The sequence below is a fragment of the Rhipicephalus microplus genome, chromosome 3, assembly GCF_043290135.1.
Source record: "Rhipicephalus microplus isolate Deutch F79 chromosome 3, USDA_Rmic, whole genome shotgun sequence".
Lineage (NCBI taxonomy): Eukaryota > Metazoa > Arthropoda > Arachnida > Ixodida > Ixodidae > Rhipicephalus > Rhipicephalus microplus.
Window position 1 is genome coordinate 111,745,612 of NC_134702.1, and position 144,179 is coordinate 111,889,790.

At 46.1% G+C, this 144,179-nt stretch overlaps 1 protein-coding gene across 2 annotated transcripts; it reads left to right on the top strand.

The window, feature by feature from the left end:
• The first annotated feature begins 512 nt into the window (after positions 1-512).
• Positions 513-116,116, top strand: LOC142803292 (evasin P467-like). 2 transcript variants are annotated; one of them, XM_075888420.1, is made up of 6 exons: positions 513-606; positions 15,052-15,081; positions 34,761-34,796; positions 55,368-55,417; positions 92,991-93,053; positions 115,770-116,116. In XM_075888420.1, exons 1-6 carry the CDS (start codon positions 564-566, stop codon positions 115,938-115,940), a joined length of 393 nt encoding a protein of 130 aa, XP_075744535.1. In that variant the 5' UTR covers positions 513-563; the 3' UTR covers positions 115,941-116,116. The 2 variants fall into 2 exon arrangements, with proteins under 2 accessions (XP_075744535.1, XP_075744536.1); XM_075888421.1 differs by lacking the exon at positions 55,368-55,417.
• The last annotated feature ends 28,063 nt before the right edge of the window (positions 116,117-144,179 follow it).

Genomic DNA, 144,179 nt, shown 5'->3' on the forward strand with positions numbered 1-144,179 from the left:
ACAGATAGATATATAGATAGATAGATAGGTAGATAGATAGATAGATAGATAGATAGACGCTCAAAGAGCCTACAGCACACAATAAAATGCTGAGCATTTATTAAATTTTGCGTTTACGGCTCCCACCGACTGAAGCTCACCAAATATTGCTGAGCTGAACTCAGTGTGACAGACGCACAGGCCAATCACAGACTGATTAACTCATGAGTGAGTTAGTTAACCAATGATATGGTCAAATCTTCTTCATTCATAAGTATCAACCCTTAAATACCGTGCGTATAGAAAAACCAATTTAATTACCTACATTTAACCTTCGTAAGAATGTCAAGTGATTTATTGTCAATAAAATACGTCATATATAATTCCAAGGAATCGTGATAGAGTAAGCACACACATTTAAAGGACAAATGCGCTACTTGATCAGTATAGTTTTTTACCCCTTGGTGACCTTCTAATATCGAGTTTTTTAAATGAACCTAGTAGTAGGAAGGATATAAATACTGCATTTTCGTCTCAATCGGTACTATTAGTCGTAGGAAGTGAAATCTCACTTATTTAGCGCTATGGCATTCAAGGCTTGCATTACCGCAATAGCCGTGGCGTATGGTGAGTTCATTTTGTTATTATGATATATTCATACAAAGCCGTTAAACTACAGGGTTGCAGGCATGTTTACAAGAGAAGAACTTACAAGTTGAATTAGTCTACATGCCTTATTAGCTCAAAATAACTAATAATGTCTTACATAACTTATAATGACCGCACTGCAGCCGATTCACTATCAGTGGGGACCCACAGTGCTGCAAAGCACGCAGCCAAATGCCAAATAAAAGGCAGGATATTGAGGACGCTTCCAGGCTTCGAGTCCACCCGTATCATCAACAAATCTCTGTCCCCAAGGAAAGCCCATTCTCTGACTGTCTTTATTTTGGTCCTACTGTTTCCATGCTACGTTTCTACGACTAAACATAACATTTGTCAGGGTCGTGGAGGGTGACCAAGCAGTTTATAAGTCGCCGATTGCACTGCAAGTGTGTTCATTGATACACTGGCACAACACTGTATGTGTGTCAGCCTAATCGGCCTGCTAACCGGCCTAAGCAGGTGGGGGCATATCACATCATTCTTTGGGGTAAATATTTCTTATAACAGTGAGCGGTCAGCAAAAAATAATAAACAAAACAATGTTATGGAATTGAAGAAGCGCCTCATTTTCCGTCGTTTGTTTTCTGATTTTTTTTCCGTACGTGGCGCTGCCCCACACTTAGGGATTGTCCGAAATTTCGGTGCCATGAGCGTGAATAAAAATTAGGGAGCCTCAAGTTTATCTTTAGGATTTGGATGCGATAGCTGTAATCTGTCCTTTGAGCGTATTTGAAACACTTAGTGCGTCAAATCTCTTCGGACTTGGCACAAACCCACTACGTGGCTTTAAAGAAATACGTGCAGTAGTGGGTGTCTTCCTCTAGGAGGTTACCGGCTTAAAATCATAAAGTCATCTTGACAATCACATGTTATGACGTCCAAAGGTAGTGTAAGCTTGCACCACACCTTAATACTGCTGTATTTTGTGTTGTAACACGAAGCCTGTATACAGGATGCGTGTGTTTGTAAAGCATAACACTTACGCTCACTGCCTTTCGAAGCAGAGGAAGTTATTTTCACTGCATGCATATCTAAAGTTTACAGTTATTGCTTGAAACGATCAGGATATGTATTTATCAACAATACAGATGCCTTGTTTCTTTATCATTTGCTACGTTTTCGCACACCACAGATTACTAAATAGGATAAGCGTAAAAACTCGTGTGTGCCAGCAACAAATGTGTCAAATCCAAATCTCACCATGAAATATGACAAGATTGTTCCCTATAGGGCTAACTTCCAGTCATACACAGTCCTAAATATCTGGTTGCACACTTTTTTTTCGCACGTGGAAACAAATATGTAGTAGCCACCAATGCTCAAGTAATTTACAAAAAGACAGGATATAGATATTTACTCTCGTTCACTAAGCTGGTTGTTTTCACCAATACTACCAGACTTCACACCCGTTCTTGAAGTTGAACTATTCATAAATATTTTATCGCTACACAAATAAACTTCAACACCCATACTGTTTTAATCATTACTCTGTCTCAGTATGTACGTCACTTACAACTTCATCTGAATCAGATGCCTTGAAGACGTTCCTTACACTACTTCCTCCACAGCGGAAGCTCTTAAAATTAACATGGGCACGTTCCCATTGTGGGTTAGAGTTGAATAAAATGGTGGACTTATTATCTCGAGTGGAACTGCATGGACCAATATTTTTCCTCTTTCCAGTAGTGGCCAGTATTAGTGTCTTAAGAAGTAGAAAACTTTCATGCTGCACAGATGCCATATAATTAGCAACATCATGAACAGAAGTTAGGCAATTGATGTTTCAAGCAAAACCGAGTGGTATCATTCTAGGCAACTCGAAGTAACGCCAACTAGACTAAAATATAATGTTCCTTCATTGATTATATCTTCGCGCAGGGGCTCGTCTAGTGATATCGACCTTAAGTATCTGTTGTTCAGAAATGAATCGATAAAGCATTATTTTAACACAAAAGTGTTTTATGCTGGGGCCCACCACGATTCCTTAACGTATTTCAATCACGGATATGACGTTGTAAAATATTTACTGACACAATGCGAACAAAAAACGCCAAGGAAAAAATCTGTAGCGGAGCATCTAACGAGCGACCTCGCACTCCTCAGCAGGCGACGCTTACCACTAAGCCGCTGAGCGGCCCTTCAATTTGTTACTTGTGATTCGTTACTGCAGCATTCATTCCTTCGGCCTTATGGTGAAGCAATGCACAAGGAATGCTCAACTGCCTCTTCGAGAACAGGTCTCACTTTCATGTTACACCGATTCGTAAAAACGGCGATCAACCTCGTTTTTTTTTCATATCACCAGTACACATAGGAAACAAAACGACTCATTTTAATCCAATTCACTAACCTAGGGCCAACCTTCACCAATGAAAATGTGCTTCTGTTTAGTGCTTCAGCTCTGAGCTTCAGCCACAAGAATTTGTGCGGCGCCGCTTGCAATCACCTTTGCAAAACAAAATTATGCGCCTCAAAATTTATATCTGTATATGTATTATTATGACCTTTACAAGCAAATTGAAGACAAATTTTATACGTGGTCGATATTACATAATATAAATTCAAAATTCAGACTATACTGTCTGATTGAGATGACAAAAACAATTATTGTACTTTTTCTGTTTTTAAGTGCGTTCATTCCTTCATTTCTATAAATTATTTATTATTCAAAGGTCTAAAGCTTCTCATAACCAGTTGCTGGCCAATCTCTATAATTATGAGCCATAGATGAGGCATTATCATACTTGTGATCACAAGCAGACGCGTGGCTGTGTGGTAGAACACAAGCTTGCCGCGTACCTGACCCGGGTTTCATCTTCATTGAGACCGAGAGATTTTAGAGCGAGTCTCATTAAAGCGGCAACCGTTCGTTTTTTATTGTAATGCGTAACCTGTCTTACGTTTTGACCTGCAAGCTGGTGCCACTGGAAGGCTTTTCCTGTGTGTTCTTGAACAATAAAAAATTCTCAGTTTGCGCGTTAACTAAAAACTGAATTCTCCTGTCTCTCATTCGTCATTAGCAGCCACTGGCATGTACATTGAGCACTATCTGACAAGAAAGGGTGCTACGCTATACTCGCTGGGCGTAAACCTCCTTGGTTTTAGAAAGAGTTAGCGAGCGTTGGGCCGCAGTGCCATGAATACAGTCAACTAGTATACACCATGAACTCGACGTGGTTTAAGGTGGGAGGTAGACACGAAGCAAAAGCTCAGTTCTCCAGTATCGAATTGCCCATTAGCAGCCATGGGAATGCACATTGAACACTATCTGACAAAAAAGGGTTAATACGTTATGCTCGCTGGGCGTAACCCCCTTGGTTTTAGAAAGTTCTATCAATTCTAATCAAAGCTGATAAAGACTTTCCAATTGAATACACCAAAACCATTATGGGGGCACCAGGTCACGAGGGTGCCACCGGGAACCAGTTTGCGGATGAGGCGTCGCGAGGCTTCATAAATCACCGAGCTTCCTTGCACACTGCAATAGAGCATTCAACCCCCCTAGACCCTAACTTTGGTACAATTTTCAGTATTACAGGGACAATAGAAAACTGTAGCCAGCATCGCATAACAAACACACAGCAATGGAATCGGTGGCATCATGCAGAATCCAAACAAACACATACACGAACTTACACAGGCTGCATGTATTCTACCCCACAGCATACAGAGACATATGTCCATGGTGTGGGGCCACACCAACTCTGTTTCACATCACCTGGGAGTGTACGCATCGCAATGAAGAACACCACAAAATGAACAACACAGTGGAACAATGAGTGGAACAATGGTAGACACTGCTGTCCATCTTAGCCATTGTTGATCAACACTCACTGGTCCAACTAGTAGAGATGATGGCTAGGGCCAGCGCAGCCCTGGAATAGGGGCCCGACCATTGGGAATGCTCCGCGTTATGCGCAAATAAAGTTCTCTCTCTCTCTCTCTCTCTCTCTCTCTCTCTCTAGCAAGCGTTGAGCCGCAGTGCCATGAGAACAGTGAACTAGTATATACCATGAACTCTAGGTAGTTAAAGGTGGGAAGTAGACACGAAGCGCAAGCCGTTAGAAAGTGTCCGTGTGCCACCTCTCTTTTAGTCCTTTGAATGTCCGCTGTATGGCGGCGCTTCTATATGCGGAATAAATATGAAAAGATGCGAGATGGTGGTACTTGGAGTGTTGACTAGATGGACGAACGGACACGCCGACAGATGCATGGACGGACGCACGGATGGCTGCACGAACGGATGGATGCTTACACGGACGTAGAGGCGGATGCATAGACGAACGCATGGAAGGACACACGAATGCACGTGCAGACGCACGAAGAGATGCACGAACGGCTGGGCGGATGGACGCACGGACAGTCACACAGACGGACGCATAGACGGACGGAAGCAAGAACGAATGGAAGGACGGATGCTTCGCTCCACTCTTCATTCTTCACCCCGTGAATATGTGGCCACTTGCTATTATGTATTTCATTTGCACGTTTTTCTAAGTTTCGTTCATGCACAAGATGACTTATTGCTCACAACCAATGACGCTGATATCGATGCTAATGCCGGAATTCCTAGGAAACGCGCTCTTTCACGCTACTCCTTTAAATTTTTGCGGTGTTTGCAGACGTTTAGAAGCCATTATACTATGGAAGTTCTTTATGGCTGCGTCCACCAAGCCTTCGCTGTCATATTTCCACCACGTATCTTACATCGTTAAAACGTGCAAGAATGCAGTACATACAAAAAAACAAACAAAAAAGTAGCGGAATTTCGAAAACTGTAATCGAACCCATAATCTCGCTGTCCACGGCGGTTGGAAGCGGCTGTTTAACGGACTACGCCACCAGCGCATTTGTGAAACGCCCTTATGATGAGCCTTGTACATGTCACACTCCTTCGCTCTGCACCTGCGTTCTTTGTTTGTCGGGGTGGTGATACCGCCCAAGAGCGGATAAATTGTGACAATTACGCCGCCATCATTACAGCAGATCGGCAGTAGGTAGTATCGACCCTACTTAAAAAACAGCTTAGCCTGGCCTCTACAATAAGCTTTGAAATTGTTTCTTGAGATGATTTCAGAGGCCACAAACAGAGTTTGTAACCACGATGCTCTAGGGCTGATTTGACTGGCTAAAGATGCAGGTAAATCTTTTGTCTTTCGAGTTGTATCGATGCAAGTTACGTGCTTCGTCTTTTGCGCTGCATTAGCGTGTGCAGTGTTGTGCAGATTATATATGCACCAATGGTGTATCTCTGCCATCTCCTGATATCAGTGCGATGACACCAAATTCAATATGAATTAAAGAAGATAGGCTCAACAAAACAAGGTAGAAATAAAGAGATAGTACCATGCTACGAAACTCTATTGTCATTTGATGTGGGAGCATGAAGTAAAAGCGTTCGACTATAGGGCAGCGAGCTCTGCAGGAGCCAAAATGTAGAGAATTGCTCACATGTGCAGTTAAGACATCTTAGATAACGCAGGAGAAAGGAAGTCCTGCGTGCGTCTCACCGAAAGACAGAGTGGGCGACAGTGGCTCACCTTGACGCAACGTTCAGAAGCCAGAGGATGACAGCAGGAAAGAATATTTGCTCGCGTTTTTTTGTCACCGTATTTTGGGCCACCCTGACCCATTGAGCACAGTCGTGCTTCCTGCCAGGCACTGCCAGTCCGCAGCAACGCTGTAACCAACGTTCGCGTTTGTCTAGGCCGTTTTCCGGTTGGAGTCGTGGCGGTTTGCCTTTTGCCACCGGCATGTCAGGGTGGGCCATCGGTAGCAGCTGCCGCAAGGGCTCCCGAGAGTAGTTCAACCGAGTTATCACCTTGGTCACTAGGGTGTCGGGGAGTGCTGCCTTAGCGGTGACGTATTCAGGTGCTTCCTGCAGCACAATGTCAAGTAACGACAAGAAAAAATGAGAAAGCCTTCTGCGTATGTTCGGCGCGTTGCTAGTAGGCCAACATCTTAAGAACATCTCACCGATGTATAAGCTATAAGGGAGCGTTTGTTCGTCCACCACTTGAGTTGGCCGCGAGGCAGTGTTGAACACGTTCTCATATATAAGAAAGAAAGCTCGTTCCCTCTTCCTTCGTAATCTTGGGCACTGTTATAATTACACGTTACTGCAATGCGAAACGAAGTAATCTCAGTTACCTTTCGGAAATTAGAACTTGTCATGACATTAACGTTACCTTTGAATTTTCAATAAATACATATTGCCGGATAGTCCTGAAGCGTATATTCTGAGGTAAAGTACAAATATTCAGTTCCGCCTTCAAATGTTGGCGACTCTAACTGAAGAAACCGACGTTAGCACTGACGCAAAGAACAATAATGTGACTAGTAATATTAGGAGTGTGCAATGAAAGTCGGGGCTACAGTCAATAAAGAGAACATTGGCAAGCTATCGCAGACGACGAAAAACCTGATTACGAGACGTCAAACCATAGAAGTCTCCACTGCATTAGGAAAAAAAGAGCTGGCGGAGCTGTCAAAGTTAATCAATAGACGTAAGAGAGCCGGCATTAGAAGGTATAACACGGAAAGAATCAATCATGCTGCAAGGAGTGGAGAAGCCTAAAAACCGTGAAGACAAAGGTGCATGAGCGAAAATTAGATGTCTGCATTACGAGACAAAAATGAAAGACCACAAGCAAATTAGATAGGATAGTTGAGGCAGCAGAGGCGTTCTACACAGATCTGTACATTCCCCGAGTCACGCAGGCTGATATAAGAATTAGCGATAACACAGAGGAAATCGACATCTTACCAGTAACGATAGAGAAATAACCAAAATCGTAGAATGAATGCAAACAGGTGAAGCCGTTGGTAAGGATAAGGTTAACAATAAACCTATTGAGAGATGATGAAGAGGTTGTGTTATAAAGAATTGCCACTTTTTACACAAAGTGTCTCTTGACTGAGAGAGTACCTGAATTTTGGAAAAATGCCAACGTAATCTTATTAATATAGGAGCGCAGGTCAGCTATTTGAAAAGTTATAGGCAGATTAGCTTACTGTCCGTTGCCTACAAGCTATTTACGGAAATAGCAGCTAACAGTATGTAATTACAATAAAGTTCAGTGATCCAAAAGACAAAGTAGAACTTCATGGACGTTACTCAACAAAATACTTTTACCATAGTAATAATCAGGTTATACGTAACTGCGCAAAATGCAATCAAACCTTATTTATGGTCTTCATAGATTACGAGAAGACAATATGATTCAATTGACATATGAGCATCGTGCAGGCACGCAGGAAACAGTGCATCATCGAAGGCTGTATAATTATACTGCAAGAAATGTACTCTGAATCTGCAAGCACTATAGTCCTTCAGGAAAAAAGAGATAGAATAGTGACCCGAATCGCGCAAAGAGGGTAGACAGGATCTCTCCAATGCAAATGATAGCTTGTTTACAGCACATTTTCAGGGCCTTACAGTGGCAAGAGCTAGCGTTGAGAGTTAATGGATAGTAGACTAGTGACCTGCGATTCGCGGTTGACAGGGGATCGGTGAGTAACTAAGCGTAAAAATTACAACTCGCCGATATTGCATTGGACACGGAAAGCTGATGTGTTGGTCTGATGATTAACATGCATAAAAAAGTAATGCGTAACAGCCTCGGGAGAGAACAGTGCTTTGTGGTGCGGGGCGACAAAGTGATTGATTGATTTGTGGGGTTTAAGGTCCCAAAACCACCATTTGATTATGAGAGACGCCGTAGTAGAGGGCTCCGGAAATTTTGACCACCTGGGGTTCTTTAACGTGCACCCAAATCTGAGTATACGGGGGGCGACAAAGTGGAACGATTTTGATTGATATGTGGGGTTTAACAATCCAAAACCACTATATGATCATGAAAGACACAGTAGCGGAGGGCTGCGGAAATTTTTGACCACCTGAGGTTCTTCAACATCATCATCATCACCATCGACCTGACTACGTCCACTGCAGGACAAAGGCCTTTCCGATGTTCCGCCAGTTAACCCGGTCCTGTACTTGCTGTTGCCAATTTATACCCGCAACCTCTTAATCTCATCTGCCCACCTAACCTTCTGTCTCCCCCTAACCCGCTTGCCTTCTCTGTGAATCCACTCAGTTACCCTTAATGACCAGCGGTTATCCTGTCTACGCGCTACATGCTCGGCTCATGTCCATTTCCTCTTCTTGATTTCAGCTATGATATCCTTAACCCCCGTTTGTTGCCTAATCCACCCTGATCTCTTGTCTCTTAAGGTTACACTTACCATTTTTCTTTCCATTACTCGCTGCGTCGTCGTCAACTTAAGCTGAACCCTCTTTGTAAGTCTCCAGTTTTCTGCTCCGTAGCTAAGTACTGGCAAGATACAGCTGTTATATACCTTCCTTTTGAGGGATAGTGGGAAAATACCTGTCATTATTTGAGAGTGCTTGCCAAATGTGCTGCATCCCATTCTTATTCTTCTAGCTACTTCAATCTCGTGGTTTGGCTCTGAGGTTATTACCTGCCCTAAGTCGACGTAGTCTTCTACAACTTGAAGTGCACTGTGCACTATTACCTATCTCGAAGCGCTGCTGTTTTCCAAGATTGTTGTACATTATTTCGTTTTCTGCAGATTAATTTCAAGACCCACCTTTCTGCTCTCCTTGTATAACTCCGTAATCATGATTTGCGATTCGTCTCCTGAGTTACTCAGCAATTCAATGTCATCGGCGAAGCGGAGGTTACTAAGGTACTCTCTATTAACTCTTATCACTAACTGTTGCCATTCTAGGCTTCTGAAAACCCCCTGTAAGTGCGCGCTAAATAGCATTGGGGAGATTGTGTCCTCCATGCCTTACACCCTTCTTGGTTGGTATTCTGTTGCTTTCTTTATGAAACAGTATGGTAGCAGTTGATCCCCTGTAGATTACTTCCAGTATGTTTATATAGCGCTGAAGGAGTCCGGCCCGATCCAGACAAGCTTGCCGCTGTTGCCGAATTACCAGCTCCTGTCGATAAGAAAGCCGTCCAGCGCTTCCTTAGTTTGTGCGCCTACTATCACCGGTTCATTCATGGCTTTTCACAGATAGCAGAACCTCTGACTCGTCTCACAAGGGACGACACGCCGTTTGTCTGGGAAAACGAGCAACAAGCAGCTTTTGATGAACTGCGACAGCGCATGCAATCAGCACCCGTTCTCGCTCATTTCGACGATGATGCTGACACGGAGGTCCATACTGACGCTAGTAACGTTGGGCTTGGTGCAGTGCTCGTTCAGCGTCAAAACGACATCGAAAGGGTGATAGCCTACGCCAGCCGCTCTCTATCCCGTGCCGAGGCGAATTATTCTACTACGGAGAAAGAGTGCCTCGCAGTCGTGTGGGCAATCACCAAATTTCGCCCGTACCTTTATGGTCGTCCCTTCAAGGTAGTGACGGACCACCATGCCCTCTGCTAGTTGGCAAGCCTGCGCGACTCTTCAGGACGGCTAGCACGGTGGAGCTTGCGGCTGCAGGAATTTGACGTCACTATCGTCCATAAGTCCAGCCGTAAGCATGAAGACGCTGACACACTGTCACGCGCACCGCTTCATGTCGTCAGTCAGGAAGCAGAGGAAGACGAAGACTTCCTGGGCGCCATTAGCTCATCAGACTTGAGTAAACTGCAGCGGGATGACGCAGAGATTCGTCCGATCATCGATCATTTAGAGGGCCAGGGCACAATCATACCACGTCATTTATCCCGCTCGTTGCCGTCGTTCTGCCTTCGAGAGGGTGTGCTGTACAAGAAGAACGCTCGTTCGAACAACCGTACCTACCTCCTGGTGGTTCCTCGAGACATGCGAGACGACGTCCTCTTCGCTTGCCATGACGAACCCTCATCCGGTCATCTGGGCTACTCACGGACACCCGCCAGAGTGAGCGAGAGGTACTATTGGTCAGGACTTTCGGCAAGCGTCAAGAAGTACGTCAAGAGCTGTCGGGAATGTCAGCGCCGAAAGCAACCATCTGTTAAGCCAGCTGGTTTGCTTCAGCCCATTGAAGCACCCTGCACGCCGTTCGACCAAGTCGGCATGGACATTCTCGGGCCATTCCCCCTATCTGCGGACAGCAACAAATGGGTGATCGTCGCGACCGACTATTTGACACGCTACGCTGAGACGCAGGCGATCCCACGAGCCACGGCTTCTGAGGTAGCACAATTTTTCATGCGCCACATTGTGTTACGACACGGTGCTCCTTCCAGTATAATAACGAACAAAGGGACGGCATTCACGGCGCAGCTTATGGACGAGGTTTTCAAACTGAGCAACACCAGACACCGAAAGACAACTGCGTACCACCCGCAAACCAACGGACTTACCGAGCGACTGAATAAGAGCATCGTAGACATGATCTCAATGTACATGGACGTACAGAACAAAACATGGGACCGGATCTTACCTTACGTGACCTTCGCGTATAATACCGCCGTGCAAGAGACCACGCGATTCACGCCATTTCGGCTTCTCTACGGCCGCGAAGTGCAGATCATGCTGGACTCTATGCTACCGTGTCAAGACGAAGACGAGTTGGCAACTAACGCCGATGAATGCGCAGAGCGTGCTGAGGAAGCCCGGCAGCTCGCGCGACTACACATCGGCCAGCAACAGCAGGCAGACGCATGACGCTATAACATCCGCCACAGTGAAGTATTTTACAACCCCGGAAACCAAGTTTGGGTGTGGACGCCCGTCCGCCGCCGTGGCCTTAGTGTAAAGTTACTGAGCCGGTACTTTGGCCCTTATAAAGTGTTACGTCGCGTCAGTGACGTGACCTACGAAGTGGTTCCGGACTCAACATCGCAGGCACGGAGTAGGACACGACCGAGGTCGGATGTCGTTCATGTGTTGCGCATGAAACCATTTATTGCGCGTTGTTCATAACTTTTTTCTTGCCGTACAGCGTTCTTTGTGTTATTTATTTATTTTTATGAACTTGCTTCTTCGTCCACTGATTTTTTTTATATTGGCACGCTCGTTAATTTCTATTTCTACTTTATCCGAGTTTCCAATTTCTTTTTTTCCACGTGCCTATGTCGTAACATCGTAGTGGTTCTATGTACTTTTCTTTTCCCCTTTTAGGACTTTTTTTTCTTTTCGAAAGGGGGGATAATGCCACCCACACGTAATGGGTCGACTGCAAGAGCGGCTCTACCATCTGGAGGAAAGAAAGAAGATTTGCGTGTCTCTTCTCGGCTCGAGAACCAGCCACGACTGACGCATCGTCCTAGAGCTAGCTACCCGGTCGTTCAATATATCCCCCAGTACTTGTGACTCATCGTGACAATATACTTCATCGATGCCCTGATTCCGCAGTGTCTGCATGACGGCTGATATTTCTACTGAATAAAACGCCTTCTCGTAAGCTATGAAGGCTATATATAGTGGTTTGTTATATTCTGAGCATTTCTTTATTACCTGATTGATAGTATGAATGGAGTCGATTGTTGAGTAGCCTGTTCAAAATCCTGCTTGTTCTTTTGGCTGATTGAATTCTAATGTTTTCTTTACTCTGTTAGCAATTACATTTGTAAATAGCTTGTATATTACAGAGAGCAAGCTAATCAGCCTGTAATTCTTCAAGTCCTTGTCATCTCCTTTCCTATGTATTAAGATGATGTTAGCGTTCTTCCAAGACTCTGGTACTCTTCCCGTCAGTAGACACCTCGTAAACAGGGTGGCTAGTTTTTCTAACTCCAAAGCTCCAAAGCTTTTCAACGTGCACCCAAATTTGAGCACACGGGTGTACAGCACTTTCGCCTCCTTCGGAAATGCTGTCGCTGCAGCCGGGATTCAATACTGCGACCTGCGGGTCAGCAGCCGAGTACCTTAGCTACTAGACCACCACGGCGGAGCAAGTTGTAAAGGAATACGTCTACTTAGGACAGGTAATAATTGCGAAGTTGAACCATGAGAGCGAAATAACTAGATGGATACGCATGGAAAACAGCACATTCGGCAAGCATAATCAATTTTAAATTGTAGTGTACCACTCTACCTTAACAATAAGTTATAGAACAGCAGCATCTCACCGGTACTTACTTAGGGAGCGTATAAAGAGGGTTCCGCCTAAATTGAAGACGACGCAGTGAGCGATGTAAATTAAATGATAGGTGTAACAACGAGAGGCAGGAAGACAGCATAGTAGGTCATGGTACGCATGAATGTAAAAGATGTGATATAGTAGAAATTAGAAAAAAGTGGGCGTGGCTAGACCAAGTTGCGCGTAGGCAGGACAAGCGCTGGTATTAGGACAAGTGAGAAGACTCCAAGTGGAGGCAAACACGTGAGAAGTAGGCAAATTACTAGGCGGGAAGACGAAATCAGGACGTTTGCACGCATAGCTCGTCAGCTGAAAGCACAGGAGTGGGTTGATTGATAGAACATGGAAGAGGCATTTGTTCTGTAGTAGGCGTAGCTGGGCTGATGATGATGATGATGACAATCGAGATGATGACGATGATGAATATTGAAGTGATTCAGCATTATCAAGAAAACATCTTGAAAGCTCGCATCGAGCTACAAGTTTTGAAGAAATTTGAAAATACTGGCAGCAGGTTATATAAGGTAAGATGAATCGAATAAATGCTTTGGGACAATTTTTTGAGACCACCGGACAAGCATGTATACCTGAAAATTTTGTTCACGTTAATGTGAAGTGCCACACTTGTTGCACTTTTCTAGTCGCTCTTCAAAGGGGCTGTAAGGACACTACAGTTTATTAATCAAAAAAAAACTTTATCCTTGCACTAATCTAATAAAGCTTATTGCACGAGAAACCGAAAGAAAGACTGTGGCTAGGCTTAAAATGACTTCAGATTTGTATCTCAGTGAAGTCTTATGTTCGCAGCTGGCCAACATGTTGCTGCGTACTATTCTCACTGCTCTTCTCTTTTTTCTATTTCGATTTTTTATACGTTTACTATTACATCTGTGTCTCAGTTGAAGCTAATGCTCCCCTCCATATTTCTTTCCTACCCAGCCTCACTACCTTTTCCAATAAGTTTGTTTTATTACACTATACAAGCATAAACCATACTCTGCTGGAGTGTGGGCAGCTTACAAATGAACGCAAACCCAATGAATTCCACAGTATCCCACATTCTTTGGATGTTCACTAACCTAAGAGGTATCTACGAGCGAATAAAGTGTAGGCTAGAATATCTATATTGGTGAGGTGCTTATCCTCACCGCCACTGTAGTCTAACTTGAGAAAATTTTGTTACATTTATATATTTGCTCTAAAGAGGTGAATGTTTATTCGTTTTTGCTATGTGTTCGCTTTTGAGCCGTGTTACGAGCATTTGAACATAGTATTTCACTCTTCTCAGTGGATTCAAAGCGTCATGCCTCTGATTACCATGAAAGAAGAAAAACTAGATAGCTGAGTGGTTACGACGCTCGATTTAGAATTGTGCAAGGTGGTTTCAAATCTCACTTTACAGCGAAGTATTTTTGTAGAGAATTTTGTATTTGCTCTTTTTGTACTTCTCTCTCATTGTATAGCTGGAACAACGGGATTATGCAATAACTCCACTCTTGGAGGTAATGCAGTGCATACCACACAAATTGGCACACGTGTTTTCGGAAAGAAGCAGAAGAGGGTAAATAGAACATGTGTTGGTTCATGATGATGATAATTTTCTTTTTACGACCGATGGTGAGCATCTTGCGTAGCAACTTTACCATACACAGTTAACTTTCCTCTCCGCACGCGGCTATTCTCCGCAAGGCACGCTGCCCTGCGCCTCTTGTGGGTACCTGAAAATGAAAACCAAGGTGAAGCGTTGTCACGTGACACACAAGCGGTACATTCTTGTGGCGTGCTTGCGCACGACTTTTTAAAGCTGTGGAACATTTGCAGCAGGAAGACTGTTTCTTCAAGCCTACCTTCGTATACGTAACGAGTTAGCCCTACAGCTCTAGTGACCCTAAACGGAACGGTGGCGTTCCTACGTTCCTCCCAAAGGAGCTAATTCCTGGATTGTCGTATATTCAAAGAGCATTTTGTACAACATGACCACAAACGCAGCTTGAGAAGACTATCTGCAGCAATATTCCGTGATAACCTACCCACAAGAAGTTATTTCTTGTTTTTTTCATATAACAATTAAGCGTCTTGCGCAACATTTACCACACGAGCAATAATCACTAGGAATATTTTCACGATTTTTATGTCTACGGGTACAGCAGGCTGCGTCCTGCTATAAAAAAATACGAATCAAATATTTTGGAGACTCAATGTAACTCTAACATACGCTCCAAACATTTCACTTTCTGTCGCAAAGCACTCTAGCTCAGGAGAGTGATACACTATTTGAACAGCTATAGGAGACATTGGGCGTAACTATCAAGACGAATACGTATGCACAATTAAGCGCAAAACTTTTTTTTTCATTTCAGTGGTGCAAACTTTATGTGGTGCTGATTCGAGTAAGTACTCAATGAAGCCTCTTTCTTTAGTTCTCTTCTTAAGTAACCTAAGTATAGTTCTGGCAAGAAGAATGAAGTTTAAAGATGCGCCGTGTACCATAAATTTTATATTTGTCATACTTACCGATTCTCTCCCAGTATGCACCGCACTATCTACAGCAAAGAATTTGTCTTTATTGAGTATTATAAGCAGTTTATTACAAGCAAACCTGAAAAACATTCACTTGCTATGGATACCTGACCACTGTTTGATTTATCCAAACGAGATGGCAGACTCGTTAGCCAAAGCATCTTTAAGTGGACCACTCTTACCTATTTTACCTAATTTCGCCTATGTAACAGCACTCAGATATAGGAATGCTTGTTTGCACAAGGAAATAAAAAATATATCATTGGATAAAGTCAGAGACTTTGTACATTTAGATTTTGCTGGAACAAACAGTGGTGTATATCTCGGCAGTTAGTAATTACAATCATCAAATTACGATGCAGAATTCGGCACCTGAATCACTACCTACATAAAACTGGACTAACAGCATCTCCCCTGTGTCTCTTTTGCAAGGAGTCAGAATCAATCAATAGATAATTTCTTTTTATTTTGTCAACGATATTCTTATCAAAGGAAAAGATACCTGGTCGAACCATTTGAGAAGCTAGGTTTAAAAATAAACGTGGAAGTAATTTTATGCTTAGGAGGGATTACATTAGGTTATAGCCACAGGGAGGTTTACTCTGCCGTGTTTGCGTACTTAATACCAACAAAAAGATTACCTTGTTAGTCTATTGTTATAATTATTTACGGCTACAAGACTACCTGAATGCCTGACTTAGCACACATGATAATCCTGCCGCCTCTTGGGCGATCCCCCTTTGTGGGCGAGTGCCAGCAAAGCTGATAGCTCATCATCACCATTTGAAAACTGTTCATAGAAGTGGCAACTACAACAATGTTTTCAAGCACATGTAGAAAAAAAAATGAACATATTCATGGATGCTACAGAATTTGCCAGAGCGTGGTATTCTCTGTAGCTTGATTGAAAAGAGGTAAGGCACTATAGAGCTGATCGTCTTAGCCGCTATCTAATTGGTGAGGCTCTGATTCCTGATTCTCCGTTATGGTACAAACGTGAACCGTCAACAGTGAAATTTTGGAGGATAACTCAATTTCCTGCAGTAACACCTGGAATATTTAACAATATTAAACATTTATGCTGCTGTTTCGTTTACATGTAGGAGAGTAAGTTGAGGCACAATTTATCTCACCACAGCCACAATCGAGCGTAAGCTTTGAGTAGTATGCACAGTATGCCTAAGCACGTCCAAGTGGGCCAAAAATGCCAACATACTTGCACGCGTACGTCGGCAACTCAATTGGAGCTCACTAAGACTCACTAAAGGCATATATTTTGTACTATGGGCTCACTAGTACATAGACTCACCAAGAGTTTCCTCGACAGGGCTCACTCAAACTCAGACTCACCGAACTTATTCTCAATCAGACTTACTCATTCTAACAAGCATTATACTTTGTCAGGCTCTCTCAGACTCGGACTCACGGCCTTATCTGACTCTGAGTGAGCTTGAATGAGTCGACTCCTGAGTGGATTAGGTTAAAATTAGCTTTTTCTAAACGCTGGTGTCACTGCTGCTTATCAACAGTTTATCACGTAACAGGTGATCAACATTATGCCTTTTGGTCTGGTATATTCAAGTAGCAGTAATCTATAGTTTAAACCTAATAACAATCCTTCCATTGAATACGCATGATTCACAAAAAAATACTTTTAGCAAGAACACTCCGTGAAAAAGATCGTGGGGTGAGTTCATAGGCCCCCTCGCCTCCCCTCACCTCACGCTTCTGAATAATCAATATTTAAGTGCGCATCAACCGTAGTGCGTTGAGATAGGCCTTCAGTAAGGCGTATGGCGAGCAAACAGCGTCGATCGGCAATAAAGGTGGAGCTCACTCAGTCTCCCTTAATCCACGTATTTGCGCTTTCGGACCCACAATGCTTTATATTTCACTCAACTGAAACAACTTTGACTCAGACTCGCTAAACTTTTTCTAAGGCGGGTCACTCTTGCTCGGAATTACTAAAATATTACATATTGACTCGCTCGGACTCTCACTGATGTCCGGATGCAGGTCTGAGTGAACGCGAGTGAGTTGACCTTGCGAGAGTTTACCGACCTATGTTTGCATGAACTTATATGTGTAGCTGCCATCAGAAAACAATGGATGAAGTTCTCCTGACATCCAAAGCCTATTTTTTGCAAATATAATGTAACACTAATGCTTATTTCAATACATAATTATTCGGCTACTAACGCGCGACGTAGCGGCTTAGTACTGCTTTGTGGCTTGTGATACGACACAGTTTATTAAAGCGAACATATCAAACTACTCGTAAATATATGATAAACACACCTCCTCTGAGGTCTTCGGTGAATTCCACTGCATAAGTACTTTCATTTCTTCCCCACCTATATTGTCGGCAAGCAAACTTGCCCTGTTCAGGCAGACATAACAGATGCTATACTTGTATGCATATAACAGACTTACTTGAAAAACTAAATACCAAGTACAGCAATGGGTAAAAGGTTTTTACTTAAAACAGTTGACAGACCCCACGTTGAGTGGGAATTGATGATATCCGATGAACAAATGAGGAAGGTTGAATTGTCCCATTACAATCAGCACAGCGTTCTGAAGCGGACGCAAATTGTGCTGTGCGTGGCTTTCATGTCCTTATTTTTATGTTCGGACGTGTCGTCTATTCGTCGTTCGTCGTCTATTCACGTCAAGTAATACAAAATTGGTATATGTTGAGCTAGCAAAAGGGCCGTGAGTGCGCTATGAGTTTAGCATGTTGTCATGCTATAAATGCCACGCATATTTTGATAATTATGTTTGGATGTGTCATTTACCTTCTTTGTTCTATCACTAGATTAACAAATTTGGTATATGTTCAACTAGCGAAACGGCCGCGAGCACGCTAAAGGCGGAGTATGTAGTCATGTTTAACATGACACGTATGTCACAATTATCATGTTAAGACGTGTCATTCACTTTTGTCGTCAATTTGCGTCACGTAATACAAAATATAGTATATGTGAAGCTAGCGAAACGGCCTCGAACGCATAATGAGTGTGAGATGAAGTCATGCTGTGCAATGACACGCATGTCTTGATTATCATGTTTGAAAGTGTTATTTACCTTTGCCTACGATTCCCGTCCCATAATACCGAATTTGGTGTATGCGAAGCTCGCGAAACGGCCGCGAGCTCATCATAAACGTGTATATTGTATTTGCTTGCATGACACGGATGTCAAGATTATCGTGTTTACACCAGTCATGTATATTCGTCAACCATTCACGTCCCATAACACAAAATTAGGTATATGTGAAGCTAGCGAAACAACCGTGACTGCACAATGAGCATAGCTTGTAGTCATGTTAGTACATGACACGCATGTCATGATTATCATGTTTGGACGTGTCATTTACCTTCCTCGTCCGTTTTCGTCACGTAATACCAAACTTTTTTATGCGAAGCTAGCGAAATGGCCTTGAGCGCATCATAAAATTGGCATGTGGTCATGTTGTTACAAGACACGCATCTCATGATTATGGTGTTTGCATTAGCCAAGTACCATCGTCTTTCATTCATGTCACGCAATACCAAATTCGGTATAGTTGAAGCTAACGAAACGGCCGAGGGTGTCATGAGCGTATCGTGAGTCATGACTTACATGACATGCATGTCATGATTTCTATGTTAGAGTCTGTCACTTATGCACGCCATGCAGTCATGTCATACCATTCGAAATTTTCAATATATTATGCGAACTGAACCACCATAAGAGCAGCAAGACCATGAATTGTTTTTATGACTTAAATATCATGATTTTCTTTTTACGACTAGTCACCTATACTTGTCGTAAACTCATGCTGTATCATACCAATTTTGGTATCTATACCAAATCGAAACGGCCAGTAAAGCTATATGGCATAGGTGGCTACATAGATATATAGACAGACTCTCGAAGTCGCCGAAGTTCGCAAGAAATCTTCGCATTTAAAAGATTTTGGCTTTCTTACTTGAAACACGTTACCGATGCGCACACTTAAATTGGGACGCATTAAACTTAACGTTAATATTACTGCACAACTCAAGGGTGCACAATACTACTTTGTAATATATTCATGGAATGTTTCACTACATGAGCACTTGAAAGTTCCATTGATACTTTTAAACATATGTAACAGCGTTCTGCGAAAGAATTTTTCAATGGTTTGTAGGATTTACTGCAAAATGCTGTGGTGATAAGGAATGTATTCACTTATGCTTCGTGTTTTCCACATCACTGGACACCATTGCCGTCGCTATCATTTTTCGTATGAAATTAACGTATTGATAACAGCTCACCACGCATCGTGGGTACTACTCGCATGTAAATGCTGGCGAGAGCAGACTACGAACGCGGTTATAGTGGAAATGACACAGGTCTTTTATATCCGTTACACCGAGGGTGCTTTCAGCATCGGGTCGCGTCCTCGAGCAGTGAGGAGACACTTCATCCGTCTTTCGTAAGAGGCTTGAAGAGACTCCGAAAGACCCAGTGAGGGGGGGGGGGGTTATCACACAAAGAGTGTTTTCGCGGGCGCTATCTCAACAAACACCCGGAAACCTACGTAAACTTTCTGTGATCTCAACGCTTACTTCTCGTTTGAGGATCTCAGAGCACAAAAACTGATTCGGTATCTGTCATAAACTTCTGAACAGGCATTTTGTTGAGTCACGCGAGATCAGATTTAAAAGATCTAGGTGCATGTCTTACTATGCATCGAATTGCGTACAGTGCTGCATCCTTAAGCAAAAGCGCAATTTATATTGCCACCTTTTGCCAACGTTAACTGTTGCTTCGGCTGTGCATCGAATAGACTCAAATTAACGACATTATGAAGCTTTATACCTATTCATATTAAAACACAGGGTGGTGCCGGTGCGTTTTGAAATGCATACCACTGAATTTACCGATTGCCATAGAAGTGCAATATTTAAGATATCTTTCAGCTGTAGCTGCTTCTAAGATGATGATATCAGATGCACACAAACCAGCGTTTACTGGGCAGAGAAGTTAGAGAACTTAAGGCTTACAATCAAATCTTTTTTTTACATTTTGGAGTTTGTAACTGCTCGTCGATAGCAGATGAATGCGCATTCTGAACCGACATAAGAATGAAGAAATACGTCTGACAATGGAGACATGGCTTAATAATAGTGGTAGCTCATGCGTGCGCCAAATATAAATTAACTGGATGGGTGAATAAATCTATTGTCCTCTGTGGAAGAGTGGCTAGTGTGCTTGACTGCTTACTCGAAGGTCACAGGTGCGATGCCATTCGACACGGTCGCATTTTGATGGAGTTGATATTGAAGAAGCCCATGTACTGTGCAAAGTCAGTGCACATTAGGGAACATCAGATACTCAAAATTTCCGCAACCATACACTACGACGTCCATCATGATTATATCGTGGTTTTAGGACGTAAGATCCAGCATGTCTGTGAAGATGAAATCAAATGCCTTAAAAGTTTGTTTCATGCAGACCCCCACACTTGCCTGATTGATATATTCGCACATTGTGTGGTCATGCACAGACAAGACTTGGTGCCTTGCTTATTTTGCACGTTTGGTGATCATCAGTTCCTTGTATTAGTTTGTAGTATCATGACCTCACCTTCTTGTTGCCGTGTTTGCAGACATGTCTTTTTAGAGCAAGAAGGAGACTACTTATGACGGTATACCGACCATGGATCAACCAAACTTGTGGAGCTCACTTAGACTCACTAAACAAATACTTTTTGTGCTCAGGCTCACTGGAAATCCAACTCAACAAACTTTTGCCTGAGCTAGACGATTTGGACTCACATTCACAAGAACTTTCTTCAACCGAGCCGGCTAATAAAGATAGCTAGGCTTCGACGTTCCAAAACCAAGAAAAGATTATGAGACAAGCCGTAGGTGAGGGCTCCGAAAATTTTGACCACTTTACCACTCTCTGACCTGCACTGACATCACACAGCACATGAGCCTCTACAATTCGGCTCCATCGAAATGTGACCACCACTAGCGGAATCTAAACAGTGGTCATTGGGTGAAAAGCCGAGCACTGTAGCTACTGTTCTGCCAAGGCGGACATCTCACTCGAACACAAGCTCGCCAATACCTTAGTTTCCCAGACTCATTCAGACTTAAACTCACTGCTCGATCCGAGTCTGAGTGAGTCGACTCATAAGTCCGTTAGCCTAGAAAAAGGTTTTTGACCATGGTGTAGTTGCTAATAACACAAATATCTGGCATAATCAGTGCTCTTCTTTGTATTTTTTCACCTAGTATCATCGAATACAAGTAAGATGTGTTTGCTAAGCTAGTAAGGCCATTTTTTCTTGAAAGAGATGACAACATAACGTATAGTTATGAAGACATTCTCTGGGACATTTGGCGGAGGGGAAGTTAAGGCATCCTTCTATATCATTCGTGCCTTTGATTAATAAATATATAAAAGGCTTATGAACAACAAGGCCTTGGAATGTCTGCGAGCAGACGTGAGTATAGACTTAAAATCAGGTAATGCTGATATTGTGGGCATTTAGTATACCAATCCTCTTCATCTGTACATTATCATCATTATCATGTATTGCTTATGCGTCCTCATCGTTGTCACGTATCATCATCATCTTGGTTCGTGCATCTCCGCTGTCGGCTGCCGGTTCCTCGGGCCTAATAAAGGTCTTCCAAACCAAGACTTCATACGTGGTGGAGGTGCTGGGTATCGATCCCAGTACCTCTCGACCACTCTACCCCCTGGAGCTACGTTCAGGTCGCCGCTTGGTCCAGGTGTCCGGAAATATGTCGCACCAAGAAGAGGTCGGTGCTGCAGCCGTTCCTACTCCGCCACCGCGTGCCGCGCCTTTTCACGTCATTAACAGCCCCCAGCGTGAGCCCCATCCCTTCGCCGGTATGCGCGGGGAAGATGTGGAGGAATGGCTGGACGATTTCGAACGTGTCGGCGCTGCTAACCGGTGGGATAACACCTACAAACTCGCTTACGTGTCATTCTACCTCACGGGTGTCGCAAAGACGTGGTTCCTCAACCACTACATCGACATCCTCGACTGGTCCGCCTTCAAAGATCAGCTTCGGCATGTCTTTGGCACACCGACTGTTCGTTCGGCTCTCGCAAAGAAAGCTCTCGCGGCTCGGAAACAGCACATCGGCGAGTCGTATACATCCTACATCGAGGATGTCCTTTCACTTTGCCGCCGGGTTTAAACCTCAATGACAGAGTCAGACAAGGTACGCCAGCTTCTTAAGGGGATTGCACCCGTCGCATTCAATGCCCTTGCAATCCAGAATCCAGCTACTGTTGCTGACGTTGCGACAACCTGTCAGCGCCTCGAAGAACTCGAGTCTATGCGCCTACAACCGGACAGTGACGCGGCCCGTATTACGGCAGATCCAAACCTACGAGACACAATAAGGGTGATTATACGCGAAGAATTAGAATCAATGGGATTGACACTACCTTCAGTGTGTTCCATGCAGTCTTCTTCAACGTCATTGCGGGATGTCATCAGGGAGGAGCTCACGTCCATGACCCACATGGCCCACCTGCAGCCCACTGTCGCTCGTACTCTCCCATCATTCTCGCATGCCGTCGCCGCACCATCAGGCACCGTCAGCTCGACGCCGCCGCCACCAACGTATGCGTCGGTTGCTGCCGCACCTCCCAGAAGCTTTCCCACGAGCTTTCCATCACCACCGCCTGAGCCATCATCTGTCCCTCTCACTGCTCTCTCTCCCGGTGCATCTAACACAAGCTACTACCCTTCTTATCGATCGACTCGCCCTACGTGCTATTATTGTGGCTATCGTGGTCACATTTCACGCTTTCGCTGCAAGCGCCAGCAAGATGAGCGCCGAGGGTACGACATACGCGAACGAGACTATACCGCAGGAACCTTGTACCAGGGCCGTCGTTATTCGTCACCGCCGCGTCGGTCTCCATCTCCGCCAGCATCCGGTGAACTGCGCAGTAGTCATCGATCAACCAGACGCCGTTCACCATCGCCCTACCGTCGCTCTTCTTCTCCTCTTCAACCTGCTTCCCTCGCTTCTGATCGGCGTCCGGAAAACTAAGCGATGCAGTTTTTGGAGGACAAACTGCATTCCAACACAGTACTTCAATTCCTCCAGCGCGCCCTTACAATATGATTGCAGTCTCAGTTGAGGGAGTGGACGTTGATGCTTTGGTGGACACTGGGGCTGGGTTTTCTATTATTCGTGCTAATTTGTGTACCCGTCTTCGAAAAGTCACGACGCCTTATGATGGACCAACACTGGTTACAGCCCAGGGAACAATGATTCGCCCTTCCGCTCTCTGTACTGCCCGTGTGCTAATCGACAACATTCTTCATTATATACAATTCGCTGTGCTATCCCCGTGCTCCCACGAACTCATTTTAGGCTGGGACTTTCTTTCATCAGCTTCCGCGGCTATTTGTTGTGCACAACGTGTCGTCCATCTTACTGACACAGACCACTTGCTTAGTGACAAAACCTACAGGCCACTTCGACTCGTCGCTGCTGTAGACATCGAGTAACCCCCAAACGAACATCAATTAGTCACTGTTTTGTCTAACGACGTTGACTCTGGTGACATTTTGGTCACTCCATCGCCCCGTTGCCTCAATACAGGCATAGCTCTCGCATCAGGTGTGGCTCGCTTCAACAATGAATCAGCTGTCCTCGCTGCTACGAACACCACACCAGATAACATTTTACTGCCGCGGGGCACTACTGTCGCCTGCGTTGCCGATCTGGAGCCCGTGTGCGTCGTGCCTCTTATTCCTGCCTCCCCTAAAGGCCATCTTGGAGATCATACTGCTTCCTCGGCCTTTACAGCAACCATCAACAAGGACTTGACAGACTCACAGAAGCTGCAGCTGCTTGATTTGTTGCAAAAGCATGCAAACTCTTTTGACATTCATTCAGCCAGCCTGGGTCAGACAACTGCTACAGCACATCGTATTCAGACCGACGGAACATCCATTGTGCATCGTCGTCCTTACCGCGTCTCCCTAGCTGAGCGGAAAATAATTGAGGAAAACGTAGACGTTATGCTGCAACGGGAGATAATCCGACCCTCAACCAGTCCTTGGTCGTCTCCAGTGGTTCTGGTGCGTAAAAAAGACGGTTCCGTACGATTTTGCGTCGATTACCGAGCACTCAATAAGATCACTAGAAAGGACGTATACCCCATGCCACGTATCGACGACGCCCTCGATTCCTTACAAGGTGCTGAATTCTTTTCAAGCCTCGACTTGCGTTCCGGCTATTGGCAAATCCCCATGCATGAAGATGACAAAGAAAAAACGGCGTTTGCAACCCCGGACGGCCTATACGAATTCAATGTTATGCCGTTTGGTCTATGCAATGCGCCCGCAACTTTTGAGCGCTTGATTGACACCGTGCTGCGTGGCCTGAAATGGAAGACTTGCCTATGTTACCTCGATGACATTGCTGTCTTTTCGTCAACGTTTCCTCAACATCTGCAACGCTTGGACGAGATCCTGACTTGCCTTGCGGGCGCTGGTCTTCAAATTAACACCAAGAAGTGCCATTTCGCCAGCAGATCTATCAAGGTCCTTGGTCATGTTGTGAGCAAGGACGGAATTCGTCCAGACCCTGAGAAAACTGCTGCGGTGCTTCGCTTCCCTCGCCCTGAGAAGCCGAAAGATTTGCGAAGTTTCCTTGGTCTCGCCTCTTACTTTCGGTGAATCACACAAAACTTTGCCTCCATAGACGCACCACTCCACAAGCTACTTGCTTCTGGTACGCCCTTTCAGTGGTCTCAGGAATGTGAATCGGCTTTCGACAGGTTGAAGAGTGCCCTCACGACTGATCCTGTACTTTCTCATTTTCACGATGGTGCACTGACCTTCCTCCATACGGACGCTAGTGGCCACGGTTCAGGAGCCGTCCTCCTCCAGCGCGACAACTCTTCGCGAGAGCGAGGCGTTGCGTACGCCAGCCGCGTCCTCTCCACAGCCGAGAGGAACTACACGATAACCGAGAAGGAGTGCCTCGCCGTCGTTTGGTCAGTGCAGAAATTTCGTCCCTATCTTCACGGTCGCCTTTTCACAATTGTGACCGACCACCACGCTCTATGTTGGCTTTCGACACTCAAGAACTTGTCGGGACGCCTCGGCCGCTGGATTCTACGCCTACAAGAGTATGATTTCGCCATCGTATACAAGTGTGGCAGGAAACATAGTGACGCCGACGCTCTTTCTCGCTGCCCACTACCAGCGACTCCACTCGAGGTTTCCGCAATCAATTCGCACAACACGCCCTCGGAGTCCACGTCTACGGCGGTTTCCTCTCTCGCCTCTATGGACCAGCTGCCTTCGGACGACCCGCACGATTTTTCTTCTCGACAGCTGGCTGACCCATACTGTCGACGTATTATAGGCTACCTCACTGGCAGTTCCCGTCCACCTAATGCGAGGCTCCGTCGCCAACTCTCGCAGTTCAAGCTGGACAACTCGGTGCTGTACCGCAAAATTTACCATCCTGACGGTCAGCGCTGGGTTCCCGTTCTACCCCGATCGCTTCGGTCCGAAGTCCTCAGAGCACTTCATGACCATCCGACGGCTGGTCACCTTGGTTACCACAAAACCTATAATCGCCTTCGAAGTCGGTTTTATTGGCCAGGTATTACCACTAGTGTAGCTCGGTACGTTGGGTCTTGCACTACCTGCCAATGTAGAAAACTACCCACACCTGCTCCAGCCGGTACACTACAGCCTCTTCTATGCCCAGCCACACCATTTGAAGCTGTAGGCATCGATCTTTATGGCCCCCTTCCAGTCAGTGCTGCTGGAAACCGATGGATAGTAACAGCCGTTGACCATTTGATGCGCTACGCCGAGACGGCATCTGTCACTACCGGTTCAGCTTCAGAAATTGCTGACTTCATCGTCCGAGCCATTATACTGCGTCATGGTGCTCCGCGTGTATTGCTCAGCGACCGTGGAAGGGCCTTCCTTTCACAACTAGTGAACGAACTTCTTCGCGCCTCTGGCACAACTCACAAGACTGCCTCTAGTTATCATCCCCAAACTAACGGCCTCACTGAGCGATTCCACCGCACTCTTGCTGACATAATCGCCGCCTACATCGCAAAGGTCTTCCAAACCAAGACTTCATAATATTATTACTGAAGATGAGTAGATAAGACGATAGGCTGAAAAAGTGGAACTCACACTCACTTCAGAAGTAAATTTGGCGTTTTCGACTCACTATGGAACTCAGGCTCACCACTCTTTTCCTGAGTGGAACTAACTCGTATTCGCACAAACGAAAATTTTCTTCCACCAGACACACTCGAGCTCAAACTCGCCAGTAAAATACTCACCCGTAATCGCTCGGACTCAAGAATTTATCTAAGTCTGAGTGAGTCCAAGTGGGTCAACTCATGACTGAGTCCACCGATATATGATGCTGATGAGCCCCTGATGGGTAACCTATAGGTGCAATCGGATATCACCTTTAGGCTAAGCAACATGAGTTCTTCTGAAACTACGCTATTACAAAAACCAGCGCCACTGGGTACCAGCGTTCAGCGCCATGCCTGATTATGGACCCAGTATGGCGCTGGTACCTGTGCCTCCCAGCGCAGGTACTGGGACGCTGAAACGGCAGTGTCCTAGTACTCTATGCAAATTGGCTTCACAGGGTTAAAACGAGGACGCCCATTCGCCATAAATAAATTAGTATTGTGATATAACGGTGAAGGCAACCTTTATTAGGCTCAGAAGACACGATGAAGTGACCACGCTCAAGGCACAGAACTCAGACAAGCCAAGTCCCCACAGCAGGTGAAGATGACGACCACTCATGATGATGAATATGTGTAAAATTAGTAGATATGCCTAAAGAATGCCTACACTAGCTTCCCCCCCCCCCACTTGAAAGCCGTCATCCTGACCGCAGTTCTTGGCTGCAGTTAAAAGCGAAGAGGAACGCCGTATGAAAGGCTTCATGCGGGATACGTGGACTATTTCTGCTGCCCTGTAGCGGTGGTCCGTCGGAAGAAGAACGGGTGCCACGCGATAATTCACAGGAGACGTTTGCTCCAAGACAGTGTAGGAGCCAATAAAGCGTAATTGAAACTTCTCGCACAGTCCGGGAGTGCGAATAGGTGTAAGAAGGAGGACTTCGTCGCCAGGGCTGAAAGACACGGCATGATGAGAGGCATCATATTCAAGCTTGCGATCCTGTTGCTTGGCTTCAGTGTTGACGCGAGCCAGCTGACGGCAATGAAGTAGACGAGACACGTATTCTTCACTTGAAGATGAACATGGTTTGGCAGGCGAGTGACCGAAGAAGAGGGGCAGCAACAGTGGACGAGGTAGAACGGCGAGTAACCGGTTGTGCGCTGTAAAGAGGTATTATACGCAAAAGTGACAAATGGCAAATTGGTGTTCCAGTTTCTGTGGTCGGGTTTGATATACATCGCTATCTTATCTGACAGTGTACAATGAAAGCGCTCAGTCAGGCCGTTCGTCTGAAGATGGTAACTGGAGCTTGTTTTGCGTGTAGTGCCGGAAGCCTTGAGCGGCTCTTCGACGAGTTCTGAAAGAAATACTCTTCCACGGTCGCTCAGGATTACACGAAGAACTCCGTGTCGAAGGAGCATTGCTCGAAGAATGAAGTCGGCCACTTCCAAAGCTGATGCAGAAGGAACGGGAGCTGTTTCAGCGTAGCGGGTCAGGTGGTCGACAGCTGTAACTATTCATCGATTGCCCGTGACAGTCATAGGAAGCGGACCATACAGGTCAATACCAACTACCTCGAATGGTTGCAGGGGAGACGGGAGCGGTTGTAAATGTCCACTTCGAGTTGATGTAGGTAGCTCGCGGCGCTGACAAAGGGCGCATGAGGCAACGTACTTCGCAACACAGGTGGACAAGCGCGGCCAGTAGTAGTGAAAACTTATGTGGTCATACGTTTTCTGGAAGCCCATGTGTCCAGCAGACATGCCGTCGTGATATGTGTTGAGGACTTGAGCCCGAAGAGAGCGAGATAGAACGGGCACCCAGCGTTCACCATCAGCGTGGTAGATATGACGCTACAGGACGTGGTTGTTGAGCTTGAAATGCGTCAGCTATCAGTGAAGACGGGCGTTAAGGGGTCGGCAAGTCCCGTCATAACGGTTCATGATGCGGCGACAGTAAGGGTCAGCAGGTTGGTGCAATAAGAACAAACCACACTCGCTTGGAGAAGTTGGGTCCACAGTAGCTAATGACGAAACATGTAAGGAAGAGACGGCCGGAAGCTTCTCGAATGCGACAGTGGCGGTTGTGTTAAGTGGTTCCGAAGAGAGTGGGCAACGCGAAAGTGCGTCGACGTCTTGATGCTTGTTTCCCAACTTGTATGTGATCGTGAAGTTGTATTCTTGTAAGCGAAGAATCCAGTGACCAAGGCGGCCGGACAAGTTCACGATTGTGGAGAGCCAGCACAAGGCGTGATGGCTTGTAACCACAGTAAAGTGGCGGCCGTAGAGATAAGGTCGAAACTTTTGTATTGACCATACCACCGCTAGGCACTCCTGTTCGTTGATGGTATATTTCTTTTCGGCAGGGGTCAGTGCACGGCTCGCGTATGCGACGACTTTCTCACGTGAAGATTTGTTTCACTGTAGGAGAATTCCACCGATGCCTCGACCACTAGCGTCTGTATGCAGGAGCGTAGGCGCGGTTTCGTCGAAATGGCAGAGGACTGGTTCGGATGTGAGTTCACACTTCAGTTGGGCAAACGCCGCTTCACATTCAGGAGACCACACAAAGGCGACGCCTGATCCGAGCAACATGCTCAATGGTGAAGCTATTGAGGCGCAGTCTCGAATGAATCATCGAAAATAAGAAGCGAGGCCAAAGAAACTGTGCAAAACCTTGACTTTTCAGGACGCGGGAAGTGTTGGACAGCAGAAATATTGTCAGGATTGGGACGAATACCGTCCTTGCTTACCATGTGGCCTAACAATGTAATCGTCTTGCTCGCAAAACGGCACGTCATGGTGTTCAGCTGAAGGCCTGCGTTTGCAAGGCACGTAAGAACTTCGTCCAGTCGTTGCAAGTGCTGAGGGAAGGTTAACAAGAAAATAACGATATCGTCTAAATAGCACAAGCAAGTCTTCCACTTCAAGCCTCGTAAAACTGTGTCGATCATCCGCTCGAATGTTGCTGGAGCATCGCAAAGGCCGAATGGTATGACGTTGGATCCGTACAGCTCATCTGGTGTTGAAAACGCTGTCTTTTCTTTGTCATCCTCGTGCATGGGTATTTGCTAGTAACCTGAACGCAGGTATAGGCTTGAGAAGTACTCAGCACCTTGAGTGAATCCAAAGCATTGTCTATGCGTGGCATGGGGTAAACATCCTTGTGGGTAATCTTATTAGGTGCTCTGTCGTCCACACAAAATCACACGGAGCCATCTTTTTTCCTTACTAAAACACCAGGGGACGACCAAGGACTCGCGGAGGGACGTATAATGTTACGTTGAAGCATATCGGCTACATTTTGTTCAATGATCTCACGCTCGGATGAAGAGACGCGATACGGTCGACGGCGTACGATGGAAGTGCCATCGGTCTGGATACAATGCCTAATAATGGGCGTCTGTCCCAGAGATGAGGAATGGGCATCGAACAATCTCCTATGCTTTTGTAGCAAGGCAAGCAACTCATATGTCTGTTAAGAGGTCAGTTCTGGACTAATCGTCGCAGCAAGAACAGAAACGCTTGATGAACGTCCAATAGAAGGAAGGTAAGAACACGCTGGCATAAGCGGGACAACAGAGACAGGTTGTGATTCAGAAACGGAAGCCATTTTGGTGGCTTTAGGAATGAAAATTTTCTCAGAAGTCTGGTTTGTAGCGTAGAGAAGTACGGAGCCATTGTGGAATCGTGCTGGACCTGAAGCAAGGGCTATACCTCTTGCGAGACAGCGTGCAGACGGTTGGACAAACACGTCACCGGAGTCGATCACATTAGAAGTGATGGTAACTATCCGCTGATGACCAGGTGGTAGCTCGGTATCTTTAGCAGCGAGCAAGTGAACGGGCTTGTCATCCGCATACAGGTCATAGTCAGTTTCCATCATATGAACAACATTTTCTCGACGGCAGATGGAAGCGTTCGCCGTAGAGAGAAAATCCCAGCCTAAAATAAGCTGGTTGGCACACTACCTGAGCACAGCAAATCGCACAAAATGAAGAAGACCAGCTATGAAAACTCGAGCGGTGCACATAGCGGCAGGTCTAATGGCGTCCCCTTGAGCAGCTTGCAGTGTAGGTCCATCATAAGGGGTGGTGACTTCTCGCAGACGTGAGCACAAAGAATGATCAATCACAGACAAACAAGCACCAGTGTCTATAAAGCGTCCACACACACACCTTTCATTAAAAGAGATATCGTATTATATGGACGCACTGGAGGAATTTCTGTCTTTTAGTTCGATGCAGCTTTTCCTCCAAAAGCTGCAGAGGTTAGTTTTCCGGGCGTTGGTTGGTGAATTGCGAGACAGGTCGCAATGGAGACGTGGAGTGGCGGAGGGAGGAAGGTGAGTGGCGTCTAGTAGAGCGGCAAGAACTGGTTGGCTCAGATGTCGCAGTTGGAGACGGTGAGCGACGTAGCGGCGGATCATAAGGACGACGTTGGAAAGCGTACCAGCTTGTCCCATCATGCCGTTTGTAGTTGTCGAATCCACGACGCTCGCCCTGCTGACGATTCCGACAGACGCGTGCAATGTGGCCCCGATAGCCGCAGTAATAACAGATCGGACGAGGCGGCCGCCACGGTGAGTGAAAGGGCTGGCTAGGCGCACTCGGAGTCAACGAGGCCAGCGGGACAGGCGTCGAGTGTGAGGGCATCGGTTGTACGACGGGTGGTGAGCCAGCAAGGACTTGTGCGTGCGTCGGCTGGAGTCGAGGTACTGGAGAGTCTACATACGCCGGCCTGGTCATGGACGCCAACTTCTCTTTGATAACGTCGCGCAAAGCATTGTGGGAGGGGGGAGGTGGACTCGGTGTCATTGAGAGGCCGAAAGATTGCAGCTCTTCTCGTATAATCAGCCGGATCGTGGCACGCAATGAGGCATCAGTCGTGGTGGTGTTTTCAGCGCTGTCCTGCGGTAACCATTGGGATTCAAGTTCGTCTAGGCGTTGGCACGTGGCAACAACCTCAGCGACTGTAGTCGGATTTTGAATGACCAAGGCGTTGAACGCGACCGTGCCAATTCCTTGCAATAGATGACGAACTCTCTCTGTGATTCAGACCTGGACGTGTTGAAACGGTGACAGAGAGCAAGCGCATCCTCTATGTACGATGTGTAAGACTCACCGCATTGTTGTTTGCGAGCATCCAGTGTTTTCATCGCGAGAGCTGAACGAACCACCGGAGTGCCGAATATTCGGCTAACCTGTTGCTTGAAACGTGTCCAGTCCGTAATGTCCGTTTCATGATTGAAAAACCATGTTTTCGCTATGCCTGTCAGATAGAAGGAAATACGGCGAAGCTTGATAGGATCATCCCAGTTGTTAGTGAAACTCGCTTGATGGAACTGGTCCAACCAATCCTCCACATCTTCAACTCGAAGTCCGGCGAACGTGGGCGGCTCACGCTGGTGCGCCGTGATAATCTACGATGAATAGGCCGTGGTAGCCGTGGCCGTGGAGGTAGACGCAGAAGCGCTGATTGGCTCGTCCTGAGGCATGTTACCAGACACCTGGCACAAACGATGACCTGAGCGGAGCTCCAGGAGGCAGATCGGGAGGGAGAGGACGGAAGATCATAGAGCACACTTCATCACTTGTGATGTAATGGTGAAGGCAACATTTATTAGGCCCAGAAGACACGATGAAGTGACCACGCCGAAGGCACAGAATTCAGACAAGCCAAGTCCTCACAACAGATGAAGATGACGGCCATTTATGATGACGAATATGTGTAAAGATAGTAGATGTGCTTAATGAATGCCTACAGTATATAAATGACATGGCGCGCAATAAAAATGCAATAAATATTTTAAAAAATAAACAAGGCTTGACGGGATTTGAACTGGCTACCTGATGATTTTTAACCGCGTACGCTACTCGCTACACCACGCCTGAACGTGCATATATGGTCGTTAAACGACTATTCATCCGAAGAACGCGCCATTCAACTTCGTGTTTTCAAGTCGCATAGTCAAGACTGACACAATATTCCTCTCCAAATAACAATTGCTTCTTGATTCGACAATGACAAACAGCTTCCGGGCTCCTAATGACATGCATATATTAGCAAAAGCAAAGTTCTTTGAAGCATCTACATCTCAACTCTAAAAAGCCTCAAATTGACTGGAGGAGCGGCCACAAATTGTCAGCTGTTGCTGCCGAAAGTTTTTTTTTCCTTTGATAGTCGGTTCTAGAACTTGCTACTGGTCAACAAATACAGATGATTTCCATGTATTGTTTGGTAGATATCCACGCGCACAACTGAATATTGAGTTTTTTTTTCGCGCAAGCGATAATGCAGCAGTACACTACCGGCGTACACGAATACATATTTGCAGTTATATCGATACATGCAACTAAGATACCGCCGAAGAATGGACTGATGCGATCCGCTGAAAAAGTATGCCAGTATGTTAGTTCACTAACGCGTACCAAATTACCAACTAAAAATTGCCAGTTTTTACGTACGAGTCAGAGAAGTACCGGCTCCTGCGCTCACAAAGAAGCTTTCAGTGACAGCCTGTGTTGCTGAAAGCACGACACATCGATCGTCGCCGCTCCTTGTGTGGGCACCGCACACGCGAATAAATGATTGATTTAGGCTCAGAGATGTGTTAACTGTACTTTAATGTCATTCTTACACTTTAGAATTGTGCCTACTTAAAGTAAAATGCGCCGGCAGCAGGAACAACGACGCGGGCGGCACGGTATATGCCTCGCTGGGACGGCGCACTGGGTAAGGCCTCTCTCGAAGCAGCTGACTTGCGATGCTTGAAGTTTCTGCATTTGAGCTTCGCAATATTTCCAACTGTTACGTAAACTGTACCTGAAGTAAGTTGAAGGTCAATAAATGCCAGAAATGCATTTACGGAGTGGCGATGGCGAGCGACAGCCGTTTTTTCTGGCCTCCGCTGACAGTATACAATGGGCGTGCCAGTGTACAGATATATGCAATTATATCAGTACCAACAATTAAAACAAACACCCATAAAAATACCAACGCAATCCTCTGAAAAAGTATGATAGGGAGTCAGTTAACGAAGGCGTGCCAAATTACCAACTGAAAATTGTATGTTGTTACATATAAGTCACAGAAGTACCGGCTAAGTGCGGGCGGCATCTTTCGGTGACAGCCTGCGTAGCTGAAAGCGCGACTTTCGATCGTCAGCGCTCCTTGTGCGAACATCGACACAAGACAAATTAAATGATTCAGGTTCATGGATGTCTATACTATACTTGACAGCTATTCTCACGCTTTAAATTTGTGTGCACATGAAGCAAGAAGCGCCAGTAACGTATATACCAACGGGGCTGGCACGACAGGTATAATACTCGCTGGGCCGGGTACTGGGTCAGACCACTCTCGACGCGTTGAGTTGGTATGATTGAAGATTCTGCATTTGAGCTTCCGTAGATTTCTAACTCTTACCTGAAGTGAGTAGAAGGATAAGCATCGCCAGACATACATTTATGTGGTGTGGCGGAGTCGAACGACAGCTTTTTATCTCGCCTCCGCTGGATACCTTGCGAAGCGATCAAAACAGCTCATTTACGTTTCGTCAACTTTGCGTCAAAAACAATTTCCTGTTTTTGTTAGGAGTGGCACGCAGTTTCAGGCTTACAAACACTGCAATTTGGAATCGTTACAGCATTACACGGATGATGCGAATATGGCCGGTTTACGCGGGGACATATGCGAAAAAGGTGTAATATAGTTGTTGCGTACGTGTGCCGCAAAAATTACGTATGCTCGGTATCTGTTAGCGTAGCATCTCTCCCTGCAGTCGAATCAGGCGTTTTGTATTCAACGACACCGAAACACACCTCGGCACATGCTTAAATAACATGCACCTGCAGCCGCGTTGGTAAAAACAGTGCGCGTTCTACTTTTCACCAGCGCTTGCCAGAGAAAATACCAGGGCTTCTAGCGCTTCGCAGTGCGCACCAGCATCACAGTGGTTTAGCCAGCGCCCCCCACTAGTGCGACACAGCTTTTTCCTAGTGCGCCCAGCGAAGTGCCAGTCATTACAAGTGTGTACCAGTGTCTCCAGCGTGTACCAGTGCCAAAAAACGCACTAGCTTCACACCGTTTTTGCAATAGGGTAACTTTGAGTGATGAAACAAAAAATCGTATATCAGTATATACAAGAACAAAATGTCATTTACGGGTCGAAGAACACTTTCATATCGAGAACCATGCGCATCCCGCATATCTTGATGCATTTTACATTTTTCTACCTTGAGGAATGCGCGCAACAACCTGAACAAGTACGCGCTTTTGCATTAATAATTTATTGAAATGTACATTTGTCTTCTTGTAATGTTTTCAGGTTCTGAAAGCTCGGGTTCTGGCTCCTCAGACGAAGGTACGTTCGACTTCAAACAATTAAAACACATTTCACGACAAACTAAAACACATTTTATTTTTCATTAAAACACAGTTTGACTCGACGAAGTGAACACCCGCGAGCACGCGCACCGCGTCACGCCGAAATGTATTGGCGTCTTGACTGTGGGATGTAGTGTTCTCACATAACACGCATCTTATGATTAAGATGTTTGCACCAGTCACATAGCTTCGTCATCTATTGTCGTCACGTAATATTAAACTTGGCATATGTGAGCTAGCGAAAGGGCCACGAGCGCACCATCAGTGTGGCATGTGGGCATGTTTTTACTTAAAACGCATGTCGTCATTATCATGTTTGGATTTGTCATTTACCTATGTGATCAGTTCGCATCGCGTAATACCAAGTTTGGTATACGTGAAGCTAGCGTAACAGCCGTGAGCGCATCATGAGTAAAGCATAGTCATGTTGCTCATGACACGTCTATCATGCTTATCATGTTTTCACACGTATCATACCTTCGTCAACGATTCACATCCCGTAATACCAAATGGGTTATGATTGAAGCTAGAGAAACCGTTGCGAGCGCATCATGAGCACGGCATGTATTCATGTTATTTCATGACACGCATTTCATGATTATCATGTTTGCACCAGTCAAATGCCTTCATCATTCATTCACGTACAGTAATACCAAATTTGGTATATGTGACCCTATAAAAACGGCAGCGAGCGCATCATGAGCGTGTCACGCAGAAATGTTGTTACATAACCGCACAATTTTCATGTTAGGGTCTGTCACTTGTGTTCGCCATGCAATCATGCCGTTACATACCAGTTTCGCATAATGCCTTGTGAACGAAGCGACTGCAAGAGCTGCAGGACCCTGAAATGTAAATCTGGATCATTAATTTCATGTTATGACTAGTCATATATGTTCGTCATACAGTCACGTTCTGCCATACGAAGTTTGCTATTGATACCCTTATCGAAATGGCCAAGAGAGTGAAAAGTCGTAGGCGGCTAGAAAGAAAGATAGACAGATAGAAAGACAGACAGATAGATAGATAGATAGATAGATAGATAGATAGATAGATAGATAGATAGATAGATAGATAGATAGATAGATAGACACGCTTAAAGTCACATAAGTTCGCTAAAAAATGCTTAGCATTTCATAGAAAGAATAAGCTCGGAACAAAAAGTGGTAGTTTGTTTTGTAATACGATACCCAAGAGGGTTTCACTGATTTTCAGCTCTTATGTAAGTTGGTGGAATAAGGTCGCTAGGTTACAAAGTCGTATTGTAATACTCTGCATTTGTTGATGAGCAAAACTCCTTAACAGCCACGATATGTTCCCGGTTTACCGCAATTTACTACAGTGGAACACTACACTTTTCTATGCTAAAGAAAAAACAAGCTTGGGAGGCCATGCGCAACAGATTTGAGCAATGAACCAGTAGTTTAGGCAGTCACACACGTGATGATTATTCAGTCATAAATGCATAACTGCAACTGTGAGCATAAATTCAAGACAGCAAGAAATATTGACTTTTATTATGTACAGTGCTGTAGATGGCTATTTCTTGTGACACAGTCAGGGTATATGTGTCATCAATCACTTTGCTACAAGCCATTCAGCTTTACCAAGATTTAATACTGGTATATTACCACCTCCGCACTGACAAAACTATTTACATTATAACCTACATGTTAATTTTATAAAGTATCATATAAAAATTATTCTACGTTCCTTCTTGTAAGGAGCATAATCAAATCTAAAGGTATCTATTTTGGGAAATAACACTCGCATGCCAATTTTTGTTTTACCGCGTGAAGACATGCACATATTTCAAATACGCCCTGCTACAATAGAGTAGTACTGTACACGTATTAAATTTTCTAAATAAAATTTAATATCTATGCTTGAAATGGTTAACTTGCAGGTACTGGGAACTGGACCGATGTTGATATGCAAAACATTTTTTTTGGCTCTTTTATCATAGAGCCAAGAACAGAGATTTTTTATTAGGGGGTGGGACCTTTCAATTCATCTGAAATGTTTATTTACTTTGGCCCTGCTGACTGCACTTGTGTTTTGTTTATTGCGCCCGCCTTGTTCAGAAATGTATATGCATGTTTTTCATCAAAATTCTGCCAAAAAGTTTTTGAATGAATTGTTCATCAAATGTACTCAATTGAAGGGTTTGAAGTATGACGAAACGACATCAACCTAAGGCCGTTACAAATGATTCATCATAAAAGAAGGTAGCACATGCATAATTAGCGAGACGAGGCAAACGATGACAATGAAGAAAAAGGGCGCTCTGGCTTAAGAGAGAGCAGAACAAAGTTACACCAGCGATTGCTCTGGTGCTGTAGCGCTCCCTGCCAGTCGACCATATAGGTGTTTCGAAGTGGCTGACAACTGGTCAGGCGAGATATGCGCTGTCACGCAGACAAACACTGACCAAGTAGCTAAGAAAAGGCGGACTGACCTTAGTATCTTTTCACACTCGCAAAAATTTATAGACCGCCGTTTCATTGTGTTATAAGAGATTCCAGTTAGCTGTGTGAATTAGTAGTCACGTTGTTGTGTTATTTATAGAAAAATATAGCATATCAGGTGTTTATCAGAAACTCCACAGCGAAGCTTTGTGTATTCGAGAGCATAGGTGCTCAAGAAAGTGTGGTGAATGAGCAAAGGTATACTGATAAAGTAGTGAAGAAACAAGTGTTATGGCTTAGGCCAGGCATATCAATATATTGGATGTGCATGCACTATAAAAACTAGGAGAGTGCTGGGCAGTCTCTTTGGGAGAGTACTTTCTTGTCCCATACTTCACTCTCTTTTACAGAGTAAAACACCTCTTGTTGAGGCAGAAGACAGAGACACTGCCAGAACGTGTCCAACGACCCCCCCTAAACAGAATAACATAACGCTGCCCGAAGCAGAGTAGCATGAGCCTATCGAAAAGAGTAGTTGTACACCTCAAAAAAAAAAAAAAGAAGCAGAACGTGAGCCGAATTGGGGCTTCCACATGCGAAGCATTTTTTACCGTAGTTCCGCGATTTCGAGCGTATCTATCTATCTATCTATCTATCTATCTATCTATCTATCTATCTATCTATCTATCTATCTATCTATCTATCTATCTATCTATCTATCTATCTATCTATCTATCTATCTATCTATCTATCTATCTATCTAGCCGCCTACGAATTTTAGCTTTCGTGGTCGTTTCGATAATGGTATGGATACCAAACTTGGTAAGGCATATTAGGACTGTATGAAGAACATATTTAACTAGGAAAAACATGAAAATCATGATATGTATGTCATGAATGTCGAAATTGACAATTCATGGTCCTGCAACTCTTACGGTGGTTTCATTCACATGGCATGTTGCAAAACTGGTACGGTATGACATGATTGCCTGCCGCACATAAGCGGACAACCCTAACATGAAAATCATTGCATGCGTGACATGTAACAACATGACTAGTTTCCACGCCCATAATACGCTCGCGACCGTTTCGCTAGCGTCACATATACCAAATTTAGTATTATGGTTGGTGAATGAACGGGGAAGGTATGTGACTGATGCGAGCATGATAATCATTAGCTGCATGTCATATAAAAACATGACTACATGCCAGGCTTATGATGCCACGTTTGACTACATGCCAGGCTTGCAGCCGTTTCGCTAGCTTCACTTATACTAAATATAATATTACGGGACGTGTATGGATATTGAAGGTTCGATACTGACGCAAACATGAGAAAGCTGAGATTCGTGTCATGTAAAAACATGACTACATGCTCCGCTCATGGTGCGATGGCGGCCGTTTTGCGAACGTCATATTTACCAAATGTAGGATTACAGTACGTGAATAAACGATGAAGGTATGTGATTGGTTGAAACGTGATAATAATGAGATGCGTGTCATCGAACGACATGACTACATGCCACGCTCATGATGCGCTTGCGGCCATTTGGCTAGCTTCACACCTGCCAAGTTTTGTATTACGTGACATCATTGAATGACGAAGGTATGTGACTGGTGCAAACATGATAATCAAGAGATGTTTGTCATGTGAGAACATGAATATATACCACAGTCAAGACGCCAATACATTTGTACAGGATGTGGCGCGCGTGCTCGCCGGCATTTATTTCGTCGAGCAACGCCATATACTCGCAGGCGTGCGCCACGCTACATTGTTTTGATGCATGCGCATTTGAGCGCGTCCGGCATACCTCCGTCACGAAAAGAGGGAGACGCAGTGTTGTCTTGGTAACCCATCGGCGCGAAATGCAGCATGTCACATTTCGCGCCGGATGCCGTCGGGCCACGCCGACGGACGCTGGTCGCGCCTGGCGTCAGACTATAAAGTGGTTGTGTTTTGCCAACGCAGCGTCGCTGTGCCTAGCATGTGCGCGCGTCAATGCTACATTGGACTATATTGGGCCCTTCACGATGTGCTCGTGGCCGTTTTGCTAACTCCACATATACCAAGTTTGGTGTTACGCGACGTCAACGGATGACGAAAGTACATAACAGGTGCAAACATGATAATTCTGACACGCGTGTCATGTAGGAACATGACAACATTCCACGCTCATAGCGTGCTCACGGCCGTTTCGCCAGCTCCACATATACTTAATTTGGTATCATGTGACGGGAATATATGACGAAGGTAAACGACACATCTAAACATGATAATACTGATAGGGAAGTCTTGTACCGTATCATTTACCTCCGCTTCGTAACGTTGTGGTGATTTTAAAGTGGCATATCAACATTTCTTTCTCTTTTCGTGAAGGAAGGACACCGGTTGCGCTGAAACGCTCATGCGTCATAGCAACGCAGCGCGGCGTGCGCCTGCGAATATATGGCAGGACCGGCACCTGGCGTGGCAACGCCGGCACGACGCGACGAAACAGACACCGGCGAGGACGCTTACCGCGTCACGTCAAAATGTATTGACGCCTTGACCGAGGCATGTAGCCATGTTCTCACATAATACGCATCTCATGATTATCATAGTTGCACCAGCGACATACCTTCTTCATTCCTTGGCTTCACGGAATAACAATTTTGGCATATGTGAAGCTAGTGAAATGGCCGCGAGTTCATCATCAGGTTGGCGTGTAGTGATTTTGTGACGTGACACGCATGTCGCGGTTATCATGTTTGAATGTGTCACCTATGTGGTCCGTTGGCGTCGCGTAATACTGAGCTTGGTACATGTGAAGCTGGCGAAATGGCTGCCAGCGCATCATCAGTGTCACTTATAGTCATGTTGTCACATGACACGCATCTCAAGATTATGATGTTTGCACCAGTCACATACCGTCGTCATCCATTCACGTACTGTTATACCAAATTAGGTATATGTGACGCTAGAGAAACGGCCACGAGCGCATCATAAGCGTGGCATTTATTCATGTTGTTACATAACACACATGTCATGATTTTCATGTTACAGTCTGTGGCTTTAGTTCGCCATGCAATCATGCCATACCATACCAGTTTTGCAACATGTCATGTGAACTAAACTACCGTAAGAGCTGCAGGACCATGAAATGTAAATCATGACATTCGTGAAATACATATCACGATTTTTATGTTATGACTAGCCAAATATGTTCGTCATAGTGCCATGTTATGCCATACCAACTTTCGTATTGAAACTATTATCGAAACGGCCTGGAGAGCTAATTGTCGAAGGTGGCTAAATAGATAGATAGATCGATAGATAGATAGATAGATAGATAGATAGATAGATAGATAGATAGTTAAATAGATAGATAGATACGCTCAAAGTCACCGAAATTTGCTAAGAAATTGTCTAAGAGATTACATAAATGTTATATACAGAAAGGCGACTTGAAAGAAGCCCTGTAACGCTTTCTGAGCGCGTTCAGAAAACACATCCAATCGGTAGTCGAGGATCCCGAGAACACTGGAGCCATAATATAGCGCAGCATGTGGCCTGGATTCAAGCATATATTCTCAAAGTCAGTTTATATTTCCTGTCATTTCTCTCGAGAATAAAGAAACAAGCCTAACATCACTCGTCACAGCCATTAATGAGCCAGTGGCTGATTTGAGCGTGGCGCGCTTGGTTGTTACTGGACCCGCCGCGAAAGGCTGTGACTTGTCCACGCATTTGTGCGCAATCACACTGAAACGCCGCTTATTTGAAGATAAAAGAAAAAAAAAGTGCTCAAGGGACCAAAGCGTGCATGAAGTTTATGTTCCCTCGTGCCATCTCTCCCTGTTCAGCTTCAAGTTCTTTCCGCTGATCTTTCAATGCTTTCTTTACGAGAGAAGAAAGAAATCATTAGCAGCGTGCGACAAGTTTTTGTAGCTCCGCCGAGAATCGACGGATTCTTAAACTTATTCGGATGGTGAATGCATGAAGAAATAAGCTCCCTTACTGAATACTTCCCCTGGCTACTTGAAAAAGAGTTGCAGCGCCAATTTAAACTATTATATTGTTGAGCTGAAGCGTACAATCGTGCGCGGGTGGTATCGCCGAGCTGCGTGTCGACGTACACTGTAAAAAAAAAAAGAATACTCCGAGGGCAGAGTAAATCGCTTGTTGTCTAGCGTTCCCCCTTTCAGAGCCATTTTCGCTCTGGAAGTCCGCAGGAAAATTTTTGCTCCAGCTCACCGGAGGAATTGCATGGTGTACTCGGAGTAGTTTTAGACGATTTCACTCTGACTGACCGGAGCGATTGCGCGGTGCCGCCGGAGTACTTTCTTCTGGCATTTTCCTCCGGCCGGCCGGACTGATTACGTGGCATGTCCGGAGCATTTCTCGCGGGATTTTCACTCCGGCTATTCGGAGCTTGTTTGTGGTACCTCCAGAGTATTTGACGAATGTACTTGCTTCATCCGGACAGAAATTCAGTAAGGGGGACCAGTACATTTTAAAGTGTTCTTATTTTTTGTTTCTTTATCGTATGCTGGTCGTTTGATGCGGTGGTTAGATGAAGTCCCTATTCTCATGCAAACAATGCAGAGGTACCGTGTAATCTATTCCACAGAGCTTTAGCCGACAAAATTCAATAAACTTTTGAGTTCTTATTCTTTCATTTATTCTAAATAAGTTGCCAATTCTGGGCGATTACCGAGCATTAAAGAAAATGAGACAGGAATAAACAAACATGCGAAAACTCACCAAAAACAAAACACACTAAGGCAGATCAGATGAAATCAGCAGCACTCAAGTTTGAAGCGCAGTTCTTCAAAATGACCCCATTATGCTGCAAAACAATGCACGACAAACGAAGAAAGCGTGGTTGCCGAGAACAACTCTTCACCATCTCTGAAGGACCATCTGTTAGATTCATTGATTACGCACAGATTGAGCTGATTGCTTCCTGCATAATTTAGCAAAAATTATACATGAGAACTACAAATCACGGAAGAGGCACGGAAACTGGGAACAATCAAGCCACGGGCACTATACAGCTCATGAGCCTATGAGAAGAAGCAACTTATAAAACTGACCACACACACACGCACACACACACACACACACACACACACACACACACACACACACACACACACACACACACACACACACACACACACACACGAAGACAGGATAAGCGTTCAATATCAAGAAGCACATCCGATGCAATCTGGTGTGAGACTGCCACAACATAATAAAAACACACTTTCCTTACGTGAACAATGTTCAAAGCTGGCGAAACTGTTTTATATATTTCTAAATACATAGTTCAACCTGTTCTGAACTATTCTAGAGCAATTTCTGACTAAAAACATTTTATTTCGGTACTCTTGTAGACGGCATCAGGAATGCACGCCCTGATAGTTTTTTAAACTTATCAAATAACTATTCTGATTATTACAGTCGAATTTTGTGTGTGATCATAGTCATATTTTTAGCAAAGTGTGCCTCTACGGTTTGCATGGTTGTGGCCTGTCTTCAAGGAAAGTCTAGCTTCATCTCCTTTGTAAAATAATTGTCGAGGTAGGTAGGCATTGTTTTATTTTTAATTTGCACTGCTGCTCTGTTTTTATACTTGTCGTTGTGAACATTTTTCAAAGCAGTTATTGTATAAGCATGCATTTCTTCAGCCCGAGCAGCTTCAAGCACAAAGTAAGAAAAAAGTTCCGTACATCGTAAGACATAAATTAGAAATAGAAGGCACAAACACTACGCCACCTAAGCCAACTGCATTTTCACAGAGATAGGGGAAAGCCAACCGGTTTACTCAACTGAAAGATTCGTGCACACGATCGAAGGCCACAGAAGGTGATGCACGTGCAAGTGTCAAGACGAGCGTCCGAGGCTTGAAGAATTTTTTTTTCTTCTTCTGTTCACAAGCCAATGTCGTTGCATTTCCCAGGCCAAAACTACGTCTCAGCACTGTTGACACTCTCGTCTTCTGCCAAAAAACGGAAAACAGCAGCCACAGTCGTGGCAGCACGACTGAAAAAAAAACACGCAGCGTCAAAGACAGTAATCTCTCCAATCATCAACACACACACAGCGAGAAAGAAACAACTTAATTGACGGCACAGCAAGGTCGGTAAACTTAATTTGCCAGTGGTTCGAAAGGTGGTGGGAAAAAGCTTGCCACGACAGTTTCGGCCCAGTTAACCACTTCTGCCTGAAGGCGGTAGTCAGCTGACGACAGGAGCGACTCCCACATTTCGATGGGGGAAGCTGGCAGTATTGTTCTTCGTGGTGAGAGGGGTTGCCCTCGCTTTCCCAACGAATGTGATTCTGGGTCGCTTTCACATAGCCGCAATGTCGGCAGTTTGATGTATTCTCTTCTGGATAAACTTTACAGCCGATGGGGGCTGAGGAAAGAATCTGTTTGGATTTGCATCCAGGTCTTGGCCTGTTCCCTTGACATATCTGCATGCGGGTCTGCGTATGTCTTGCGGTTCTCTCGGTAATACTCTGTGATTTGGCTTTACGTGGTGATCCCTTCCTCCGGGAAGTCCAGGGTGGAGTGGTTCACATCCTGGTTGATTAAACTTCAAGCTACACGGTGGGCTGCCTCATTCCCTGGTTTTCCCACGTGAGCGCGCATCCATATAAGTTAAATTTATTGCCTCGCTTTCTACTTTTGATAAAGTTAGCCTTGATCGGCCCAACACAGCCCATTGTAAAATTTATGAGCGCTCTTTTTCGAATCACTCAGGATGAAATTGATGGCCAGAATTTAGGTGGCCATCACGATCGCGGCTTCTTCTGCCTCTAATGCTGAGACCGTTTTCACAGTGGCTGCAGAAATAAGTTCTCCGATGCCGGTCACCGCGCGTATGGTGTAACGGTCTCTCGCTTGTCGAGCAGCGTCAACATACACAACGTTTGGGCGATCCTGAATTTGTTTTGCAAGGTTAACGTTTGGGCGATCCTGAAATTGTTTTGCGAGGTTTTCTGCTCTTGCCTCTCGTCTGTAGTCATGTATTTCTGACAGCATAGTTTTGGACAGGAGTATAAGTACATCGTCTGCGCGAGTTCCCGGAGACAGGGAAACCTTCTTGAGCGTACAACCAGTGCGTCGTCCGAGATGGTTAAGTATGTGCAAGCATGCTTTGATTCGTGAGAGCCTTTCTTCTTGGGTCGTTAAATGCCCTTATATTTGTTCCTTCACTGTGTTGTGGATACCAAAGCGCAGTAGCTTTTCTGTGCTTGCGTATCTGGAAAGTACTAGGGCACGTTTATATTAATAAATAACAGCCGCTAAACGCGGCTGCATGAAAGAGGACAAAGTGAGTTTTCGTTTGATGCTCGATGCGCCATCTTGCTCGTCGATTTCTGTGCTTAGTAAATAGAATATTAAAGAAGTTATTCGTAAGATTATTGATGGAGGTGGACGACCCCCGTACCTTGACGGAGACGTGCAGTGGTCGCACCATCAGTGACGTTTCGAATGCTTCGACTGGTGGTAGTTCCTCTACGCTGCCCTTATCAGTCCAAGCACCACCTAGGTCATACTTCCGTGCCTCGAGGATCGAGGCACTTTTTTCGGTGATGGTACGATTGATCTTGACACTTGGCTGAACCAGTACGAGCGCGTCAGTGCTAGTCACCACTGGGATCCTGTGATCATGCTCGCCGACGTGCTTTTCTACCTGGACGTCACTCCCCGAACATGGTCTGAAAGCCAAGAAGCTGACATTACGAGCTGGGATATCTTCAAAGAAAAGACCCGCAACCTGTTTGGCAATTTATCTGGTCGTCAGCTCACTGCGAAGAAGACTGTTGCCACACGGACCCAGTCTTCTACCGAATCCTGCGTCTCCTACATTTTTCACGTCTTGGTCTTTTGTTTCAAGGCCGAGCAGTGCTTGTCGGAAGACCAAAAAACTAACCACGTCTTGAAAGGCATTGCCGACGATGCTTTCAACCTGCTGGTTTTAGAAAACGTCTCGAGCATTGACAAGAACCTTAAAAAAAGCTGACATCTCAAACAAGCTAAAGCCCGCCGCGTAGCCCAAAGCATCGTGCGCATCTGAACACAGCGGCTACTTCTTCGTTAGAAGACGCCTTCCACCAAGCCCCTCGATGCAACAACCTAACACGCATCATTTGTCGAGAGGTCGAGGCAGCGCAACAGGTAGCCATGCCATTACCGACGCCTGCGCCTTCCCCGACCACGATCTCTTTGATTCAAGCCGTCGTTCGACAAGAGCTATCGAATGTGGGCCTACTTCCTGTTCCTGCCATTTACTCTGCTGAGCCTTCTTACCATCCCCCTTCTGCTCCTCGCATACAACGCAATCCGTCCGAACGGCGTACCCTTGATAACAGGCCCATATGTTTTAACTGTCGAAGCATTGGTCATACCGCTCTTCACTGCCGGAGCCGCTTGGATCCACCGTCACATTATGCACCTCAGTCTCACGCCACTTGAGTCCACCAGTCGTCCCCATCACTTTCACCATCAACGCCGACCACATTGTCCTCTCCTGCAGCACCTCTGAGCAGACCTCGCTACGACCGGTCACCGTCCCCTGCTCGTCGTCAGTTGCGGTCGCCCCACAACGCTATGCTGCCTCCCCGACCTATTCGCAGCACCTCAGCCCGGAAAACTAGGCCGTGCAGTTTCTGGAGGTGGAGCTGCGTTCATGATCTTCATAAGAATTCCTCACTTAACGTTAATGACGAACCGGAATCTTTTGACGTTACTGTCGACAATGTTTGTGTCAGTGCATCGATAGCTACTGGCGCGCATGTGTCCATTATAAGCGCTAACCTGCACCGCCGACTTAAAAATGTTGTCACGCCCACCCTCAACCGAGTTTTACGAGTCACCGATGGAGGAACTGCCACAATTCTTTGGCATGTGCTCTGCGCGAGTTTCTCATGGGAAGAGAAGCACTGTCGTTCTTTTCACCGTTATCAAAGATTGCCCTCATGAACTCATTTTTGCTATGAATTTTCTAGCCCCGCACTCTGCCATGATAGACTCTTCAGCTGGCTCTCTCTATCTCGATTATTCTCTTTTTTTCCGACCCGACCAGCTCACCGCAAACTAGCCGCTGCTGCATTGATTTCAGGCGCCTCCCATCTAACTTTGTCACACTTGTTGACTTATACTCCACGCCGCCAGTATTTCATGGTGATTACATGGTGGCCCAATTCCTGCCGTGTGTAACGAGCTGTATAGAAAGACAAAGCTCTAGACGAGACGCTCGTGTTTCTGTACGGAAACCTGCGATGACTCAATCGGCATCGGGCAGTTACGAGGCCGTTTATGCAATCACACAAAAAATGTATTTACAAAAGACATGAAAGGTCTAATAATAAATGAAGTAAGGGAAAAAATATAACATACTTGCAATGCTGGTGTGAGAGTCACAAGGGCATATAAACGGAAAGAGTTCACTGGAGAGGAAGGCGGTGGTCAAGTACCGGCGGCAAACTCAACGCTGGGAAGGGGCGGCCGACGCTTGGGTAGCCTGGTAAGTCCAATGACAGCCGCGGCCAAGAACGCGGGTCACTGCGGAGGTCGTTGACCTGGAGCACGCATGGCGTTTGCCATGCCTATCTCGAACGCTGGCTGGCACTCACTGCCGTAGGTGCCAGACTCGCCTGGCGGAAACGTCCTGGCGACGTTTCGCCCACGCCAGGCCCGAACTGCAAGGACGGCTGGTATGGCCCCAGGTGGGAGCCTGCTGAGACCTCGAGTCCGCAACCCGACGGGTCACTGCTCCCATGCCCTGGCTCTTCAACCTTGCCTATTCCTTCCAGCCACGTCTGCCTCACTCCTTCTTCTTCGCCCCACCACCTACCCTGATTTTTCCTGCGTCGTCTTCTTCGACTGTCTCTGTGGCGCGCACTTCAAACACAATTATATCTTCACGATCACGCATGGCCACTTCACTCATCACACCGTGATGTTTACGCATGAGGTTGCTGTGCCACATATGATTCTGACGATTACGAGAAACCGCACCTTCATCCTACTGGTCAACTTCTCACTCACCACCCAAGTTCTACCACAGGGTATCTCCCTGGCCAAAATTACCACCCTCCCACATGACCATGTCGAGCCCCTCAGAGTTGACGATTGCTGCAGCTCAGTCGGGGGTTCCACTCCATCACGTTTTTGGGGCGCCGACATCGAGCGAGTGGTGTCATCGGAAGTCACGCCTGAGCAAGCTGCAGAACTTTTCCACGTTCTTGAGGTCTATTGTAGCATTTTGATATACACCATCACATCACATAAACACTGGCCATGCAACTCCCATTCACCGACGCCCCTACCATGTCTCTGTGTCGAAGTGTGCAATATTACAACATACAGTTGACAAAATGCTGGCGAAAAACATTATCGAGTCGTCATGCAGCCCCTGGATTTCTCCAGTCCTCCTTGTTAAAAAGGATGGAACATGGCACTTTTGTGTCGATTACTGTCACCGCAACAAAATTGCAAAAAAGACGTTTATCCTTTCCCTCGCATCGACGATGCCCGCGACTGCCTGTACGGTGCTACTTACTGTTTAACTATTGACTTTCGGTCAGGCTACTGGCAGACAGCCGTCGACGACATGGACCGCGAGAAGACCGCATTCATTACTCCTAATGGTCTTTACCAGTTTAAAGTGATTCCTTTGGTCTCTGCCTTGCCCCAGCCACGATATAAAGAATAATGGACTCATTGCTCCAAGGGTTGATATGGTCCACCTGCTTGTGTTACGTTGATAATGTTATTGTCTTTTCGCCCACATTCGACTCACATCTCGATCGTTTGTAGGCTATTCTAGACAATTTTCATCGAGCCAAACTCCAGTTTTACGCCTCCAAGTGCCACTTCGCTCGTCGTCAAATTTCCGTGCTCGGTCACCTTGTCGATGCCCAAGCCGTGCGTCCAGACCCAAAGAGAATTCGCGCAAGTCATGAACTTTCCCGTTCCGAGGACCACAAAGGATGTCCGCAGATTTGTGGGGTTGTGCTCATACTTCAGACGCGTAGCTAAGAACTTTGCTACCATTGCGCGCCCCCTCACAGACCTCTTGAAGAAAGACGCCACGTTTGGATGGGGCCATGACCAAGCGTCATCGTTTTCCCAATTCGCGACTCTGCTTATAACGCCACCAATCTTGGCTCACTTTGATCCATTAGCCCCTACCGAGGTTCACACGGACGCCAGTGGACACGGCATATGAGCTGTGTTATCGCAGCAACAGCGGGGACACGACCGTGTTATAGCCTACGCAAGTCGATTGCTATTCCAGCCAAGCGCAACTATTCCACCACGGAGCGCGAGTACCTCGCCCTGGTATGGGCAGTCACCAAGTTGCGTTCATACCTGTACGGGCGCTCATTCCACGTTTTCACGGTTCATCATGCGGTCTGCTGGCTAGCCTCCCTGAAAGACCCCGCGGGACGTCTCGTTCGTTGGCCTCTGGCCCTTCAAAAATACATGTTCTCTGTAATGTATCAAACATGGCGATTACATCAGGATGCAGATTGTTTATCCCGCTACCCTGTTGACGAAGCAACCGATACTGACGCAATCGCGGACACTTTTTCCGTGTCGCTGCTCCTGAACATTGGCAGAGCAATGTCGGGATGCTTCTTTACGAGCCATCATTGACAAAATGGAGTCAACGCGTCGCGACCCGTCCCTACGAATGTTTTTGGTGAAAGACGGGATTCTATATCGCCGTAACCTTCATTCTTTTGGAACAGACTTACTTTTAGTCATCCCAGTGCACCTGCGTTTCACTGTCCTGCATCAACTTCATGACAACCCCTGACGGGCCATTTGGGCGCTTCTCGCACACACGATCGGGTACGACGTCGGTTTTTTTTTTGACCTGGACCTGCCCGCTCTGTTCGACGCTATGTCGCTTGAAAAATTGAATTGCTGCACAAACGTGAAGAAAAAAACACAAGAGAGACAGGAAAGAGCGCAGTTTCCGCGCTCTTTTTCTGAGCTCTTTCCTGTCTCCCTTGTGTTTTTTTCTTCAAGTTTGTGCAGCAATTCAATTTTTCAAGTATGAACCAACTAGTCTGCAAAAAAGTATTTCTATGTCGCTGCTTGTGAGCTCTGTCAACGTCGCAAAACGCCGTCTGCCCTGCTGGCCGGCATCAGTATGACAGAAACCGGTTTCTTACCAGCAGTGGTAAATTCATTGAATGTGGCATATCCAGTCAGTTTCGCATGATAGCCAGTCTCCCGTAACAAAATTATATCAGGGGACTGCTCGGCGGACTGAAGGTAAAATTGCAAAGCTGCCGGTTTTTTCGCGGTAGCTCCTGCAATTCTACTGGCAGAAGAACGTGAAAGTCGCGAAACACAGAAAATATGGCTAGTTTTTCAAAAGAGTGCCTTCTCCTTTCTCTTTCTTTCACTACAATGTCCCTTTCATCTTAGAAGGTTGAGCCGAGCTGTAATATAGGTTAACTGTGCTGCGCCCCTCCCCTTCACAGAAACGTTCAGCGCTGCAGTACTCGTTTTACCAAGCAACTCCTCTTTTTTTTCTGCATTCCTCATTTCTAATATTTTCAATTTGTTTCACCCCTCTTTTTTTCTTTCTGAATGCACCACGTCCCGCCAAGAGTCCAGTATACTTCTAGATTAATATATTCGTTACCATTCATCTAACCAAAATAACTTTTTCAAAGATATGAGGGCTCGTGTGTGCAATAAACGTCTGTATTACTTACATTACCCTACCTCAATTCTCTACATATATAAATAATTAACACGGATTATAGTTATTCAAGTTTTATTAGTTCAGCTTACATATTATATAAAAATATTTTTTTCTTAGTGATAGACCTCGACCTGGCGTTCATTAATATAGGAAGCGGACAAATGTTACCGTTTTTGTGTACTGACAAGACTAAAATTGCCTTTTAGCCTGTTGGGTTTACGTATAACAATTATTATCGTTTGATAGCATCAACCTAAAACTATATTTCTATTGTTGCATATTTAATTAGTGCTCCGAACATACAGTGACTTGACTGAATTTACCGAAGCTTATGGCGTTAATGCTGCGCAGAAAAGGACGAGTAAAAGAAAGTGCACAACCACAAGCGCTTGTGATGTTTACGTTTTTGCGCTACATTTACCCATAATGAATCAGTGTCAACTCTTTCGCCCCACCGAGGTGGTCAAGTAGCTAAGGTAATTGGCTGACCCGCAGGTCACGGGATCAAATCCCGGCTGCGGCGGCTGCATTTCTGGTGGACGCGAAAATGTTGTAAGCCCGTGTGTTTGGAGTTGGGTGCACGTTGAAAAACCCCAAGTGGTTGAAATTTCCGGAGCCCTTCACTACGGCGTCTCCAAGGCATATGGTGTATTTCGTACGTTAAGCCCATCATATCAATTGATCAAACCAACTCGCTCACCTCTTCATTTTGCTTTAACGACGTTATGTTAAGGAAAAAAGAACTCGTTGTCCAAACAATGGATTATCGAAATTTTGTTGATTTTTCACTGACGCATTCTGAAATTAGCATGTTTGTGAAATCAACATGATTGGTTTATCAACCCCACATTATCAAATTTTAGCACTACTTGACAAGAATAACACAGGTTTTTAAGTAGAGCTCACTCACCATTTCTTCGCCGCACCAGCAACAACACTCGCCAGATCACAATGTGTCGTTCGCTGCCGGGAACCATCACCCGACTACCGTTCGCACAACTCCCTTCTGTCCTTGATCACTTTCGCTGCTGCTTGTCGCTCGTGATATCCAGAAGGTAATCAGAACAATTTCCTTTTCTTCAACGCGGCCGAACGCTTCACACAATCCTCACTGCACCAGTTTGGTCTGCGCCATGTTGGTTTCAGGGGAACGGCCTTCCGGCGGCGAGGCTGCATACGTCACCCCTCGAGCGGCCAATAAATGCCAGTGAGCACTGACCCGGAGCAACTAGAGAGTATCTACCGAGGCAAAAGCTATGCGTGGTTGTAGAGGCAAAAACGGGAGCATAATCAGGGGATTGGCCGCGTTTTCCTTAGGTCCCCCTTGTCCGGTGATCAGCGGAGGAAAACAAATGTGTTTGCTCCGGTACAATTCGTTTTAAGTTGACAACTGGAGCAGAGCGGAACATCATTCCCAGATTCCTCCTAGCTGGGTATAGGTTTGGTTACAGTGTAGTAACAGGCCGACATCAGATGGGCGAAAGAACGACAATGCATATTCAGGGCTCGATTACATAGGCAGGCCAACACGTGTGTCGTATACCTTCATCAATAATGTGTCGTTTACCTTCGTCATCTATTCACGTCATGTGATACCAAATTTAGTATATGTGGAGCTAGCAAAACGGCCGCCAGCGCACCATGAACGGCCCAGTTTACTCCAATGTAGCGTGGACGCGCGCGCACGCTGAGCACAGCGACTCTATGTTCGCAAAGCACGAGCACTTTATGGTCTGACGCCAGGCGTGACCAGCGTCCGTCGGCGCGGCCCGATGGCAATCTACGCGGAATGCGACATGCTGCATTTCACGCCAATGCAACACCCAGACAACACTGCGTCTCCCTCTTTCCGTAATGGAGGGACACCGAACACGCTGAAACGCGCATGCGTGAAATTAACGCAGCGTGACGTGTGCCTGCGAGTATATGGCAGGACCGGCGCCTGGCGTGGCGACGCCGGCGTGAAGCGACGAAATGAACGCCGGTGAGCACGCGCACTTCGTCACGTTGAAACGTATTGGTGCGATGACTGTGGCATGTAGTCATGTTCTCACACGACATGCATCTGATGTTAATCAAGTTTGCACCAGTATCATACCTTCGTCATCCATTCGCGTCCCGTAATACCAAATTTGGTGTCAGTGAAGCTATTGAAATGGCCGTTAGCGCATCATGAGCGTGGCATGTAATCATATTGTTACATGAAACGTATTTCGCAATCATCAAGTTTGCACCAGTCACATACATTCCTCATTGATTGATGTACCGTAATACCAAATTTGGCATATGGTACGCTAGCGAAATAGCTGCCAAGGGCATCATGAGCATGGCATGTAGTCATGTTGTTACATGACACGTATGTCATTTTTTTAATGTTAGGGTCTGTCGGTTGTGTTCGCCATGCAATTATGTCATACCATACCAGTTTTGCAACATGCCATGGGAACGTAACCACCGCAGAAGCTGCAGGACCTTGAAATGTATATCAAGACGTTCATGACATACATGTCAAAATTTTGATGTTATGACTAGTCAAAAATCTTTTAGGGGCGAAGCTCCTCAAAGCGGCACCAGTTTGTCCCTCGAAGTCGTAGTCGTAGTCGTAGTGTGTAACTAGTTTTACGTTTTGACCTGCAAGGTGGTGCTGGTGGGAGGTTTCTCCTCTGACAGGTTGAACAATAAAAAAAATGGCAACGCGCGCATTAACTAAAAGCCGAATTCTCCTATCTCTTATTTCCCATTAGCAGCCATTGACAATACAGTGAGCAATATCTGGCAAGAATGGATTGCTACGTTATACTTGCTGGGCGTAACCTCCTTGAATTTAGAATGTTTTAGCGAGTGCTGAGCTGCAGTGCCATGAGTACAGTGAATTAGTACATACCATGAACTCGAGATTGTTGAAGGTTCAAAGTAGATACGAAGTGTAAGCCGCAAGAAAGTAAAAACCGAATTCTCCTGTCTCTAATTCCCCATTAGCAGCCACTGGCATGTACATTGAGGACTACCTGACAACAAAGGGCTGCTACGTTATACTCGCTGGGCGTAGCGTCCTTGGTTTTAGAAAGGTTTAGCGAGCGTTGTGCCTCAGCGCCATGAATACAGTGAACTAGTATATACTAGGAACTCAAGGTGTTTAAGGCTGGAAAGTAGACAGGAATCGCCAGCCATAAGAAAGTGTGCATGCGCCACTTCTTGTTTAGTCCTTGGAATGTCAGCTGGATGGCGGTGCTTCTATATTGGGTATATATTGAAAAGATGCGAGATGGTGGTACTTACAGTGTTGAATAGATGAACGAATAGACACACAGACACATGCATGGATGGACTCACGGATGGCTGCACGGTCAGATGGAGACGCATGGGTGGACCTAGGGGCGGATGCAGAAACGAACGCAGGGACGGACGCACAGATTGACGTGAGGGCGCACGAAAAGACGCACGGACGAACGGGCGGATGAACGAACGGATGGTCACCCAAATGGACGCATGGATGGATGGAAGCTAGAATGAATTTACGGATGGATGCTTCGCCCCACTCTCCATCATTCACTCCGTGGATATGCTGCCATTTTTATTGCAGTCTTGTTCTGCCATATCAAGTTTGGTATTGATACTAATATCTAAACGGCCAAGAGAGCTAAAAGCTGTAGGTGGCTAGATAGATAGATAGATAGATAGATAGATAGATAGATAGATAGATAGATAGATAGATAGATAGATAGATAGATAGATAGATAGATAGATAGATAGATAGATAGATAGATAGATAGATAGATAGATACGCTCAATGTCGCCGAAGTTCACTAAGAAAGGCAGCGCATTTGAAAGAAAAACTGACTACTCACGCAGCACTATACCGTTCAGCTGGCGTTTTGTTTGCCTGATCTGAGACTTTCAAATATCAAGGCGCATGAATCATACTTTTTATAGGTTATATTTTCAGCGGTTCATTTCAGCTCCTAAATACCTCGCAATTTGTACATAGTAGAAATTTGCTTTTGATATTACCTTCATTTTTTCCCAAGTATATGCCCGTTTAATATGACACCTTGCAGGTAGGAAACGAGAACTCGGTTATCGTAGATCGTCAATATGTTTCCACACATTTAAATTGAAATATCATTCAATTTTCACCCAGTCCAGCGATTACCATTGAATAATTCTTCCTCTTAAAACAATGAGGAATTGCAATACTACCACACTGATCGAAGTTTCGAATAGAGATGGCCTAGAGAGAAGATCTGGTTTACCAAGACTTGATGGAATGTAGCTTCACAGAATGAATATGCTCGCCAAGGGGCCACAATAATGCCCAAACCCATGCCCGTGACTTTAGAGCGACAGGTTTTAATTTCGCGGAGGCCCATCCGTCACCGTCATTTGTCGTGTCCCATGCTTCTGGAAAAGTGGAAAAAATCACTTGTTGCCCGGATGCTATCGTGATGATTTTTGGCCGCATGGCTATACCCCTGATGTTTGCTTCGATTGCATTTGCTCTGAATGCTTGTTATCCGCGCGCACTTAAAAAGAATGCACGGTATCCGCCACTTTACATTTCTTTTTCACGCGGTGAGTGAGATAGCGGCCATATTTTGTCGTAAAGCTTATTGTTTATTCAGATGTTTCGGTTGTAATCTTTGACCGTTATGGTAGCTTGTTGCAATGTGAAATCATCAAGCGAAGTTGGTCATAGCCATCGTAACATGTGCTTCTGGTCGCCCTGCCGTGTCAAAAAAAAAAGAAGGTCACGAAAAGCTTTTGTGGCTTCGTTATGACACAAAAAAAAGTAATAAAGTTGGCATGTCCATGGCTTACTTTTAAAGTTCTCTTCAGAATTTATGAGCATGCATGCAATAGTTTCAAATTAAGCAACAATTACACTTTGCCGCCGACATGTGGTTGTAGCCTTTGGGAGGCGACGGCACGATGGAGTAAGTCATTCGCTGTCACTCGAAAAGCGCGCGTAGAGGTTAGGCTTTTATACACTGTAGTAAACTACTTGGCGAGCATCTAAACTCTAAATAGAAGGTATTCATAAGTGCAACAGTTTGCTTTGTGGTGAGTATTCTAGAACGTAGAACAGCTAGAGTGCCCCAGAATTTCTTGAGCGTCTGTTTAAACAGATATACATCCAGAACTTTAAAAATAACCATGTAGGCACACGTAAATTACGCTCAATAACACCTAACAATGTCATTCTCTACTAAATAAATATGTCACTGTTTGCTACATAGTACGATTGCGAAATCAGAAAGTTTGGGGCGAACGTAACGAATATTCTTTAACTTGAATGGGAAAAACGAGATAAAGTAAATGTCTTAGAGTAAATGAAACAATCATTCTCGCTAAATACACAGATGCTCTCAATGCTCAGAGCATAAAATTACCTGGATTTTTAATGTTTTTTTCAGATTATCAAAGTTCATGCTTATATCATATAATGAAAACAGCAGATAATAGGGTACGTATTTCAATGACTCGTATGCATATTAGGGTATTAGTTTAGTGCTGAGGACGCTTACACTGCCCGATATTGTAGCCAGGTGAATTCGTTTTATGAAGTCATCGATAATTTAAAACCGACAACACGTTCTCGCATAGTGTGCCTGTTCATCATGCCAATAAGAATAACGTAAATATCCTAAATAAAAATAAGAGTTTGTGGCAGGACTGTTTTGCATGCTACGTTTATTAGTGCACGTTGTAAAACGTCCAAAACTGTTCACGTTTCGCATTGCTTAAGTGATTAGGATAGTTAATGAAATATTATCCAATTTTACCAAAAGTCTACTATGACAAAGTCTGCTATAACAGAAAGGAGACTTATACCAGTGTCACAAGGGCACATTTCATTGCGATCAGGGTGATGTGCATCAGTTTTCTTGATCGCGATCAACTTTATGACCACTGTAAGCTAATCTGGTTTGAGCTTTGGTCAAATGAAATGCCCCAGGTAGAATTTTGTGCCGTTAAGCATATGCCACAGACAAAACTCAGCGTACGGTGTAATTATAGAGCCCTTTATCAGCAATGCATTTGTGCAAGAAACACTCAAACTTCAAAAACTTTGCACGCCACTACATTGGTTATTTCAGTAATTCATTACACGATAAATTTTTCCTAGCACTTATCTGCACTTCACTCGCTTGTATTGCTGTATGAGATTCTTAACCTTCACTTTTATTTCTAATGCCCCCGCTAGCAGCCTTGTAGTCGCAGCGAAGCGTCAATCTCGTTGTACGTGTCAGTGTTTCACTTCTGGTGCCTCAAGCCTGTTCCAGTCGCTACTGCCAGTGGTCAATTACTGTAAAGGTCTCTTCATTGGACCACAAAGTGCGCGTACATTGCTATGTAGTCGAAAGGCTTGCGACACTCATAATCAGTTAGGTATCAGGTGCTCCAACAGCTCCGAAGCGGCGAGAGTTGAACTAGGCGCTGAAGAAAACGGCCGACTGCTTGTCGTCTGCTTCTCCCGTGACTACATGCGCTCGATGCGAATCCTAAAATATGCCATACTTGAGATATTGTTCCAACCTGAGCAGTTTAGAATTTGCTTTTTTATAAACATCTAGCTGTTCTAAAGTGTTTTTATTGAACTACGCTCGATTTCCTTCATGATGGTGCGTTCAACAAGCTCGGCAAGAGGGTGCAGACGATAGCGAAACCGCGATCTCTCAAGTAGATCGCAATGTGCGTATCGCAATAGTCTTGATACCAATCACGCCTGATCGTGATTCAAAATGACCGTGTAGCAGCATTTTTAGCGGTAGGAGTAGTGCGCTCACGTACGATTGGCTTCTTCAACGTATATTGGTCGTGCTGCTGTAGCACAACGCACATGGCTGCGGACTACGAGAGATGATCAGGTTCGAAGACGTGGAACGCGTTTGTGCTAAAAAAATGAACGGGAAAATCTATGTGATTGAGAGCCATTCTTCTCTGTCGAGGTCTCCAAGAACTGAGGATGCTTGGCACATGACACAGACTTGACATGGCCTCGGGCGTAGACTCAATTTGCGTCAATTATCAGGTTTTAAATGTGCTAGTTAACTTTCTAACAACTTTGAAGGGTCTTATTTGGCACATCAGTGAAAACTACAAATTTTCGGTGCTTATCTACAAAACAGCATCTTCCACTTAGATTTATGAGGCGATTTCACTATAACACACATTACAGAAAAGTCGGCGTTAAAAAATTTACGCTGGCCTCCCGAATCTGTGTTAGCTTCACCTATTAAAAAATGTTTATGTGAAATTGTATTTTTTCAAGAGCCTTACAAACAGTGTTATATGAACATATGCAGGCGCTTGTATTTATACCAGCGGTGTTGTTTATGCTCATAGTGATTTTTCTGTCGGGAAAAGAGATCGTCATTACCAAGAGTCAACCCGCCCTCTTTGTTTTTTTATCGTCATTATCATGTTCTCCTTCAGTTTTGTTCCCAGAACATGAGCAGGAACTTTTCTGGCTTGGTGTGCAATAACCTGATGGTTGAGGGAACGACTACATAGAAATAAAAGCAGAGGTAGTCTTAAAACAACACACCATACTCCGTTGATACATTCCTTGGTGAAGTGGGATTCGAATTACCATTTGCTTCATGTGTAGGCGAGCATCCAAGCCACTCCGCTATCCAGACACCCTAAATAGACACGCTATAGAAGGCTATGCTATACAGCCTAGCATTGTGCAGCGCAGTATAGCAAACAGGCGCTAAAGAGAAGTGAGGCTAAGAAGAAGCAGTTCGAGGTTGAAGAGCAGAGCAAACGTGAATATAAAATAAATCGAAAATAAAGATAGACAGGTAAAAACCTTCAAAAAATAAAAAAATTGAAAAAAAACTGAGATAAAATTTGTAAATAATCAGGAAGCAATTGAGAAAATGAGAGAAAGGCAATGAATTGGGGTGAAGAAAACGACAACGGGCATCAAACATAGTTAAAGAAGGAGTAGGTGACAGAAAAAAACTCACAGCTTTGCCGCAAAGGCGAAGTTAAAAACGCGATGGCAACAAATTGGAAAGTCACCCGCAGAATGGCAAGCAGATCAAAACGTGCCGCGTTCTTCTCACGCACAAATGACGCAAGAAAGGTATTCACAGATACAGATGAACGCGAGTAGGCATCTCAGTTGTTACTTAACTGTGTCTGAAAAGCACGCTCTGTTTGCAAACGTAGACTGTGCAACAATTGCAGTGACCATTGTGTGCTTGGTAAATAAACCATAATCGTTCCGGTGAAGGTTAAGACCAGCCAACACGTACGGCCTTCCCCACCTGAAGATAAGGGCAGACAAGTGAGCGCGCAGAGGCTTTACGAACAACCGCTTTTCTCCGTGAGGCAAAGTACGTGCGGGAGATCAGAGCGTGCACCACCGCGCTTTTCTTCGCCATCTTGCTGGTGATGCTGAAAGCACGATAGTTCCCCCATTCCCCCCAGATGCCCGTCACCAGCGGTAAGTGGTAGATATAAATAGCTTGCCGTTCAAGCTTGAAGGATGAGCTCTTCCGTGGCTGAGTGGTTAACGCCTCCCAGTCACGTGGCAGAGGTTCAAAGTGCGGTTCCGCGCGTCGGAGCCTTTTCTTCATAGAATTCTTTTTTTCTTTATTGCGTTTTCATATATATATATATATATATATATATATATATATATATATAAGTGTGTGTGTGCGCGCGTGTGGTGTGTGTGTGTTCTACCAGAATATAATGCCAAGGATAGTACAGGAAAGTTGTTAGGCCAAATTGTAATGTAAATTTGGAGAAAGAAAAGGCGAAGTCATACTTCTTTCTCTGTATTTTTTAAAATCTCTTTGTTTTGTTTTTCGGGATTTTCCTGCTTTTCTATTTTTCTCTTTTTTATTATTTTATGCTCACGTTTGCTCTGCTCTTCACCCTCACACCACTTCTCCTTAGCCTCACTTATATTTAGCACCTCTTTGCTATAATATGCTGTACAAAGCTAAGTTGTATAGCATAGCCTTCCATAGCGTGTCTAGTTGGTGTGTCGAGATAGCCGAGTAGTTTTATTGCTCGCATACGCATATATATATAAATATAGATATATATAAATATATATATATATATATATATATATATATATACATATATATACATATATATATATATATATATATATATATATATATATATATATATATATATATATATATATATATATATATATGGGCAAGAAAGAGACGACGAAACTTTCGTGTAAGCGTCTTTACTGAACGTTTTCAGCTGGTGGACCAGCCTTCGTCAGAGTAATGTGTCGAAGGCTGGTCCACCAGCTGAAAACGTTTAGTAAAGACGCTCCCACGAAAGTTTCGTCGTCTCTTTCTTGCCTACAATACGTCGGGTCCAGCGTGAATGACGTTCAAAAAGTCTGGAATATATATATTTATATACCAGAATTTTTTAACGTCATATATATATATATATATAGAGCATCGAACGCGTAATTCGAAGGTCGTAGGTTCGATTCCTGCTTACAGTTGGTAATTTTTTCATCCACTTTTCTTTCTTCTTATTTACATTCCATTAATGTTAATAACTTCCCCTGTACATTCCTTGGCATTACTGTCTGTTATATCTCATTATTATTGTGTTAAAAACACGGAAAAACGAGCCCTTAGGTATACACTTCTTTCCCTTATATATATATATATATATATATATATATATATATATATATATATATATACAGAAGAATAACTTCGGTTGCCGCAAGGTTATAAATATGAAAGTAGATGCGCTTTCACATAACAAGTGTTTATTGTGCGGACGTTTTGACGGGAACCCTGTCTTTTTCAAGGCATAATACTATTTACACATATTAATATTTACACTTACATAATACCATTTACACATTACATAATACTATTTACATAATACTATTTACATTTACACAAGAAGACATGGAACATGTGTAAATAGTATTATGCCTTCAAAAAGACGGGTTACCCGTCGAAACGTCGGCACAATAAACAGTTGTTATGTGAAAGCGCATCTACTTTCATATTTATATATATAGTGTTCTGGGGAATAACGTATACACGATGATTATACTGGCGAGCAAATGCCTACAACGCTGCTGCAGTCCGAGCACGTTCCCCTCAGCAATTCGTCGTCTTTATCCTCAGGCATCTACTTAGCCCGTGCTTCTGCCGGCGGCAGAAGCATAATCCTGGTGCGGTCAATTCTCGGGGCGTGAATAGTATGGTTTAAGCCGTGAGAAGTGCACAATATTGTTCGGGATTGAAGCTGGTACTGACGTCGTATGGAGTGGAGCTATCTCATAGGTCACATTGGTGACCTTGCGTATGACGCGGTAGGGGCCAACGCAACGGGACATCAGTTCTTCGCAGAGACCAACACGACGTGATAGTAATCACAGCAAGACGAGCGACCCCGGGGAGTACTGTACGTCGCTGTGCCGGCAATCGCAAGAACTCTTTTGGTTAAGCTGCGAGTCACATAAACGATCCCGGGCGACTTGGCAGGCGATGTCAGCTCGGGCCAGGGAATCACGAGCATATGCAGTCGATGAGAGGCGTCAAATTGGAGCATGGTGTCCATGGGCAAAGGCAGGTCATAACCAAACAGTAGGTAAAAAGATTAAAATCCAGCTGTATCATGACGTGAACTGTTGTATGCGAAAGTAACGAAAGGTAAGTGGATGTCCCAAGCTTTGTGATGCTTGGATACGTACATTGCTAACATATTCTTCAGGGTACGGTTGAGGCGTTCCGTGAGGCCGTTGGTTTGTGCGTGGTACGCTGTAGTGAACTTGTAGTGGGTAGAGCAGGATCGCATGAGCTCGTCGACTACTTTAGATAGAAAACAGTGGCCGTGATCAGTGATCAACTGACGAGGAGCACGATGACACAGAATGATGTCATGAAGAAAACATAGAATACATCAGTAGCGCAGCTGGTGGGGAGGGCGCGTGTAACGCCATACCGCGTTTTGTAGTCGGTAGCAATAGCAACCCACTTATTACCGGTGGCCGACACAGGAAAAGGTCCTGGAAGATTGAGGACGACTCGGAAAAATGGCTCATCTGGTACTTCAATGGGCTGGAGGGTACCAGCAGGTTCCAGAGCCGGTGTCTTGCGGCGCTGGCAGAGGTCGCATGCCGCAACGTACTGTCGCACAGAATGGTAGAGGCCAGACCAAAAACAATCGGTGGCGAACGCGGTCATACGTACGTGACACCCCTAGGTGTCCAGCGGTGGGGGCATCATGGAGCTGGGCCAAATTTTCTGAGCGAAGATGCGCAGGAACAACGAGTAAAAGCTCAGCACCATCTGGGTGGGCGTTGTAGCGGTGCACGATGACATTGTGGAGAACGAACAGTTGTAAGGAGTGGTCAGGGTGGGGAGAGTGCAGACCATTGATAATAGCACGCAAAGAGGGGTCGCGGTGTTGTTCAGCAGCTATGTCGGTGAAGTCTGTAATAGAAAGAACGAGGGCCTCTTGTCCATCTTCCATCATGCCAGGGGGATCGACTGGGTAACGGGACAAGCAGTCGGCATCCTTGTGAAGTTGTCCGGATTCATAGGATACAGAAAAAGTGTACTCTTGTAAGCGCAGCGCCCAGCGACCAAGGCGTCCCATAGGATCATTGAGTGAGGAGACCCAGCAAAGAGCATGGTGTACCGTAATAAATGAGAAAGGTCGGCCATACAGATACGGTCAGAATTTCGCATTGGCTCAGACGAGAGCTAAGCACTCGCGTTCTGTGATCGAATAATTTTGTTCCGAGCGACAACAGTCAGCTTGCGTACGCGACGACGTGGTGCATTCCTTGTTGTTGCTGCGCCAGCACTGCGCCTATGCCGTGGCCACTGACGTCAGTGCGAAGCTTCGTGGCGGCAGATGGGTCGAAGTGTGCGTGTGCTAGGACTGGTGGATTGATGAAAATGTCAACGAGCGACGAGAAGGCGTTTGCTTGCTGTTGGCCCCAGGTGAATGCGACATTAGTTTTGAGGAGGCAGGTTAGAGGACGGTCTACTTCTCAACAAAACGACGGAAATGGGAGCCCAGTCCCAGAAAACTTCGGACGTCCTTGGCTGAGCGGGGTGTGGAAGAGTGGCGAACTTTTCGGACTTTCGCAGGGTTTGGTTGAACGCCCGAAGTGTCAACAATACGGCCGAGTACGCAGATTTTGTGTTGTCTAAAGCGACATTTAGACGAGTCAAGTTTCAAGTTGGCACGTCGGAAAACATCAAGCACTGTCGACAGACGGGTGAGATGGTCGTCGAAAGTAGTCGAAAAAACAATAACGTCGTCAAGATAGCAGCGGCAGATGGTCCACTTCATGCTTTGAAGTAGAGAGTCCATCATGTGCTCAAACGTCGCGGGGGCATTGCATAATCCAAAAGGCATCATCTTGAACTGATAAAGTCCACCAGGAGTAATGAAGGCCATCTTCCTCTGTCTTTGTCGTCCACAGCAATCTGCCAGCAGTCTGAGCGTAGGTCTATTGAAGATAACTATTTGGCACCGTGTAAGCAATCGAGTGCATCATCTATACGCAGTAGGGGAGAGACATCTTTCTTGGTAATATGATTGAGAAAGCGGTAATCAAAACAGAATCCACAGCCATTGTCCTTCTTTTTAACAAGTACAAAGGGTGAGGACCAGGGACTAGATGATGGTTTGATTATGCCCTTATGAAGCATTTTATTGACTTCTCGCTGTATGATAGCCCGCTCAGGGGCTGACACACAGTAGGGCCGTCAGCGAATGGGTCGAGCGTCACTGGTGTCGATGCATTGGGTTACCATGGATGTCTGGCCCAAATTACGGTCGCCGAAGTCAAAGATGTCCTACTAAGAAGCAAGCACAAGGCAGAGAGCAGAGACTTGTTCAGAGGTGAGCTTGTCAGATAGCATTGGCTTAAAAATATTGGAACAGGAACGTGACGAGAGCGACGTTGATGAAAAATCAGGTGGCGAATCGGTGGTTATGGCGGAAACTGTGTGGTTTATCATTGGTGTCAGATGCGCAAGTGACATGCCGCGAGGAATACCATGCGCTGAGAAGCCCAAATTGAGGGCGGAAATGAAGTTCGGTTGTCCTTAACGGTAACCACCATGTTGGGGAGTGCAACTATACGTGTCATGCCACGTCAGAAATTGGGGCAGCAACATAATCACCATCGGTTACTGGAGGATATGGCGAGAATTGGACTTGAACTGCGGCTTGCGGCGGAAGTCTGAGGGAATCGACAGAGCGTAGACGAGGTGGGCTTGTAAAAACGGTCTCTGAGAAGGATGATGGTTCGAGCCGAAGAAGACCTTTGGAACACTCAATGAGCGCAGTGTGTAAAGTCAGAAAGTCAAGTTCAAGGATGAGGTCATGAGGGCAATTTTCCAGTGCAGCAAACAGAACTGAAATTTGATTCTCAGATATCGTTGATCGCGCAGTGCACAGTACAAGCACAGCAGGAGTACTCCCACCAGCTGTGCGAACGGTAGGTGCAATCGCAGGCGTCAGAACGTTTTGGAGGCGGAAGCGGAGGCCTGAGCTCATCACAGATATTTGTGCACCGGTATCAATAAGAGCAGTTACAGGTAAATCATCAACGAGAGTTATAAGAAGGTTGCACCGCTGGGCGGGAGTAATCAGAGGATTTGCAGTCCGAGTCGTGTATGCAGCGTCACCTCTGGGGGCTGCACCGGCTAGTTTTCCGAGCGACGGTCGTAGGGAGACCGAGAAGGGCGGGTTTGGGTCGAGCGGGACTGCCGACGCACCAGCGATGGCGAGCGGCTGGTCCGGCGTTCTGGATTATGCTCTGCATCCGTCTCAGCACGGTAGGACGGGGCATAAGGTGCACGTTACGAGCGAGGTCCCCAATCATAGAAGCTTGGTCGAGGTGATGAGGTCCAACGGCCGTGGCAATGGCGAGCGATGTGTCCTATACAATGGCGCGTGAAACATATGAGCCTATCATCATGATTGCGCCATTCAGCTGGGTTTCGTCGTGGCACGAACGTGCAGTTGGGTGTGGCGGCCGCAACGACTGGAGCTGAGATGGAAGTATTAGGGGCATTTTGATGTGGTGGCGAAATGCCCATATTCGCGATCTCTTGGCGAACCACGGTCTGTATCATTGAAACAGCATCGAGGTTGTGTCCTGGCGCGCTGACGCTACACATAGCGGGTGCCATAGCCTCAAGTTCCCGACTGACTATTCTTGTCACGTTTTCCGGCGCTGGTGGTATGTGGTGTGGGCAAATCTTCGCAAGAGGACGTAGCCGCCGTGTCAAGAAGGCGGTCAAATCGGTGAACTATGCGCCTACTTTTCGCCTGTTCGAAGCGACGACATTATTTGATGACCGACTCCACCGTAGAGCAGTCCTTGCACAGCAGAAAATTGAAGGCGTCCTCGGCAATTCCTTTCAGAATGTGTCCGACTTTGTCCTCATCGAGCATGTCCTTGTCGACCTTGCGGCACAAAGCCAACACGTCCTGGATGTACGCGATGTACGGCTCTGTGGATGTCTGGGCACGAGTCGCAGGCTCTTTCTTTGCGACCACTTGACGTCCAAAAGGTTTCCCAAATAGATAGCGTGATTTCTGCTTACAGACGTCCCAGCTGGTCAACTCTTCTTGATGTGTCTCGTACCAAAGTTTTGCCGTGCCATGCAAGTAAAAGATGATGTTCGCCAACATAAGCGTTGGATCCCAATTGTTGCTGCTGCTGACGCGCTCATATAGAACCAGCCAGTCATCGACGTCTTTGCCGCTTGTGCCGTTGAATGGGCCTGCGTCACGAGGTTGCACCTCAACGATCGGTTGCGGGGCAGACGGATCTTGTTGACATTTAGCAGCCTTGTCAGTCATCATGGTAGCTACAAAGCGCCGTCCTTTGCGAAGATCTAGCTCCTGGGGCTGTATAGCGAGTTGTACCCCGCACCTTCCGCCAGTGATGTTACAGGGAATAAAGTATACACGATCAATATACTGGTCAGCAAATGCGTACAACGCTGCGGCAGTCCAAGCACGTTCCCCTCAGCACTTCATCGTCGTCATCCTCAGGTATATACTTAGCCCGTGACATTTATATATATATATATATATATATATATATGAAGTTATGATGGAAACGTGCTTAGCCCTTGACAATATATACATATAAATATATATATATATATATATATATATATATATATATATATATATATATATATACATATATATATATATATATATATATATATATGTATATATATATATATATATATATATATTTAGATATATATTCATATATATATTATAAATATTGTAATGAATCTGAATAACGGACGCTCTGCTGTTAATGAAGAAGACGTTGATGATTGGTGGCTGTAGTAGTAGCTCGTGCACACCGCTCGCCATTAGCCAGACCTACCTGATAAAGCACATTTTGCCAAGCTGCGTCTGAACCTTTCTCGACGTACAACACCTCTATTTTAAGTGGTGGAGGAGCCGGGGCTCCCATCAACCTAGAACTTCGCAATCGGATGCTACCCTAATTGTTCACCATGACTGCTCCTGGCCCTTCTTAAGCTGCCTTACAAACGACAGTCTACTGAACTGGCCTGCCTCGGCAACGCGACCCACCAATTTTTTGCGGCAACAACGAACGACGAACAGGACGTCGAGGACTGGCTCGTCGAGTACGAAATCGTAAGCGCTTCCAACAAGTGGAACGCCTGTGACCAGCTCACAAACGTGCGCTTTTACCTCGCTGATGTGGCCAGTCTCTGGTTCAAGAACCACGAAGGCGAAATCACCAACTGGTCCCTCTTCAAAACCACCATCGCCACGGTCTTTGGTCGTCCCCCCCATGCGCTGGGTTTGCGCGGAACAGCGTCTCCGTAGCCGAGTCCAGCGCAGGGACGAGACCTTCACGAGTTACATTGAAGATGTCTTGTCTCTTTGCAAGTGCGTCGAGGAATCTCTAACCGAACGCGACAAAGTCAAGCACATCATCAAAGAAGTTGGCGACGATACCTTCCAGATGCTAGTCGCTAGGATTCAACAGACCATCACTGATGTTGTCCAGCTCTGTCAGGAGTACGACGAGTTGCGTAAGCAGCGTTTCTCGACGTGCAGGGCCGCTGAAGATACGGTTGAAGTTTCCACCCTCGTGCACGACGTCGCTGCTGATCACACCGTCTTACTGCCCCACATCAAGCAATTCATTCGTGAAGAAGTTGCGCGTCAGCTTTCTCTTGTGGCCGAAGCATCCGCGCCAGTGACCTCGTTAGAGCCACGTCTACGCCAGGTCATTGAGACACAGGTCACGCAGGCACTGCATTCATCGCCATCTGTCCATACGCCGCTGACCTACGCTGCCGTCGATGCTAGACCCCCAGCCCCACCAGTCTCTGGCACATACCGGGGCACCGGGTCCTCCTACGCTACGACGCTGCCTACATACACGGCACCCCATCCCGTTTCGCCCCCTGCCCCTTCTGTTGTTAACCCATGGCGCACCATTGATAATCGAGCCATCTGTTTCGCATGTGCTTTCGTGGGACATATAGCACGGTACTGTTGCCGTAGCAACTTCCAGCCTCGAGCCCACGGGAATTCTGCAAATTACCAGGCTGCCCAGAATCCCCAGCGACCATCTTCTCCTATCACTGACTCATTGTCCCCATGACGCCCTCTCAATTTTCGCCGGTCATTACCACCCCGTCACCGATCTGTCTCCCCGATGCTTCGGCGCGCGAGCCCCGCTCGAGAGGGAAACTGACAGCCACAGTTCCGGAGGCAATAACTGCGTCGTCGTCGAACTTTTTAAGACCTCCTCTGTGTCCGACCAACGAAATTGATGTGCTAGTAGAAGGTGTTGCTGTACGTGCACTTGTCGACACGGGTGCCGTCGTTTCTGTAATCAGTGAAAAACTGTGTCGCGATTTGAGAAAAGTTACAACGCCGCTTACGAATCTTGCTCTGCGTACAGCCACCTCTCATTTCACTGCAACGACAGCTCAGTGCACAGCACGCGTTCTTATTCAAGATGTTTGGTACGCCGTCAACTTTGTTGTTCTCCCACGTTCATCTTACTACGTCATACTAGGATGGGATTTCTTTTCTACCCATCAGGCCCTCGTCGACTGCGCTCGTGCTGAACTTACGTTGATGAATCCGTGCCTTGATATCGGCCACCACAGTCCCTCGAAAGCGTTTGCCGCAGCTGACGTCCGCATCACGCCGTTGTCTGCCGTCCTAGTGGCTGTGTTTTCCCCTGCTGCCACTAACTCGACGCTCCTGTTCCCACCAACTATAGCTAGTGTGCAACACCGAACCATTGTCCTCCCGTTTGCCCTCATCAACTTTTCCAATGGTTCGGCGGTACTTTATGCGTGCAACGTTTCTGTTTGTCCGTACATCCGGCTACGTGGCGAATGTCTTGGAAGCCTCGAGAACGTAAATTGTATTTTCGAAGACCCGATCTATCCAGACAAGCCATTTTTACCGTCTTGTGCCATTACACCCGCAACTGACGCTAATGAACCTATGGATGTATTCCGCAAGTCCATTGATTGCAACTTCACGCCTAGGCAGCAGGAACAGCTTATGAAGCTCCTACAGTGTTTTCGACGCTCATTTGACCACAATCAGCCTTCCTTAGGTCGAGCGTCATCTGTTGTTCACCGTATAGATACCGGTCAAGAGATGCCATTACGGCAGCGTCCATATCGTGTGTCAACTACCGAACGCCGTGCCATCAATGAACAGGTTGACGACATGCTGACACGTGGCATAATCAAACCGTCAAGCAGTCCCTGGGCCTCTCCAGCTGTGTTGGGGAAGAAGAAGAACGGATCCATCAGGTTTTCGTGGACTACCGACGTCTCAACTGAATCACGCGCAAGGATGTCTATCCGCTGCCACGCATTGACGATGCCTTGGACTGCCTACAGGGAGCCGAATTTTTCTCTTCTTTAGATCGGCGCTCTGGATACTGGCAGGTACCCATGGCAGAGGCCGATGGCGAAAAAACAGCTTTCATCACGCCAGACGGGCTTTACGAATTCACAGTCATGCCCTGCGGCCTCTGCAACGTGCCAGCTACTTTCGAGCGAATGATGGACTCTATTCTTCGAGGCCTCAAATGGAACGTTTGCCTTTGTTATTTAGATGACATTGTCGTCTTTTCAACTGATTTCGCCACCCATTTAACCCACCTCGAGAAAGTCCTCGCGTGTATTTCTGCAGCGGGGCTGGAACTGCATCTGAAGAAATGCTATTTCGCCGCTCGAACGCTTACGATCCTTGGCCACGTGGTTTCAAAAGACGGCATTCTTCCTGACCCTGCCAAACTTACAGCTGTTTCAGCCTTTCCCAAACCGACCAGCATGAAAGAGCTCCGAAGCTTCATAGGCCTTTGCTCTTACTTCCTCTTACTTCCGGCGCTTCGTCCGCGATTTCGCGACGATCATCGCTCCTTTGACCAAGCTCCTCGCCGGCTCTAGAGACCTTTCAGCCTGGTCTGCCACCTGTGACGATTCTTTCAATGAACTGCGCCGCCTCTTCACGTCGCCGCCTAATCTGTGACACTACGACCCTTGAGCACCCACAGAGATCCACACCAACGCTTGTGGTGTCGGGCTAGGCGCTATTTTTGCACAGCAGAAACACGGTTTCAAGAGTACGTGGTTGCCTACGCAAGCCAAACTCTTAGATAAGCCAAAATCAACTATTCCGTCACTGAAAAGGAATGCCTCGCCAACATTTGGGCGATAGAAAAATTTCGACCTTACGTGTGCGGGCGCCCTTTTGACGTCGTGACTGACCACCACGCCCTCTGCTGGTTGTCGTCACTGAAGGATCTAAGCGGTCGCCTCGCCCGATGGGCATGTCCAAGAATATAATATTCGCGCGGTCTATCGCTCCGGCCAGAAACATTCCGACGCAGATGCCCTATCCCGTTCACCCCTAATTCCTGACCCGAACTGCTGCAAAAGTCTAACCTGTGATGCCACTGCCATCTGAGCAACGCAAGGACGCTTGGGTTGCTTCGATTCTAGACATCCTCGCTGGGCGGACGGCTTCCCCCCCTTCTCGTACGTTGCGTCGGCAAGTCGAGCACTTAGCCACACGCGACGACGTGCTGTACCGACGCAACTACGCACCCGGTGGACGTCAGTGGCTACTCGTGATTCCACGTCATCTGCGATCCGAAATTCATTCCACGTTTCATGACGACCCCCAATGTGGCCACGCAGGTTTCCTGAAGACTTATTCTCGCATACGTCTTCGATATTACTGTTGTGGCATGTACCGTTTTATACGACAATGCGTTCGGGCCTGCTCGAAGTGCCAGAGAGGAAAAACTCCCCCTTATCATGCCAGTGGTACCTTGTTACCCGTACCATGCCCATCCCGACCATTCGACCGCTTCGGCATAGATATCTATGGTCCCCTTCACAACACTGCTGACGGTAACCGCTGGATCATAGTTGCCGTCGACCATCTCACGCGGTATGCCGAAACTTCTTCCCTTCCCTCGTCTACAGAAAGACGTTGCAACATTCGTTCTTCACAACATCGTAATACGTCATGGAGCACCTCGGGAGTTACTGAGCAATCGTGGTCACGTATTCTTGTCAGACGTCATCAGAGCATTGCTGCGTGAGTGCCACGTCATTCACCGCACTACAAGCGCCTACCATCCCCAGACCAATGGAATGACAGAGCGCTTCAACCGCACCCTTGGTGACATGCTGTCTATGTATATCTCGTCAGACCACTCCAATTGGGACCGAGTGCTCCCGTTTACCACGTTCGCCTATAATACCGCCATTCAAAAACCACTGGGTTCTCTTCTTTTTTCCTTCTTTACGGACGCGAACCTTCTTGCACTATGGACACCATTCTTTTGTACAAACATGACTCCTCAGAGTCCACTACTTTGTCTCAAGCCGCTACATACGCTGAAGAATGCCGCCAACTGGCAAGATTATTCACAACCCAAGACCATGGACGCCAAAAGCACCACCATGACGCATCAAATAACACTACTTCCTACAATCCAGGTTCACTCGTCTGGCTGCATGTCCCTTCTGCCACACCTGGGCTTTCTACCAAGTTGGACCCCAAGTATCACGGCCCATATCGTGTGCTACAAAAAACGTCACTACTGAATTACCTCATTGAGCCACTGGAACCATCTTTTGACCAACGTCATCGTGGCCAGGAAATTTTCCACGTCTCGATACTTAAGCCCTGCTACGACCCTCCCGTGTTTACTTGTCCATAGGTCGCCAGGATGGCTCCTTATTTCGCGGGGGAGTAATTGTAATGAATCTGAATAACGGATGCTCTGATGGTAATGAAGAAGACAATGATGATCGGGGGCTGTAGTAGTAGCTCGTGCACGCCGCTCGCCATTAGCCAGACCTACCTGATAAAGCACATTTCGCCAAGCTGCCTCTGAAACTTTCGCGAATTAAAACACCTCAATTTAAAGATATATATATATATATATATATATATATATATATATATATATATATATATATATATATATATATATACAGGGAGCGACGTCGACGCTGGTGGCAGAATCCAGCCGCGATTGTCCATCAAATTGTAATTGCAAGAAAAAGAAATAATGAAGTGATGTTGAAGAGAAATATGAGACTCAGGAGAATGTATGGAAAAACTGGAGAGTGTCAATCATAGCACAAACAGGAAAAGCAAGAGACATGTAGACAAAAGCAATCGTAGATATGAAAAACAGTAGGGAAGGGGAAATGATCAAAGAAAGCAAAAAGATAGGTAGAAAAAAAGTATAAAGACGATGCAAGCCCTAAAGAGAGTAACAAAGAGAAAACAGCAGAAAAAACAGAAAGATCATGAACTAGTAAAGACAGATGGGTAAATGGATAGATCAAAGAACTTTATTAAGGTCCAATAGGTCGTGCTAGTTTCTTAGCCCGAAGCGGGCCGTTCCCACCTTGGGAACGAAAGACCTTGTCTTTTAGCCGCTTCGCGGGCCCATGATTGGGCCCACGGTTGGGCTTACAATTCTTCCTATAGTTGTCTCTCTAATGAAGAACTGCACAAGGCAGCGTCCCAGCGTTCTTCAGTATTTTACTTGCCGCTTCGCAACACGAGCAATGTTAGGGAATAAGAGCAGTATCGACCATGTCGTCGCATATATCGCAGAATTGAAAAATGAGCAGGAATAAGTAAAAAAAACGACAACACAATTACGGGGTCTTTGATGGAGAGTGGAGTGAAGCAGGGCCCACACGCCGCTACCTCACCGCTTTGGTCTCCTGTTCTTGAACGCCAGGATCTTGTTAGCACAGCCGCGCAGCTTCAGGGCACGCATCTGACTTGCGCGCTCGCACATCGAAGTTCCACCTTCGAGCGTGAGCCGCCGCCCCCTTGCGCGCACGCTGCTGTGCAGCTTTGTCCATTTGCTGACCTCCTGAAGGTGCGCGCGCCCCAGAATGGCTTTTACTTTATTTCACAACGCCCCCTCGCGTATGGCGCCGCCGATGAATACGCGTTGGCCAGCGCCTTCTTGTGAAGTCTATTCTATTTTATCGCACGCTCGTAAATCAGGGTTCCATCTTTGAGCGTGAGCCATCGCCACCTCGCGCGTACGATACTTTTTATTGGCAAACCGTGATTCATCCTCTGGTCACGTCCATCTGTCGTCTGTTCGTCTGTCGGTTTGTCTGTTTGACCAGCGTACGGACGGATTGACATATGGACGAATGCAGGCATGGACCAAAGGACGAACGCTTAGATGAACGCAGGGACGGACGCACGGAAGGATGGGCTGATGGACCTACGGACGCATGAACAGATGCATGAATGGACGAAGGGACGGATGTACAGATGGGTGCATGGACGAATGCAGGGATGAATCGTCGGACGGACAGACGAACGCACAGATGGACTCACGGGAAGATTGACAGAGGAATGGACTGACGGACGCACGGTTGAATGCACGAATGGACGGGTGAATAATTGGACGCAAGAATGAATGAATGGAGGCACGGGTGGACGAACGGACACACGGGCGGACACATGGACGTACGCAGTGAGGAACGCATGGACGAAAGGAAAGATGGATGGATGCATAGACTAACGCAAAGACAGAGGCGCAGGTAAACGCTAGGGTGGACGCACAAGAGAAAGAACGGACAGACGCGCGGATATATGGACAGACCGATTGGCGCATGAACGGTTGCACGAATGGATGGATGAACGGATGAACGGATTGACGTACAGATGGACGAAAGCACAGACGGGCGGATGGATGGATGCTTCGCCCCACTCATCATCATTCACTCCATGAATATGCTGTGATTTATATTTTTTATCATACTAAAAGCAACGACCTCTAATATCGTACCATTTTTAGTTTTCAGCGTATATGTGCATTTCATTAGATGTACGAGCACCACCCTGAACGGCCTGGTAAAGAACTAACGAGAGGTGGCTACATATGATTACGACGGAACGCTCAGCCCATACCTTGAAGAGCTTCGCTCCAAAAACGTAAATCTAAAAACAAACTGCAGCGGACGGTGAACGAAGAAGAAATGCTGAATATAAAACAACGTGCTGTTATCCACTTCTTTAAGAATCGGGATCACTTCGTAAACTGGCAGCACCAGTTTCTACTTCTATACTATTACTGAAAGGGTAATGACTCTGCTGGAGCTGCACTGAAAGGAAGGAATAACGAGATCTTCTGAATTATCTGAAGAAATGCGTACTTGAGTAACCTTGTCTATTTGAAGGGCAATTGAGGCGTCATGTTTTATAACATTCCGGCCTTAAAAGTTATAGGTAACATCATGGTCTTGAAGTAATACGGTTTCACTTGCACAAATGGTGTAACCATTTATTGGATTTCATCTTCCTCATCTGGAAATAACTATCATCAGTCTTTTCATCGTCCGTCTTGCTGGCGGCGTCGTGAATTCAGGGAATGTGGCCCCGAACTCCACAGTAATGGCAAATAGGTTGTGGGGCACGCCAGGCGGAATGGTAGGCCTGGTTCGGCGCACGGGCAACTTTACTCTGTTTCACCACTTTGGTTCCGCACTGCCACAACTATAAGGTGTAAGAAAGTCTCACGCTCTCACATTAAAACTTAGCCCTCCTTCGGTGGCAACAAAAATAAAAGGAACGTTGCATCAAGAGACGCGAAGGAACGCGCCAGACTGACTAAGTAACTTTATTTGGTATTCAGGAGGCGATGACGCCCTAAGGGGTGCCGTATACCGGGGGCGCCGTTGAGGGGACCGGGAGGTTAAACTCGATGGTCATGCCATGAGCCCTCTGCACGGCCTGACGTTGGTCGTCCTCGTGGGGACTTGTGAGGAGAGCATTCCGATCCTTTTCTGTGATAGGAGACCCGACGTCCACACGCAACTTGGGGCATTGCCACTGCATATGTTTAAGTTGCGTCACGAGATAGTGCATCGGAGGCACCCGGCCTTAGTTTGCTTGTGAATCTCGCATAAACTGCCGGTGAAAGACATGTTGCTGCTTGTAGGAGACGTAAGCATAGTGTTTGCGGTCGTTTGAGTTGAGAGTGTGGTAACGGAAACTGTTAATTTGACTTCATGTTTTGGCACCTAAAAATGTTTGAGTATCTTCTATTTAGATCATCTGCGCATGTGTGAGTCTGTGGAGACGCATACCTCATCCCGTTACTGCTTAGCCAGCGTGCGGCTTTGCTCCTCAATCTCTTTGTTTATTCATGCAATTTTTTTTGACGGCGTCTATTGAACTTCTGTGTTTTTCACTTGACTTCGAGTGCTTGCTGCGCCCCAATTAGATAAGCAAGACAACTGCCCATACGTCCAAGTTAGCGTGTAGATTTGATTTATTTAGTTGCCTTGGCTACGTCTACGTTGAGACGTGCGAAGAGGTCGCAAATAGTAGTGTAATTGTCTTCATCGTTATTTCTCATATCGCGGAACTTATTCCAGTCTACGACTTTAAATTTACGAGGTGTGGGAATGTAAACACCAAACCTGAAGCTACAAATGTAGTGATGGCTACCTAGGTTCATATGGGTGTTAAGCCATGTGGGGATAGTATTTGTCGTGAGGGCCAAGTTAGGCTTTGTGTCTCTAGTGGACGACATCCCTGTGCGAGTAGGGATTGTGGGGCCTGTGATGAGCATCAGGCTGTGGTATACTATCTGCGCAGCCAGTAGTTTTCCTTTAGCAAGAACGTAATCGTATCCCCCGTCTTGATGGGGATCATTGAAGTCTCCATCATTAAGGAGGGGGTGCTCTCCAACTACTTTACTCGTTTTCTGAAAGAGGGCATTGAAAGTTTCTTTCGTTCAGCTGGTGAGCTGTAAACATTTAAGATGAAGACCGATTGCTTAAGATGTGAATTTGGTATGAGTTCAATCAAGATGTGTTCTACCTTGAGATCCCGGGCGAACTTCATGTTTTAGGTAAGGTAAATTCTTTCATATGAATATGGCAATCCCCCATTCACCCTTCTGGAAAACGTGCTAAACCTGGTAACCCCGCAGTGAAAAATTATCAGTGATAGTTTCCTGAAGGAGGAGCACAAAAGTCGTTCCAGCTGTAGATCCCAGTATTAGTTCCAAAGCGTCCTTCTTTGAAGGGAAGCTAAGACAATTCCATCATCAGATCGTTATATTGGTTGACGTGGCCATATTTACTGATTGTTTATTTGCCGTCCATGCATCATGTGATGTCGGTCAACTTCTAAAATATCAAGACGTAGAGAGATATAATTTTTCTGCGATGTTATGGGGTTCAACTCAACTAATATGTCGGAGCGGAACTGCTTTATCAAGGCTGTCATGTCAGCCATTATGCTCGACATCGTTAGAGGCTCTTCGTCAGCCCGCTCGGAAGGTGAGCGATGTTTTGCTTCTCGTACTGTCGCGGAAGCTGCGGAATTTGCCGTGTTTTTGCGTGGCTCGAGGGGTTGGACCTCTTGTAGTAGCACCATAATCTCAGTGAGCTCTTTGCGCAGGCTAGCGTTCTGGCGTAACAGAAATGAAATTTTGTTTATTACGAGCTGTGCCAATGATTCCGAGCGCGGAAGGGCGCAGGTCTCAACTTTCCTGGTCAACGTGTTGGCACACGTGGGTTTTAAGGTGACCGGGACTCTTGAGCTGCTTGGCTGGGTGAGGTCAACAGACTGGGGCACTGCTGTGGTCGTAGGCCGGTGACCAATCTTGGGGCTTGGTCCTATGGTTGCTTCCTGAGTGATTCGTTGCTTGTTGTGCCGCCAACAGCGTTGCCTACGACGTCGTACGAGGTAAAGTACTTGGTATCGGTTCCAGCAAGTCCGGTCACCCGTGAGATGAGCGTCACCACACAGTGCGTACTTGGGTGATGAACAGACATGTGCTGGGCCAGTGGGTCTGTTGCCGCATTGGTCCCACCATTTTTAGGCTCGGTGCGGGCAGATGTTCTGGCGGTGTCCCATGCGGCCGCAGTAGCCGCAGGTGTCTATTTGTCGCTTGTAGAGTGTGCAGCGGTTCTTGATGGGGCTGCAGTAGACGTATTTCAGTACCTTGTGGCTGTCGAAAAGGATGACGACCGTGATGTTTTTAAAGCTCCGAGCACCTTCGGGTTGTGAGCCATGCGTACCATGCACTCGAGGTCAGCGTTGACTCCTCGTATCACCCCGCGTCAAGTGATGCTTGGAAAGGCGAGGTATGAAAGGACGGAGTATTGTCGCTCGGGCTGGATAATTTTTTTACACTGCAATAAGCGAGTGCGTTAGTTTCTTGAGTGCTGAGTACGAAGATGCTTTGTACGGCGTTAGGGCATACTATGTCTTGCTCTGTGCTGTGCTGTGGGAAACGCGTGGCCATGGCTAGTGCGTTAAAAATCTTGTGTTGACTGCAGGCTTATACGTTAAATCCTCCGCCTAGTCTGATGACTACGTGAAAGTAAGCCTTTGGTAACGCGGGTAGTCGGCTGGCTGCCGCGAGCTTTTTAAGCGGTTTGATTGGCCTGGTGGTGGCTGGGGTGCCCTGTTGCCCGCTCTTCGCTGAAGTGGCCTGGGCGGCCAATGACGTGGCTGCGTTTCACTTACGGTGAACTTGTATTCATACGCTACCAGCGGCTGCTTCGGGGGATAAACTCCCCCTCCATGAGTGCTTGATTTCTTGTTATGTGGGGTTTAATGTCCCAAAACCACCATATGATTATTAGGGACGCCGTAGGGGTGGACTCCGTAAATATGGACCACCTGGGCCATGAGTTCTTCGAGTGGCACTCGGACGTCGCAGGCGGCAAGCGTCGGTGGCACAAAGCCGAGTGTCACGATCTTTCCAGAAGACCGTGGAAAAAGGGGCGCTCAGGCACCACTTTCTGACAAGGACGACACCACACGCATGGTGGAGTAACAGCTACTGACTGCCGAGCAGCGCTCGTCAGTGTTGATTTACCAAGCACGACGAAGGTTTCCTGCCGAACTTGGTGAGGTAATGAAAATACGCTAGGCAGGGCGTCACACGCTCATTACACCGAGGTTGGCGAAGGCATGCGAGGCCTAACTTAAGTTCAGCTCACAATTCAAAACAAATTCTTTTAGCTGCGCTGAACATGGGTCTACCGGGATATATTTGGCGTCCAAACAATCCAGGTGACGTTTTCGGAGATTGTCCGGTGGTAATTAGAAGTCCAGGAGGGCTTGGATTGCTGAAAAATTTATTGGCGCACGGATTCATCATGAATGCGTCTGCACTTGGCGCCGCCAGAGAAACAGACATACGGGAGCCACCAAAAGAGTCTGAGAGAAAAAGCTTCAAAGTGAACTTATCCGCTGGCATGAAATAATGCGGAACTTCAGTTGAGCAACGAACTGACGCTCCTTCAAGTTTCTGGTGTGGTTGCGTGTTGAATGCATTTAATGCATTTTGGGTTAACAAACTAGCCCTATTTGCTACAATTTGTTAGGCAGACGCCGTGAACCTGGTGGGCAGATGGCATTGTGCGAATGAATACATGAGGAGGGGCTAAACATCCTGTACTCACTGGAGGACTTTTTTGGGACCCGGGGCCATTCATTTGTCCAGGCGAAGACGAATGGAGGAGCCAGGGCTAAAAGATGCAACGTTTATTTACAGTAATTACATGATTAGGTAGCGTGTTACTACATGACAAAAACCAAAAAAGCGCACTTAAGCACCTCTGCACTCTCAATTTATATATTTATCTTCCGAGGTATGCCTGCCCAGGAAACAGTTCAGTCCGGGAGCCTCGCACGAGATTGTCATCTTGCACTCCGCTCACGAAGAGGCAAAGTCACAAACCGTTCCTAGGAACGGGGGAAGAGCACACACAGTTTGTCGTATCGGGAGGGAGCAGTACACAAAATACGCTAAGTGACAGCACGGCACAACTGGCACGATGCGATGACCTGGAGCCCCCACATGCTTAGTGGATCCATCTGGTTGTCCATTTTCATGCTTGACTTATCAAGGAGGCATTGCTGCTTTGCATTTCATTGTGTGCAGGAAATTAAGACTCACAAGGCACTTGGAATGTGAGAAATGTCAGTGAAGACCGTTCTTCGGCACCCGGCTCATTGTCAGGTGCATTTCAACGACTCCAGCAACGCAGAGGAAACCATTTTATCCAGGCAGCCCAGACACCAAAACAGCCCTTTTCAGGTAATCCATCAGCCGTGGGGTCCCAATGGGTTTAAGGTGAGCTGCGTACCTAAAGCGTTCCCTGTGCCGTTGCTTTCTGGGTCCTCTGGATGCGTGGCAAAGTCATAATCATTCCACGCGTCCAAGCGGTGCCAAGACATGGGGGCCGATTACAACAGCCCTTCCTATTGGCTGAGAGGCCTATAGCCTCCACAGTGCTGAAGGCAACTTCTGAAACAGATTATCGAGGTGCGAAATGATCACGGGGAGACGCAGCTTATGTGTCTGGAGACTGTGAGAGTTACATTGAAGTTATGTGCGAGTATAAAACTGGTATGAAGCAAGGTTGACCGTATGTCATGTTGGGTGCCCTTAAATGTTGACATTTCTTATCTAATAATTCCACGCAGATCGGTTGTGTAAATGGGTAGAGCGGGAGCTTTGCACAATGTAATAAACTATAGGCTTTCAACTTCTCACGAATTATGGCTAGAATATTGAATCAGAGCTCCATACTGCTTGACAGGGGTTTCAGAAAAGGACCGCGTCTGCGTGGACTATGCAGCACAGTCACAGCAAAAGCGCGAAAAGCGGCCTTTCAGAGCCTTTCATGAACACTCGTTTATGAACTCCTGCAAGCACACTTTTAAGTACCCACTACGGTTATAATAATAATAATAATAATAATAATAATAATAATAATAATAATAATAATAATAATAATAATAATAATAATTTTCTGTGTAGTTTGCCGACATTCGCTGTGCTACCCTACATCATTTTCTAGATGTGTGGTAGCCGCAAAACACTTGCAAAGAATTTTGTGCCAATTGTTCATGCTGTGGTTTACAGCGATGAGGAAATACGCCTGAAGTGGCTATGCACCACTGTAATAGTTGATCAAGAACACGTTTTTGTAATGGGTTGGAGCATTGAACGATCCAATCGTTACGTTATTGACATTGTGTGACACCTCGTTGTTCTTTTGGTGTTTCAAAACGCCTTATTACTCATAAAATGCAATTCCTTTACCGATATCAAATCTGTCTAAGGCAAGCTTGCGAACAATATATGAGGTGTATGACTCCCTGTACAGTTGGACGCATTTAGCCAGTTCCTTCCGCACAACCTCCGAAGGAATGGTCTCCCCACCGCGGGGGTCTAGTGGCTAAGGTTCTTGGCTGTGGGATCGAATCCTGGCTGTGTCGGCTGCATTTCCGATGGAGGCGGAAATGTTTTAGGCCTGTGTGCTCAGGTTTGGGTGCACGTTGAAGAACCCCAGGCGGTCTGATTTTCCAGAGCCCTTCACTACGGCCTCTGTCGTAATAATAGTGTAATTTTGAGACGTTAAACCCCAAAATCAATCGATATCGACCGAACGAATAGTCGATGTGCCGAAAGTTCACTGCACCTGGTTTTTGAACAAAGACTAATCGCGGAAGTCAATCTCGTCATTCAGGCACCGTCTCTTGACTATTTGAGGTACGTGAAACTGGACACGTGATAACTTCGGTGCTTCGTTCCAGTTGTTGTGAAGGCTAACAATGTCGTATGTGTTGAGCCACTCCTCGACATCTTTTTCAATCAAGCCGGAGAAAATTTGAGGCTCGCGAAGGGGTTCATCTACCTAGTTGAGGTGGGCGGAGGGTGGTTTGACCGGATGGGTTGTGTCTGTTGGTTCACCTGGGACATGGTGGTCTGCTGGCCTAAGCGGCAACCCCAACAGTACTTTAGGAGAGGTCGTTGTAGGAAGAGAGGTCGATAGAATTGTCAAGCATCTGCACCTCTTGAAATAACACGGTTCCGATGACGCTTTATTTCAGAATAACATGGCTCCGATTACAATGACGAACGAGGTAAAAACTTGTGACAGTTATTTACAAACGAAGAATATGAAGTACAGTAAATGCTGACAGGCCATTTAGCTTTTTTCAAGGCTGCAATAAACGCACTTTTCCAATACACATTACGGAGAGCACAAAAAACCTCGGCGTGCTGTTACGTCCTAGGAAAGAAAAAAATTACACCCTGTCCCACTAAAGAGAACCATGACTAGCATGCGAAACAGCGCATGGGACGACGACTTAAAAGCGCCCTCTAACGCTTGACAACATTGGTGCCTGTTGCATAACTTTTCGCGACGCTTGCTAGCACTACTGCGAGAGGAAATTACGCCGGAAGGTCTGGATAAATGTAACGTTAATTCTGATCGCGGAATTGCGTCAAAATAGGGATTATTATCGGATAAATTTTTTATTAGCATGAGTTTTCCATCAAAGCGACAAATAATAAAGTTTTCCAAACTTTCCAACTTGAAAACAATAAAGCTGGTCAAAGAATGCGTAGAATACCATGTATTGGAGGAAACGTGCCAGCGACGCTCCGGGCACCGTTATTTGAAGAAACTTGAAGAAAAAAAATTTGGCAGATCCCACATACAGTGGAAATCGATGACATGCGAAGCGAGAATGAGAAATTCTGATATATACCTTTAAAATCAGCCCAATTTGACGAGGTGGAGGTAAATGATGTCGTACATGACTTTCATGTCATGATTATCATGTTTAGATGTGTAGTTTGCCTTCGTCATCCATTCTCGTCACGTGATACCAAATTTAGTATATGTGGAGCTAGCGAAACGGCCGCGAGCACGCTATGAGCGTCATATGTTGTCAAGTTCTTACATTACGTGCGTGTAAGAATTATCATGTTTGCACCAGTCATGTTTGAGTCATCAATTGACATCACATAACACCAAACTTGGAATATTTGGAGCAATCAAAACGGCCTCAAGCGTATTATAAAGGGCCCAATGTACTCCGATGTGGCGTTGACGTGCGCGCACGCTGGGCGCAGCGACGCTAAGTTATATATAAATAAATATATATATATATATATATATATATATATATATATATATATATATATATATATATATATATATATATATATATATATATACGGCCCTCAGTCTCCAGCAGCTGCGAAGCAACTGACCACGGCGGTGGTCAGATCTGCAACGCAGCAGAGGGTGCTAAGAATCTCTGGATCCGGACAGGCCGTCATTGGAACCTGAACTTGGCAACGTTTAACGCTAGAACCTTATCTAGTGAAGGAAGTCTAGCTGTACTATTCGAGGAGCTAGAGGGTGTTAAATGGGATATAATAAGGCTCAGTGAGGTTAGAAGGACCGATGAGACCTATACGGTGCTACAGAATGGGCACGTCCTTTGCTATCGGGGCTTGGCTGACAGAAGAGAACTGGGAGTGGGGTTCCTAATTCACAGAAACATTGCTGGCAACATAGAAGAATACTACAGCACTAATGAAAGGGTGGTAGGTATCGTAATTAAACTGAATAAGAGATACAAGATGAAGGTGGTACAGGCTTACGCGCCTACATCCAGCCATGATGACGCTTCAGTTGAAAGCTTCTATGAAGACGTGGAATCGGCAATGAGTAACGTAAAAACACGGTATACAATACTGATGGGAGACTCTAATGCAAAGGTAGGGAAGAAGGAGGCTGGAGACAAGGCAGTAGGAGATTATGGCATTGGTACTAGAAACGCCAGGGAAGAGTTACTAGTACAATTCGCAGAACGCAATAATTTACAGATTTTGAATACCTTCTACTGAAAACGAGGAAACCGCAAGTGGACATGGAGGAGCCCTTATAGCGAAATAAAAACGAAATAGACTTTATATTGAGTGCACACCCAGGCATCGTGCAGGATGTGGAAGTGGTTGGCAAGGTACGATGTAGTGATCATAGAATTGTACGGTCTCGAATTCGCCTAGACTTGAGAAAGGAACGACAGAAACTGATATGCAAGAAGCCAATCAATGAGCTAACACTGAGAGGGAAAGTACAGGAATTGAGAGTCTTGCTTCAGAACATGTACTCCGCTCTTAGTGAGGAAACCAACCTTAGCATAGATACAACGAATGATAATCTGACGAGTATCATTACGGAGTGTGCATTGGAAGTTGTAGGAAGAGTAGTTAGACAGGACACTGGCAAGCTTTCCCAAGAAACGAAGAATCTCATTAAGAAGCGTCAAATCATGAAAGTCTCAAGTACAACAGACAAAATAGAACTGGCAGAGCTTTCGAAGTTGATTAATAAGCGTAAGGTATCCGACATAAGAAGGTATAACATGGAGAGAATTGAACACGCTCTGAAAAATGGAGGAAGCGTCAAAGCAGTGAAGAGGAAACTTGAGATAGGCGAAAATCGGATGTATGCACTAAGGGACAAAGAAGGCAAATTACTACCAATATGGATAGTATAGTTAAAATAGCGGAGGAGTTTTACAGAAATCTGTACAGTAGCCGCGACAACCACAACTTTATTATATATAGGAACTAGCAGTAACCCAGATGACACCCCACCAGTAATAATAGAAGTCAGAAAAGCTTTGGGGAGCATGCAAAGAGGCAAAGCTGCTGGTGAGGGTCAGATAACATCAGATCTGCTGAAAGCGGGAGGACAAATTGTGTTAGAAAAACTAGCCACCCTGTTTACGAGGTGTCTACTGACGGGAAGAGTACCAGAGTCTTGGAAGAACGCTAACATCATCTTACTATATAAGAAAGGAGATGACAAAGACTTGAAGATTTACAGGTCGATTAGCTTGCTCTCTGTAGTATACAAGCTATATACAAAAGTGATTGCTAACAGAGTAAAGGAAACATTAGAATTCAATCAACCAAAAGAACAAGCAGGATTTCGAACAGGCTACTCAACAATCGACCCCATTCATACCATCAATCCGGTAATAGAGAAATGCTCAGAATATAACCAACCACTATACATAGCCTTCATAGATTACGAGAAGGCGTTTGATTCAGTAGTAATATCAGCCGTCATGGAGACACTGTGGAATAAGGGCGTCGAAGAAGTATAAACAAACATCCTGGAAGAAATCTACAGCGGACCAACTGCTACCATAGTGCTTCATAAAGAAAGCAACAGAATACCAGTCAAGCACGGTGTAAGGCAGGGGGACGCAATCTCCCCAATGCTATTTACCGCGTGCTTACAGGAGGTTTTCAGAAGCCTTGATTGGGAACAGTTAGGAATAAGAGTTAATTGAGAGTACCTTAGTAACCTGTGCTTTGCCGATGACATTTGCATTTCTAAGTAACTCAGGGGACGAACTGCAACTCATGATTACGGAGTTAGACAAGGAGAGCAGAAAAGTAGGTCTTAAAATGAATCTGCAGAAAACGAAAGTAATGTACAACAACCTCGGAAAAGAGCAGCGCTTCGAGATAGGTAATAGTGCACTTCAAGTTGTAAAAGACTATGTCTACTTAGGGCAGGAAATAACCGCGGAGCCGAACAACGAGATTGAAGTAACTAGAAGAATAAGAATGGGGTGGAGCACATTTGGCAAGCACTCTCAAATTATGACAGGTAAACTGCCACTATTCCTCAAGAAAAAGGTATATAACAGCTGTATCTTGCCGGTACTTATCTATGGAGCAGAAACCTGAAGACTCACAAAGAGGGTTCAGCTTAAATTGAGGACGACGCAGCGAGCAATGGAAAGAAAAATGGTAGGTGTAACCTTAAGAGACAAGAAGAGAGCAGAGAGGATTAGGGAACAAACGGGGGTTAAGGATATATTGGCTTAAATCAAGAAGAAGAAATGAACATGGGCCGGGCATTTAGCGCGTCGACAGGATAACCGCTGGTCGTTAAGGGTAACTAACAGGATTCCCAGAGAAGGAAAGTGGGTTAGGGGGAGACAGAATGTTAGGTGGGCAGATGAGATTAAGAAGTTGGCGGGTATAAACTGGCAGCAGCAAGCACAGGACCGGGTTAACTGGCGCAACATGGGAGAGGCCTTTGTCCTGCAGTGGACGTAGTCAGGCTGATGATGATGATGATATATAGCTGTGATAAGATGGTTTTATTTACAGGAGGTGAACGATGGTCGTTTGCGGCAGCACACTGCAGTCGTGGCAAGACTCTTCGTCTTCCTCTGCTTCTCTTCTCTAGCTTTTTCTAGTATGTTACATTCCCCCGCAAGCAGACGAAGCCCGTAGGGCAAGTTCAGATGCACAAGGAGGGTAGAAAGGTTTCAGGCGAGCAACGTGAGTGAGCTGCGTTCTGCTCGATCGTCGACCATTGGTCAAAAGACGAGCTATTACGTAATTGAGCTGGCTTAGACGCTCCAAAACTACAAATGGGCCTAAATATCGTGACAGAAGCTTTTGACACAATCCACGCTTGCGTTGCTGTGTCCAAAGTAACACCAAGTCACCTTTTTCGAATAAAACCGGTTCGAACGACGTTGAGAGGCCAGAGTACGAAGACGAGCGATTCGACGGGCTTCTTCCGCGAGGCACAGGGTGTTTGATACAGAGTCGTCATTGTGTAGAATGAAGGGTAATAAAGTGTCTAGAGGGCTAGTGGCAACCTGGCGTACAACAGATAAAATGAGCTGAAGTTCGTTGTTTCATGTTTTGCCGTGTTTTACGCGTACGTAATAAAAGGCAGCACTTCATCCCAGTTCTTGTGATTGAAAGAAACGTACATGGCAAGCATGTTGATCAGCGTTCTGTTTGTCTGTTCAACGAGGCTATTCGTCTGCGGGTGATACGGTGTGGAATGACAGAACTGTGTTGTGCACATGCGTAGTAATTCTTCAACGGCATCAGCAGTGAACTGGCGGCCACGGTCGCTGATAATAACACGCGGTGGGCCATGGCGAAGGACCGCGGAGTGAAGCAAGAAGTCCGCCACGGATGCAGCGGTAGAAGAGGGAATAGCTGCGGTTTCGGCATACCGCGTAAGATGATCTACGCAGACGATTATCCAACGCTTCTTATTGTTAGATAACGGAAATGGACCCATAGTGTCAATTTCTACTTGTTCAAAAGGTGTGATGGGTGGTGTTAACGGCTGAAGGGGACCTGGTGTAGCGGTGGCCAGGTGCTTGTGACGTTGGCATTCTCGCAGCTAGCGACGTAACGCTTCGTTGTTTCGTACATCTTGGGTCAGTAAAAGCGTTCCTGCGTGTGGTTCAGCTTTCGTATGAAGCCGAAGTGACCGGACGTCGCATCGTCATGCATGGCACGTAGAACATCGGAGCGAAGGCTCTCGGGGACAACTAGAAGAAAACGTGCTCCAGGTCTGGAGTAGTTAGTTTTATAGAGCAACTTGTCTCGGATAGTAAAGCGACCGCTGTGTTGGGAGGCACGTGCGGCGGCAAAAAGAGGATCCAAGTTGAGATCGTTGCGTTCTTCTCTCTGAAAATCAGCCGCGTTGTGGAACGTGCTTGTAACAGCAGCAAGGTAGTCGTCGAAATTCTCAGCATCGCAGTCAGTAGTCGCAAGAGGAATCCGGGAGAGGCAGTCTGCGTCAGCGTGACAACGGCCACTCTTGTACGACACCGTAAAGTCGTATTCCTGAAGTCGCAGCGCCCAACGTGCGAGGCGGCCAGAGGGGTCACGCAAACAGACCAGCCAGCATAACGAATGGTGATCGGTAATTATCTTAAATGGCCTCCCGTAAAGATAACAACGAAACTTCTGTACGGCGAAAACAGCTGCCAGACATTCCTGTTCCGTAACTGTGTAATTGCGTTCTGATTTGCTCAGGCAACGGCTGGCATATGCCACGACATGCTCTGCGCCATTGTGACGTTGTACAAGCACCGCACCTACACCGATACAACTAGCGTCCGTGTGGAACTCAGTCGGGAAAGATGGATTGAAGTGGCGCAACAGTGGTGCTGACGTTAGTGCAAACTTAAGTTGTGAGAATGCGGCGTCACACTCTGGTGTCCAGTTGAAGGTTGCATCCTGTCGCAAGACGTTTGTCAGCGGATACACGATCTCCGCAAATCGTGCAACAAAACGACGAAAATATGAGCATAGGCCGACAAATGAGCCAAGTTCTCGTGCGGACTGCGGTGATTTAAAAGAGCTCACTGCTTCTATCTTGCGAGGATCGGGTCTGACGCCATCCTTGTCGACCAAGTGCCCCAGCACGAGAGTTTGACGTTCTTCAAAGCGACATTTTTTAGAATTCAGAACCAGCCCAGCTTTTTCGATGCAGTCGAGGACAAGACTGAGACGGTTGTTATGTTCCTCAAACGTGCGACCAAAGATCACAACATCGTCAAGGTAGCATATAGATATCTCCCATTTTAGACCACGTAATACTGTGTCCATAAATCTTTCAAAGGTGGCTGGAGCAATACAAAGGCCAAAAGGCATGACATTAAATTCAAATAAGCCATCCAGAGTTACGAAAGCAGTCTTTTCTTTGTCGCCGGGTTCTATAGGTATTTGCCAACAGCCTGACCGCAAATCAAGCGTTGAAAAATAGGAAGCGGCATGCAAGCAATCTGTGACGTCACTAATCCGCGGTAAGGGATATACATCTTTCTTCGTCACAGTGTTTAGACGCCTGTAATCTACGCAGAATCTCCAGGAACCATCCTTTTTCCTGACAAGAATGAGCGGGGCTGCCCACGGGCTTGACGACTCTTGCACGACCCCTTCGTTCAGCATGTCCTTTACTTGTTGATTTGATTGATTTGTGGTGTTTAACGTCCCAAAACCACCATATGATTATGAGAGACGCAGTAGTGGAGGGCTCCGGAAATTTTGACCACCTGGGGTTCTTTAACGTGCACCCAAATCTGAGCACACGGGCCTCGACATTTCCGCCTCCATCGGAAATGCAGCCGCCGCAGCCGGGATTTGAACCCGCGACCTGCGGGTCAGCAGCTGAGTACCTTAGCCACTAGACCACCGCGGCGGGGCTGTCTTTTACTTGTTCGCCGATAACTTTGGGCTCCGAGGATGACACTCGGTAGGGCTTTTGGCGGATGGGGTGTGCAGGGCCAGTGTCTATTCTGTGACGAGCGCGGGACGAGGGTAACTGAAGGGGTGCATCTCTATGTTTGAAGTCGAAAGCAGCAACATGCCGGGAAAGGACCTGCACCAGCGCTTAACGTTTCATCGTACTGAGAGTCTTGCTGATCATAGCGAGCATTAGGTCTTCATTATGGTGAATATCACAAGCAGAGGAAGAGGTGGGGAGGTCCGTAGCTATTGCTGCTATCGAGTTGCATGAGGCTTCATCAAAGAGAGCTATCTTCATCCCGCGAGGAAGCACAACGGGCGTGGCAGAACAGTTCAGCGCCCACAATGTTGCTACTCCTTTTGTCATGCACACAACAGAACAAGGCACAAGTATGTTTTTTCTAAAACAGTTCTTGCGTAGAGGCCCCACTACGAGGTCAACACAAGCATCATCAACCGCTGTAGAAGAGACTCGAATGGGTGTCAGGCACCAAGATGGGGCTATCACTTCATCAATCACACTAAGTGTGTTCCTGTCTTCGCCACGGTAGTCTTCTTCGGAAAGCGACGGTATAAACAAATTGTTTAGTGATGTTTCCCCACTACCACAGTCAACGGAAGCACCGCATTGCTCCAGGAAATCGATACCAAGAATGACATCGTGCGAACAACGAGATAGAACCAGAAATCCCAATACAAATACTTTTCCAGCCAATGAAACACTGACAACACATACACCAAGAGGATTAAGCCACTCGCCTCCTACACCACGAAAGCTGATTGTATCGTCCCATGAAAACATAACTTTGCGACCTAAGTGGTTTCTGAAGGCGAGGCTCATCACAGACACAGTCGCCCCAGTGTCAACTAACGCCATCATCGGTATTCCATCAATCAACACATTCATTTTGTTTTTGATCATAACAATAGGCAGAGGTATATATTGAAAAGACCGTCTGGCGACCTCACCTCCATTGGCCGCGGATGCTAGTTTCCCGGCGGCGGAGAAGAACGACGCACAGGAGACGGCGAGCGACGAGAACGGTTGGATGGTGGTGTCAAACTCCGTTCGGATGCTGGCGAATCACTGCGTCTGGTCTCGCGCGAAAAACGGTCCCTTGGAAACAAGTCGGTTGTCCGCAGGTCACATGAAGCACCGGGTCTAGGTGGCGAAGACATGGCTGGTGTAGTTCGTGATTGGCGGCGTTGTTGGCAGCAATATCTAGTGATATGCCCAGTGAAACCACAGTTGTAACACACGGGAGGGTCACGGTTTCTACTATATTCAATGGAACGAATCCTGGGCCGCTGCTGTCGGCGAGGAAGTTCGTTATCACGCGAAGAACGGGTTTCTGCGACTCTCTGGAATTCATTGTATTCGTCGTAAGTTACATCTTAGTAGTAGGGTTGGTACTGTCCTTGCCGCAGCGGGACGTAGTCTGGCTGAGAGCCCTGAGTATAAGAATGTGGCTGTGCTCGTCGTGATCGTGCGTTATAGGCAGGGCCTCTATCGTATAGACGTGGCTGATACGGAGGTGTGGCATCAGAATCCTCAAAGCCCTCCGCCACTCGGTGCGAGGAGAATGAAGCAACGCTTCGCTCGAACTCTGGTGGCTGATAGGGGGGATGAGTGCTTGGGAGGTTCGCCACTTGCGCGTACAGGCCGAGTTCTTCACGTACTATCTGCCGGATTGTTGTTGCAAGATCAAGCGCCTGGTTGCTGTCTATGCTCGCGATGGTCGTCACATTTGGTAGCCTGCCGAACTTCGGCGTGATGCGTCTCGTCTTTAGTTGTTCAAAAGTGCGGCAATGACGAATGACATCGGTGACAGATGTCAAGGTGTCTTTCGCGATGAGGAAACTGTAAACATCCTCGGCGATTCTTTTTAGAATGTGCCCGACTTTGTCTTCCTCAGACATTCCGGAGTCAATGGTCCTACATAGCTTTATGACTTCTTCAATGTAGGTCGTGCAAGTTTCACCTGGCACTTGAGCGCGTTGCATTAGCGTCTGTTCTGCTCTTTTCTTTATAGTTGTTGGGTCGCCGAAGCACTCTTTGATTTCAGAAACAAATTTGTCCCACGTCGTTAGCGTTTCCTCCCGATTCTCGTACTACATTAATGCAGTATCCGTTAGAAAGAACACGACGTACAAAAGCTGAGAAGCGGCATACCATTTGTTAGCGGCGCTCACTCGTTTGGAATGGATGAGCCAAGCCTCGACGTCTTCATCTGGTCTGCCGGCAAAGGGACGAGCATCTCTCAGTTGTGGAGCCGAACTGGTCGGCGCAGAAGTCGAGAGGGGTCGGTGTTCATTTGCGTTGTGGGACATGTCCAGACCAGATGGATTCGGTGGAAGTCCTGCAATGCGACGACTCCGTCGAAGAACTTGCGGTTCACCTTCCGTCTTCGGGTGTCGATTACCCAGCACCTCCACCACAACTGTAACAGCGAGCTGTGATAAGATGGTTTTATTTACAGGAGGTGAACGATGGTCGTTTGCGGCAGCACACTGCGGTCGTGGCAAGACTCTTCATCTTCCTCTGCTTCTCTTCTCTACCTTTTTCTAGTATGTTACAATATATATATATATATATATATATATATATATATATATATATATATATATATATATGTGTATATTGTTATGGTGCATCATTGACAGGAGCAAGCGTGGCACTTAGCGAAGATGAAGAAGACGCCTGTGCGTTAGGCGCTTGCGCGAGAGGCAACTCAGACATCTTGTTTGGCTGCCTACTCTCGGTGGACGCTATCCTGTAAGCCTAGACCTCGCCCCGTCACATGTGATGGAAGTGCTGAGTAACTGCCTCGCAACAGAACTTCGCAGCGGCCGACGTTTGAAGGGTCATTCCACAACAATGACGTAGAGTACGGCGTCTGCATCTGCTCCTGGTGTTCCTGCGGCCGGACATGATGCACCATAACAGTATATATATATATATATATATATATATATATATATATATATATATATATATATATATATATATATATATATATATATATATATATATATATTGTAGTTGGGAGAAAAGAGACAACACCCGATCCTGGGCCAGCTGTTCTTATTATGACTTCGTTCTTGTTTTGTTTGCTTTAGCTACCCGCACGCCGCCGAAGCACCAGCGTCTTTCTTGGTCATGACAATATATATGGCATTGCAAAAAGAAAGATCAGTAAAGCTACAAAGCCTATAGAAGCGTTCGCAAGGTGGCTGGTTTCGCACGTGTCGTTCCTTCTTCAAGTACAACATTGTTTGTTTCCATCGCAATGGCGTCTTTAATAGGCAGAACGTAACATTCGAGCTCCCTGTATAGAAGGGCTTTCAGTTCATTTGATTGGACAGCTTTGCGATGTCAGAGGGCGAGGAAAACACGGTAAGGTGAGCCCCCGAAAAAGTAGTTGAGGGCAAGCATCCATTTCATTGTATTTTGATATGTCTATACATTGAATAACTTTGCACTGTGGCTCCCTATCGCTTCTGTTCATGCAGCACTTCTACTTAGTCGTCAGTGTAGGCAACCAGCTGGAACAACATGTAAAAATATGTAGTCAGGAAAAGTGTTAGAAGGCACTTTAAAGTTTATTTCATCAAGTGCACGTTGTCTAGTGTTAACACATCCTTGAAAGTTGAGCACACCATGACTTCGCTGTAGATTCATCGCGCGTCCGTAGGTTGTTGCCTGAAGCTATCACACGATTGCTGAGAGAGGGCAAGGGGAAAGTCCAGAGCACCTTACTTAGCCCTTTATTCAATCCGGAACGCTCTAGCACGTGAGCGCGTTGCGGCAGTGCTTGGGCCAGCTGTTGTGCATGCACAGTAAGGGTGGTTACAGACACGGCGGCTTGTGCTTCGCCGTAAGGTGTTTCGCATTGACAAGCCCCGCGATTATCTGTGTTCATTGAAAGTGCATCACGGCACAGTCAAGCCGGAGAACTAGCAACTCGTGTCATATACTCCGGTCGCCAGCTTTTGCCTCATTTATAGGCATTGCGCTTACAAATAGATGCGCATGCTATATATAAAACAAACAAACAAAATGACACAGCAGTGGCTGCCCCAGAAGTCCACGGATTCAGAAGTTACAAAAATAACGGGAATGGTATATTTTTAGAATGCATAGTAAAATGAAGCCATGCTTACACAGCGATTATCCGGCCACGACACCTGTTCATAAAAGAAGCAGCTCATCACAACAGAGTGCTTTATTCATACTTAACAGGTCTGTTCATTTCATAGCTTTCAAAGGGCACGGAAAATTGAATTACAAGCTTATTTTGTGATAACATGTGCGTTTGTCAAGGATTTCTTTATTGACAGAAAGATAATAATTCAATAATTTTAAGTTAAACAGCCTCCACAGTTGAGTGATAAAATGACGTATAACCCAATGGTAATTATATTATCTTGTGCTAAGCTAACTGCGCCAAAGTGTTTTTATCGTGACAGAGAGTTCACCTGCGAATACGTTCGTTATGGCCACAGCGTATTCGTAAAAATATCTGTATTACGTAAAATGAAGCCTCTCATCTATTAAGCAATGATAGCGAACCTATGTGGCCGACTGCGTGTTGCTTCTTCAATATATTCGGCCTCAATGTCATGCTTGCCAAGTAATTGTTCCCCTTATTCCGGCACTTATAAAAGAGGCTTTCAGAGTTTTCTTGAGATAGAAAATCTAAATGACAATCGCAGCTGACTTTAGCAGTCGTCGTCGACAATAGCGTTAATTATCACATATATATGCGAATCTATGCGAATTTATGCCTATGCGAATCTATATGCGAATCTATGACTAAACAAGAAAGAAAAATAATCCAGAAAAAGACGCAAGTACCCAGGATCGAATGTCCAACGCCTTGCTTGAGAGTGCGAGGCGTTAGCCACTGAGCCGCGAAGGAGCAACTTCTTCGGCCTTGAAACGGCAAGGTATTTATATCTACCTTTCACTGCTGGCGATGGGCCAGCAGCATGGTGCAAGAATACTTCAGATGAGTGAACGGCGCGAAGCGAGCGCATGGCGTGCATGAACCAATTATATTCAAGTTTGCGGCATGTCAATAGATGGCTCACCAGACTGGAGACCATGGCGGACTGCTGACGAATTCCGCGAAGCACTTGCGGCACATGAGCGGTCGTCACCAAATCAAAGAAACTCGGGTAATCACGTGATATCAACCACGCGGCATGCATAGAGCGGCGCCTTGAAAGAGGGTGTGATAAATGAGGTGGTTGACGGTGCGGCAAGGGTGTTATAGCGACAATCAATGAGCACCGCTACTTTCCTATATCGTGGAGTTTCCCTACACGAAGAAGGGGGGAGGGAGATCCCCAGTGCTGTGGTCTAGTGGCTAAACTACTCGAATGCTGACCCGCAGGTCGTCGGATTGATTGCTGGCTGCAGCTGCTGCATTTCCGAAGGAGGCGGCAATTTTGTAGGCCCATGTGCTCTCATTTGGGTGCACGTTAAAAAACCCTAGGTAGTCGAAATTACCGGAGCCCTCAACTACGGCTTCTCTGATAATCATAAGATGGTTTTGGGACGTTCAACCCTACATATAAATCAAGGGGGAGGGGAAGAGGAAGCCGAGGGAAAGTTTGAAGCGTCATCTCCCAGGCCCCTAGAGAAGCAGGGCATTATCGGGCAGCGGATAGTTCAGGCGTTCGCTCACCTAAAGTATTCTTGCGCCGCGGCCAGCAGTAAGCGGCAGATCTAAATGAATGGACATCCCGGAGAGCTATCGTTTTTTCAGTATTACCAGTGGGATGGCGCACTCAGTGCACGTCGCTAGATTGTCAAGAAGCGGCGGCTCGGGCACCTCTGCCATGCGTACTTTGCCCCGCTGAGAGAGGGAGAAGGGAGGGAGCTCATCTCGCATTGGCGGGAATCCTCCGCCCTCAGCTTTTACCTGAAAAGTTATTTTGTAGTTACCAGGCCCACAAAGGTCACTGCTTTTGTTGCAGAGCCTTCGTTTGCGAAAAGGCCGCGCTTTTGACACTGCAAAGCTGCAACTGAGAAGCCTATTCGCGTTAATTTGTACTTGTGATCTACGTGCGTCATTTGCGCGTCAGAGGCGCGAACCAAGTTTCGATCTGCTTGCGATTCTTCGGGTGACCTTTCAATGAACATCTTTTACTGGCGCCACCTGCACCTCGGCACCAGAAACGCTTTAACGGCACAACACCGAAACATTTTTGGTGGCTCGTGGTCTTCGAAACCTGTCGGCGCACCATATTGGAGGCATTGAGTGCAAAGGAACGCACAAGCTCCCACGCTGTAGCATTGACCAGAGAGCCACCAATTTAGCTTTTTGCCCTGGCCGCTACGGGCACTGTACCTGTCGTGAACAAGGTCAATTTGATGCTATCGCACACATTGCTTCGCCTTTGTTGCAAAACTGTGATTTTTTGGTTCTTATACTCATACATTACAAATCAAACTTTGCTGAATTTTCGCGAAAAATGTGGCTCTTGTGTCATAATTATAGTCTCATTATATATTTCCTTGCTTTGATTAATTAATGGTAGCACTTTCATCTTGTAGACACTGTCTGTGAACTGCACGTTGGATTGTGGCCAACACCAAAACGACAGTATGCCGTGTGTGGTAAGTACAAATAATAATTCAAAAGTTAGTACGCCACACCCTACATTTAGAGAGAAGCATCATTTACCATATCTTACTTCGTGAATTGAAATTTTATTTGTACCAGAAAGAACGCTTAATAATATCGTGATAAGTGTTTTTATTACGATAGTAGTTCTACAGACACTCCTGGTAGGTCTTCATTACCTTGACTTTGGAGAGTATCGCAAGAGTAAAAAGTTTCTTTTCAGAGTGTTCTTCTACTCTCCCAAAACATCAGATAGAGGGAAATCATTTCCACTTTATAAAAACCAAGAAAGTGAAACAACTTTCCACTGTTCTTTTTTTTTGAGAGAGTGAATTGCCCATATACTCTTCCGGCATGATAGAGTAAAACGTTGTTAAACACTTCCTCTTGATTATTTTAGATGGGTAGGCACACCTTGAGTCATTAGCACTGACTAATAACCACACATGCCGTTAGACGCACTGTATTTATTTGTTAAAACTTTAGAAATGCTTAAGAATAAAAACAGTGTGTGCAGCATGCGCCAGTAGATTTCAGTACACTGGAAAGCCCATAGAACTCTTCCTATCCACGTTTTTATTCTTATATTAGTGTAGTGAAACAAGCGAATACTATCTCATTCAATCAGTCACGATCGAAACTCAACGAAAGCGGCTGTGACAATCTTCTGATAATAATATTTATCTTTTTCGCTATGACAACTGCACGCAGGCGATGGTGCAGAAAGCCTAGTGTACGGTACGGCTATAGTGAAGTATGGTAGCTTTAGTCGTAGAACGCGAACAAGAATGACCAAAAATATGCCCAAAGGGGTTAAAATAGAGAAAAGCTTAATTGTTTTTTGTACACTTCAGTTGCGCGATGTTTCATTGGCAGAAGTTACTAGCCACTTAGCGAGTCAGTGCAAATTACAGTTATGTACTAGGTTGCGCTAATATTGCTTTTTCTACAACAAAAAAGTGTCGGATAGGCATTTCAACCTTGTAGTAACAAAACAAACACATAAAAGATGTTAGCTACAATTCGGCTGCATTGAGAAGCGAGGAGACACTGAAATCTATGCGTCTATAAAAAGTACAACATACTTTCAACATATTAACTAGGAAATAAAAAAATAAAGAGCAGTTCTTTGTCTTTCAGTGTGCTGTGGTTGTTAAATTGTCGGACTCGCAATCGGCAGTTTGTCTACAAGCCAATGGTTCGAGTTCCACGCAGTTCAATCGTTAGTTTTAATTTTGTTGTGCTTGTATTTAGCCATTCTTACGATGTGCGCATGACGAAATGCGTCAAAAACAATAATAATTAGAATTTTGGCCTAAGATCTGTGTTTTTTTTTTTCGGAAGGTGTACGTTACGCTCTTCGGTGGGGTCACGCAACTCTGCTTCGAGCAACGTTATATTATTTTGTTGAGGGGGAAACACTGCCTCAGTAAGAGGGGATTTACTCGGGAAAAGAAAGGGAAATACGGGACAATAGAGTGCTCTCCCAGAGAGAGTGCCCAGCACTCTCTTAGTTTTAGAGTGTATATGTATACGTAGGTATACTAAAGGTCCGAGCTAACAATGGCGAAGATAGAGAGCAGTAAAAATCCTCGCTCGAAAGGCTGTAGTGCATGTATGTTAGTTGAAGTCGTGTGCACTTACAAGGCGTATTTCCTCAATAATAGGTATTGATTTCTTAGCTTCCATCAGCCGAATATTCAATTGCACTTTGAATAATAAAACATCAGTTCATTCCATAGGCCACGTGAAATTCTTTTGAAATATACAATTGCCTTTTTATAAAAAGCCTTCATTGACCTTTTTTTTCTGTGGAAATACAAAATCTGCGAAAAACGACCAATATAAAATAGATGGGCGCTTGAAGGCCGCTGGTCGAGCGCTTTCTTAGTATGCTGGTTGAAACATAGCTGCATTTGTTTTATCGGATCATTTATATTTCTTCATAGGCGCAAAATGAAAACATGCCACTGACGCATGGAATAAATAGAGTAAAGCGCTGCGTAATGCTGTGAAGAAACAGTTCAGCCACGTATCGACAAAACACGGTAAAGAATGAGCAATGATGTGTGGTGTGATCGATCAATGCAAGTATAGTGCATGGGTGAAACACATCTGCTATATAATAGACGTGCGCAACTCTACATTCGACTAGTAGTGCTGCTGTAAGTTGTACATGCACATGAGTATTTACGTCTGGTGTGCAATCTGACTGTAGTGCCAAATAACATGCATTGAAGTTGCGATTTATAAAGCTGCTCTTGAGTCAAGCGGCAATTTCAAAGCAATTGCCAAGAACTGAAACAAATATCACAAAAAATGGCCTCGTATCTGAATGTTAAACTGAAAATGTCGTCGAAAGGCGATGGTCTTGCGTCTGGAGAGAGTGAACAAAACGTTTATTCGATGTTCTGCGCCAGAAAATTAGTGAATGGTATTCTGGCAGCAAAGTGACTACCAATAGGGACAGGATAGTAAAATTAGTGGATGACTTTTACAGAGATCTGTACACTAGCCAGCACAACCACGGGCTTATTATAGGAACAAGCACAAACTCAAATGACACACCACCAGTAATAATAGAAGAAGCCAGAAAAACCTTGGAGAGCATGCAAAGACGCAAAACTGCTGGTGAGAATAAGAAAACATCAGATCTGCTGAAAGATGGAGGGCAGATTGCGTTCGAAAAACTAGTGACTCTGTTTACGAGGTGTCTCCTGACGGAAAAAATTTCAGCACTGATACAAGTAACTTGGCGAATTTTCTGGCGGCCCAAGGGACGGCTGTTAACTCTACCATAGTAGAGCGCCGAGTACTCTAAATCATCAACCACTTTCTTTTTACACAATCTTGGAAGATTGCAAACGTCATCTTGATACATACGAAAGGTGACGACACGGACTTGAAGAATTACAGGCCGATCAGCTTGCTCTCCATAGTATACGAGCTTGATTGATTGATTTGTGGGGTTTAACGTCCCAAAACCACCATATGATTATGAGAGACGCCGTAGTGGAGGGCTCCGGAAATTTAGACCACCTGGGGTTCTTTAACGTGCGCCCAAATCTGAGCACACGGGCCTACAACATTTCCGCCTCCATCGGAAATGCAGCCGCCGCAGCCGGAAATCGAATCCGCGACCTGCGGGTCAGCAGCCGAGTACCTTAGCAACTAGACCGCCGCGGCGGGGCGTAGTATACGAGCTATCTACAAAGGTGATTGCTAACATAATTAAGACAACATTAGAATTCAATCGACCGAAGGAGCAAGCAGGATTTGGAACAAGCTACTCACCAATCGACCACATACGTACTATCAATAAGGTAATAGAACATCGCTCAGAATATGGCCAACCACTATACATAGCCTTTTTAGATTACGAGAAGGCGTTTGACTCAGTAGAAATATCAGCAGTCATGCAGACACTGCGGAATCAGGGCGTCGACGAAGCATGTATAAACATCCTGGAAGAAATCTACAGGGGCTCAACTGCTACCATAGTGCTTAATAAAGAAAGCAACAGAATACAAATCAAGAACGGTGTAAGGAAGGGGGATACAATCTCCCCAATGCTATTTGCCGCGTGCTTACAGGAGGTTTTCAGAGGCCTCTATAGGTAGCAGTTAGGCATAAGAGTCTATAGAGAGTACCTTAGTAACCTGCGCTTCACCGATGGCATTGCATTGCTCAATTACTCAGGGGACAAATTGCAACTCATGAATAAGAAGTTACACAAAGAGAGCCGAAAACTAGGGGTTAAAATTATTTTGAATAAAACGAAAGTAATGCATAACAACCACGCATGAGAACAGCGCTTCGAGATAGGTATTAGTTCACTTGCAGTTGTCAAAGACTATGTGTGCTTAAAACAGGTGATAACCGGGGAGCCGAACCACGAGGATGAATTAACTAGAAAAATAAGATCGGGGTGGAGCACATTTGGCAAGCACTCTCAAATCATGACGGGTATATATGTACTATCTGTCAAGATGAAGGTATATAACAGCTGCACCTTGTGGGTACTTAGCTACGGAGCAGAAGTCTGGAGACCTACAAAGAGGGTTCCACCTAAATTGAGGACAATGCAGCAAGCAATGGAAAAGAAAATGGTCAGTGTAACCCTAATAGACAAGAAGAGAGCAGAGTGGATTGGGGAACAAACCGGGGGCAAGGATATCATAGTTGAAATCAACAAGAGGAAATGGACATGAGCCGGGTATGTAGCACGTAGATAGGATAACCGCTGGTCATTAGGAGTAACTAACTGGATTTCTGGAGAAGGCAAGCTGGTTAAGGGGAGACAGAACGTTAGGTGGGAAGATGAGATTAAGAAGTGCGCGGGTACAAATTGGCAGGAGCAAGCACAGGATCGAGTTGACTGATGGACCATGGGAGAGGCCTTTGTCCTGCAGTGAACGTAGTCATGCTGATGAAAATGATGGTTCGAAAGGCGCTGCGTCATAGTGCATCAAGCGTGAAGCCGAGGCCAACGAGGGCGTCAAACCACGCCACACGTGAGCTATGAGCGCTATCTGGCAGTTATCTTGGAAAACAAAGCGCGCGTGCCCTGCGCGCCCATTTCAGAGGTGATAAGATGTAGATCGCAAAGCGACGGGTAGGTGCCACCACCATGTCGACTTAGTAAAGCATTGGACACACTTGCCTTTTCGTGCAAACGTTCCATGACCAGCGCAAAGTGATAAACGCTACGGTGCTTAGAATTTATTATGCATGCTTTTTCTAGTAAGAGACACACATACAGAATATTGACGTGTTGTTATGGTGCCTCAGATATGCGCAATAATTGTTTTTTAATTGAAAATCGCACAAGTATAAACGATGAATCTTGAGCAATATTGCTGAATGCTGCGGATAGGGTCGGCCGTTGGGGGTATCGTTTGGCCAATTTGGTGCTGTTTAGAGTACCATTAAGGTGGACAAACAGACATAGAGACAGACTAAAATTTCTTGCGTCGAAGGTCCCGCAGAAAGACAGTCGTCCTTAAATATACGCCAATTCCCCATAATTAAACCATGTAAAGATGCGAAGCAGTGGGTGCGAACGCTTACTGGTGGCGGCGTTAACGGTGCCGCTCATTGCGGCGTTGCACAGAGGGAACACCTGGGGAGGTGGAAAGAACGCAGTGGCGGACTGGTGTTTCCTACTCTGGTACAACTTGCCTATCGCTGCTAAGGAGCAGTGACAAACAGTAGACTCCGACTTTACAAAGAGACCCACAGTTCGCTTTTAGTCAACGTGTAGGCTACGAATTTTCATTGTTTAACAACGTACAGGGAGAAATCAAGTTTAATACACATTGATTAAACATACGCACAAAATATTACCATGCCTGAAAGGCCATTTCCAAAAATGTTTCCATTATAAGGTTTTTTCGATTATAAGGTTCCATTTTTGGAAGGTAATGATGTATTTTTATGTTTCCGAGACACTCTTGTCACAAGTCCAATAGCTGATAGCTCACCCTATTGCAAAAAGCAGCGCCACTGGGTACCAGCGTCCAGCGCCATGCCTGATTATGGGCCCAGTATGGCGCTAGTACCAGCGCCTCCCAGCGAAGGTACTAGGACGCTGAAACGGCAGCATTCCAGTACACTGCGCAAAATGGCTTCCTATGGAGAAAACGGAGGCGTACATTCGACATAAATAAATGAATATATAAGTAAAATAACGCACATTTAAATATAAATTTAAAACAATCAAAATTAACAAAAAATAAAAAACCGCTGACGGGATTCGAACTTGCTACCTCCTGAACTCTAACTCAGTACGCTACTCACTACACCATGCCGGAACGTGCTTGTGGAGGTGGTATAACGGCTATCTATCAGGAGAACGCGCCGTTCGACTTCATGTTTACAAGTCGCACAGTCAAGACTGAGACGATATTCCTTTCCCATTAACAATTGTGTCTTCATCCGAACAGTGACGAACAACTTCGGGCACCGAATGACGTGGAGATGTTAGCAAGAGCGCGATGTTTTTTGCAGCATCTGCATCTTAACTCTGAAAAATTTATAATTGACTGGAGGAGCAGCCAGAGATTGTCAGCTGTTGCTGCCGATAGTCTTTTATTTTTGATAGTAGTTTCTAGCACTTGCTACTGGTCAACAAGTGCAGATGATTTGCATGTCTTGTTTGGTAGATATCCACGCAAACGAGTGAATATTGAGTATTTTTCTTTCGCTCAAGCGACGATGTAGCAGTACACATCTGGCGTGCCAGATTACATATTTACAGTTATATCGATACCTGCGACTAAGAAACCGCCGAAGAAATGACTAATACAATCCGCTCAAAAAGTATGCCAGTATGTTACTTCACTAACGCGTATCAATCTTCCAACTCGAAATTGCGTGTTCTTATGAACGAGTCAGAGAAGTACCGGCTTCTGCGCTCAGAACAAAGCTTTCGGTGACAGCCTACGTTGCTGAAAGCACGACACATCGATCGTCACCGCTCCTTCTGCGGGCACCAAACACGCGCATAATTGACGATTCAGGCTCAGGAATGTCTAAACTGTACTTTACAATCATTCTTACACTTTAGAATCGTGCCTACTTGAAGTAAACAGCGCCGGCAGCAGGTACACCGACGCCGGTGGCACGCTAGGGCTCGCTGGGACAACACTGGGTAAGGCTGCTGTCGAAGCAGCTGAGTTACGATGCTTGAAGTTTCTGCATTTGAGCTTTGCAATATTTCTAACTGTTACCTAACTTGTACCTGAAGTAAGTGGAAGGTCAATGAATGCCAGATATGCATTTACGGAGTGGCGATGGCGAGTGACAGCCGTTTTTCTGGCCTCCGCTGGGAGTAAACAAAGGGCGTGCCAGGGTAAAGATAAATACGGTTATATCAATACCGACAAATAAAAAACACTCATAGAAATATCAATGCAATCCGCTGAAAATGTATGCCAGGGAGTCAGTTCACGAAGGCGTATTAAATTACCAACTGAAAAATGCGTGTTGTTACATATCAGTCAGAGAAGTACCGGCTAAGTGCGGCCGGCAGCTTTCAGTGACAGCCTGCGTAGTTGAAAGCGTGACGTTCGATCATCAGCGCTCCTTGTTCGAACATCGACACAAGATAAAATAGTTTATTTAGGTTCATGGATGTGTAAACAATACTTTACAGTTATTCTCAAACTTTAAAGTTGTGTGTACACGAAGCAAAAAGCGCCGGTAACATATATACCAACGTGGCAGGCATGACAGGTTTAGTGCTCGCTGGGCCGGGCACTGGGTAAGACCGCTTACGTATGCTCGGTATCTGTTAAAAAATACGTATGCTCGGTATCTGTTAGGATAGCATCTCTCCCTGCCGTCGAATCAAGCGTTTTATATTCAACGACACCGAAACAAACCACGGCACACGCTACAATAACATGCATGCTGCAGCTACGCTGGTAGAAATGGTGCATGCTCCAGTATTCACCAGCGCTTGCCAGTGAAAATTCCAGTGCTTCCAGCGCTTCGCAGTGCGCACCAGCATCACAGCGGTTGAGCCAGTGCCCCTATCAGTGCGACACAGCTTTTTTCCTAGAGCAGCCTGCGAAGGGCCAGTGATTACAAGCATGTACCAGCGTCTCCAGCGTGTACCAGCGCCAAAAAACGTACTGGGAGCACGATGTTTTTGCAATAGGGCAGTAAATTTGAAAATGATTTTTATAAGCAGAATGGCGCAATACAGAAACTGACACACAAACGGGTCACCTGCCTGCGTAGGACGTACTAATTGGTAAGAACCAGAGGCCGTACACTGGTCCCACCGGTGCGGAGTTAGAAAAATTGCGGGACCCATTGGCTTCGCCTTTAAGAGTATAACGCAATAGTAAAATCCGGTGACTGGTGCGTCCTTCAACCGCTAAAAGCATACATCCGCATACTTCTTCGTCATCAAGCGGCAGTTGACACAGATGCTGCATGAAGTGTCACATATAAAGCAGTGTGTGTAGTGTTCCCTTTTGCTCATGCTTGAACGTTAGCATCATTCTGGCTTGTTAGTTGTGGGACCCTACTTGACAATTATGAGCAAGACTGTGCAGTGTTGTCACTTCCCTCTGCTATAACGGCACTCTGCTGTAGTGGAGACATGTTTGTTTTTCACAATATCTCACAGATGATACAAAGACACACACGCGCACGCGCGCGCTCGCTCGAATGGTACATACAGGTTTTTGATCTAAAGCAAGAGTAGCATGGCCTCTACGATAGACGCTGTGCGCTCGCCATCTCGGATGCAATAAAGAGTCTCACAATGCCTCACAGATGGCAGCAAAGTTTCTAGCGTTTGCTGCTTGCTTGATCAACGCTTCTGGAAAGGCATGATATGTTTTCCGCTAGATAGACATACTTGCCCATTTTTAGAGCTGTTCGAAAGTTCCTGTGTGTCTTAGCGGTCATGGCGGCACTATCCAAGCTCTTTTTGACATAGTTTGATGGCCTCACAAATGCGCCTACAAATCGCCGAATGGGCACGTTTTCATTGTGACACCTATCGAACAAAATTTGTTAAGGGGACTCCTCCACTACATGGCATTTACGTAGTGTTTTTTCCAGAAGCAGCTGCAAGTAACGTCGTGGATTTGTGGTAGGACAACTGGTTGCCACGTGAATGGTCTGGGTGCAATTCTCAATCGAACCGAAATAGCTAATCTTCATTTTATTTGGTTTTTTATGTTTCACTCAAAGACAGTTTTTGCGCACAACCAACAGTGCCGACGCCAACGACGGATATTCTGCAACACGAGCCCTCTAACGCTGTCGCGTTACAACTGTGAAAGCCAGACTAGCGAGCGCCGGCCAAATACCATACAGGAAAGAAGAAATCTTTCCCGTGCTATACCCGTGCGAAACACCGCCGCGGTCGCTTTATGGGCAGCACAATAAACGTTGTAGTGGTCAAAGCAGCGATACGATCAGCAGCGTGAACTCCGTTGACATGACAAACTTGACGTAAGACAGAAAGTGTTGCCAACAGTTCTGGCAGGGAGGTGCATTTTTCGAGGCAATCTTTCAAATTCATTTGCGAATAATTAGCGCATTTCTAAAGCCTGTCATTTAGCATATATGACTAAAATGTGCAAAGAAACGTGCTAAGTGAATTTTAATGAGATCTATTTCCCCCCGAAAAATCGCCGAAGTTGTCTTTTAGGACCAAGTCTTTGTCACAGTGAAAAGCAAACAGTTTCACTGTTAAAGTTACACACATTGCTGTAATCGGTGTCATCGCCTATACGGTATATATATATATATATATATATATATATATATATATATATATATATATATATATATATATATATATATATATATATATATATTAATATATAATGGGGCGTTTTAGAGTGGCACTCTTTTATAAAACAAGAGAGCGGTCACGACACGTCAAGTGGTAATGGCGGAACTAGCCTGAGTACCCAGCCAACAAAACGTCGTCTTCTTCACCGACTGAGTCATACCCCCTGCCTTTCGGAGTAGCACTCATCTTCTTCACTACATTTTCCTCCCCTCCGTAATAAAGCCATCCTGGCTACTCATGAGCGGGAGACAATAGAGGGATCATAATACGGTTTTAGGTGGTATATGTGGATGGTCTCACGTCCACGGCGTCGTTGATCATTGGGCTGCTCTAGCGGCTGGACGATGTAATTGACGGGTGAAGTTTGCTTAACCACACGGTAAGGGCCGTCATACTTGTACGTCAGTTTCGTTGAGAGAGTTGAGTTTCGCTGATTGAAGGGATGCGAAGCCAGACAAGGTCATCTGATGCATAAGCTGCCGGAGGCATCAGGCTATCGCGGTGGTGTTTCTGGCGTTGCTGTTCAGCACTCGTAAAGGAGCGGGCAAGCTGACGACACTCTTCCGCGTATTTAGCAGCTTGTGACATTGTCGTCGACTCAGCAACATCCAGGTGGTATGGAAGGATGGTGTCTAGCGTGCAAGAGGGCTCGCGACCATAAATGAGGAAGTATGGAGAGAAACCTATGGTTGTCTGGACAGCAGTATTATGCGTGTATGTTACAAAAGGGAGAATACTGTCCCAGTTGGTGTGATCGGTTGCGACGTACATTGACAGCATATCGCCTAATGTATGGTTGAATCGTTCTGTAGTGCCATTAGTTTGAGGATGATACGCGGTGGTTGGGCGATGAATGACTTGGCATTCCTCGAGAAGCGATTCGACGGTGTCCGACAAAAACACATGCCGTCGGTCACTCAGGAGTTCGCGTGGTGCACCGTGACGTAAAATGATCTGATGCAATATGAAACGACCGACGTCACAGGCTTACGCAGAAGAGAGTGGCTAAGTTTCTGCGTAGCACGAAAGGTGATCGATCGCGACGATTATCCAGCGATTTCCAGCTGGTTTAATCGGAAGAGGTCCATACAGATCGATACCAACGCGGTCAAACGGTCGGGAAGGACAGGTAAGGGTTGTAGTTGAGCTGGAGAACTTGGAGCGGGATTCTTCCGGCGCTGGCAAGCGAGACAGGAACGTACGTAGCGATGAACGAAGCGATACATTCCACGCCAGTAGTAGCGGTGGGATAGGCGGTTGTAGGTTTTTAACACTCCAACATAAGCGCATTTTGGGTCGGCGTGAAAGGAGGCGCATATGTCTGAGCGGAGACGACTGGGAATGACTAGTAGCCATTGCCGTCCTTCAGAGAGATAATTCCGTCTGTATAGCAAACCATCTCTGATAACGAAGTGCTGTATTTGACGGCGCATACCTCTAGGGATATTTTTCGAAGGAGCTCGACTCAAAAAGTTGATAAGTGAAGCGATCCAAGGATCTTTTAGTTGCTCCTGTAGCATGTCGCTGGCACTAAGTGCAGATACGTCGGTGGCAGGCGAAGACGGCGACTTGTCACTACATCGTAGAGGTGATCGGGACAAAGCGTCTGCGTCGGAATGTTTTCGGCCAGATCGGTAAACGACGTGAATGTCATACTCTTGTAGCCGAAGCGCCCAACGGGCGAGCTGGCTGGAGGGATCTTTTAACGAGGAGAGCCAACATAATGCGTGATGATCTGTAACCACGCTGAATGGGCGCCCGTAAAGATAGGGTAGAAACTTGCCTATGGCTCATATGATGGCTAGACACTCTTTTTCGGTGACTGAATAGTTGGCTTCTGCTTTTGTGAGTGCATGGCTGGCGTAAAAGACGACGTACTCATCAAATCCAGGTTTACGCTGGGCGAGCATTGCACCGAGGCCAACTCCGCTGGCATCCGTGTGTATTTGCGTCGGGGCAAAAGAGTCAAAATGTCGCAGTATTGGAAGTGACGTAAGAAGTTGGAGGAGTGTGGCAAATGCATCATCACAAGCTGACGACCAACTAGAAAGGTCGTTGTTGCCGGCAAGAAGGTCAGTCAAGGGCGATATGATGGAGGCGAAGTTGCAAATAAAACGACGAAAATGTGAACATAAACCGAGGAAGCTGCGAAGTTCTTTTAAGGTCATCGGCTTCAGAAATTTCGCAACGGCACGTAGTTTCGTCGGATCCGGAAGAATGCCATTTCTAGATACAACATGGCCAAAAATTAAGAGTTTTCGAGCGCCGAAGCAGCACTTCTTCAAGTTGAGCTGTAAACCGGCGGAGGTGAGGCGAGTAAGCACTGTCTCAAGCCGCTGAAGATGTGTTAAAAAGTCGCTTGAAAATATCACGACATCGTCTAAATAACACAGACGTGTTTACCATTTCAGGCCACGGAGTATGTTGTCGATCATGCGCTCGAAAGTGGCAGGCACATTGCAGAGCCCGAACGGCATGGCGTTATTAAACTCATATAAGCCATCAGGGGTAACAAAAGCCATCTTGGGGCGATCAGCCTCAGCCATGGGAACCTGCCAATAACCTGAATGCAGATCTAGTGACAAGAAGAACTCCGCGCCTTGTAAGCAGTCAAGGGCATCGTCTATGCGAGGTAGCAGCTAAACAACTTTGCGCGTGATCTTATTCAACCGGCGGTAGTCGACGCAGAATCTTATTGAGCCATTCTTTTTCTTGACTAAAACAACTGGGGATGCCCACGGGCTGTTAGAGGGCTCAATAACACCTCGCTTCACATGTCGTCAACTTGTTCCGCGATTATGCGACGCTCAGATGCCGATACCCGATACGGACGCTGACGTAAAGGAGAGTGAAGGCCAGTGTCGATTTCGTGAGATACTGTGGAAGCACGGCCCAAACTTAATGGCTGGTGGCCGGAGCTGGCGCGGAAGCGCTCGAGGAGGGTGATGATGTCGGTGCGCTGCTGGGCCGTAATGTTGGTGTCGATGCAGCGCGGAATTGCGTCGGTGAATGATGGGGAAGAAGATGACGCGCAGCAATCAACAGCGTCAATAGGTAGCGTAGTCGAGTGGTCAGGAACTACACGTGCACTCGAGGAATAAATGTCATCGGCAAAGCCCAAGCACTCTCCGCACAGTAACTTGGAAGGCGAGGGAAACGGATTTGAAACATAAATTGCACTTGATGCGTCGTGAACATTCGGAACGGCTGAAGGAATCAGGAAGCACTTGCGGCGAACAGCGCTTTCACAAGGCGTAAAAAGAACAGTTAAGCCACTAGAGACATCACAGGAAAGCGGAACTAGGGCGGTTGAGAACGGGGATATCAAAGTGTCGGCGGCAACGAAAACTTTTGCAGGTGAAAGGGACGAGTCGAGTGAAGCAGCGTCGCATAAAGGCGCGAACTCCGCTTCGACGCGAGCACAGTCGATGACGGCATGATGAGTGCAGAGAAATTTCCAGCCTAATATGATGTCAAGGGAACACTGCGGGAGCACTACAAACTCGACGACATAAATATTGTTAGTAATAGTGACACGTACTGTGCATACAGCAAAAGAGCGAATTCGTTGCTCGCTTGCAGTGCTCAAAACGAAGTCGTGAAGAGGCATTGTGACTGTTTTAGTCGACGGCAAAGTTTTTCAGTCATTACAGACACTGCGGCGCTAGTATCGACCAATGCAAAAACAGGTATACCTTCAACGGAGGCAGCAACGACGTTGGACGGCGAAAAACAAGGTCTTGTGGAGTTCGAAAGATCCGTAGTTCTTGCCCCCGGAACTGCGGCTCCTAGTTTTCCCCAGGGACAGGGCGACGTCGACGTAGCATAAGGGAAAGGTAACGGCGGTGAGGTGAAGGCGACCGGTGTCTGTTGATGTTCCGGTGAGGTTAAAATGTGTCCATGGTTGCAGTCTCACCAGATACCGCAGGCTGTGGTCGTTGTGGGAAATCATAATTGTTGGGCCTGACGTCGTCACGCAGGAAAAACTCACGCCGTCGACAAAATCGTGCCACGTGACCCGCAATTCCACAGGTGAAGCATATAGGGCGGTTGTCTTGAGTGCTCCAAGGGTTCTGGAAGCGCGGAGGTGGTGGTCGGGAGAAAGGACGGGCAGCCTGGTACATAGGATCAGTCGGTACGACAAAGGGGCGCGTGGACGTAGGCGTTCGCGACAAAGAAACGTGGCCATTCGCGACAGGTGGACGTCGGGTTCCGTTCAGTGCTTCGGCATATGTCAATGGAGTAGCCACCGGTGGTCCGTGAGCTGTTGGTAGCGCCTCGGACACTTGCTCGTGGACTACTCGCTGTATTGATGGCGCTAAACTGGATGGGGCACCTTCGGAGGTATAAGGCACGAGGGAGAACTGGTGTGCGACCTCCTCTCGTACAAATTGCTTGATCTCGAGAAGCAAAGTGGTGTGGTCTATAGCAGTGCCAGCTGACGTTAAAGCGGAAATTGTTGCACATGGCGCGCAGGAACGACAAGTGGTGTCACGCTGTTTCCAGAGCTCATCATAGCTCTGACAAAGTTGGATTACTTCGGCTACTGTTTGCGGGCTTTTGGCGACAAGCAACTGAAATGTGTCGTCAGTCACGCCTTTCAAGATGTGCTTGAAATTCTCGGCTTTTGTCACGGCCGAGTTGACACGCCGGCAAAGGTCGACCACATCTTCGATATAACTGGTGTAATTCTCACCATTCTGCTGAGCCCTAGTACGCAAGTGCTGTTCGGCCCGTAGTTTGCGAAGCGCTGGACGGCCAAACAAGTCCGCGAACGCCGTTTGGAAGGCCGACCAGGTGGGGAGGTCTCTCTCGTGATTACAATACCAAAGACTGGCGACGTCGGTCAAATAAAATTGGACGACAGTAAGCTTGTGTGCATCGTCCCACTTGTTGTGCTTCCTGACCCGGTCGTATTCGTCGAGCCAGTCTTCCACGTCTTTGTCATCGGTTCCACTGAAGGTAGGCGGATCGCGTTGCCGAAAGGAGCCGAGATAGACAGGAGCTGCAGTAGTTGGAGCCGAGGCGGCCGCCTGCTGATCGTCGTTCGTGGACATCGTAGCAACTGGAGGCAACGTACGGTTTCACAATTCCAGGATTAGGCGTTACCCAGCACTCTCCAGCAATTATATTGGGGCGTTTTAGAGTGGCACTCTTTTATAAAACAGGAGAGCAGTCACGACACGTCAAGTGGTAATGGTGGAACTAGCCTGAGTACCCAGCCAACCAAACGTTGTCTTCTTCACCGACTGAGTCAGTCATACCCCCTGCCTTTCTGAGTAGCACTCATCTTCTTGAATAAAATATATATATATATATATATATATATATATATATATATATATATATATATATATATATATATATACACATATATATATATATATATATATATATATATATATATATATATATATAGTCTAGTAGATCCTCCGTGAGCGGTCACAACGTGGTTTATTTTGATGTATCGCGGCCTAGAGTCTGGCCTTCATCAGGATGGATTCTAAAAGCCAGAAGGAGCAGTAGTGGGTAGTTTCTGCCGTTGACATAAGGCACACACACACACACACACACACACACACACATATATATATATATATATATATATATATATATAAGGAAAAGCTTTATTCTAGACGAGCTGGACCTGGCACATTCTGATGATGATATCAACAGATGAAGAATTTATACAAATAATATGACACGTCCAATCGATAAAGAAGAGTCGGTGACTGCGCTCCCACTGATTCCCCGTCACGCTGGAAGCGGCGTCCTGGCCGCTGGAGAGACAATATTAGAAATTGCGTCGTGTATACAGTTTCAGTCGAGAAACGTGCACGATTTCTGTCCCATTGCAACGGTGGTCGGAGGGAGCGTCAAGTTGTGAGATACGGTAATCAACGGGGGACGTTTTGTTCAATCACCATATAAGGTCCTATAAAACGACGGAGGCATTTTTCACATAAGCCGGGCAAGCACACTGAAGGGAGTCCACGGAAGAACTTCGTCTCCTGGAGAACAGAGGACAGCACGGTGAGTTGAGTCCTAGCGAGACTTGCGAGCTTCCTGAGAGATGCTGGTGTTGAGTCAGGCCAAATGACGGCAGTGCTCGAGGAAAGACAAAAATTGTGTGAATAAAGGGCCTGCTCAGGTAGCAGGAGCCGATAGGAAGGAGACGTCCAGAGTTAAACTTGGAGAGTGGAAATGAACCAGAAAATAGGCAGAAAATCCGGTGGTGCGTTGCGTAGTCGTTTCGTAGGCGAACGTGACGAATGGCAAAATGGCGTCCCAGTTCGTGTGGTCAGGGTCAACGCACATGGCAATCATGTCTGAGAGGGTACGATGAAAGCATTCCATCAAGCCATTTGTTTGTGGATGATAAGTAGAAGTTGTCTTGTGGATGGTGTTGGCGGCGCGTAGAATCTCAGGAACAATAGAATAAAGAAAAATCTTGCCGCGGTCGCTGAACAGAACACGTGGAGCTCCATGGCTGAAAATTATGTTACGCAGAAAAAGAATCGGCTACTTCAGTGGCTGTACCAGAGTGCAGCGAGGCTGTCTCCGTGTATCAAGTGAGGTGGTCAAGAGCCGTCACAATTCAATAATTTCCATTGGAGGACATGGGAAGGGGGCTGTACAGGTCTATACCGACAACCTCGAATGGCATAGCTAGACAAGGAAGAGATTGGAGAAAGCCAGAAGGAGCAGTAGTGGGTAGTTTCTGCCGTTGACATAAGGCACACGAAGAAACATATTTGGCGATGGAAGATGTGAGGCCAGGTCAGGTGAACCAACTGCGTATTTTGTCGTACGTTTTGTTATAGCCGAGATGCCCAGCAGCAGGATCATTGTGGAATGTCTCAAGAACCTGACTTTGTAGACAACGTGGTATAACTTAGACCTATTTGTTTTCTTCAACGTGGTAAATATATCGATGTAAAACACCATGGTGAAGCTTGAATTGTTTTAGTTGTCGGTGAAGTCGGGCGTTCGGAGGAGTGTATGTGCCTTCCAAGTGTGCTATTATGAAGCGGCAGTAAGGGTCAACGCGTTGATGCGACACAAGGGTAGAAGGGCAGCCGGATCTTAGCCAACTAAGACCTGCGATGGGTAATGCGGTGGTGGAAATTGGTGACGGTGGGCTATTACGGTTTAGCAGAGGGCAGCGAGGGAGAGCATGAGCATCATGCTGCTTCCTACCAGACCTGTAGACGATATCAAAGTTGTGCTCTTGTAAACGAAGCACCCAGTGACCAAGACGGCCCGAAAAGTTCTTTAGCCACGAAAGCCAGCACAATGCATTGTGGTCGCTGACGACTGTGATTTGGTGGCCATGGAGGTATGGACAAATTTTTTCTACCACCGATACAACAGCGAGGCCCTCTTGTTCGGTTATTGTGTAATTTTTCTCGGCAGCAGTCAAAGCACGACTTGCGTAAGCGGTGACACGTTTGAGTTCGGTGTTGTGACGCTGCAGTAGAACAGCACCGAGACCATCACCACTGGGGTCAGTGTGAAGAGTGATGGGTGCACCTGCATCGAAGTGACGTAGTTCCGGGTTGGATTTCAGGACTTGATTCAACGCCAGGAAAGCCTCTATACAGTCTTCGAATCAGACGAATGCCGTGTTACTTGCGAGCAGTTGATGGAGCGGAGAGGCAAGCCTTGCGAAATCGCGTATGAAGCTCAGAAAGTAGGATGCCAAGCAGAGAAAACTGCGCAGCTATTTTTGACGCAATGAACGGGGAAACTCGAGGATGGCGGGAAGCTTTTCAGGATCCGATCAAATACCGCCTTTGCTGACTAAATTTCCTAAAACCTTATCGTCTTCCTTGCGAAGGTGCACTTTTTCGTATTCAGCTGTAAACCAGATTTTGCAGGCAACCTAGGACTGCTTCGAGACGTTGCAGATGTTTTCAAAAGGTAGACGAAAACACTTTGATGTCGTCGAGGTAGCATAAGCAGGGTTTTCACTTCAGGCCACGCAGTACGCTATTGATCATACGTTCCATGGTAGCAGGCGCGTTACAAAGACCAAAAGGCATTACGTTAAATTCATATAGACCACCTGTGGTAGTAAATACCGTCTTTTCTTTGTCAGATTCGGACACTGGTATTTGCCAGTAGCCCGATCGAAGGTCATTGCTGGAAAAATACTCTACGCCATGCAACAAATCTAGTGCGTCATCGATTCATGGGAGAGGGTAAACATATTTGCGCGTTATTTTGTTCAGTGCCCCGTAATCAACGCAAAAACGTACTGTTTCGTCTTTCGTTTGAACCAAAGCAACTGGCGAAGACCATGAACTCGAGGAAGGACGTATGATATTTCGTCGAAGCATGTCTGTGACGTTTTCTTCGCTTATATTTCTTTTTGCAAAAAACACGCGGTATGGGCACTGGTGAATAGTTCGGGAGCCGTCAGCCTGAATTCAGTGAGTCGCCGAAGTTGTCATACCAAGGACAGGAGAATGAACGTCAAGCAAAGAGAGATGCCTCTTGAAGAAATTCAGCAATTCGTGACTCTGGACTGTTGAAAGGTCAGGGCTTATCGTCACTGATAGAAGAGTGGGAAAGTTAAGTGGCGGCTTGCTTGGCTGTGGTAGGTCTTCTTGACTAGGAAAGGGAACAAGTACAATGGGATGCGGGTCAATAGCGCATGTGACTGTTGATCTACACGGCAACAATAAGGGTTCGGGGGTCTGATTTAACGCAGTAATAAAACCAGACCGTTGAAAAAAACGAACAAGGACTGGAAAGATCAGAATGCCTCTATGTACAGTGTGGCCATAAGGTAGTGGAAGCACGTCGCTATCCACAATGTTGATGCAATCAAAGCTAATTACTTCTTCTCGGGATGACCAAAAAACATAATCTGAAGGGGTGACGAGACGAGTGCGCTCTTCGTGTTCTGATACAGAAGAGTCGAAGGGATTGAGGTGGATAAGGCGCTGACGACAAGATATAGAAGCGTGTGCAGACGACAGAAAGTCCCACCCCAAAATGAGGTCGGGGGTGCACTCACGGGGAACTGCAGCAACAATATGATGACGAATACCATCTAGAAAACAGGAACTGTACACTGGGCGAGTGGGCTACAAATGGTCTTCGTCGCAGCACGGAGAGACGGGCCAGAGTAAGGTGTTGTTACTTTGCGGAGACGGGAGCAAAGGTCACAGCGAATAATAGAAATAGCAGCGCCAGCATCCACTAGAGTTTCAACGCGTATACCTTCTACTAACACTGTTAACAAGTTCGATGGTCTGTCTGGAGGAGTCGCTGGCTGTCCGGTGGGTGCAGTTTACCCTCCTAAAACTGCATTGGGGAGTTTTCCGAGTGGGTATTCAGAACATTAGAGGCGGGTCACAGAGGAAATACGGAACGGCGATTGGGAGATGGTGAGTGGCGGCAAGACTCACGGGAGTTCACAGGCAGACCAATACTGTAAGGTGGAGAGGGAGAACGCTGAAAAGAATACCGGTAAGGCGGCGCTGGTAGTTGGTGAGTGGACTGAAGCGTCCGCGTTCCTCTGGAGCGTAGCCACGTTGTTCGTCCTGTTGGCGCCTTCGGCAAAATCAAGATATATGACCCCTACAGCCACAATATTAACAGATTGGGCGTGGAGGACACGGCATGGCGTAATACGGCTATGGGCGCATTGGTGGTGACACTGACGCCACAGGTACTTGGCCACCTGGTGTAGCCGCTGGGAGAGTGGTGGGTGCTGAGAGCGCCGCAACTTCTGCGTACGTTGGTACCTGATGAGGTCTGGATTCGGCAGAACAAGGTGGATGTGACGCAGGTGCAATCTCTTGCCTAATGATGTCCCGCAAGTTGGTTGGAGCTGATGCTAAAATAAATGGTGGAGCGCAGGAAGAGCAGCGCCCATGCAGCTCCTCACGAACGATGTCGCGGACCAGGGCACTGATGCTGAGGGCTGCAGGAAGACGAATGTTTGAGGCATCCTGGGAAAGACGAAGAGACTGAAGTTCTTCTAGTATCTGGCAAATGGTGACGACATATTGAGTCGTGGTAGGGTTTTGCGACACAAGGGCGTGCGATGGTATTAATGCTTTTGATAATATGGCGGATTTGGTCGCTTTGAGGCATAGATGAGTTTACACGCTTGCACAAGGTTAAAACATCCTCAGTGTACGAGGTGTATGATTCAACTGAATGCTGAATGTATGATTCATTCAACATTGAGCTGAATGTATGATTCAGTTGAATGCGTTCAGCAAGCTTCTTCGCTGCTGCTTCAGCGCCAACACTGGGAACACAGAAAATATGACAAATCTGCCGTGCGAACGTGTTCCAGTCGAGAAGGTCTTGGAGGTGGTTACAAAACCAGCTTTTCGAACCATGAGTTAGGTAGAAAGGGACTGTATGTGACTTGTGTAGAGTATCCCACCTGTTCAACTCGCTGACGAGGTTGCAGGTGTGTAGTCATTCTTCAACTTCCTCCCCTTTGAGACCCGAGAATACTGGCGGATCATGCTGGTGGCTGTGGATGACCAGGTTCGACGGCGGAGGCTGCACGGGGCCGGTGGTGTTGCATGGACCAGGATTGTCTCGCGCTGCCACGGCAGGTCGTACTAGACGACGACCCGAGCGGAGCTCCAGTGATAAGGTGCGAGAGGACTTGGGGATCGAGAAGCACCGTCCCCTACTTATGAGGAAGAGCTTTTTTCGAGACGAGCCCGAGCTGGCACACACTTGTGATGATATCTACCGATGATAAAATTATAGAAATGTTGATGACACGTATAATTGATAAAGAAGAGCCGGTGACCGCGCTCACATATATATATATATATATATATATATATATATAGGGTGAGTAATAATTCAATGGGCCAGTTAGTCTTCGTGAAGATATATATATATATATATATATATATATATATATATATGAAAAACAACATGATATACATGCATAATTTTGCAATATGAGCACTGGAGCTGTGATTGGGCAGTATGCTGCACACTTTTGCCAGAGCGTTAGGGTATTGGTAGCAAAGCCGACTCGTTCAAAAACTACAGTAATGCCGGTTCGTTCTTCATTGATTCTTGAAACGCAAGCTTTGCTGTTCTTGAGACTCATCTGTTTATTGGAAATTAGCAGGAACATCCACGTTGTCGTCTTTGATAGTGTCTAGCACCATTACAGATACATCACTTTGAAGTGTGCACAGTATGTTTTTTTACTGCCAAGTAGTAAGCTTAGCTAACTTGTTAAGGTAACATCGATCGTCTTTTCTTCGGGGTCCGCGTTGTAGTGTTCAATAAGGATTTTGACGCGTGATTGTAGCAGCAGCAACTTGACTGAAACCATAGCATTGTGGTGTTCTCCATCTGGAAATGTGTGTTCGTTCTCTCTAACTCGTGGGTTGCAAATGTTCGGCATCGATCAACTGTTGCTTTTTTAAAAAGAAAGTATAAAAAATTTACTTTCCTTACAACACTTAACTAGGAGAAGAAGACAGTTTACGCCAGTGTGCGTAGGCAGGCGATGAAGAAAGTTATGCGCAAGTGTGCGTGGGGCGATGGCTTTTGTCGTCAGTGACAAAGCAGAGGGTGAAAAGGGTTTCTGTCTAAAGAGTTAAGGCTGGTGCTACCAGCGGAAGTCAGACTACCACCAGAGAGTGAAGACGCGTCCTGCAATCGCAACGCGTGGAAAGCCAACGTCTTACCGGCGAGGAAGTTTGGTGTTTGGACAGCGGCCAATTGAACACGCGAGGTTTCCTGAAAGAGAAACTTCGGGGGCCACGGATCGACAACAGCGCTGGAGATTGAATGAGTCCTTCCTTGGAAAGAAATATTGACACTTTGTTCCAAGGACTTTGGACTGAATAAGTTTTCGTACTCTTTAGTATTTAGGTGTCTTGGTGGTTTGATGCCTGTGTTTGCATTGTAGCGCGTAATATTGTTTGTGTTCGTTGTTTCGTGTGTAGCAGGTTGCATCGGGTAGTTCATTGTTTGATTGGTGAAATATTGTACTGAACTATTGTCGAGTGTGCATAATTGTATGTCGTTTGATCGGCCATGCACGAAAATACCATTTTCTTTTCTTTAGCAACTCTCGGTTCTTACTCGTTCTTTCGACCACAGCCAGCGTCCGCTGGTGCACCAAATAGGACCACTTCTAAATTGTCGACGCTTTTGTGGCGCAGTTCCGGGGGCTGATACTTCGGCCCTTCGAATCAGCCCTACTGTCACCTCTCTAATTAACGGGACCTGTGACAGTATATGAGAAAGAAGGAGGGGACGACTTCGCTGAAAACAGGGAATAACTGCTGAAGATGCCGTTAAGGATTCAGAATTAGAGGCCGCGCAGAATGGAGGAGCCAGTGGCGAAACTGCCAACTAAGGCCAAAACAGAAAGGAATGCTTTGTTAGAAAGTAGGCCGCGATGAGTACTAACTATGAAAATTAAATATTTGTGGTGGTCGTGATTATCGGTCGTCGAAAACATGATGGCTTGCCGAACACTCTGTATGTTATACACGATTTTAGAAAAGAAGCAATGCGCCAAAAACGGCATACGATACACTGTGACAATACCTGAGCGTCTTTCTTCGATCTATAGCGTTTTCTCTGCTGCGTTCTTTTTAAGCCTTTCGTTCTGAAGAATGCCCCTTATAGTTGCCACACGTGTGCTACTTTGCAATCCGTGGCCATCCCGGTGTTATCATGGGCGTTTGCGTTAGCTGTAGAAAAAACTACACTTCTTGCAATCTACCAAATGAACATAAAGGCGTCTCGAACATTCACCAAGATTGCCGCATAGCTTCAGGCGAGCACCGATAGCACTTTATCTTGTGAGCGAACCCACACGTAGAAATATTGAGCGCGAACAGCAATCGGTTTGACATCTAATGCTCTTTTCACTCCTGCTTCTGGGCGTCAAAGTACTTTTTGTAGAAATTATCGAAGTTTTTGATGCTTTATGAATGTAATGAGGTTGGATTAGGAATTACGTTATCAGGAAGTTATTAACAGTCACTGTTCGTTTCAGTCACTGTTCAGAAATATACATTTTACTAGTTTCTGTTTATTCAGTGTAATTAATTGCGAACTGCAGTAAATTTTACCCAGAAAGTAGGCTATGCGCATGCAGCTGTTGCTAGTTTTTTTATGTAAACTCCTTGTTGTTGCTTTTATAATCTGGCTCCACCTTACGCCTTTAATTCATATGAGGTGATTATTTTTCAGCTTGTCTTCGATCTTGGAAAGACTCCAGACCTCCTCAGCTTTGTCCAATGTGCGAGTTCCTCTGCGACATATTTGTTACTATCCAATCTTATATCTATTCTTTATTTCATACCTTGTGCATGCTAATAGATTAGGCCTCATGTGGTTAAGCACGAGGTTTTTTCTTTTTCAGAATGCCACAGACCCGATGTTAAACTACACTAGTCATCAAAATTACTCATGCACTGTTGGATTCTGTCACAATGGTACATGCCCTTCCAATGGCACTAGGGTGACTTGTTGGACTGTATTCTTCGAAGGCCGCAATGAAGACCACTGGGAAACGTCGCGATTACAGTTATAATGAAGCAGCTGCCTCTGAAGCTTACCACTGATCGTATAGTGTGAATGCCGGGAAAATGCTGAATCCTGGGAAAAAACGTTTTTCTAAAATTCTTTCTTACATAATAACCGTAAAGTTCTCAGGTGGTGGTGGTGGTAAACTTTGTATTTTTAAATAAACTATAAAGTGAATGTGGAGTTGCGAGGATTAATGTCGTGCTTTGTTAGTGAAATGCCACTCAAGTGTCATTCTCAAGGGTTTCCAGAGAAGGTATGTAACTGAGGCAGGAATAATAGAGCTGTTTGTAACAGAAAGTTTTTATTTCTAATACCTAAATTAAAAATGCTATGCTGGAGCGATCCACACTAAGGAAGAACTTTAACCCTTCTTTGTTTAGTGTGCCTGAGTTTCAATTTCTGGATATTAGGACCGCAAGGTCAAGTTTTTGCATTGACGACAATGCCGCACTATGGCTTCGGTGGCAGCTTTGGGGAAAGTAGGAAGAAGCGCGGCACAGCACCCAACTGATTCAAAGTGTTTCACCGCTCTGGGAGCACGTGCAGCACGTGCAGTTCTTTTAGCAACCGGTGCATGGAACTATACGTGGAACTTCACCGCCATTACGTGAGCTTGGTCTACTGAAACGAGACGCTCGCTGCTGAAAGTTGCCTTTCCGCAATAGTAGAAGTGACCGCGTGAAAGCGCCAGCGAGTGCCGAAGTATTAGAGAGTTTGAGAATTGGGGGCCCAGGCCACTGAGTTCCCAAAGATCGTTGCGTCGGTTGCTCATGCGTTCGCGGGATCAGAAGAGTTTGAGAACTGGGTCAAACGCAGGCAGCATTGGGTCAAAACCACGGGGTGCCCCTCGTGGCCCAATTTGAAATTACGCGGGACACGAGCTATATGGCACCATGGCTCGCGCTGTGGCTGCTTCATGTCCCTGAAATCAAAAATGCCTCTGTGCCCCCTTTTTTCAGCACTGTGGAGGCTACAGGGCCCCTAAGCCATTGCAAAGGGTCATTAGCCTCTCCACATGCATTCATTTGCGCCTTGTCGTCTGCTCACCGTGTTCACTGCATCTGCTCACTGAATTGTCTATACTCACTCATTGCAGATAAGGCTAGTTTATTAACGTAAAAATACAGTAACACTGCCATGGTTCTTTTCTCTCTTTTTTGTTTTCATTCATGGAGGCTCTGACGCATACTGAACGCTGTGCCATGTTTTATGTCCGAAGTTTGAAGATGCAGCGTTCTTGGTCTTGCGACACAGCCCAAGCCCCTGCCTCGGCGCGTTATATAGTCTTAGCACGTGCGGCTAAGCGAGCAGCCCATCTCACTAATAACGACAGTACGTACCTGGTGTTTTATCCTCAGCGTAAGATGACACAAATTTATGGCAGATTTCACCGTTCTTTTGTTCCTGTCAGCGCAGAGGGCGTGTAGCAATGGCTAATTCGGATCGAAACGGGTGGTCGGTTCTGAATGAATGTTGCCTTGTTGATTCGCAAATCCAGTTACCGGGAGTACGAGGCAAAAATAATTTCATGCATGCGAACTAAGTGCGTACAATAAACGTACCACATAATGATGTGGCTAAGAACACACCAAACAAACTCTAATTTTAGTCAACCCCGTTGATTTTAAGGCAACTATAAATCTCCGACTATGTTTTTCTGCGAAACTGTGTGGCTTTCTTACACCCGATGGCTTTAGTACTGCTGAACCAAAAGGTTTTCGGCCTTGAGTCAGCACGAAGGCAAGAGCCCAAAACTGGCTTTGCTACTGCACATGTGGTCTGACGCGTCGCAAGCTTCTTGGGTCACTAAGGTCCATGGGGCCCCAATTCTCAAACTCGCTATTACTGTGCGCCACGAGAGTAGGAACTTTAACAAGGCGCGTGATCCACTTGTAAAGCTATCGCTTGCCGGACAAGTCGCACGAGAGGGAAAGAAGAGAAGCGTAGATCACTGCAGTTAAAATAATAAATTTATAGCTCTGTCTCGCCTTCCTTCTTGATTGTCTGAATTTTTCGCTTGAAATTATTTGTTTCGACTAAATAGAATACACCACACGGCATGTTCTATAGCAACCACTCTACTAATCATTGCTAGCTGTCTCCCAGCTTTTGGAAGTCCTGTTACAGTTGTACATTAAAACATCTTTGTGTTTTCATTTCTTGTCTTTGTGAAACGCAGCTGTCGTTGTCGTATGCTCACACTTGCATACGTCATAACGTGGTTAGCGTTGCATTGTTAGTAGCTTTCAAATAAACTCCGCATAATGAGAAAGGTTCGCCCCCTGCGATTCACGCATCGTGAAGACTGAATGATTGTCCTGCCACTAACGCCTGTGCATTTTCAGTCAACTCCTTCATCGGTTGGCTGAATTATTCTGTTTTTACCACTTCACTAAGATGGCATTTATTCGAACTGCTGAATATAAGCGGCACTTCATACAAGAAACATAATTATCAGCGTCGGAGGCATCCGGTTTTCTTTCAGGCCCACCGCATGTGTGCGTGTTATGCTCCATACAATGTTTCGAGTGTGCGTTTACGTGAGCGGTAATTGCGCGAGCTCGTCGCAGGCCCTCTATCCCATCATGCCTGAACTTCGGCACTCTTACACTGAGCCGCATTCGTGCACAGTTGATATAGAGAGATTTAGAGCTGGGTACCCAAGCTGCTTGCGAACCCAGGACGTTGGCGCGGCGGTATTGTCCATGCACGAAACCCCAAGCATATGCTTCGCAAGATCACTGGGGTGCTGGGGCCATGCGTCTGTGCGGCAATAAACAACGCTGCCACCACTGGCATCCTAGCGGAGACAAGCTGCCCTGGCGCACGTGCTGGCGCATCATGTTACCTGTGATGTCACTCGCCTTCACGGCGAGCCAAGCCGAGGCTGACTCTCTAAATGGGAATGAGAGACAGCAGATTTTGGCTTTTAATTAATGCGCACGATGCGAATATTTTATTGCGTATCAATGCACAAGAAAAATATCCCACCGGCACCACCTTGCAGGTCAAAGCGTAAGCCTGGTTACATACTACGACTACGATGAGGGACGAACGGGTGCCCCTTTAGGATGCATGGATGGACTCATGAATGGTTGCACCGACAGAGGGCCGCATAGACGGAGGCAGGGGCGGATACATGGACGAACGCAGAGACGAACGCACAGATGGGCGTGCGGGTGCACGAACAGACGCACGCACGGAAGGGCGAACGGACGCACGGATGGTCACACAGACGGACGCATGCACGGAGGGAAGCAAGAACGAATAAACAGACGGATCCTTCGCCCCACTCTCCACCATTCCCTCCGTGGATATGCTGCCATTTTTTTTGTTTCGGGTTGATAACTGTCATATTAATCAAAAATAATTATTTAAGGTAGCTAACATCATGTCACTATCTATGTTTATTCATGTTTTTAAATAGTAAAAATAATTAAACAATACTTACGCAACAAGACGATATGGCGCTACGAGTGCAGGAGACCTTCGAGCGACTCGTGTTTGCGTGCACACTGCTATAAGACATTACAATTGGGTATGGGTTGGGTACGCAATGTCGTGCGCCCCCAAGCCCGCAACGCGCCAAGAGCTTGCGTACCCAGCACAAAAACTCTCTATTCTCTTGAAATGGATGTGCAAGCACGACATGAGATTCCAAAAAAATGGCAGCATATTCACGGAGTGAATGATGGAGAGTGGGGTGAAGCATTTGTCCGTCTATTCGTTCTAGCATCCATCCGTCCATGCGACCGTCTGTGTGGCCGTCCATGCGTCAATTCCCCGTCCGTGCGTGCGTCTGTTCGTGCGTCCGTCCCTGCGTTTGTTCATGCATCAGCCCCTGCGTTCGTTCATGCGTCCATCCATGCATCTGTCTGTGTGTCCGTTCGTCCCTCTATTCCACACTCCAAGTACCACAATTTCGCATCTCTTCATCACATATTCCCCATATAGAAGCGCAGCCATCCAGCGGACATTCCAAGAACTAAACGAGAGGTTGCACACGCACACTTTCTTACGGCTTGCGCTTCAGGTCTACTTCCCACCTTTAACACCTCGAGGTCTTCGTATAGACTAGTTCACTTTATTCATGGCACTATGGCTCAACGCTCGCTAAACCTTTCTAAAACCTAAGGAGGTTACACCCATAGTGTATAACGTTGCAACCATTTCTTCTCAAATCATGCTCAATGTACACGCCAATGCCTGCTGATAGGGATCGCAGCGTGCGCCTTAACTAAAAACCGAATGCTACTGTCTCTCATTCTCCATTAGCAGCCATTGGCATGTACATTGAGCACTATTTTTTATTGTTCAACAACGCACAGAAAAACTCACCGGCACCACCTTGGAAGTCAAAATGTTATATTTGTTACATACTACAACCGCTACAAGGGACGAATGGGTGCGGCCATAAGGAGCTTCGCCCCTGATGAAATGAAAAAACTTTATTTCAGTCCTGCCGGACGCGCTTAGCGCGTTGTGGGCATCTCCCACGTAGGCACCGACAGGGAGTACCTGGCAGCCACTTCGTGGGCCTGCTAGACGGCCCATTTCTGGTCGGCGAGAAGTGAGCTCCTAAGGGACCTCTCCCACTTACTTGAGGTAGAGTTGGTAGGAGTTGTTCCACACTCCCAGAGCATGTGTGCGTGTGTCGCTGTGTGTCCACATTATGGGCATGTGTCGCTGGGGTATGCATCGGGATTATAAACGTGAAGCGTGGCAAGGTTTGGGCACGTGTGTGTCTGTAATAGGCGTAGGGTTAATGTCTGTGGTCGCTCAAGTTTCGGATGTGGGGGTGCAAAATGCGGCGTTCCAGGTAAAAGTGCTTTGTTATTTCATTGTACATAATTGGTGCATTCCGATTGGTATCTAACCCAGCAAGATGGGGATGCCCTGTGGCAGTGCGGTCGGTAAGTGCGCGCGCTGCCACATGGGCGATCTCGTTAAGGTTGGATAGGGCACCCGGCACCTGGCCGAGATGGGCGGGGAACGAGATGACAGTGTGGTGCTTCAGGGCACTTGGGTCCACTTTGCGCAGGATACGTAACGCCTGGTCAGAGATGACTCCACGTTCGAAGGCTTTGATGGCCGGCCTGGAGTCGCTGTAGATAAATTTCCGTTTGCTGTCGACCATAGCTATAACTATAGCTACTTGCTCCACTATTTCGGGATTTCGGGAGAGGATTGTGGCAGAGTTAAGAGTCTGCTGCGTGGATGATTCCGCAACCACGGCGAAGGCTCAGTTGTTGTGATAGGCGGCGGCGTCCACGAACGAGACGTTGTCCGCTTCCAAGTCTATGCGCTTGAGAATGGCGGTCGCCCGCGCGAGGCACCTGCCTCTGTTGTATTCGGAGTGTACACTTCGTGAAATGGGAGCGATCGTGATAAGGTCACGGATTTCACGGGGAATGAGAGTAAACTCTGGGGGTCCCTAGCCCTCGAGGAGAAGAAGTCGAGATCGCGCAGAATAAGGCGGCCCGCCTTGGTGGTGGTGACTCGGGTCGATTGCACGCGCTCCTGAGCTTCGGTGATCTCTTCTAGCATGTTATGTGCGCCAAGCTCGAAGAGTTTGTACGTTGGAGTGGTAATAGGGAAGTGAAAGGCTCGCTTGACCACCTTGCGAATAAGCGCATTGAGTTGATTGCGCTCAGCACGTAGTCATTTGTGTATTGCGGCAATGTAGGTAAAATGGCACAAAACAAACGCATGTACGAGACGCAGCAGGTTGTCTTGTTTGAGGCCATGGTACCTGTTGGCCTCTCTACGTACGAGTCGTATGGAATTCTCAGTCTTAGTCCTGAGAATGTGTACTGTTTCTGTGTTGGTTCCGCGGGACTCGATGATCATGCCGAAGACCTTGATGGTGTCTACCCTGGGTACAGTACGACCATCTCTGATGTGGAGAGTGATATAGCGTTCCGCCGGAGGTTTCCACCCTTTGAGCTTGGCACCCCGGCGTTTGGGCAAATATATCAACAGCTCCGAATTCGGGGGTGAGTACCTTATAACGGTGTGGTCGAGGTAGGACTTGGTGGTGTCGATAGCTTCTTGCAGGGCGGACTCAATGAAGCCATTCGACCCTGTGGAGCACCATATGGTTACATCATCCGCATAGATAGTCTGATTCAGGCCGTTGATTTTTGAAAGTCGTTCGGAAAGCCCGATCATCACGAGGTTGAAGAGCGTGGTCGAGAGAATGGATCCCTGAGGAGTGCCCCGCTGTCCGAGCTCCACTTCTTACGACATTAGGTCTCCTACGTGAAAGACGGCTCTGCGTCGAGTGAGAAAAGAGCAGATAAAGTAGTAAAATCTATGACCTAAGCCGAGGGCTGTGATCGCTTTCAAGATTGACGAGTGCATTATTGTATCGAAGGCCTTTTCTGATTTGAGACCGAGCATTGCACGAGTGTCCCGAGTGTTCCCCTCATCTAGAATTTGATGCTTTAGGAGTAACATGGCGTCTTGAGTGGATTACCCCGGTCGGAAGCCAATCATGTGGAGCGGGATGCAGTCGCCATCTTCGAGGTATCGAACAACCCTGTTGAGGACGACGTGCTCAGCCACTTTGCCCACGCACGATGTGAGAGATATGGGGCGTAGGTTATCTATGCAAGGCGCCTTTCCCGGTTTGGGTATGAGAACCGTGTGAGCTAGTTTTCAGGCATCGGGTATCTCACCCTTTTTCCATATTTCGTTCAGAGTGTTGTTGAGGTGAGCTACGAAGGTATCGTCCAGGTTGCGTAGGAGCTTGTTGGTGATGCCATCGGGGCCAGGGGCTGAGCGGCCATTGAGCTCATGGAGAGCTCGGCGCACATCTTCAATAGAAAAATTGGTGTCTAAGTTGGTGTTGTCGCTGCCAGAGTAATCAGGGTGAGGGGTCACAAGGCCCGTGGGAAGCGGGAGATATTTTTCTACGAGGTTCTTGACAACATGTTCCTGGGACACTGTCCGTTTAGCCTGATGAAGTATCTTCACGATTGAATGACGCTGATTTGTGCGGGTGTTGGTTTCATTGAGGAAGTGTTTCAGTAAGTTCCACGTTTTGCCATTTCGAACCTCACCATCAATCGAGTTACAAATTTCGTGCCACTGCTGTTTCGAAAGGGTGCGACAGTGATCCATCATGGTCTTGTTTAGCTGAGATATGCGTTTGCGTAACCTCCGATTAGGGCGCTGGCCCTTCTACCGGGCTAATAGAGACTGTTTGGCCTCAAGTAGGTGGGTGACACGACTGTCCATCTTTTAGGTTGGAAAGTCTGTGCTGACAGTTTTGGTTGTTTTGTTTACATCAGCTTTGAGCTGCGCCGTCCACGTCTCGAGGCTCGATGGGGTATCGGGAGAAGGTCGTTCTGCGCGAGTCTTACAAAGAAAGTCCCAGTTGACCCACGTGTACGACTTAGTCTTCCTGCTTACTGTGGGGAGGTGTACGGCCAATATGAAATGGTCGCTACCGAGATCTGCCGCGAAGTTGGACCCGCGGGCGTCGGCGATATTCTTGACGAAGCATAGATCCGAAGTAGTATTTCTTTGCATGGACGTACCAGTGCGAGTGGGGAAGGTGTCCGTAATGAGAAAAAGCCCATGTCATTCGCATTTTTCCAAAGCTCGTTACCTTTAAGTGTCGTACGTGTAGCCCCAGGCGGTATGCGCGGCGTTAAAATCGCCCACAATCACTAGCGGGTTAGGCCCCGCGAGACGGAAAGCTTTCTGGAACAAGACTGTGAATCTTTGTCTATGGTGGCTGGGACTGCTGTATACATTGAGCATGTACACGTTTTGTTGTGATATGTTGCCAGAGAAAATTTCGGCCATAACATGTTCAACTTCAGGCACATTGAGACTGTGCGCTGTGCAGGTAATCTTTTAGCGACTAGGTTGGCGATACCGCGTCCTCCCGAGGGGCCGGGCAACCACTGGTATCCAGAAAACGTGGCGGTTGGTACTACAGTCTCTTGTAAAAGCATGATGTGAGGTTTGGCTTCGTGGCTACGGAGGTATTGCTTCAGTAAGGCTTTCTTGTGGGTGAAGCTCCTGCAGTTCTGATGCCAGATTCGCAACTCGTCGATTGACCTGGCCATCTTGAAGCATTTAGGAGTCGGCCTGAGCACCCGGCGGGTGCATAAGGGCTGCGTGATATGATGGACTGGGCATGCCTGTACGTTGCGACAACGGCGCACCCGAGGCAACGGCAGGGGCGATGACGTGATCAAGGTATTGCTCCACTTGGCCCAACCGATTACCGTGTGCCGCGAGGGTAGACTGTACGAGAGCCATGCTTTCGTCAAGAAAGCGAAGGCTCTCCTTAATCACCGATAGCGTGCTGTTAATATCGTCTAACTCTGCCTTCAATGCTGGCTGGTCGTGGGCGACCACGCGTTTCCTGGGTGCGCTCTCGCCGTCGTCGTTACCGGCGCCTACGGGTTGCGGCTGTAACGGGGTGACTGAATTCTCGTCGTTGTTGGTTGTGGGCGTAGCAGCGCGTGCGTTTCTGTCAGTTTTTAGTTCGGCAATGGCGAATGTGAGTTTGCGTATTGTTTCTTTCATCATCGCATTTTCGTTCTATAAGATCGCTATCTCAGGCGTGGTGTGTGTATCATGCTCTGGGAGTGAACCTGACCCTCCCTGTGATGTAGTGGTTCCTTTTCCCTGGACAGCGTCCGTCCAAGTCAGAGGTCCCCGCTTATTCATGTTGGCGTTGCCTGGCGATGGTGGTGCCGATGGGCTAGGCGATCGTTGATGTGAGACCCCAGTGAGACTGCGGTGAGGCCTGGAACCGGCGTGATGCCCGGAACCGGAGTGGGAGCCGGAGCGTGACCCGGGCCGGGAACCTGAACGGGACCCGTGGCGTGAACCAGAACGTGACCTGGAGTATTCTCGCGATATATATCTGGTTGAGGTTCCACTTCGCGCGCTGCGGGAATGATCCGAGGGTGGCTCCGGGACCTCGATACACGCATGGTGCGGTCCCTGGGACAACTCCGGGATCGGGGCCGGGATCGGCTGCCATCGGATCGACCGTCTGTAGAAAGCTTCGAGGCTTGGTCATCGTCAGCGGTTGCGTTGAACTCATTCATTGCTTCGTAACTGTTGTGTCGCGTCGAGTGTGCTTGCTGCCATCGTCGTCAGCGCACTACGTATGAAATGTGGTAGCGTTCTTTGCATTCCCTGTCGGCAGTGAGGTGGGCTCCTCCGCAAAGCTTGCATGTTGGTGTGCAGTGGTGTTCTCTTTCGGGGTTCGGCACGCTGCATCCTCTGCAGATAACGTCTGCAGGGTTTCGGCACACGTCCGCTTGATGGTCGAGCCGACCGCAGGCGTAGCAAATATGTATCTGTCTACATTATAGTGTACATTGAAGTAGCACCGATTCGTATCGCACAAAATTCGACACACGATGCCCATCGAAGGCCACGATCACTGCGGTTGTACTTCCGATGCGCTTGGCAGCCAAAGCTAGAGGATTGCGGTAGTTGACAATCTTCACATCAATGTCTGCCGAACCGTCTTGCAAGGGAATTGCTCGAATGACGCTTTCGCATCTAGAATGTGGTGCCGCTTCGTAGGCACTAACTTTAGAGGTCTTGTCGGCGATGCGGATTTCTTTAACGCGCACGCAGCGATTAGCATTTTCTCTTTTTTGTTCTTCACAATTTCTTTGTTGCGGGGCTTATGCTCGTTGCGTTTCAAAGCGCTATATGACGGCACACGTTCGGAGCCTTCATTTTGGGCTCGGCGACACGAGGCGGTCTGCAAGCCTTGGTCTGGCATGATTTCCTCAGTCTCAATGTGTTCCCCTGTCACTTGGTACTCCATCGCTCAGCGAGACAGTGTGGCTACGGAGCGCACGAGCAAGCACGCGCCACGTTAGAGCAAAGAAGACACTTGTGAGGGCTAGCTGTCGGCGGGCGAGCGACGATGGTGGAGTCGAAATAAAATGCAAGAACCAAGCGCTCACTGTGCCCAAATTGTGTCGGCAGAGTCCTTGTGTCTTCTGGAAGTCGTTGCACTAATATAACGTTAAATCCCTAAAAGAGAAAAATTCCTCCACCTCTCCGAAGGGAATCGTGAGAAAATGCAAGTGCATTGTGTAGCGTCCAGAACAGCTTTTCGCGAGTGAGAACCCAGCGTTACAAGAATAATCTTTTTTTTTCTTTTACAGTGCAGCCAATAGCACCGTTCACTACACATGTCAGTTTTCTGTCGCGAGAAACGGGGTATGCGTTTGCAGCCGCGTTTACCCACTTACAAAATTTTCCAACATAATAAATGTATATCTTCATTCCGTGTTTTCGTCAAAAGATACCGCAAATCTTAATCATGCTGCATCCTTGCCTGACTCAAATTTCATAAGCTTTGAGGGTGTGTTATCACTGTTACTTCGCGTAAAAGAAAAATCCTCTGGTGGCCCTAACGGCATTCCAAGTTCTTTCTTGCGTAGATACGCTGAACCAATATCGCATATTTTAACCAATGTATTCTCTGCATCACTAAAAACGGCAACATTACCAGTTAACTGGCGTCTCGCAAGGATTTTAGCTGTGCATAAAAAAGATGACCGCCTGCTGAAGAAAAACTACCGCCCTGTTTCTCTAACGTCTACATGCTGCAAACTATACTTGAAAACACAATTGCTCACTTTATTACTGATTTTCTTAAAAAAAATAACCGCTTGTCTCCAGCCCAACATGGCTTTCAGAAAAAGCTATCAATGTGTAAGCAGCTTTTTGATACAGTTTATGATATTGCAAAAATACTTAATTCTTGAGGCGAAGTTTATTTAGTTTTCTTAGACTTCAGCAAGCATTCCACCGCGTTCCTCATGGGAAACTTCTCTCAAAACTACAAAACTGGACTTTTCCATCTTTTGTCATAAATTGGATAGATGCTTACCTCTCAAATTGTGCACAGTACGTTGACGTGGGGGACATATTTCTAACACATTACCGGTATTATCAGGTGTTCCACAGGGAAGCGTATTAGGGCCGATTCTTTTTCTTATATACATATATGACATAGCTGACATGGTTGAGTCTAACACTAATATCAGATTGTTCGCGGACGACTTTGTTCTGTATGAAAAGTAACATGCCAACAAGATCAGGTCAATCCAAATCTTGCAATAATACATGTTGGTGAGTGGTGTACTCGGTCGTCAATGAAAATGAACCCTGAAAAAACGATACTCCTACGTGTGACAAAAAAAAATAGGCATTCATGTTTACCTACCATGTCCACGGAACGCCAGTACAGAAAGTAAACGAATATAAATACCTAGTAGTTACTAATACAAACACACGTTCTTGCTCCTCCCATATAACAAATATCTGCGCATCAGCTTCTCGTAAGGTTGGTTTTCTGAACACAAATTAAAAAAGACCCTCCGAAATTAACAATGCTCCCGTACAAAGCGTATAATTTGCCTGAACTAGTATACGCATCAGTGGTTTGGGACCTTTTTTACAAAAAAGATACTCAAAAACTTCAAATGGTTCGAAGACGAGCTGTACGTTTGTTTTTTCTAAGTTTCTTTGAACTGATTCTCCCACAAAATTAATGAAATACAATGACATCCCTGTGCTTGAAGAACCCCGCAAAATCGCACACCTGTATTTTTGCATTCCATTTATAATGATAAGCTGAATAATCTTGTCCACAAATACATACAACCATTTTCTTCTCGCGCATCTAGGCATCGTAATATGCATAACCTGCTACCATACTTCACTCGAACTAACACGTTTGGAAATTCCTTCTTTCCTCGAACAACTATTCAATGCAATAGCTTACCATTCCATAACGTCTCATGTGATGACTTCGAGAAAATATAGCTCGGAGCATCCAAACCATGACATAGGTCATAGTTTGGATGCTTCTCCGTATTTCTAGTGTTTGTTATAATGTCTGTGCTTTGTTCTCACGCAATATTACTCTTTCAACTTTTTAGTCTTTAGTACTTGTAATACTTCAGGCGTTTCTATAAGGGTAAATTTACGTGTGCGTATGTGTATATTATTTTTCTTCGTGCTTTGAAGCTTCGCTTCGTTTCTGCCATTATTTATTCTTATAAAGAGGCTGCTATATTTTTGTTAAAAATATTGTATCACCCAATTTTATTCTTGAAAATTTGCTTATTGTAATAATTTTTCTCAATGTTTGCATACACCATTTATTGTAATGTTTCCCACCTGCCTGGACTTCAGTGACCACAGTACTTTTTAAATAAATAAAATGAATGACCTAGTAGCAAGCGTCCATTTTTAAAATTAATTACTATGAAGTGAACCAAACAAGCAGCCTTTTCGGCTAGGCGCTTTACAGCGGCATCTCGAACTCACATTTCCGGATGTTTTCGAGAGGCCCCTAGCCAGCGAATGGTCGAAAGGGAGGCTTGAATTGACAAGAAAGTGGGGCGCATGAAGAAGAGAGAGTGAACGGAGACAGAAGAAGTGGTGAGGCACTGCACCTACTCTTTCCTACACCCTCTCGCACTCAATGCTCAGGTTGCTAGGGGCGAGGAGAAGCGTGCACCAACGCCGACTAAATTTCAAGGCCGAAAGGCTGCCGCAGTGACGTCAGAGGGTGGGGCCCCGGTTACGCCGCGTACGCGGCGGAAAGCCTGTGTTTCGTTCACGTTTTAGAAGAACCGACGCTCCCGCTCTTGCAGCTGCTGCGGCTTGATTGGACCGAACAAAAGATGTGCAAAAAAGACTTACTGAGCATGCTCAGTTGGGTAACTGGGCCCCCAACCTCTGACGTCACTGCGGCAGCCTTTTGGCCTTGAAATTCAGTCGGCGTTGCGTGCACGCCCACAGCTGTTACTATGGGAGAGGAAGTGACAGCAGAAATATTACCTTGCGGGTCGCAGACACCACCGCGGTCAACGCCAGATGCCTGACATAGCCCAAAACGTATTCGCATTAAAAAATGAGGTGAGCAGTTCAACTGGCTTCGGAGCTGTTAAAGCTATATATTTTAAGATTTCTGCCTCACACCTAAGTCAGCCACTATTACTACACTGGTGTCAAGGACAGTGACCTTGTGAGACTTTCAGCGCTATAACTGCGTAAGCTTTGTCATTTTATTGCCACTCATATGAACAGTCTCGGCTGGTTTTGAGCATCGCGGCCGCCGCCCCATTCAGGGGGAAGTGTGTGCGACCCTGGGTGTCGGAACGAAGTGTTTTCCGCCCCGGTTTTTGTTTCGTGCCACAGAGAAAATTTCGTTTCTTTTCTGTTCCGGAACATTGATATGTGGGGTTTAACATCCCAAAACCACTATATGATTATGAGAGACGCCGTAGTGGAGGGCTCCGGAAATTTAGACCACCTGGGCTTCATTAACGTGCACCCAAATCTGAGCACACGGGCATACAACATTTCCGTCTCCATCGGAAACGCAGCCGCCGCAGCCGGGATTCGAACCCGCGCCCTGCGGGTCAGCAGCCGAGTACCTTAGCCACTAGACTACCGCGGCGGGGCTTCTGTTCCGGAACAAAGTAAACACGTTCCGTAATGGTTGGTACGGTTCCTCGATAACAACTTACACACTACTTAATAATAAATATACTTACGCAAAAGTAAAAATAAACACACGAAAGTATAATAATATTAAGTGTTGCGTTTTACATCAGAAAGCCACGATATGATTATGAGGAAGCAGCAAAAAATTTTGAGGCTAGGCTACAACGAAAAAATTGGCAGATCCCACGTACTGTGGGAATGGATAATATGTGAAGAACAAATGAAAAAGGTTGATATATCTTTTTAAAATCAGCACGCTGTTACGAGGTGGAGGAAAATGATGCCGTACATGACTTCCGTGTCGTTATTTTAATGTTTGGATGTGTCGTTTGCCTTCGTCATCTATCACGTCACATGACACCAAATTTAGTGTATATGGAGCTATCGAAACGGCCGCGAGTCCACTATGAGCATGCTATGCTGTCATGTTCTTACAAAACACGGGTGTCAGGATTATTATGTTTGCACCGGTCATATATTTTATCACCCATTGACGTCACGTAACAACAAATTTGGCATATGCGCAGCTAGCAAGACAGCCGCGAGCACCTAGTAAAGGGCACATATACTCCAATGTAGCGTTGACGCACGCGCGCGCTGGGAACAGCGACGCTACTTTATCAAAACGCGAGCACTCCACAGTCTGACGCCAGGCGCTACCCGATGGCAACTGGCACGAAATGCGAAACGCCCAATTTCGCGTCGACGCGTTACCCAGACAACACTGCGTCATCCTCTTGTCGTGAGGAAGGGACGCCGGACGCGATAATTCAACACGACAGTGGCAGAGGGCTTTAATCCCTCCACAGCACTCTTGACACATAGAAACCTCACCGCTAACGCGATAGATCTCGCAATCGAGGATATAGCCTACAACCTTGTGGAAATCCTCCCCAAGAATGAAGCTTACCCCACCCTGTATATCCTAAACTCATATCATCCACCAAAAAAACAGACGCATCGTCGCCTCTAAGCTTATTGTAAAGGCGCACAAACATGCCAGAAGCTCACCACTAATCATAGTAGTGACTTCAATGCTCACCATCCGGCATGGAGCTATAAGTCTTGTGACAAGAAGGGGACCAGCCTATGGACAACCTCACTAGAGCGGGGGTTAACCCTCCTCACTGACCCCGAGCGTCCCACCCGAGTAGGTAACAGCATCTGTCGAAACACATCACCTGATCTAACATTCATCAAAAACAGAATTCGCCAAATGGGAAAACACAGAAATTAATGCAGGCAGCAATAATTACATCATAGCCACCACATTTCCACTCAGTAAAACAAAGAAAGGAACTTCAGAGTGAAACATACCAGTTGGGACACTTTCAGATACATTAGAACTGAGAGAGAACCCACAGAACTCACAAGCGTGAAAGAATGGACATCCACTCTAATCCAAGACGCGAACAGAGCCACCACTGAAGCCGAGATCGAGGAAGATCATCCGGCTCCTGACTCACGGCTTATACAACTGTGGGAGGCTAGGGAAAGTATTCAGAAGAGATGGATGTCACAAAAACACAACAGAACCTTACGAAAGAAGATAGCTCAAATCGACAAAGAAGTAGAGAATTATACACAAGCGTTGAATCGAGAATACTGGCACCAAATGTGTGACCGGCTCAATGGCCGAATAGCTACAGAAACTCCTGCTTTCTACTCAGACATCTGATAGATCCCGAACAAACGAAATCTAACGTAAGTAACAACCTGCAGAAACTGATTCATTCCTATCCTGGGGAGGAGAATCACCTAATATGGGAACTGCAAAGCAAATACTTCAACACCAACACGGACATGCCCACTCCGGCTAAATATGAAGTAGAAATAAATTCAGCTTTAGATAGCGATATAGACGAAACTGAAGTTAGAGCAGTCCTCAACCAGATTAAAACCACCGCCGCAGCAGGGAAAGACAGAATAACAAACAAAATGCTCCGAAATTTAGATGACCACTCGATCAGCCAGATCACTAAACTATTCAACACTTATTGAGCAGATGGAAAAGTTCCAGCTAGCTGGAAACATGCTATCATCATTTTTATTCCGAAACTGGGCAAGAAGTGTGAACTGGGAAACCTTCGACCGATTTCTCTCACCTCCTGCTTAGGCAAGGTCATGAAGCATATCATATAATTCCGACTCAACAATTACATTGAAAAAAGCTTCTGCTACCTGACACCCTATTCGGCTTCAGAGAGTGTCTATCAACACAAGATATTATGCTTCAACTGCAACAAGACATCCTTGACCTAGGCTCAGTACAAGTCATTTGGACCATACTGGGCCTGGACGCCAGTAAACCTTTGACAATGTCGCGCATCAGGCCATCTTAAATGGCTCATCCCAGTTGCACGTGGGCAAAAGAACGTTTGTCTACATTTCCGACTTTCTCAGAGAAAGAACGGCTACCATCCAACTGGGTGTAGTGCGCAGTCAAAAGTTTACGCAAGGCACAAGAGGAACCCCGCAACGTGCCGTCCTCTCGCCCCTACTCTTCAATATCACGATGATGAACTTACCAGAACAGCTAAACGGGATACCACACATCAAACATGCCATATACGCGGACGATGCTACAGTCTCGACAAACAGTGCCTCGGACGCTGCGATAAATGACGCCTTACAAGAGGCAGCCAACGTTATGCAAGAGTATGTTAGACACAACGGTTTAACATGCTCCCCCTCGAAATCTGAACTTCTAATCATTAGAAGGAAAGCGAAAAAGACGCCAGGCATGGTGTCACAGGTCCCGTTAATTAGGGAGGTGATCGCCGGGCTAATTCCAAAGGCCGAAGTATCGGCCCCCCGAACCGCACCACGAAAGCGTGGACCATCTAAAAGTGGTCCTATTTGGCGCGCCAGCGGACGCCGGCTGTAGCCTAAAGAACAAGCCAGAGCCGAGAGTTGATAAACAAAACAAAATTGTATTCTCAATTATGGCAGATCAAAACGATACACAAGTATGCAAACTCGACAACAGTTGAATACAATATGTCACCAATCAAACAACGTAATACGCAATACAATAAGCCACACTCGAAACAACGGACACAGACAACAATACGCACTACAATGCAGTCGCATGCATCGAACAACCAAGACACTTAAAGACTTAAGAGTTAGAAAACTTATTCAGTCCGAAGTTCTTGGAACAAAAGTCGGGATGATACTCTTCCGAGAATCATTCACTCAAAGTCCAGCGTTGTTGCTGTTCTCCTGCCACAAAGTTTTTCTTCCAGGAAACCTCGCGTCTTCAATTGGCCGCTCTCCATGCACCAAACTTCTTCACCGGAAACACGTCGGCTTCTCACACGCAGCTCTTGCCTCGCGTCTTCGCTCGATAGTGGTAGACACACAGTCTTTCTTGTAGCACGAGTCTTCACCCCTCAGGTGGAAATCTTCTTCTCCTCCTTTGTCACGGAAGACAAAAGGCTTCGCCTACAATGCGGAAGACCCTACGCACTCTGGCGCATACTTTTTCTTCTTGCTTTGTCACTGAGGACAAAAACTTCACCGACAGACGCGGCGGAATAAACCCACGCACACTGGCGCTAACTTCCTTCTTCTCCTGATCTCCCATCCCTGCTGCTCGGTTAAATACCATCCGCGCGAGATTCCAAAAACTTCTCATCATTTCGTCGGCGCGATGCGCAGAGAAGGCTGGGGGAAAGCGCGAGACGGTTCGAGGACCGTCCGCGACGGATGACGCAACCCGGCATCACCACGCCCCTTTCCATCGAGAACTTCCTAGGGCCTGCTCGGCCGCCGACGCGAGAAGGCCCGTCGGCTAACCTATGCTTCCGAGGGAAGAGGGACGCGCGCCCAGGGAGTCTTTGGATGCTTGTTTTCTTTTTCTTTGTTGATTTCGAGGCATCTCTCCGGCGTTTCGTCGCAAGAATTTGGCGGCGCGCCCTTTTTGAGCGCTCGTTTTGTGACACTGGCACCCACTTTAAGAATATTATCTCATAATATTCAAGACCACACAAACGAGCGCGAACAGTCCCCACACTCTAAAAGACTGTAACCTAGTTCGTCGCTTATGCCACGTCACACTCACAATAGATTACTCATACAATTGTAAATTGCAATTCAATCACACAACACATAGAATATAGCCACAGATACATGAATACAATACTCTTTCACATACTTCAAGCCATACAAATGTACAAAGGTCTGTCTTTACTACAATTGTACCATACTATACATCACATCAGCGTAACAAAAATTTTGATTCACTCGACATACAGTTGTGACACAGGATAACGACCACATTAACCTAACATATTGCATTCAGCACTGTGAAACACGTTTCCATTCAACCTCAGCACCTATCCCGTGTATTTCGAGCTGCGCTTGCGTCCTTTCTTGCGGTGCTCTCTCGATGTCTCCTTGTTTTCCTCGTTTTGTTGCGGCGAGCCCTTTCCGAAGATGGTACAGAGACGTTGTCTCAGCTATCGTTGTCACTTCCGACATCGTTAACGGGCCATAACGCTCAACAGATCCTGTCCGGTTATTCACCCGCATGTTCATGTCCCGACATTAGGCCTGGCTGGCCGAATCCGTCATATTTACACTGTCGGTCGGTTGAGGTCGTGCCGACGTAAGTCCAGCTGCCCAGCACGTAAACTCATTCAATACGATCATGTTCTCATTCACTGTCTCTTGCGCCCAGGCTTCACCTTGGGCTCGACTGAAATCCTTCACGGGATTGTTCTCTGCTGTATCTCGCCATCCCTGTGTCGGCGGGGGCCCATCTTCGGGTCTTCCCCCAAACATTCTGAATCATTCGGCCCTCGCGCCCTGTCGATGTTTCCGATGACGAGGTCGTACACGGGGGTTGTCATGCATAGAGCAGTAACCTTCCCACTGAAGTACGGGGTTTAAACCTCAATTTCTGCTTCGGGAAGCATCCGAACCGTACTGTCAATTAGGCAAACTGGTTTCGTTTTGCCTGTCAACTCACCTTCCCGTACCAAATTTCTCCGCACGATTACCGGGGAGCTACCGGTGTCCCTTAACACCGTAATCTTCTTGCCCGCAACTTTTCCAGGCAGCGTTGGCATTCCCTTCGTCACACCGGTCAGCTGTTTTGTCATTACAGCACCCACAATAGGAAGTTTCTCCCCAGTTTTCAACTCTACGATTCCGTCGGTGACGGCATTAACATCAGATTTTGGTGCTGCTAGCACATAGGATACCTGGTGAGTTGGACTCGCTCCGTTATGACATGCGTCTGCTTTGTGCCCAGTCTGACAACACTTGAAACATTTTAGTACCATAGGGCTCGAAAAGATCGTTCGACAGTTGTTCGCGCAATGACACACTCGGTTACACAGAAAACGTCGCGAAAGACTCTCCGGCGCACGCTTCTTTTGTTCCGGTGCCGAATTTTTTTAATCTTCGGGACACTCCTTCTTGACCTTGGCCAAATTAGTTCCACCTTGCGCTTCCAAGATGTGATCAGCCAATTCAAGCATGCCTTCAAGTGACTCAGCCTTCCTCTCTTTCAAGTACAGTGGCAGGCTTGGGTGGCAACTAGTAAGAAATTGTTCTCCAATTAGTAGCTCTCTAAGCTGATTGTACTCCTGCGCTGTCCCTGAAAGTTCAATCCATCTGTCGAAATGATGGCGAATTCGGGTGGCATACTGTGTAGCCGTCTCACCGCAGCTGGCTTTCCTGTCCGAAATCCATCCCGGAAAGCTTCCACAGTAAATCTAAATCGCTTTAGCAAAGCAGCCTTCACCTTTGCATAGTTGGCTGCATCGGTCGGCGTCAGCCTACCGTACACACTGAGCGCTTCACCACTCACGCAAGTACTGAAAGCAGTTGCCCATTGATGTTACGGTCAATTCTGGCTCCTTGCAATGGTCTCATATCTGTGAAGGTGCGCGTCAAGGTCGTCCTTCCTTTCATCAAACGCTACGAGCAGCTTGCTTGGGTTCAAACGGAAGCCATGATCTTCCCGTTCGCTGCTTTCAACACTAGCTTGGACCGGAGTTTCACTTCGCTGTTGCAAACGAAGCCGCTCGAGTTCCATCTCGTGCTGCCGCTGCGGTTCCCTTTCGGTCATCTCCGCTTCTCTTTCTTCTTTCACCCTCTCAGCTGCCAACTTTTCTCTCTCCAGCTCAACTTCAATTGCTGCACTCTTTCTTCTTTCGCTCTCTCACCTGCCAACCTGTCTCTCTCAAACTCAGCTGCTGCTTTTTCTTCCTTGACTCTCTCAACAGCCAACCTCTCTCTCCAACTCAGCTTCTTTTTCCGCATTGACTATTTCGACCGCCAACCTTTCTTTTTCCAGTTCAGCTGCCTTTTCTTCTTTGGCCCTCTTTTTTTCTTCTTTTTCTTTCTGGGTGACCCACTTGCGTAGTTCGGTGCCAAAAAGACCCATCTTCTCACCAAGAGTGACTAACGTTTCGAGATCCACTGTGTGTCGCACATAAAACCTTGCCGCGTGCAAAAAATATCTGCCTAAATAAGTCTATCGGAACACTCTCCTGAACTCGTTAACGAGAACACGGAGCAACACACAACATTGTTCCGATAGCACTATAAACAACTCGAGGCTCTTTCTCACTACTTTAGACACACTGTGCACCAAAAGGTCTTTGTCGTGGACGCCAGATTATTTGTGCCAGGTCGCGTTAATTAGGAAGGCGATCACCGGGATAATTCCAAGGGCCGAAGTATCGGCCCCCCGAACCGCACCACAAAAGCATGGACAATAAGAAGTGGTCCTATTTGGCGCGCCAACGAACGCCGGCTGTGGCCTGAATAACAAGTCAGAGCCGAGAGTTGATAAACAAAACAGAGTTATATTCTCAGTTATGGCAGATCAAAATGATACACAACTGCGCCCACTCGACAATAGTTGAATACAATATGTCACCAATCAAACAACGTACTACACAGTACAGTCAGCCACCCTCGCAACAATGGACACAGACAACAATATGCACTACAATGCAGTCGCATGCATCGAAATACCAAGACACTTAAAGACTAAAGAGTTAGAAAACTTATTCAGTCCAAAGTTCTTAGAAAAAAAGTCGGGATGATACTCTTCCGAGAATCACTCAAAGTCTAGTGTTGTTGCCGTTCCGCTGCCCCCGAAGTTTCTCTTCCAGGAAACCTCGCGTCTTCAATTGGCCGCTCTCCAAGCACCAAACTTCTTCGCCGGAAACACGTCGGCTTCACACACACAGCTGTTGCCACGCGTCATTGCTCTATAGCGGTACACACACTCTTGCCTGTAGCTCGAGTCTTCACCCCTCAGGTGGAAATCTTCTTTTCCTCCTTTGTCACGGAAGACAAAAGGCTTCGCCCACAATGCGGAACACCCTACGCACTCTGGCGCATACTTTCTTTTTCTTGCTTTGTCACTAAGGACAAAACCTTCACTGACAGACGCGGCGGAATAACCCCACGCACACTGGCGCTAACTTCCTTCTTCTCCTGATCTCCCATCTCTGCTGCTCGGTTAAATACCATCCGCGCGAGATTCCAAACAATTCTCATCATTTCGTCGCCGCGATGCGCAGCGAAGGCTGGGGGAAAGCGCGAGACGGTTCGAGGGCCGTCCGCGACGGATGACGCAACCCGGCATCACCACGCCCCTTTCTACCGAGAACTGCCTAGGTCCTGCTCGGCCGCCGGCGCGAGAAGGCCCGTCGGCAAACCTACGCTTCTGAAGAGAGAGGGACGCGCGCCCAGGGAGTCTTTGGATGCTTGTTTTCTTTTTTTTGTTTACTTCGAGGCGTGTTTCCGGCGTTTGGTCGCGAGAATTCGGCGGCACGCCCTTTTTGAGCGCTCGTTTTGTGACACTGGCTCCCATTTTAGGAATATTATCTAATAAAATTCGAAACCAGACGAACGAGCGCGAACAGTCCCCACACTCTAAAAGACCGTAACCTAGTCCTTCGGTCATGCCACGTCACACACACAATAGATCACTCAATACAATTGCACATTGCAATTCAATCTCACAACACATAGAAAATAGCCACAGTTACATGAATACAATAATTCTTCACATACTTCAAGCCATACAAATGTACAAAGGTCTGTCTTTACAACAATTGTACCATACTATACGTCACATCAGCGTAACAAAAATTTTGATTCACTCGACATACACTTGTGCCACAGGACAACAACCACATTAACCTAACTTATTGCACTCAGCACTGTCAAACACGTTTCGATTCGACCTCATCACCTATCCCGTGTTCTTCGAGCTGCGCTTGCGTCCTTTCTTACGGTGCTCGCTCGATCTCTTCTTGTTTTTCTCGTTTTGTTCCGGCGAGCCCTTTCCAACGACGGTATCTGCCCTACTGAAACGTTCCGCATATACGGATCCGTCCATACGCAATTATTGGACTACGGAAAGCCGCATCTTGCGGAAAGATGCGAACATCCGCAGCTTACGAAAAGCGCCATATCATGCGAAAAGATGCGGACATCCGCAGCTTACGGAGAGCGCCATATCGTGCGGAAAGATGCGGACATCCGCAGCTTACGGAAAGTGCCATATTATGCTAAATTACCTGATAAGCAGCTTACGGAAATCAGCATAATGCAGAAACCATGCATCTATCTGCTGCATCTTGCAAAGATCAAATGGACATCCTAGATCTCGAGTAAAACAATCGGCCATTCACGTTGTTTGCAAAAGCAAGTACTGTGTAGAAATATATATGAATATTTCATTCTTAACATGTTGCATGAAGGTGAAATATGTTTGCTATCTGAAACAGCCTTGATGAGTAAACAAAGGCTTGAAAGAAACGAATGTGTTAAGAAGCTACTTAATGAGGGATTGAATCACCGGCATCTTTCTAATTGTCGTGATGCGGAAGCAAAATTACCTTTCAAATAAAATACATTACAAAACTACTAAATTAACATGCTAGAGATTATAAATGGTGGTTACATTGCAAAACATTAATGCAGTGTTCTATGCAAGACCTAAAGAACTTATAAAGTTATTATTATCAATAGAGAAGCATTATTATACACACCAGCCCTGCTACAATCAATATATTTTTTTTATTTGTCTGTATGCTCCAGCTGTGAATAGTGACATTGCAGTGTTGATGGTACACAAATGAGGTGACTACACCGTAATTTCACGAGCTCCACCTAAGCCACAGGATGGTGGCACAAACACAATGTAACAGCAATTTTAGAACGAAATGTTTAAACATAAATAATAATCATAGCGCTGTGAAAGTGTGGCGCTGTGTTTATTTCATGAACGCCTTGTGGAGATCGGCGAAATGCTGCTTGTGGCTCTGGCACCACTGTAAATTTGGAAGGTCACTTCCGTAGAGTTTATGTGTCCTTCGTAGGCACCTGGAAATGAAAATAATTGGCACAAATTATGTCAGAGACACATGTTAGCACATTAGTTCACATGCACAAGAAATATAACACACAGAATGAAACTGAATATATAAGGCACACAATCCTTCATGTTATGCATGTGTGAATAATAGAAGGAATGAGTGTATAAATTAGTTCTACCACATCAAAGAAAACAGCATGCTTATCACAGTGAAAATAACTAGGTTGTCACAATTTTCAATGGTAGAGATAATCGAATAATATGTCCTTAGGAAATTATGATTTAAATGCTTCCTGCACAGTAAAACTTTTGAAACTGCAAGTGAAAGCTCTTAATGTACATTTAATAGTGTGTGCATGTACATCTGCTGCCTTTATTCTATACAGTTTGTGCACAAAATTGGCATCTTGAACAATTTTGAGAGTTAAACCTATGCAACTTATGAAGGTTAAAATCACCATGAAAGCAAGCAGGACAAGGCAGGTGCCGTGCCATTAAAAATCTGTGCAAGCCAGATAACTATAACCGAACTGCACACATATAGGGGAGCAAGAGTACCAGAAATTCGGCTGCTGACCCGCAGGTCGCGGTATCAAATCCCGGCTCCATTTCCGATGGAGGCAGAAATGCTGTAGGCACGTGTGCTCAGATTTGGGTGTACGTTAAACAACCCCAAGTGGTCGAAGTTTCCAGTGCCCTCCACTGCGGCGTCTCTCATAACCATATCGTGGTTTTCGGACGTGAAACCCCACATATAAATCAAGAATAGCAGAAATAAACTGCCAACAGAAAAGTTGGATGCATGTGCTATCTGTAAGTGCTTACACCTTACTACATACAGCATGCTCATTCCATTTTAAATACCGATATTGAAAATAACTGCTCTATTAGGAATGAAACGTAAGGTAGAACTGAACGACTTTACAAAAAGTGACCCTATTATGACCTCACGTTTTCTTATAACAAAGTTGACTAATACTCTGAAATATCATTTTTAAAGAAAACATCTTCAAAAGAACAATCAAGTTTGAAGTCATATATTTTCAATATGGCTACTATGACTATAACCAAGAAATCGACCTCAACATGGCTAATGTTAGTTTTTAAGGCCTATGTTCACTAGACAATGAACTATACCACAAAAAGCACAGCGTTCAGGCAAAGCACCACACAAAAAAAGAAATCAGTCCTTTTTGTTATTACCTACAATGCCTTTAAAATGGTATTTTTACCTCTACTTCCCGCTTTTTATCAAAGTAACTGGTGTGAAACAAGTTAGCTGAAAATGCACTGTGCCTCCAAAACCTGTTGGTTGAATCTGAATTTTTAAAAAATGGTGAAGCTTGCACTAAATTAGGCTCCACAAGCCTTGGAACAGCGAGACTGCATGACTCTTAGGACTACTTTGGTTACTTGTGTTTTGTTTCTGGGCCTAAGCATGAAGACAAGGGCTTAACTGAATTGCTGCTAACAAACAAATGCTTTCAAAATTGCCCGAGCGTCAAAGAATGCTCAGACATTTGTTGTTTTTCGCACTGGGCTATTCTACACCAAACATACAAACCATACTGCCTGGCGACCATCACAGATGTATAGTTTAAAAAATGATGGTGATTTACTCTTCTGAAAATAGCCATTTGCAGAAAAGTTTTGAAGAGGAAAAAGTAGTGGTCACGTGGGTACCTTCAGAATTTCGCAGAATGCCGTGCGGTGTTATTTGTGAGAAATATTTCAAAGCACCGCTTTTTCTTGCCATATCAAATTTGATCTACATATTAAGTAAAGGTGCTTCTTAAAGTATTTGAAGCCGAGCAACATGAGTGCAATTTTTCCGCCACATAGGCTTTGAAGAATTCAGCCAAACTATTTATCGCTTGCATTTCGTGTATGGCAATACTGCACTTTGTATGAATATTTCAGCCACAAATACTCACTGCACAGAAGTTATATTTCACGAAAAAAAATAATGTTAGGTCCAGATTACAAATATCACTAAATAATTGTTTTTGTCCACATTGAGATGCAACTTGAGCCTTGTGTTTGTCTAATTGAAAATTATTTTTATGTGTAAGTTGAAAGCAAATAAACAGTTCTTGTTATATGGCAAGTGTTATCATAACAATTTTTGTTTAAATGAGGAAAATGATCTTTGAAGTCTCCTATTGAGGGCCATGGAGAACTTCGGAACGGAAGCTGTCGTATATCAAATGCAGAAAACAGCCATCATAAGAAAACTTCAAAAATTCATTTCTACTTTAAGACAAAGTGTAATCTTATAACTTGCTATATAAAAAGAACTGCTTCCTTGCTTTTGATGTGGCAAAAAAATTGCACTAATAATACTGAGCTTCATGCACTACACACAATCACCTTTACTTAATACTTAGACCAAATTTGGTGTAGAAAAGGCAGCATTTTTGAAACACTTTTTACTTTTTACAAACAACACCCAGACGACATCCTGGGAAGTCCAGAAGGCACCAACGTGGCCTAATATTTTGTTCTCTGCGATATATTTTAGCATTTTGCTGTTTTCAATACAGTAACTGAGCACAATATTTTTTTTTCAAAACACATTTAGTACGGTTGGCAAAATTGCTGGGATGTTTGATGTGTAATTGCTTCACTGCCAGCATTTATTCTTCCGAAGCTCAAGCTATCACCTCTCTGTTACTGCCTCCCTCACATACAATGCCTGCATAGGAAAGAAAAAGAAAGGCAGGTCCGACAAAGTTCGCAAGGCAAGATATTTTCATGTTGAATAAATTCATTACCATAAACAGCATCAAAATAACATTCATTTTGAGTAGTCCAAGACACAAGCTATATACCAGCATACTAAGAGCCAAGCACAAACTTTTCATTTGAACATATGTGGTGATAGACAGGAAGCACTTATTGCAAGACTGATCAGTCTGTAATTAACTGAATGAAGTACAATGCACTGTTCAATCCAACGCCACATAGGAATCTTTGCTATAGCAAAGCTATGTGTCATTGATTCATGCACTAGATGGGACAGTGCAAATGTAACAAAAAAGGTGAAAAAGAAAACAAGGGAAAATAAGAAGAAAAGAGGGGATGCAAAGTAGGAGCAGTGTAGCACTACTTTTACTTTGCATCCCCCTTTTCTTTCTTCTTCTTTCTTCTTTTCTATCATTTATCTTTTTTCTTGCTTCCCTTACCCCCAACCTCCGACAGGAGAACACTTTGTATCAGTGCAACCTGACTTGAAAAGAAGCAAGGGCTTCACTCTTCTGCGTTATAGGTTTTTTTTTTCTGACAAACATTTCCAACAGGCACCCACGCCTACACCAATAGATGATGTCATTACTGACCCCATTTAAACTAACACGCCAAGGATGACAAGGTGACTTCTAAAAAATAGGTCCTCCTATCGCAACATCGGCCAACCTGTCTGAGGCACTTCCACTGTTCACCACGATTACCCCACTAGATGTTTCCATCTGTCGACTCACATCTTCATTTTGGATAACACTAAGACGAGCTTACATTGATAAATACGCACGAAAGTTTAGTGATGTATTATGTATGAGATTAAGCAACTCTGTTAAAAAATTATTTATAGCTTGCTTCCAGGCTTTTTATACTGTAGCCTGAAACTTCGTAATGTCTTCTATGACCACGAACCAGAGCGACAACGTAATGCACAACATGCTTAAGAATACTGCGAGGAACATGATAACGACAAAACGACTGGCCACCCAAATTTTTCGCTGTACATGTTTTTAAAATGTTCATGTACACCCAAACGAGGTGCTTATGATACAAGCCGAAAAAACCTACAAGTAGGGCCTTGGAGCCTTCTGGAAGTAGACGTGTTGGATTTTTTCTGTGGAGGGCTTTGCACCCATAAGTGAGGAACAAAACTCCTGTTTAATGAAGAATGTTGGCAGCTATCAGTTATAGAAAAACCTTATGCAGCTAATCTTCCCCGACACATCTGTACATTTAGAGAGGTGACGTAGCTTCTGTGATTGTGGCAGTAACTCCAACAGGACCAGTGCGAAAATTCGCACTACTTGGCTAGACAAACGTCCAAACATGCCTGCCCGACTCCCTCTAGCCATCCCGGCTGAATCTGACACATGATTTCTTAACTGCTGGCTGGACAAAAACAAAACCACTGAAGCACTCACAATACACAGCGTGAAGTTCCTCTGGAGTGGTCAACTTCGTCTTCTGCGATGAAAGAACAGCACAGTGTACTGATAAGGCACTCCTTGCAATGGTTTTCAATGCCACACAGTGACCATGATGTTCCTGTCGAAGAGAGCTTCGGGAGCTTGGAGGGTGCTTGCTCTTTTCTGGGGGCTGCTGCCGCTCCTCGTTTTCTGCTCAAGGTCAACCTGCACAAAGTTGTAGACGAGGCTTTAAGAGTTGTATATAATGATATGCAAATTTTTGCTGAACACACATTTCCTCGTGGCACACTGAGGAATTTCTTATAAAACTTAAGGCCTCGCATATGCAAACATTTACAATCGATCCGAAGATGTACTCGACTCTAAAGGAGCAAGTTTGTTATGTAGTGTATATGAAGAAAGGTCATTCATACAACCACAACTACAGTTGCACACGAAAACGACATTTTACACGATCCTGTTTATTTACATGGTCCATTTCATTTTATTTACACGGTCCATTTTACACGGTCATGTTTTACACGATCTGGTCTGCATTAATTCTTGAACCGGGCACCATATAGATTGAAAGACACACACAGAGTTTAAGACAAACCTAGTTTCCCGTGGAGCATCCTCTTGCACTATAACAACACATCTCAATTTAGTTAGTTGGTCAGAACGAGGTGAAAACAGCTCGCACTTGAAAAGCACGGGCAGAAGGAATGACGCCTGCACCCTGTGCTCCCTGTAAATTCTCGTTGAGGGTGCAGTTTTCACCTTATCCTTATGCAATTTCGCATTTATAACATTGTTCGCTGCATAAGCTTTGTGGCAATAAAGTGTGTGATACCGTCATGTGTATCCCATGTAATTTATAAAAATAGAATACAAGATAGCATGATTCAAAAATAACAAAGTGCATGCAGTGCCATGTCCTGTAGCCATTCTTTAGGCAAGTGGCAGAATGATTTATTCTTCAAAACATGTCTTACTTGTAACCACTGCAAGAGCTAACTCGTGCACTGGCACATTCTGTTTGCCTCTTCGGATTATAAGGTACCTTTTTTACACCAGAAAGTCTTCAAGAAGAATAGAAGTGTTGTAATTGTGAAGAAAGAAAAGTAGAAGGAAAAAAGATAACCTGCCCTGTACAGGGACCGAGCCTGCGAACTTCGAATAACATGTCCGATGCTCTATCAACTGAGCTACCATGGCGGCT

Coding starts and splice junctions, on each gene's coding strand:
- LOC142803292 (XM_075888420.1), top strand. CDS start 564: ATGGCATTCAAGGCTTGCATTACCGCAATAGCCGTGGCGTATG. Junction 34,797..55,367: donor TTCTGGCTCCTCAGACGAAG/GTACGTTCGACT, acceptor TGTTTTTTTCAG/ATTATCAAAGTTCATGCTTA. Junction 93,054..115,769: donor ACGACAGTATGCCGTGTGTG/GTAAGTACAAAT, acceptor TTTCTTTTTCAG/AATGCCACAGACCCGATGTT.